The 121,896-nt window shown below is 46.1% G+C and overlaps 1 protein-coding gene across 2 annotated transcripts; it reads right to left on the bottom strand.

Annotated features, from left to right (window-relative positions):
• Positions 1-2,520: 2,520 nt before the first annotated feature.
• SLC46A2 (solute carrier family 46 member 2) lies at positions 2,521-46,495 on the bottom strand. Of its 2 annotated transcripts, none has more exons than XR_012271353.1 (4): positions 45,048-46,495; positions 44,358-44,441; positions 24,123-24,256; positions 2,521-3,551 (listed from the first exon to the last, which is right to left on the bottom strand). XR_012271353.1 is itself a non-coding variant. In XM_073663221.1 (4 exons), exons 1-4 carry the CDS (start codon positions 46,090-46,092, stop codon positions 3,503-3,505), a joined length of 1,335 nt encoding a protein of 444 aa, XP_073519322.1. In that variant the 5' UTR covers positions 46,093-46,420; the 3' UTR covers positions 2,521-3,502. The 2 variants fall into 2 exon arrangements, 1 of the variants encoding a protein (XP_073519322.1); XM_073663221.1 differs by having other exon boundaries at positions 24,123-24,279; positions 45,048-46,420.
• Positions 46,496-121,896: the final 75,401 nt, after the last annotated feature.

Below are 121,896 nucleotides of genomic sequence, written 5' to 3'. Positions count from 1 at the left end.
TCTGCATTGTTGAGTCTGGTGTCTCTCATCTCTTGACAATACCCCATAAATTCTCTATGGGGTTAAGGTCAGGCGAGTCTGCTGGCCAATCAAGCACAGTGATACTGTTGTTATTAAACCAGGTATTGGTACCTTTGGCAGTGTGGACAGGTGCCAAGTCCTGCTGGAGAATAAAATTTCCATCTCCAAAAAGCTTGTTGGCAGAGGGAAGCATGAAGTGCTCTAAAATTTCCTGTTAGACGGCTGTGCTGACTTTGGTCTTGATAAAACACAGTGGACCTACACCAGCAGATGACATGGCTCCCCAAACCATCACTGATTGTGGAAAGTTCACACTAGACCTCAAGCAACTTGGATTGTGTGCCTCTCCACTCTTCCTCCAGACTTTGGGACCTTGATTTCCAAATGAAATGTAAAATTTACTTTCATCTGAAAACAACACCTTGGACCACTGAGCAACAGTCCAAGTGTTTTTCTCCTTGGCCCAGGTAAGACGCTTCTGGCGTTGTCTATTGGTCATGAGTGGCTTGAAACAAGGAATGCGACACTTGTAGCCCATGTCCTGGAAACGTCTGTGTGTGGGGGGTCTTGAAGCAATGACTCCAGCAGCAGTCCACTCCTTGTGAATCTCCCCCACATTTTTGAATGAACTTTTCTTAACAATCCTTTCAAGGCTGCGGTTATCCTGGTTGCTTGTGCACCTTTTTCTACCACACTTTTTCCTTCCACTCAACTTTCCATTAATATACTTGGATACAGCACTCTGTGAACAGTCAGCTTCTTTAGCAATGACCTTTAGTGGCTTACCCTCCTTGTGGAGTGTGTCAATGACTGCCTTCTGGACATCTGTCAAGTCAGCAGTCTTCCCCATGATTGTGGAGCCTACTGAAACAGACTAAGGGACCTTTTTAAATGCGAAGGAAGCCTTTGCACTTGTTTTTTGTTAATTATTTCAATTTACTGAGATAATGACTTTTGTGTTTTCATTGGCTGTAGGCCATAATCATCAACATTAACAGAAATAAACACTTGAAATAGATCACTCTGTTTGTAATGACTCATATATAATATGACTCATATATAATATGAGTTTCACTTTTTGTATTGAAGAACTGAAATAAATTAACTTTTTGATGATATTTTAATTTATTGAGAAGCACTTGTATATACACTACTAAAAATATCTTTATTGGATTCATTAAAAACCTATAAATTCTAGAATTTAAATAAGCCTCAAAACATGATAACTCAAAGTGATAATGTAAAATAATTATCAAGTAGTAAAAAGTAAAGGGGGGAGTGGGGCCACCCCATTTAGCAAGGGGGGCCACCCCATTTAGCAACTACTCGCCCTTACCTGTTTGCGGAGGTTGGCACCCTCTTGAAACAAAATTGGCGCAAGCACTCAAGAGCATTACAAAAGATGACCCCTGGGGATGACAGTGAAGCGTTCTTGACTGTGTTTGATAAGGTGGTGGAGTGGGACAGATTACCTCCGGAGCAGTGGACGGAGGTTCTGGTGCCATATTTAACAGGGGAGGCACAGAAGGCCTGTTCAAATGTACAAAAAACTGTGGCCAACAGCACTTTTATGAACGCCTAATAAAAAGATGGACACCGTGGGATCACAGGCCAGATGGCATCCACGGTGCCTCATCATCTGCCTCATTACAGGGAATCTTCCGCTGGGGGTTCCTTCTGAATCACGTATTTCAGAGATTTACACGGAAACCTTGGTGCAAGAGCTCAGCGCAGAGCGCAAGATAAATATGAGCCGAGCCATACTGCGATCTTTGGGAGGCAGAATGAACAAATCAGCAGCAGGTGAAGAATTGGTTTTATTTATTTTTTACGCTGTTCCTCATGCGGTATAATTGATTAAGCGAATTTGTTCTTTGGGTCGGTGCGATTACAGCGATACCAGATTTATATTGGGGTTTTTATGTTTGGCAGCTGTCACACACTAAAAAACGTTTCTTTTTTGTAAAAACTAGTTTTTGCATCGCCATATTTTGAGAGCTATAAGTTTTCCAGATTTTGGCCGACAGAGTCTTGTAAGGGCTTATTTCTGGGAGACAAGTTGACGTTTTTATTGGTACCATTTTCAGGCACGTGACATTTTTTGATCGCTTTCTATTCCAATTTTTGGGAGGCAGAATAAACAAAAAACCAACAATTCAGGAAATGTTTTTTTTTTTTATGCCGTTCCGCGTGTGGTAAAATTGATAAGGCAGCTTTATTTTTTGGTCAGTACGTTTACAGTGATACTACATTTATATCTTTTTTTTATGTTTTGGCGCTTTTACACAATAAAAACTATTTTATAGAAAAAAGCTTTTTTTTTGCATCAATTTATTCTGAGAGCTATAACTTTTTTATTTTATGGCTGATGGAGCTGTATAGCGGCTTGTTTTTGCGGGACAAGATGACGTTTTCAGCTGTACCATTTTTATTTACATTCATCTTTTTGATCGCGTTCTATTCCACTTTTTGTTCGGCGGTATGATGATGAAGCATCGATTTTTGCTACGTTTTTTTTTTTTTTTTTTTACCGTGTTCACTAAAGAGGTTAACTGGTGGGACATTTTTATAGGTCAAGTTGTTCCGGACGCGGCGATACCAAATATGTGTACTTTTATTTATTTTAGTTTTTTTTCAGAATATTTATTTATGGGTAATATAAATAATATATGTTCTATATTATTTTGTGATTTTTGAAAAAATATTTTTAAAACTTTTTCTTACTTTTTTTTCCACTTTTTTTTGCTTAGTCCGACTAAGTAAAAAAGTGCTAGGAGACGGGGCTATATATATATTTTATTATTATTTTGTGATTTTTGAAATAGTATTTTACAACTTTTTTTAACTTTTTTTTTCCAATTAGTCCCACTAAGTAAAAAAGTGCCGCGTGTCAGCTGTCAGAATCAGCTGAAACCCGACTGCGATCGGGCGCGCACAGTCTCTTCACAGGTGATCGCCGAGACGTATCCATGCGTACCTGGTCATTAAGGCCCAGACCACAGGGACGTATAAATACGTCTCGCGTCATAAAGGGGTTAATTAAAAACAATTTATAATATTTAAAAAAGGAATTAAAACATTAATACAATCAACAATCAATTGAAAAATATTTTTTTGATGGCACCTTCCCTTTAATTAGCCTTTTGGGGGTTGATTTTGGTATAATATTGGCATTATATTTCATATTACGGTAATTCATGGGGCACAATGGCACTTTTTTTTATCTGCATTATGTTACCACTGAGCATGACTGGCACAATTTTGAAGATGTGCACTACTGGCATTTTTACATACAGTATGATTTTATATACATAATTTTTGTGATTGTTGTATACAGTATATACAGTCATTTAAATGTTTTCTAATTATCAGACTTGCATGGAAATATACAAATATTTTTTACTTCCATTTTTTAAATACTAATTTACACATGTAGCAATTGTTAACGGTCATAGTATGTAAATAGTTCAAGCCATTCTGGTCACCCTCTTCTGATGGTCTGGAGCAATGGATATTTATATGCAGAAACACTAAAAGAAAAGGATAGATATAATTACTTACATGTTGTAATAATACATATATATTTCACATTACATTGGTATAAAGATAATATTTCCTTGTACATATCAAATACACCTCTGAGAAGAAAAAAAAGTAGTATATACCGGTATTTACATGTGACATTTTTGCTGCAGATTCTCCACAGAGGAAATTCTGCTGCAAAATATCATTGGCAATATCTACACTAAATTGTGCATATAACACAGCAGTTTTCGCTATACAAATGCCTCTGCAGTGAATATCTGCGGTATAAATTTACAGGCTGCAGATGACAAATTCACAACTCCATTTATTTTACACTGGGCTTTCTTCTGCAGCGTGTGAATAGAATTCCATATAATCTCATCCACAATACTGGTAGTGTAATTCACGGAGGATTTTCCATCTGGAAAATCTGCTGTGTATCTGACCCATATGGATGAACCCTACCTTAGATAGGCATATTTTATGTTTGTTTGGTCTCACAGGAAAAGCAGTGAAGGTGAAAGGCTATGTGCCCACGTTGCGGAAATGAAGCGGAAAATTTGCGCTTCATTTCCACATGTCCTTTCCCGGAAAAACGCATGCGGAATTTCGCAAGCGTTTATCGCGTGTTTTCGACATGCGGAATTGCCTTGCGTTTTTTATTACATTGAAAAGGCAATTCCGCATGCGAAAACGCAAAATTAATTGACATGCTGCGGATTTTTGTGCGCATCAAAAACGCTGCCGAAAAATCCGCAGCATGGGCATAGAACTTGCGGATTGTCATTGGGGACCATGGGGTGCGGATTACCAAGCGTTTTACAAGCATTTCCGCTGCAGAAATTCCGCATCAAATACACTTGTAAAACGCTACGTGGGCACATACCCAAAGCTGGATTTGATACCTCTTACCTATAGAAGCTTTATAGTTACCAGCATAAGTGGATTCTCCAGAAAATTTTATAAAAATGAGGTAGGCTTCTTGGGCTTCAGACATGGTATGTAGGGTTAAAATCCCATGATGAGTTTTCGATGCTGCATATTTTTGCTGCGCAAAAAATTGCCACACCTTACAGTACCAGCAAAGTAAATGGGATTTATAGAAATCTCATGCCCGCTGTGCTTTTTATTTGTGCAGTGTAAACTGACCTGACAATTTTTCTTGCAAGTGCACTTAAGTTTTATGTGCAGATTTGCATGTAATCCACACATTTCTACAGTATATCAATAAAGTTCTGTCAAAGCCAAATGCCAGTAAATATCAAAAACAAAGAAGCTTTATTTATAACATGACAAAGATTTTTCTGTTTTTCATTCATTGCAGTTTCCCCCAAAATGCAATCAATATTTTCCATGGACCCCAAAATCATATCAATGAAAACTACAACTCCTACCCCCAAAACACAAGCCCTCACACTGCTCCATTGAAAGAAAAAGAAAAAAGTTATGGATCTCTGAAAATGGCTACACAAATCAAATTTGTTACTCTACTAAAATCTAAAAAAAACAATATAGGTTTGGTATCGCTATAATTATACAGATCCAAGCAATGTTGCTACATTATTTTTACTGCATAATGAATGTTGTGAAAACCAAACCTCAAAAATAATGGCAGAATTGCAGTCTTTTTCCAGTTTCACCCCACTTGGAATTTTTTTCACATTTTTCAGTATGTTATACAGTAAAATGGTTTATTTCAAAACTACAACTTGTTCAACAAGAAACAAGCACCCATTTGGCTATATAAACAGAAAAATGAAAAAGGTATAGTCCTCGATAGAAGGCAGTGGCGTACCGTCCATAACAGCAGCCCACGCAGCTGCTATGGGGCCCGTGAGATAGGGGGGCCCGGTGTGAAACCGATCGGACTCCTCCATCCCCCCCATCAGAATTTCAACATATCTGCATCCTTAGGCCACGGCCCCACTATCAGTATTTGTTCAGTATTCGGTCAGTATTTTTTCTCAGGAGTGTGAGCCAAAACCAAGTGAGGAACAATCAGGGAAAAGGTATAATAGAAACAAGTCACCAATTCTGCATTTATCACCCACTCCTGGTTTTTGCTCCCACTCCTGAAAAAAAAAATACTGACTGAATACTGACCAAATACTAATAGTGGGCCCGTGGCCTTAGGATGAAGATATAGCTGAAAAACAACCAGGGTTGATCAGGACCATTGGAGGTTTCGGGGAGCCCAGAGTCGGGAAAGGATCCATCTCTGGCTGCACTATGTCCGGCATCTCAAAGAATACCTCACTGTCTGCTCTGTTAGAGCAGAAGAGGAGGCTCTGCCCACCAGCTCCGAGCATCAGCAGAGCAGAGAGGCTGCTTATAACATGGCCACTGCTTTCTCTTCTATGTTTATTACTGCTCCGCTCTCCCCTTCTGCCCTGCAATTACAGCAAGAGAGCTCTGTAGTGGGGCCAAGTAGGATGGGAGGCTGCACCAGAGAGAGGAGATTGAAGTAGAGGCTGCAAGAACAGAAGCTGGCAAGTGAGGGCTGTCCAGGGCTGCATGCATCATCTGCAGAGCGGGTATGTGCATGTGTAATGTGTGTGCATATATATGTGTGTGTGCATGTCTAATATGTTTCTAAGTGTGTCATGTCCATGTATCTGTGTACATATGTGAATGTGCTGCACATGTATTTAGTACATCCATTTATTCACATATGGGCATATGTGGCATTTCAACTCCTTTGCAAGTTTAAGAAAGGCCCATGTGGTGGGGCTGAAGTGCCACACGTGAACAAGCAGGTGCATAAATATGTTTAAAGTGAACCTGATACATGCTGCCCAAACTGTTGGCCACATATGTCAGGAATCGGCTGTATGATCCCAGCTAGGTACTCGTATATCTGACTCTGAAACTGCGGCATTTCAGAGAAAAACACTTTATTAGCAGCCATGGACAGAGCTGTGCTGTAGACTAGTCAGACTGGTGGGTCCCTGGCTGCTCCTCACCATCTGCGGCAGTGACTGACAGGTCTCTGCCTATATGTGCACTTAAGCAGAGAGCTGTCAGTCACTGGCAGCCGGTGGGTGGGACTAGTCTACAGCACAGCTCTGTCCCACGCTGCTAATAAAGTATGTTTTTTTCTGAAAAGCCGCAGTGTTTCAGAGTCAGATATACCTGGCTGGGATCATACAGCCGGTGCCTGATAAATGCGGCTGTAGATCATAGATATCAGCTATTAAAGGAGTTGTCCAAAATAATGAAAGCACTGCACACCAGAAGTAATACATGTACAGTACTTGAAAGAGATTGTCTGGGCAAAAGATTCTAATGCGGGCTAGATGGTGTACAAATAACAAAATAAATCATACTTACTTGCTGTCACGTTTCTGCATCCAGCGCAGATTGATCTGTGGTCTGCGCCTGTGATAAGCGGCCGCGGCAGCTATCAGGTGACTTGAACTATATGCATCACAAGCTGCAGCAGTTGTGCGTCTGGTAGAACTGTGGCATCATTGCCACAGGGCGGACTGCGATGGATCCGGGAGGGGGACAGCAGATAAGTATAATTTATCTTGTTTTTTTTATAGAATCTGGCCTACAGGTAATGAGCACCTTTTGTCCGGACAGCCCTGTTAATAAACTTATAAATACTCATCTTTCTACCTCCTGGCATCTCTATCATAGCATTCCCTGATGCTTCTGTTTACAATGGCTGCTGATCATTGGCCTCATGGTCTCGTGCTGAATACCACTGACAAGCTGCAAAAAATGCATAAAAAATGCATAGCCTTCATCAGCCCATGTAATTAGAAGCGTCAGAAACATGGCACTGGTGCTGCAGCGAGCTATAAGGGTGGGTATATATTGCTGCCTATGTGCATTATTTTCTTTATTTAGGACAACTCCATTAAAGCTTTTTTTCTGTACAATGTATTCTTAGGGCTATAAGACACATTTTTTAGCAAGAAAAATATCTTGTTTAAAAGTCTGGGTCTTATGGTTCCTGATCCCCCCCTGACTCTGACCCAGCATTGCCAACCCCCTTGTTCATGTCCTTAATGATTGGGCAGAGAGCTCATGAAGCATTCTGCCTGATCATTTAGGCTATGTGCCCACGATGCAGAAATGAAGCAGAAAATTTCTGCAGCATTTCTGCATCTCCCTGGCAGAAAAAACGCATGCAGATTGTACATGCGTTTTTCCTGCAGAAGACATGCGGAATACATGCGGATTCACATGCGTACCCACATGCGTTAACGCATGTGTTTCCGCATGCGGACTGACAAGCACTTTCCAGGCGATAGCATCACTTGGAAAGTGCTTGACAACTAGGTCACACTGTATAAATCCATGCAAACAGCATGGATTTATATAGTGTGACCGTAAAAATAAAAAAAATAAAGCTATACTCACCCCCGATGCCCCGGCGTGTGCTGCCAGTGCTGCTTCCTCGCTGGTTCCTGGCTGCCGGCATATCGCGAGACACAGCGGTGAAGGGCCTGCGGTCACATGACTGTGACGTCACCGAAGGTCCTTCAGCGCTGCCGGCATGCCGAGAGAAGACGCCGGACAGGTGAATATAAACTTTATTTTTTATTTTATTCTGTTTTTTACAGGTACAGTGGTACCCAGGTCTGGATGAGAGTCTTCTCTCCTCCAGAACGGGGTACCATCCGCACATAAAGACGCATAGAATCCGCTTGTACAAATGTACAGACGCGCATTCTATGCGTCTCAATGCAAGTCAATGGCGGCGCTTTCGCAAAATTAATGAACATGCTGCGGATTTATGAGCGCTGCAGAAACGCTGCGGAAAAATCCGCAGCATGTGCATTGACATTGCGGAATGCCATTGGGGACCATGGGGTGTGGATTACCATGCGTTTTTGATGCGTTTCCGCTGCGGAAATTCCGCAGCATAAACGCATGAAAAACGCATCGTGTGCACGCAGCCTTAGAGTGCTTTCCAAATGTTCATATTTTCACAATTCTCCTCTGCCTGGCACTGATCTGCATGATCAGTACAGGGCAGCAGGATAAGCTGAATTCCATATGTACAACATATCAAGCTTCCCATCATGGAGGGTGCTCATTGCTGTAAATGGCTCTTCTATTTCCTGCCCTGCAACGAACTGTATGATCGGAAGTGGAAGCTTAAAGTGATGTGTACTTTGCATTCCTCTTCCAGGTCATTGTTATTGTGCATGGCTAAGGTGGGCCCTGAGAATCAATGTCACTGGTGGGTTCTTTGTACCCCAGTCCGACAATGGTGGAACAGGGAGCTGTCAGAACCGATCTCCATCATTCAGCTTGTCCGTCTGAGTCTCCTGCTGTATGGAGCCTCAGTCCGCAAGCTGCACCGAGCAGCGCAAGAGGTTAACGTGTCTACGCAAGTAGTATTTTCCTTTCTTTTATCAGTCAGTAGATATAGGGGGCCATCATACTCTGTGGTGGTGGTGGGGACCATTGTGGGAGTGTTCATACTGTGTGTGGGGAATTGAACTGGTGGGACCATTATACTGTGTGAGGTGATATTGGGGTCTCATATTGTGTGGGGCTCTCATATTGTGTGAAAGTATTTACTTGTGGGAACATCATACTGTTTTGGGGATACTGGGGTCATCATACTCTGCATATGGGGGTATCATGCAATGTGTTAGATGCATCTTTGGAAGCATCATACTCCGTGGGGCCATAAAAGGGATATTGTAGTGGGTGCGAACAGTAAGGGGCTTCAGTAAGAGCAAAATTACTCTGTATGTGCCGTAATACATGTTCCTCTCCATTTTTAAATTTATGAAGCATGCCATTCTGTGACTCCTGCTAGGTGCCATGACCCCGTATACTCCACCGAGAGGGAAGGGGGGGCACAATTAGGACTTTTGCTATGCCCATGGTTTCTATGTATGCCACTGGTAGTAGGGGAGGAAATACCAAAAACACAAAAATGAAAAATCGTCCGTTCCCGAAGGAGTTAAATACTATTTTTGTGTGGCAATTTTAACGCAATAAAAATCTGCAATGCCAAAAAACGCATGTAAAAACGCATGCAAAAAGATTGTACAATTTGTAGAAATGCAGATTACTATTAACCAGACTGCCAATTCAGATTGTGCACTCAGTAGTAATATGACCTTGTAAAAATGTAATTCCTTAAAGAAGTTGTCCACTACTTTTGCATTGATGACCTATCCCTAGGATAGGTCATCAATTTTTGATCGACCCAGGATCCAACACCCCTCCGATCAGCTGGTATCGGCAGGGATGACGGCTGGCTGGAAGTACTCACTTGCTGAGCTGCTCCGTCTTCTGATAGTGGCCACTGCAGAGTACTACACATCCACCTCCTATTGATTTGAATGTGCAGTACCAAGCCCCGGCCAATACCAGAAGATGGAGCAGCTCGGCAAGTGAGTAGTTTCGACCGGCCGCTGCCACCGCTAACACCGATAACAGCTGATCGTCAGGGGTACTGGGTGACGGACCCCAGCCGATCAGATTTTGATGACCTATCCTATCTGTTCATTAGGGCTCGATGTACAGTGGGTACGGAAAGTATTCAGACCCCTTTAAATATTTCACTCTTTGTTTCATTGCAGCCATTTGGTAAATTCTAAAAACTTCATTTTTTTCTCATTAAAGTACACTCAGTACCCCATCTTGACGGAAAAAAAACAGAAATGTAGGCATTTTAGCAAATTTATTAAAAAAGAAAAACTGAAATATCACATGGTCATAAGTATTACTCATATTTAAGTTACATGCTGTCCATTTCCTTGTGATCCTTGAAATGGTTTACTCCTTCATTGGAGTCCAGCTGTGTTTATTTAAACTGATAGAACTTGATTTTTAAAGGCACACATCTGTCTATATAAGACGTCACAGCTCACAGTGCATGTCAGACCAAATGAGAATCATAAGCTCAAAGGAACTGCCCAAGGAGCTCAGAGACAGAATTGTGGCAAGGCACAGATCTGGCCAAGGTTACAAAAGAATTTCTGCATTACTCAAGGTTCCTAAGAGCACAGTGGCCTCCATAATCCTTAAATGGAAGAAGTTTCGGACCAGCAGAAGTCTTCCTAGACCTGGCTATCCAGCCAAACGGAGCAAGCATGGGAGAAGAGCCTTGGTGAGAGAGGTAAAGAAGAACATCAAGATCACTGTGGCTGAACTCCAGAGATGCAGTAGGGAGATGGGAGAAAGTTCCACAAAGTCAACTATCACTTTTAAAAGAATTTCTGCAATATTCAAGGTTCCTAAGAGCACAGTGACCTCCATAATCCTTAAATGAAGGACCACCAGAAGTCTTCCTAGACCTGGCCGTCCTGCCAAACTGAGCAATCGTGGGAGAAGAGCTTTGGTGAGAGAGGTAAAGAAGAACCCCAAGATCACTGTGGCTGAGCTCGAGATGCAGTAAGGAGATGGGAGAAAGTTCCACAAAGTCAACTATCACTGCAGCCCTACACCAGTCAGGCCTTCATGGCAGAGTGGCTCAACGGAAGCCTCTTCTCAGTGCAAGACATATGAAAGCCCGCATAGATTTTGCTCAAAAACACATGAAGGACTCACAGACTATGAGAAATAAGATTCTCTGGTCTGATGAGACGAAGATAGAACTTTTTGGTGATAATTCTAAGCGGTGGTATGTGTGGAGAAAACCAGGCACTGCTCATCACCTGCCCAATACAATCCCAACTGTGAAACATGGTGGTGGCAGCGTCATGCTATGGGGGTGTTTTTCTGCTGCAGGGACAGGACGACTGGTTGAAATTGAATGAAACATGAATACGGCCAAGTACAGAGATATTCTGGATGAAAACCTCTTCCAGAGTGCTCTGGACCTCAGACTTGGCCAAAGGTTCACCTTCCAACAAGACAATAACCCTAAGCACACATCTAAAATAACAAAGGAGTGGCTTCAGAACAACTCTGGGACCATTCTTGTCTGGCCCAGCCAGAGCCCTGACCTAAACCCAACTGAGCATCTCTGGAGAGACCAGAAAATGGCTGTCCACCAACGTTCATCATCCAACCTGACGGAACTGGAGAGGATCTGCAAGGAAGAATGGCAGAGGATCCCCAAATACAGGTGTGAAAAACTTGTTGCATCATTCCCAAGAAGACTCATGGCTATACTAGCTCAAAAGGGTGGTTCTACTCAATACTGAGCAAAGGGTCTGAATACTTATGACCATGTGATATTTCAGTTTTTCTTTTTTAATAAATTGGCAAAAATTTCTACATTTCTGTTTTTTTCAGTCAAGATGGGGTGCAGAGTGTACTTTAATGAGAAAAAAAATAACTTTTTAGAATTTCCGAAATGGCTGCAATGAAACAAAGAGTGAAAAATTTAAAGGGGTCTGAATACTTTCCGTACCCACGGTATTAGGCATGAGAAAAAAATTGCAGCATGCTGCAATTTCATTCCAAAATCAGACAGTGTGAGAAAAAAAATCGCATGCCATATTGACCATCAGAATGGTATCCGATTTTTACTGATATTTTACAATCCTATAGCATAGGAAATGGTCATGTGAATGATTAATAGCTGCTGAGTAAAAAAAAGGTAAATAGCTGCTGAGTAAAAAAAAATTTTATACCCTAGCCTGAGTGTACCCTTAGGAGCAATAGCACACACCGATTTTTACTCATTAGGTTATTCAGCAGATACAGTTATGCAATAGAACAGAATTTTTGTAAAACAAATAATTTTAAACACATTTTTGTTGCTAAATATGTAACAATGTGTAACATACCTGGCGGCGTCCTTGCATAGTGGTCCATCTCCCACTGTGCAAGAGCGCGCACTTGATCTCCTGTCCAGAATGTCTCTCTGGCTTCCCTCCATGCTGTCTGTTTGTGTCTGTTTCTGCTGCTTAAGGGCGGCGCCCGATCACTTCCTGCTTTTTGTACCTGCTGTGGGTCACACCCCTTGTGCGTCCTCAGCCTATTGCTGTCTGTCACCTGGTATATAGCTCAGCTGCTCCCATCTATCCCTGCCTGTGCATAGTGTTTCTTTCAGTGTGTGCTTGCACTCTGAAGGTGCCAGGTCCCGTTCTGTGTTCTCTTGTCTGCCTATCCTGGAGGCTGTATTTCCAGGCCTGTCTGAACACGCTCCTAGCCTGTTCCTCCTGCCTTCTAGGGGCCGATTACCTAGACCTGTTCCTGTATCTTGTCTGACCTGTCTGAACACGCTCCTAGCCTGTTCCTCCTGCCTTCTAGGGGCCGATTACCTAGACCTGTTCCTGTATCTTGTCTGACCTGTCTGAACACGCTCCTAGCCTGTTCCTCTCGCCTTCTAGGGGCTGATTACCTAGACCCGCTCCTGTATCTTGTCTGTCCTGTCTGAACACGCTCCTTGCCTGTTCGTCCTGCCTCTCTGGGGGCCGTATTCCCAGACCCGCTCCTGTATCCCGCTGCAGTGTCGGTCTCCTCCGTACACTCAGTTCCAGTCTGAACTCTCTCCTATCCTTTACCTGTTTTGCCTCTATGTCCGTTCCCTTCCTTTTTCTGCAGAGTCTGAACTCGTACCTAACTCCTGCTTGTTGTCTCTGTACTCCCGTTTGTGAGTTTGTGGTCCACTCGCTACTTCACTGCAAGTACCCTGTGGGTGTCTGGCTCTGCCTTTCCCTTCCTGTCTGTTCCGTGTGAACAGAGCCCTGTCCCCCCTACTCAGCCTAGCCTGCTCTGACTCCTTTGCTCACCGCTCCGGCGGTTCTAGCCTGCTCTGACTCCTTTGCTCACCGCTCCGGCGGTTCTAGTCTGCTCTGACTCCTTTGCTTACCGCTCCGGCGGTTCTAGCCTGCTCTGACTCCTTGCTCACTGCTCCGGCAGTCCTGTCCTGCCCTGCTTCTGCCCGCTGCTCCGGCAGTCCTGTCCTGCCCTGCTTCTGCCCGCTGCTCCGGCAGTCCTGTCCTGCCCTGCTTCTGCCCGCTGCTCCGGCAGTCCTGTCCTGCCCTGCTTCTGCCCGCTGCTCCGGCAGTCCTGTCCTGCCCTGCTTCTGCCCGCTGCTCCGGCAGTCCTGTCCTGCCCTGCTTGTGCTCGCTGCTCCTGCAGCCCTGTCCTGCTCTGTTCTTGCCCACCGCTTCGGGCGTTCCCTCTCTGCTGTGGTTGTCTACCGCATCTGCGGTTCTGTGACCCAGTCTGTACTGGGTCTTAACCTTTCTGTGCTCCAGCCCGTCCTTTCTGCCAGTACCTCCCTGCTTGCATACTCGCCTGTATCCACCCATCTGCATACCTGCCGTGTTTGCTTATATCCACCAGTCTGTGCCAGCCTAACCTGCCTGTTCCTGAGTCCCAGTGTGTACTGGGTCCTATCCCGCCTGTGTTCCTACCTGCTAGTGCCTCCCTGTCTGCACTCTAGCTGTGCTTGCCTGTACCCCTCTACCTGTATTGTTCCTGAGTCCCAGTGTGTACTGGGTCCTATCCCGCCTGTGTTCCTACCTGCTAGTGCCTCCCTGTCTGCACTCTAGCTGCGCTTGCCTTTACCCGCCTGCCTGCATACCAGTCGTGCCTGCCTATACCCTCCAGTCTGTGCGCCAGCCTAACCAGCCTGATCCAGTAATCCCTGTGTGGGTCAACCCCCGTGTCCGGAGTTTGACCTGGAGTAGCACCTGGTCCCTCTGCCCGGTTTCTCCCTGGTGCACTGGCGTCGTATGCCGTCGTGCCATCTTGGTCGGATCGGCCAGATACTTAGTCACGCCCCTCCAGGCACTCTCCGGTTCATGGTCCAGTGGAATCACTACAATCACACGCACACGCCGCTCAGCCCGGGCGTGTGCATAACACAATGGTGTAAGTTGCCCTGTGAATCCACGCTTGGCATACCTTTAGAATCAGACTTTGAACTATCTGTAACTTATTACATTGCTTGAGTTAATTACTTACAGCGGGGAAAATAAGTATTTGATACACTGTCAATTTTGCAAGTTTTCCCATGTACAAAGAATGGAGATGTCTGTTATTTTTATCATAGGTACACTTCAACTGTGAGAGACAGAATCTTAAAAGAAATCTAGAAAATCACATTGTATGCTTTTTACATAATTAATTAGCATTTTATTGCATGAAATAAGTATTTGATACAATAGAAAAACAGAACTTAATATTTGGTACAGAAATCTTTGTTTGCAATTACGGAGGTCAGACGTTTCTTGTAGTTCTTGACCAAGTTTGCACACACTGCAGCAGGGATTTTGGTCCACTACTCCATACAGATCTTCTCCAGATCTTTCATGTTTCGGGACTGTTGCTGAGGGACTGGCTACGCCACTCCAGGAACTTGAAATGCTTTTTACAGAGCCACTCCTTAGCTGACCTGGCTGTGTGTTTTGGGTCATTGTCATGCTGGAAGACCCAGCCACGACCCATCTTCAATGCTCTTACTGAGGGAAGGAGGTTGTTGGCCAAAATATTGCGATACATGACTCCATCCTCCCTTCAATATGGTGCAGTTGTCCTGTTCCCTTTGCAGAAAAGCACCCCCAAAGTATGATATTTCCCCCACCATGCTTCACGGTTGGGACAGTGTTCTTGGGGTTGTGCTCATCCTTCTTCTTCCGCCAAACACGGCGAGTGGAGTTGATAACAAAAACTTCTATTTTGGTCTCATCTGACCACATGACCTTCTCCCATGCCTTCTCTGGATCATCCAGATAGTCATTGGCGAACTTCAAATGGGCCTGGACATGTACTGGTGTGAGCTGTGCTCTCAGCTCTCTTCTGGTCATTGATCAGGTCCTCCTGTATACTTCTGGGCTGATTCCTGACCTTTCTCAGACTCATCCTTACCCCACGAGATGAGATCTTGCATGGAGCCCCAGACCGAGGAAGATTGACAGTCATCTTGTGTTTCTTCCATTTTCTAATAATTGCACCATCAGTTGTTGCCTTCTCAACAAGCTGCTTGCCTATTGTCCTGTAGCCCATCCCAGCAGGTCTACAATTTTGCTCCCGGTGTCCTCAGACAGCTCTTTGGTCTTGGTGGAGAGGATGGAGTGTGATTGATTGTGTGGATTGGTGTCTTTTATACAGGTAACGAGTTCAAACATGTGCAATTAATACAGGTAATGAGTACAGAGTAGGAGGGCTTTTTAAAGAAAAACTAACAGGTCTGTGAGAGCCAGAATTCTTGCTGGGTGGTAGGTGATCAAATAATTATTTCATGCAATAAAATGCAATTTAATTATTTAAAAATCATACAATGTGTTTTTATGTTTTTTATTTTTAGATTCTGTCTCTCACAGTTGAAGTATTACTACGATAAAAATTACAGATCTCTCCATTCTTTTTAGGTGGGAAAACTTGCAAAATCAGCAGTATATCAAATACTTATTTTCCCCACTATATGTATTAAGCACTTTTACTTTGTGGATATATCTCCACATCTTAATGTACTTTATTTCCATTTTGCCCCCCTTATCTAGGCACTGTCTACTTATATTTTGTTGATTTAAACTTTTGCATCTTCTTTCAGTTAATGAACATGCATTAGTTGTGAGTCACATAGTCATTAGGGACTATTATTATTATGGGAATCTACAGATCCCATGGATTATTGTAACCCCACTAACCAATTGAATTTATAAAGGACTTGTTACTAGGCAGAAAGTGGCCAGTTTTTGCTCCTATTTTATTCCTGTTGCTCCCCTGAGTAGTCTGTTTTATTTTTTGTAGTTTTTAAATCCACCATATGGTCTCAGAGATATGAGCCTTTCTAGTTAGTGTTAATTTTTATGGTCTTTATCAAGGGGTGTGGCTCTTAGCAGCCTATAGACATGCCCCTTAAAAAATCCTCTGCGCCACGACCCCTTCAAAGGACCATAAAAATGAGCACTAAATAAAAAAGCTCATATGTTTTAGAAACCAAAACACAGAATACTCCGGGGAGCAGGGGGAATGAAATAAGATTAAACTCTGGCCAATTTTAACCTGGGGACAGGTCCTCTAAGTTATTAGGGTTGGTCACAATCAATGAGCTGCTTTATACAATATATTTGATAAGTGTACAGTAATACCATGCACCAGCTTCTTGGTATGATCTCCATTTTTAAGCATTTTTTCGTAATAACTTTATGTATATATTGTAATTAATAGATTTTTTTGGGAGTAAACATATGGTCAATGCAGTTATTATTGTAGGTATAATATTCCGATTCATTACTGCACTTTTCATACTTTAGCAAGATTTGGCCTTGGGCCATTATTGTAGGTTTTTATATGGAAGTGATAATCACATTTTTTATTTATAATTTTGATTACATTGTATTGTATTTAAGATTACATGTGTTTTGGGATCATTTTGACTCTCAATTTATTTACATTCTAAGTACTTGTTATAATTTCTCTAATTGCTCTAATTTCTGTAACCCAATATCTATACTTTAACTTAAATGGTCAATGCTGTTTCAATTAATTTGTCCATATTATATTGTCAATGTGCCCAATATCAAAAGTGTAGTATGCTTTCATTATTAAAATTGTTGTTTCTTTAAGTGAAAATTGATTCAAAATTATGATTACTAGGTGTCTCCCCTCTGAGCCACTGTCTGTCCACTGCCTGTTGTCCAGACTGATCAGTCTATAGTTACAGACAAGTGGGCCAGATTTAACACATGATGCTGCTCCCAGCTCTCATACAGTCAGTGTTATAGGAGCTAATTTGCTGCTGGATTTCTATCATGGCTAAAGGTGTTTTTATCAGTAATTCACTTGTTATGTTCAATTGACTGTGCATGTCTAACCCCCACCGCCAGGCTTGTTTCCAATGTCTTCTGTTTCCCTACTCACATTTACTCAACTTGTCTCTTTGTAATTACTGCTGTCTTCCTTTTTGTGTTTTGTGCAGTGAAAAGTTGGATTATAGCAGTGCTCCATCTAAAACAGCCATGGTAACCATTACTTAGCATTCTAGGTCTTTATCATATACAGGTGCATCTCACTAAATTAGAATATCATCAAAAAGTTACTTTATTTCAGTTCTTCAATACAAAAAGTGAAACTCATATATTATATAGAGTCATTACAAACAGAGTGATCTATTTCAAGTGTTTATTTCTGTTAATGTTGATGATCATGGCTTACAGCCAATGAAAACACAAAAGTCATTATCTCAGTAAATTAGAATACTTTATAACAACAGCTTGAAAAATGATTTTAAAATCCGAAATGGTGGCCTACTGAAATGTATGTTCAGTAAATGCACTCAATACTTGGTCGGGGCTCCTTTTGCATCAATTACTGCATCAATGCGGTGTGGCTGTCATGGGTGTGTCAGAGGTGACAGACAGTCACCCTGCAGTTGGTTGCAGGAGATCTCTACGTTTGGCATTACAGACGTCTTCTTACAGGCTGGCTGTCTCTAGGACCCAGCGGCTACCTCCCTCTGGCTACTTAGCTCCCTGGCCTGAGTGTATAAATACCTGGTGTGTCTGAGAGGGAGGTGCCGGCAATATTCATTACTTCTTGTGAGGCTTTAGCAAGAGCAGTTCTTCGTCCTTTCTGGAGCTTGAGGCCGTGTGCGCATTTGTCTGGAGTCGTCTAAAGCTAAGCAATTCCCCGTTTCTCTACCCTTGTTGTCTATAGAGTTTAGTGGAGATCGACTAGTGCTCATCTCCTCCCTTCCCTAGCCTTAGCCATACGCCAGTGAAAGTCAGCGGCGATTGGTGAAGAGCCAATACAGGAATGGTACTTGAGACAGGGTAACACGAGACCAGACTAGGAGTTCTCCACTCCCCCCTTTCCCTAGTGTCTGGGCTCCCTTTCCCTCTTCCCACTGTGTTGCACTAAGTCTTTCCCACACCTTGCATGACATTATCGCCGGCCGAGCACGTTTTGAAAAGGAAAAAAAAAACCTGACATTTTAGTTTTTTTTTCTTTGTGTGTTTTTGGGCATGGACCTTTTTTTTTCCTTTCTCCCTTGGTATGGGTTCAGTTGCAGAGCTCGCAGAGCAGTTCTGCTGTCTGTCTCTGGAGGTGAATAACCTCCTCTGTGAGGTTCAGCAGCAGCATCAGCAGTTACAGGTCGCCAATGTGGGGGTCTCTCCAGGTAGGCCTGTCCAGCCTGAACCCAAGCTTGCCCTCCCGGACAGGTTTTCAGGAGGTAGGGACAAGTTTTTTGTATTTAAGGAGGCATGCAAATTGGTATTGTGATCTCTCTATTGCAGGGAGATCCTCAATCATGGGCGTTTTCATTACCGCAGGACTCGATTTGTCTCCAGTCTGTAGAGGGTTTTTTCGGGGCTTTGGCCCTCATCTATGATGACCCTGATCGAGTCGCTTTGGCTGAGTCCAGCCTACATCGCCTTCAGCAGGGGAATCGGTCAGTGGAAACGTACAGTTCGGAATTCCGTAGATGGGCAACGGATTCCAAATGGAATGACTCAGCCCTTAGAAGTAAACTTTGTGAGGGGCTTACTGAAAAGTTGAAAGATGCCTTGGCAGTATATGAAACCCCTCAGTCCTTGGAGGCTGCCATGTCATTGGCCATACGTCTTGATAGATGCCTTTGGGATAGACGGGTAAGACCACCTTCTCCGGGGCCTTCTTGTCGGGGTTGTGTACCTCTGTAGGGGGGAGCGGTCTGGGGTTGAGCCAGTACTGGGGGAGGTGGAGTAACCCATGCAGTTAGGGGGTGTCTCTACATCATACATCTCCCCAGAGATTCGCAAGAGAAAAGGCGTATGTTTTTTTGTGGGAAAAAGGGACATTTTGTTGGGACCTGTCCTTCAATTCCTAAACAAAAGGAGACTCGATTAACTCTTGGTAGTCTGGAGTTGGATAAACAAGGGGTGCATTTGTGGCCAAACTGCAGTTCCCGCTTTGTCCTGACAGCTGAGGTGGTGTAAGAGAGCAAAACCGAGAAAATTTCTGTGTTTGTTGACAGTGGAGCCGGAGTCAGCATGGTTGATGCTGAATTTGTGAAAACTCATGGTCTTGCTTGCTGTGCTTTAGCTGAATCTATTTCCATCTTTGCCATTGACTCGGCACCACTTACACAGAAAGCATTTACTCAGATTGTACATAATGTAAAACTGAGGGTGGGGTCAGTTCATTGTGAAATAATCCCTTGCTATGTCCTGGACAATCTTCCCACACCGATTGTCTTGGGTATCCCTTGGCTTGTTAAACATAATCCGTTGGTGGATTGGCAAACCGGGGAGATTATTGAATGGGGAGATTACTGCCATGAGAACTGTTTAGATATTTCCCTTGCTACTGTTTCTACGTAAATATTTCCTGCTTTTCTGTCTGGTTTTGAGGACGTTTTTTCTGAGAAAGGGTGTTAGGATTTGCCTCCTCATCATGCTTATGACTGTCCTATTAACCTGACCCCCGGAGCTAAACTACCGAAGTCCAGACTGTATAATCTTTCTGGCCCTGAGAGACAAGCCATGAAGGATTTCATTGCGGAAAGTCTGGAGAAGGGACATATCAGACCCTCATCTTCGCCCGTGGAGGCAGGGTTCTTCTTTGTGAAGAAAAAAGATGGCGGTCTATGTCCCTGTTTAGATTTCCGGGAATTAAATCAAATTACCATCCGTGATCCATACCCTCTTCCTCTGATTCCTGATTTGTTCAGCCAGGTTGTGGGAGCTAAGGTATTCTACAAGTTGGATTTAAGGGGAGCCTACAATCTGGTTAGAATCAGAGAAGGGGACGAATGGAAAACAGCGTTCAATACCCCGGAAGGACATTTTGAGAGTCTGGTTATGCCTTTTGGTTTGACCAATGCACCTGCGGTATTCCAGCATTTCATAAATGATATTTTCCATTATTTGGTGGGGAAGTTTGTGATGGTCAATATGGACGATATTTTGGTTTACTCACCTGATTTTGAGACTCATCGGGGTCATGTTAAGCGGGTGCTCCAGATATTAAGGGATAACAAACTTTATGCCAAATTAAAAAAAATGTGTTTTCGCTGTTCAGGAGGTGCAGTTTTTGGGGTACTTGTTGTCATGTTCGGGTTTTCGGATGGATCCGGAGAAGATCCATGCAGTCCTTGACTGGGAATGTCCCGAGAACCTGAAGGCTCTACAACGTTTTCTGGGCTTTACTAACTTTTACCGGAAATTCATCCAAAATTACTCTTTATAGTGAAACCCCTTACTGACATGACTAAGAAGGGGTCTGATTTTTCCAAATTGTCGGATGCTTCCCTCCAGGCTTTTTCTTCCTTAAAGTGTCATTTTGCCACTACACCTATTCTCAGTCAACCCGATGTTTCTCAACCCTTTATTGTGGAGGTTGATGCGTCAGATGTCGGGGTTGGGGCTGTGTTGTCTCAGGGTCCGTCCCCTGGTAAATGGCGTCCTTGCGCCTTCTTTTCTAAAAAATTGTCTTCGGCTGAGAAAAATTATGACATGGGTAATAGGGAACTTTTGGCAATCAAATTGGCGTTTGAGGAATGGCGACATTGGTTGGAGGGGGCTGTCCATCCTATTACTGTTATTACTGACCATAAGAACCTGTTATATCCCCAGTCAGCTAAACGTCTCAACCCTAGGCAAGCCAGATGGTCCCTGTTTTTTTACTAGGTTCAATTTTGTTGTCATTTTTCGTCCAGGGGTCAAAAATGTGAAGGCTGATGCTTTGTCCCAGAGCTCCCCTGGTGGTGGTAACCATGAGAACCCTGCCCCGATTTTACAGAAAGGGGTAGTCATTTCAGCACTGTATCCTGAACTGGAGGGTGAGGTGTTGGAGGCTCAGGGGGACGCCCCTGCCTCCTGCCCTTCAGGAAGGTTATTTGTACCATCTGATCTGCACCGCAAAGTAATTAAGGAACATCATAACTCTGTGCTTGCTGGGCATCCAGGTGGTAAGGCAACCGCGGATCTCCTCTCTCGTCGTTTTTGGTGTCCGGGATTGCATCGGGATGTAATTGAACACGTATCTGCTTGTAGTATTTGCGCATTCTAAGGTTTCGCATACCCGTCCGTCTGGTACTCTTCTTCCCCTACCTATCCCTTCGCTACCTATATTGCCTGCACTTCCAAATGCCAAGACACTTGCTCAGGTGTTCATAAATTAGATCGTGAAGCTTCACTGGGTTCCCTCCGATGTGGTGTCAGATCAGGGGACCCAGTTTGTTTCCAAGTGCTAGAAGGCATTCTGTTCTCGACTGGGGGTGCAGCTGTCCTTTTCCTCTGCCTTCCACCCTCAGTCGAATGGACAGACCGAGCGTGTCAATCAGAATTTGGAGACCTACCTCAGGTGTTTTGTTTCCGAAAATCAGGAGGATTGGGCATCCTACCTACCGCTAGCAGAATTTGTCTTTAATAATCATTGTCAAGAATCCACTGGCAGGTCACCGTTCTTCGGTGCATACGGTTATCACCCACAGTTTGGTACCTTTAGTGGGGGAGGAGCTTCAGGAGTTCCTGAGGAGGAACGGTTTGTTTCGTCGCTCTCCTTGGTATGGCAGGGTGTGTTGAATAATTTAAAGATCATGGGAGACAGGTATAAACGTATGGCTGACAGAAAATGCTTGCCAGGTCCGGACCTGAATGTGAATGACTTTGTGCGGTTGTCTACCAGGAATATAAGATTGAAAGTTCCTTCTTGGAAGCTAGGACCTAGGTTTATTGGTCCCTATAAAATAACTTCCGTCATTAACCCAGCAGCGTTTCGTCTTGAACTTCCTCAGGCCCTTAAAGTCCACAACGTGTTCCATAGGTCCTTGCTTAAAAAATATGTGGAACCTCTTGAGCCCTCGCCTCTACCACCGCCCCCAGTAATGGTTGATGATAATCTGGAGTTCCAGATTTCGAGGATTGTAAATTCTCGTCTCCAAGGTCGTTTTCTACAATACTTGGTGCACTGGAAAGGTTATGGTCCAGAGGAGAGAATGTGGGTTTCAGTGTCAGAGGTGAACGCTCCTAGATTGGTTCACTCATTTCACACCTCTTTTCCTGAGAAACCCGGTCCTGAGTGTCCGGAGGCCATTCGTAGAGGGGGGGGGGGGGGGTTACTGTCACGGGTGTGTCAGAGGTGACAGACAGTCGCCCTGCAGTTGGTTGCAGGAGATCTCTACATTTGGCATTACAGACGTCTTCTTAGAGGCTGGCTGTCTCTAGGACCCAGCGACTACCTCCCTCTGGCTAATTAGAATCCTGGCCTGAGTTTATAAATACCTGGTGTGTCTGAGAGGGAGATGCCAGCGACGTTCATTACTTCTTGTGAGGCTTTAGCAAGAGCAGTACTTCATCCTCTCTGGAGCTTGATGTTGTGTGCACATTTGTCTGGAGTCATCTAAAGCTAAGCAATTCCCCTCTGTTGGTCTACCCTTGTTGTCTATAGAGTTTAGTGGAGATCGACTAGTGCTCATCTCCTCCCTTCCCTAGCCTTACCCATATGCCAGGGAAAGTCAGGGCGAGGCATGCGTGCGGTGATTGGTGAAGAGCCAATACAGGGACTGTAGTTGAGACATGGTGACACTAGACCAGACTAGGAGGTCTCCACTCCCCCGTTTCCCTAGTGTCTGAGCTCCCTTTCCCTCTTCCCACTGTGTTGCACTAAGTCTTTCCCACACCTTGCGTGACCATGGAATGGAGGCAATCAGCCTGTGGCACTGCTGAGGTGTTCTAGAAGCCCAGGTTGCTTTGATAGCAGCCTTCAGCTCATCTGCATTGTTGGGTCTGGTGTCTCTCATCTTCCTCTTGACCTCAGACGAGTTTGCTGGCCAATCAAGCACAGTGATACTGTTGTTTTTAAACCAGGTATTGGTACTTTTGGCAGTGTGGACAGGTGCCAAGTCCTGCTGGAGAATGAAATTTCCATCTCCAAAAAGCTTGTCGGCAGAGTGAAGCATGAAGTGCTCTAAAATTTCCTGGTAGACGGTTGCGCTGACTTTGGTCTTGATAAAACACAGTGGACCTACACCAGCAGATGACATGGCTCCCCAAACCATCACTGATTGTGGAAACTTCACACAAGATCTCAAGCAGCTTGGATTGTGTGCCTCTCCACTCTTCCTCCAGACTCTGGGACCTTGATTTCCAAATGAAATGTGTCAATGACTACCTTCTGGACATCTGTCAAGTCAGCAGTCTTCCCCATGATTGTGGAGCCTACTGAAACAGACTAAGGGACCTTTCTAAACGCTTAGGAAACCTTTGCAGGTGTTTTTTGTTAATTATTATAATTTACTGAGATAATGACTTTTGTGTTTTCATTGGCTATAAGCCATAATCATCAACATTAACAGAAATAAACACTTGAAATAGATTACTCTGTTTGTAATGACTCTATATAATACATGAGTTTCACTTTTTGTATTGAAGAACTGAAATAAATTAACTTATTGATGATATTCTAATTTAGTGAGATGCACCTGTATGTGGAACAAGCACAATGCATGTGCCCCCCTCTTCAGAGAAAGGAAAAACGGGGCTTCAAGTGTATTAGATGGCTGGGGGGAGATATAAAAACATCTTAGAGGATGAAAAAGTATTAGGTGCTAAATTATACCATGCATTTATATTACATTTTCATCCCAAAAAACAGGAACACTTTAAGATGCTCCTAAAGATAATATGGCAAATGGATATGAAAATATATCAACAGGTTATCAGAACTAATTAAACAGAGGTTTTTCACCTACTGTATACTTCACATACCTAATAGGAATGAGGCTGAAAATTGCTATAATTCCGGATATAATAAAACAGGTTCCTTTGAATGTCTCCAGAGTGACTTGGTAAATTTTATTGAATACAACTGATGTTAACACCGCTGAGATGGCTAAAGATAGCTGGAGAACAACAAATAATTTTCCTGAAATTAAACAAATAAGTGAATAACAGTCATAATTATCATAAAAAATGGATGCACACTTTAAATCCATGTCACCATAGTCTTAAAAACAGTACAGTTTTTGCAACCCAACCTCATCACTTAAAAAGCAAAAGCACTTACTCAAACCCCAATCCTTTCTATCCTTGGGTACACTAGCGCATTGTGAACTAGTGTAACATGGCGCTGGATGTTAGCCATGGGTCAGGTATACGTCTCCTGCGCCCCGGCACTTTACATGAAAATGGAGGTCCTGGCTGGGTGTGTGGACTTGTGTCGTAGAGGCAGTATGCCCGTGCAAGCCGCATGTAACTGGCCTGGTTTGCCAGATGTTAACCAGTACATGAAAGGAGACCACCATTTAAAATTAAACTTATTTTTAGTGAAAAATAACTTGATATGAACTACATGCAGTAGATAGTAGGAATTTATCTTCAAGTATGTTTCTATAACCACAAACGACATGAACATACACATCTCCTACTTCCCTGAAAAGATTCTATTTTCTTTGCTTACTTCCTCTACTCTTTGCACAGCCCAGCACACTATCTTGGGAGCTTTCATTTTCCTCTGTGGGGACCGCATGGGACGAGGTGTTATGCTACAGCCCCTTTTCCTCTGTGGGGACTGCATGGGACGAGGTGTTACGCTACAGCCCCTTTTCCTCTGTGGGGACCACATGGGTCGAGGTGTTACGCTACGACCCCTCACAGCTATTCTCAGTTTCCAGTCCACAAGAGTCATAGACTCCATCCTGTAGCAACACGTCTCCGTAGTAAAGGATGTGTCCCAATATGGTGACACTTGACTTTCTTTACTGTAGATGCTTAGTAGCTACAATAATATGCATATTCCCTTCCTTCTGCTTCCCTTTACTTTTACCTTCCGTTACCTTTCTGATGAAGACTTCATACCGTTCTGCTAGGCTTCCTGCCCAAGGCCTAGATATTCTTTCTCTCACTCTCCCTTTCCCGATTCCAGACTGCTACTTGTATATCTTCTCTGCTGTCTATTCTCTTACTATCTGCTCCAGTAGTTCCTTTCTTGCCACAGGGACACCCACTGCATGCAGTATTGCTCACACTAGACCTGAGGTCTTTTCTCTGCACACTCTGGGCTCTGTCTTACTAACTACCAGAAAGGTTTTCATCCTGGTACATAGCCCCTTCCTCTCTAGGCTAAACTCTGGACTTAAAGAAGTTGTCCACTCCTTGGACAACTCCTTGTCACCCCCTTTGCTTGGACCTGATAAAATAAAAAACGTTATACTGACCTCTCATGCTGGCACCATTTTCGCTGTGTCGGCACTTGCTCTCCCCGTGGCACCGTTGCTGTTGTTGTGATGCCGGCACCCAATCAGCGCCGGCGTCACTGTACCCGCCTCCTATCGAATTGAACATGAAGAGTAAGTCAGAGTGCAGCTGCAGCCCGGACTTCCTCTTCATGTTTGATTTGTCCGAAGACGGGGACAGTGACGCCGGCGCTGATTGGGTGCCGGGGTTATGTGTCACAACAACCACACGTGACTGAGAGTGTTGACATCGCTGGAACGGCGCCAAAAAGGGAGGTGAGTATAGGCTTTATTTTATTGGGGCCAAACATTTAGATTAAGAAGGAGTTGTCCAGGTAATGGACAACCCTTTTAACTTTATCTTACCCTACTAATGCTCTGATGGTGGGCAGACTATAACAAAGTTATTGCCATCTTGTGGCCATTATACTTAACATCACATAACATTATGTTTTACACAGCACACACTACACATTACACTTGACAACATTACATGAAGGCTTCTAAAGGGGTGTGGGCAACATGCCCATCCCCCTACACTAGCATTCCCCTAAACAGACTGGATTCACTTCTATCCACCATGAAAGCAGAAGCCAAGCTGATCTTTCTAGAGGTTTCTCTAATGCCATTGTTCGCTGTCACTGATTATATTGTTTTGTTTTTTTAATAATTAAAGGGATTGTCCACTTTATCGGGATGCTAACAAATGCACTGGAGATATGATTTTATGGCAACTACTAATATATATGTGTGACATGCAGAAGTAGTGCAGTTGCAGAGTGTGACATGCAGAAGTAGTGCTGTTGCTTTAAAAGCCTTCAGCAACTATTAGAAGTAACACAAGCACAGGAGACAGGAAGTGCTGTGCTTCAGAAGCGTCCAGCAACTAGAAGGGTTAACACAGACACAGGAGAAGGGAGTGTTTTAGTACAGCCCCAGGGCGATTGTGGGAAAGTTGTTTACTGCCTGGCCACAGCCAAAGAGAAAGGTGGCTTATGATCTATATCTCACAGAAGGCAAGGGAACAGAATTCAGGTAGGAGGGAAGCTAAACAAAGGTCAGTTAGACTCCCTGAGCTAACAGTGTGGAGTATTATCGGCCAGGAAGATAAGTACTGGAAGGAAGCCTGTCATAGGTGATCATCTCCCTCATCACACCCTTCCCCCCTCCATCTCCATGCAGGATAAAGAATGCTGTGTACTATTAAGTCCTTGTGAAGGAAAAGTCTGTGATTGTGTATGCATTAAAACTGTACTGTACTGTACCGGATAATAGACTATGTACTGCAGTGCTGCAAAGGAGCCTGTACTGTTATTACTGGAGCCTGTTGCTCAAAGAGACATGTGCATTGCACGGGCCGTGCCTCATTAAATGTTACTGTTCTACCGTTTATGAAGACTCTTGTCAGTTGTGTCTGGTCAGCAACTGAATCTATCGTGTGCCTGAGAGAAGCTGCACCATATTGTCACCCTGAGTAACGCTTCCCCCAGGATTCCAACGAATTCATGTAACCGGTCTCGCCCCTATCTGAACTTAGGCGGCGTGTATGTAACATTGGTGGCCCGTACGGGGAATCCTGTGCCGGAATTAGTGTGTAGAGGGAAAAGAGGAAGAGTGTCTGGAAAAACACAGCAGCACAGCACCTCAACTCAACTCTGCTACACCAGATAAAGGGGACTAGCCCTAGAGAAAAACTCACTAGCAGCAATGGATGTGGAAATACAAATGGACAGAATTAGTGAGCTGCCTGTTCAGTTAACCTGTGAAGAATTGAGAACAGTAGCAGAACAGATTTCCAAAGCACACAACCGCAGGCAACTGTTAGCTGCCATTAATGCAAAAATGGATGAGCTGGGGGAGAAAGAAGCTGAAGACATCATGGGGACATTCCTCCAGGAACTAACACAGTTTCTAACCAGGTTGAAGTTGTAGGATGGAGGGGCAGCACCAATTACCAAAAGCGGGAATCTTTGTCCACAGACTGAACTACAGGAATTGAAAGAACAATTCAAAGCCCTAACAACAGCCTTGCAGTAATCGACTAAAACCTCTGAATGGGTCATAGACTCAGACAGGACCTTTAACCTGCTCGGTTTAGATAAATCAGAGAGACAGTCCTCTCTAACACCACAATTCACCATAAGGAAAGAATTCAAGATCCTCGGACAGATTGGAGAGTGTGAACAGAAAGAGAGACTGTCTTATAGGAACTTGTTGCACCAGATCGATGCAGGCTTACCGAAATCGTTGAGGGGGTGGTGAAAGCGATCAGCCCAGGACTGAACCTTCATAGTATGCTAGAAATGAAAAGTCAATTGACCTTGCAACAGCTGAAGATGATTTTAAAGGGGCACTATAAAGAAGAGAGTACTTCAGAATTGTTCCACTGACTCATTAACCTCTCAAAGAAAAATAATGAATGCCAAAGTTTCTTGTTCAGAGCAATTGAACTGAAGGATAGACTGTTGTTTGCATCCAGAGATGTGGAAGCGGAAGAGAAGCTTGCTGCTGGACTAGTCCAGAAGAAGTTCTTGAGATCATTGGGAACAGGATTAATCAGCAAAGATATCAAGTTGCAGCTGAAACAGTACCTAGACGTTCCTGGCATTTTGTACAACGTCCTAATTAAAAGAATGAATGAGTCAGCTAGTTTGGAGTCAGAGAGCGAACAGAAGTTAAAGAAAGGCTCTGCTCCGAAAATCACCAAAATGAGTCAGCGGAAGTTGGAGGAGAACCCCGGTGGCCAGTCCGAAGATCATCATAGAGACCCTCCAGTGCCACCTCCCAGAGGGAACATTAAATCACCAACAAAAGAGAGAACCGCCAGTGCTGACTGGGAGGAAGTAATAGGAGAACTGTGAGCCAAGTTGATTGAGGTGAAAAAGTTGAAACGGTATCCCTCAAACCCAGGAGTGGGTTCCAAAATAGAAGATACCCGACTTGTGAAGCTTGCCATTCATCAAATCAGAGTACGGTGTGTGTCCACTGTCTAAGATGTGGTGAGGAAGGACATTATGCCAAGGAATGCCAATGGTCACGGTCGTTTGGGTTAAAAGACAGGAGGTTACCAGTGTGGGGCGACTGGTAACCGCAACATGGAGGAGGCCCCAGAAGCAAATTCAAATCTCACCAAACCACAGAATGGCGCATGAGGTAAAACAGCTGCGTCAGTACTATCCCCAAGTGTGTTCCCGTCTACAACAGCTGCAAGGGAGACAGAGGCATCAGTTACTTAATGCGGAGGTCAAATTATGTACTCCTGGGAGGAGAATTCCTCGGTCAGTAAAGATAGCCTCATCAGCCTAATTAGTGAAAGGTGTTTTATAAAGTGCCAGCTAGATGGACTCCTAGTCAAGCACTGTGGGACACAGGAGCCCAATCGAGCCTTTTAAATGAAGAATGGAGAAGGCGCTACCTGCCAAACACTTGCCTTCGGTCACTAAAAGAACTCTTGGGACCAGTGGAACTCCACGGTAAAACCGTCAACCAGACCGAAATCTCTTTCATAGGCTGGGTGGAAGTGACTTTCCAACTCAGGGCCACAAAGAACAGCAACACCATCGAGCTTTTGGTACCTTTTCTCGTGACCAGTGATCAGAACAAGGCAAAGGATCCTATCCTGAGTTATAATGTAATCAGTGAGGTCATCACAAAACACAAGGCAGGGGCGCTGGTGGTGGATGCAATCGCCACATAGCTCGCCATACCCAACGCCGTGGCGGAAAACGTGATTCATAGAGTAAAGAAAGCACAGAATACAATGGAACTAAAAGAAGTCAAGGTAGGCCTGCGCCCAACCATCATCCCTGCAAATCAAATGGTGGGGTGAGGTGTGGAGTCCAGGTAGAACCAGGAAGAAAAATCCAGAAAAGACTGCTCGTGCCAAAAGATTCCTCAGAACTTCCAGAAGGCCTAGTTCAAGGTGAGACTGTGCTTACGATTCCTACTGGTGGGTTTGCTCGAGTGACAGTACCGGTGATGAATACTACGAAACACGAAATTAGACTGGATCCAAAGACTGTGTTAGGTCACATCTAAACCGTTAAAATGGTATATCCAGCCAGTGTGAGACAAGCCCAGGGGTCTACAGTGAATTCAGTTTCCCCACCAAGGAACAGGAATTGCCCAGGGGAGGAAATTGCGCAACCCACCTCGGGGTCCTGGGATCCCCCAGTATCCCTGGAACACTTGTGTGCTGAAGATCTAGCAGTAGCAAAACAGATGCTGAGAGAAGAGTATCATGCGTTCTCCAAAGATGACTCTGATATAGGCTGTATCCCATCGTTGCATTTGAAAATCAATTTGAAAGACACGACCCCAGTAACCAGAAGTTACATGTCTATGCCAAAACCATTACATCGTGAAGTGAAAGAATATTTACAAGATCTCATTAACAGAGCTTGGGTCCAAAAGTCGAAGTTGTCTTATTCCTCTCCTATTGCCTGTGTTAGGAAGAAGGATGGTACATTGAGACTCTGTTGTGATTACCGGAAACTAAACCGAAAGTCAGTACCTGATCGACACCCGATACCAAAGATCCAAGATATGCTGGATAGCCTATCAGGAAGCACCTAGTTCTATGTCCCCAATCAGGGGACATACCACCAAGGGTTTGTCAAAGAGTCCAGTAGACCCTTGACAGCTTTCATCACACCGTGGGGATTATATGAGTGGATCCACATACCGTTTGGGCTCAGTTCAGCTCCAGCAGAATTCCAGAGGAGCATGGAGACATGTTTAGAAGGATTGAGGGACGATATCTGCCAGCCGTACTTGGATGACAATGTGGTACACAGCAAAACATTCCGGTAGCATGTTGAACATGTGAAGAACGTATTACAACGGTATCAACAACACGGAGTTAAATTGACAACAAAGAAGTGTGAACTGTTCAAAAGACAAGTCCGATTTCTAAGGAAAATTGTGTCCGGAGAAGGATATACCATGGACCCAGCAGAAATCGCTCCGGTACTGGCCCTAAAAGACAAGCGGCCCTCTACAGTCGGGGAGTTGAGGCAGATATTAGGATTCCTCTCCTACTATCGTACTTATGTTCGGAACTTCTCCAGGATTGCTGCCCCACTATACCTCCTCTTGGGGGAGACGACAGAGACAACAACACCCACGGAGAAAAAGAAGAATGCGGGTAGGCCCGGGCTTAAAAGAAACAATGCTTTTTCGTCCCAACAGTCCATTCTTTGGACAGCAGACCACCAGGAGGTATTGGAAGAACTAGTAGACTACTGGTAAAACCACCCATCTTGGGATATCCTGATTTCAATTTACCATTTGTTCTTCATTGTGACGCTTCTCAAGTTGGACTAGGAGCTGTCCTGTATCAGCATCAAGATGGAAAAATGAGAGTCATCGATTATGGTTCTAGAATGTTGACAGACGCCGAGAAGAATTACCATCTACATTCCGGAAAATTGAAGTTCCTGGCATTAAAATGGGCTACCTGTGAGCGATTTAGAGATTATCTCTACTGCAGCAAAGAGTTTGAGGTATACACTGACAACAACCCTTTGACCTTTGTCCTTACTACAGCCAAACTGAATGCAATGGGTCAGAGATGGTTCGCTGAACTAGCTGACTTCAATTTCAGCATCAAGTACAGGCCAGGAAAATGCAATGCAGATGCTGACGGATTGTCAAGAATGCTACTAGAGCCTGAGGAGTTCATGCAAGAATTCTCAGAGGAAGTCAGTCTGGAAGCAATTGAGAGCACTAGCCAAGCAGTACAAGCTTATCAGGAGGAAGACACAACACTGTGGTGTCCGTTGACGGTGGAAACCACCATAAAAGTGAGAGAACAAGATCACCCTCGGTCTATTCAACAACTACCAAAAGGGAAAATCCGTAGAGCACAACAGGAAGATCAGATAATTGGTAAAATACTACTTTATGTGGACCAAAATCAGTTTCCAAGTAAACGGGAGAGAGGCAATGAGTCACCAGCAGTATCTGTTTTAATTAAAGGATGGATGAAGCTCTACCTCAGTGAAGACAGTATCCTGTATCGTAAAGGAGGACAAAATCAGCAGTTGCTACTACCCAGAGTATTTCGTAGGTTGGTCTTCAAAGAACTCCATGAAAAAATGGGACACCTGGGAGTGGAAAGGACAACAAATTTGATCCATGAACGTTTCTTCTGGCTGTACATACAGAGAGATATTGAGAGGTACGTGACCAGGGAGTGTGGGTGTCTGAAAGATAAACGTCCCAACACATCAACCTGTGCACCTATGGGCAACATCCAAACTATGTATCCGTTTGAGATGGTCTCAATAGACTTTCTACATCTCGAGACATGCAAGGGTGGTTACGAATACATCTTAGTGGTGATGGACCATTTCACTCGATTTGCTCAAGCATATGCCACCACCAATAAATCGGGTCGAACAGTGGCAGAGAAGATCTTCAATGATTTTGCTTTGAGGTTTGGGTTCTCTACGAGGTTACACCACGACCAAGGAAGAGAATTTGAGAACCAGCTATTTGCCAACTAGGAAAGTACTGTAGAATTCAGAGATCCCACACAACGCCCTATCACCCAGAGGGTAATGGACAAGTGGAACATTTTAACCGGATATTATTGTCGATGTTGCGCAGTTTAACAACTGATGAGAAGAAAGACTGGGAGAGTTCTCTGTCAAAAGTGGTACATGCCTATAACTGTGCAAAGAGCGATGCAACAGGTTACTCACCCTTTTTCCTATTGTATGGACGATCGCCAAGAGTTCCAATCGACATCATGTTCGATACTCCGGTGTCAGAGACTTACAGAACGTATCCGGAGTACATTTGGAAATGGAAGGAATGGATGGCAGAGTCATACAACATAGCGTCCAAAGTGGTCATGCAAGGACAAAGCAAGAGTAAGGAGTACTATGATCGAAAATGTTATGGAGCAGAATTGTCACCGGGAAGCCGGGTGCTAGTCAAGAACATATGTGAAAAAGTTGGTCTAGCAAAACTTTGTTAGTACTGGGAAGACAAGGTGTATGTGGTCGTAAGGAGGAAAGCTGATGACAGCCCAATGTATGAAATCCGATTGGAAATGGGAGACAAGAAAACCAGAATAGTCCATCGGAATTTACTACTACTCTGTGATTATCTCCCACCACAACAAGACTTCCCAGAAGTAGACCGACATCGTCCGAGATCAACTAAGGGACCACCACAGACTGAAGCTCCGTAGGTGGATAGTGACCTTGAAAGTTCTGATGAAGAAGAACACACTGTTGTATTTCTTGGACCGGCAAGGAGAGGGATGTATCATCATCAGGAGAATGAACTAAGTCCTGAGGCTCCAGAGTTCATACCAAGGAGTACAGATGAAGTCTAATTCAGATCTGAAGATCGAACACCGGCCGCTGAAGAGACCGATCGACACTCAGGAGGAACGGAATTACCAGACCGTGCAGAAACAAGTGACTCAGGAGAAGCACAGGAACTTACAAAGGCAGCTCCAAGAGCATTTGAGGAAGCACGGGAAATGAAAGAAACTTCTGTGACCGAAGAACCATTGGTCTCTGAGGAACAGCCCACCAAGAGGATGTCGACTCGAGCAGTGAGGAGACCCGTGATGCTGACGTATGAGACACTTGGTGAACCGAGTCAAATGCCAAGAACTGTCGACTGGAAACAGGTATCTCTGCCTGCGCACCAGGTAAGCCCACTTGAGGGGTATTCACCACTGAGAGGCAGTATGGAAGATGTTGCCTGGTGGAAAGACTTGTTTTCATGCTTTGATTTTCCTTAAAATACTTTGTAGAAACAAAGCATAGAGAGAGAGAGCTGGTTGAAGATGTACAAAAAGCTCCAGCTGAAGAGATGCTGATTGTTTTAATTGTGTTAATTGTTTATTTCTTACAGGCATCCTACAAGAAAAAGGACGCAAGATTAGGTTGTTATCAATGTTTATGAACGTTATACCAATTTCACAATGCCAATTTGTATATAAAGTTATCCAACTTTCACCACTGTCTCAGAATTGGTCAGATTGACCAATTAGAATGAATGTCGAGGACGACATTCAAAAAGAAGGGAAGAGTGTGACATGCAGGAGTAGTGCTGTTGCAGAGTTTGACATGCAGAAGTAGTGCTGTTGCTTTAAAAGCATTCAGCAACTATCAAAAGTAACACAAGCACAGAAGCACAGGAGACAGGAAGTGTTGTGCTCCAGGAGCATCCAGCAACTAGAGGGGTTAACACAGTCACAGGAGAAGGGGAGTGCTTTAGCAGAGCCCCAGGGGGAATGTGGGAAAGTTGTTTACTGTCTGGAGCCGAAGAGAAAGGTAGCTTTTGATCTGTATCTCACAGAAGGCAAGGGAAAAGAATTCAGGTCAGGAGGGAAGCTAAATAGTGATGGGCGAGCACTAAAATACTTGTGTGCTCGATGCTCGGGTCGAGCAAATTGGAATGCTCGGGTGCTCGACCCGCGCAACGAGCATAATGTAAGTCTATGGGAAACTCGAGCATTTTTCAGGCGGCTCCCCCCAGTGGCCTGCAGAGGGTCTAAAAATTGCCCAAAAGGATGGGAACAATGCTCAAATGACATGGGAACAGCATGGGGAAGACCCCTGGAAGCATTTCTGACTCCCAGGTCACTGCTGTCAACAACGTTGTCAGAGATAGTACGCCACTTTTACGGACTCACAATAAAACATGCAAAAACGAAACCAAAATGGATTTTCCGGGGAAAAATGTTAAGGAACATCCTTTCCAGGGTAATGACTTGTATATAAGGCAAAATAAATAACCCAAAACAAAAATGCTCCTCCACACGTTGGGCTATGTTCACACATGCGTTTTTGCACTTTTGCATTGCTTTCAACCAAGACAAATGCATTCACTGGTAAATGTCATTTTAATATTTTACAACCTTATCTGGCCATGTGGTGTGTGACAAATCATCAGACATATCCTGTTTCATTCATGATGGAGGGACTCTGAAAGTCACAAAGCCTATTTTTATAGGGCCATCAGGCGGCCCTTACTATTCTTAAAGGGCCAGCAGTCGGCCCTCGATATTGTTAGAGAGCCATCAGCCGGCTATGCATTGTTGTTCTCATTATTAACGAGTGGGTCTCCTATACTGTTATTGCATATGCAGTGACTACAAGGGCTGCCAAAAATTTGGAGGCACTCCAATGCCCCTTGGAAGAGACGTAGAGGTCGGAGAGCCTCCTAAAAACAATGTTCTCATTATTAGGAAGTGGGTCTCCCATAGTGTTTGCCTATTCAGTGAATGCAAAAGCTGACAAAAATTTGGAGGCACTCCAATACCCCTTGGAAGAGATGTAGAGGTCGGAGAGCCTCCTAAAAATAATGTTCCCATTATTAGGAAGTGGGTCTCCCATAGTGTTTGCCTATGCAGTGAATACAAAAGCTGCCAAAAATTTGGAGGCACTCCAATGCCCCTTGGAAGAGACGTAGAGGTTGTAGAGCCTCCGAAAAACAATGTTCCCATTATTAGGAAGTGGGTCTCCCATAGTGTTTGCCTATGCAGTGAATGCAAAAGCTGCCAAAAATTTGGAGGCACTCCAATGCCCCTTGGAAGAGACGTAGAGGTTGTAGAGCCTCCGAAAAATAATGTTTCCATTAATAGGAAGTGGGTCTCGGATAGTGTTTGGCTATGCAGTGAATGCAAAAGCTGCCAAAAATTTGGAGGAACGCCAATGCCCCTTGCAAGACAGGTAGAGGAGGTGATATGGTAGATATGGTGGTGAATGATATGTGGTGAGGGAGGATGAGAAGAAGGAGGAGGAATAGAGCAAATAGACAAAATCAGGAAGCGTATACCCTTGTCTGGGTGTGAAGACAGAGGTGCATGGGAATAGAATTAGACCTCCCAAAAAAATACACTGTTTTTGAGTTTAGGTTACGCTGCTATCATTCGAAGGTGTTGAGAAGTCTGGCCCAATCCAGTCCTTGTTCATTTTTATAAGAGTCAGCCTGTCAGCATTTTCAGTTGACAGGCGGATGCGCCTATTAATTATAATTCCACCGGCGGCACTAAAACCCCGCTCTGATAAAACGCTAGCGGCAGGGCAGGCCAGGACCTCCAAGGCGTAGAGAGCCGGTTCATTCCACGTGTACAGCTTGGATACCCAGTAATTATAAGGCACAGAGGAATCACGGAGGACGTTGGTATGGTCGGCAAGGTACTCCCTCACCATCTTCCCAAACTTTGCACTCCTTGCTAGAGTACCCTGCGCCTCAGGACCTGTAAGATAGGAGGGTCTTAGAAAACTGTTCCAGAACTTTGACAGTGTTCCCCTGCCTCTGCTGGATTGGAGTTGTGTCTCTCTCGCCTGTACTCCTTGGTTGCCCAACGAACTGTGACCTCTGCTGCCAGCGTTTTCAGATGAGAATTTTTTTAATAATTCCGCAACAAGGGCCTTCTGGCACTGCCCCATTTTAGTAGACATGTCCGCCTCGGGAATAAAAGATAGAAAGTTCTACTTGTAGCATGGGTCTAGAAGTGTCACCAACCAGTAATGACTGTCACCCAAAATTTGGAGAACGCGAGGGTCACCGGAAAGGCAGCGTAACATAAACTCAGCCATGCGTGCCAGACTGCTAACAGGCAAGACTTCCGTGTCCTTCCCAAGAGGACGACTGACCATGCTCTCCTCCTCCACCTCCTCCCTGTCCTCCGGCCATCCACGCTGAACAGACGGTATGACAGTTGTGCAGGTAGCACCATCTGAGTCTGAACTGAATACCGACGGCCTTGTTGATGATGGTAGTCAACAACTGTCCTCTTCAGCTCACAAATCCTTCCCAACATCTGCAATGTAGAGTTCCAACGCGTGGGGACATCACACACCAGTCGGTGAGCCGGAAGCTGCAAACGCTGCTGAAACACAGCATGGGTGGCGGAAGCTGTAGGTGACTTTCTAAAATGGGCACACAGGCGGCGTACTTTAAATAGCAGATCCGGCAGCTCTGGGTAGGTTTTAAGAAACCGCTGAACCACGAGGTTAAGCACATGGGCCAGGTATGGTATGTGTGTGAGCTCGCCTCGCCTCAGAGAACGCCACCAGGTTCCGGCCATTGTCACACACGACCATGGCTGGCTGTAGGTTCAGTGGTGTCAGCCACAGATCAGCCTGGTCTTTCAGAGCTGTCCACAACTCTTCAGCGTTGTGTGGTTTGTCATCTAAGCATATTAGCTTCAGCACAGCCTGTTGCCGCTTGGCTGAGGCAGTGCTGCAGTGCTTTCAGCTTGCGACTGATGTGGTCATTTCAGAGATGGATGCTGAAGAGGAGGAGGAGGTGCAGGAGCTGTGGGGGCCACCCTGAATGACCCAGGGCCCGCAATCCTCGGCATCGGGAGGACGTGTTCCATCCCAAGGTCCAACTGGGTCCTGGCTTCCACTATGTTAACCCAGTGTGCTGTCAGCGAGATGTACCGTCCCTGTCCACACGCATTTGTCCATGTGTCCGTGGTTAGGCGGACTTTCCCAGTAACTGCATTGTTGAGGGCACGGCTAATGTTGTGGGACACGTGCTCATGTAATGCGGGGATGGAACACCAGTAGAAATAGTGGCGGCAGGGGACCGAGTACCGAGGGACGGCCGCCGCCATCAGGTTGCGGAAAGCTTCTGTCTCCACAAGCCTAAAAGGCAACATTTCGAACGCAAGCAGTCGCGAAATGTGGGAATTTAGTAGTGTGGCCTGTGGCTGTGTATTTGCGCTTGCGTTCCAAGGACTGGGGTAAGGAAAACTGAACGCTGCGCTGGGAAAAGGACGTGGACGTGGTTGCTGATGGTGCTAGTTGAGAGTGTGCAACGATAGGTGCAGGGCAGGAGGCATCTTGGACAGAGGATTGGATTGCACACACAACAGCGGAAGAAGCAGTGGTGCCACCCACAGACACTGTTCCTGGACCATGGGGTTCGGCCCACTTAATCGGGTGCTTTGCTGCCATGTGCCTGATCATGCTGGTGGTGGTCAGGCTGGTAGTTTTGCTACCCCTGCTGATGCTGGCCTGGCAGGTGGTGCAAATGGCCTTTTTGTGGTTATCAGCAGAGTCTTTAAAAAATAACCAGACTCGGGAAGACCTAACAGTTGTACGGGCAACTTCCGTCGTGTTGATGTTACGGGGAACGGTTGCCCGCCTTCTGTCTGCGGCCACCACACTGCTTCTTCCTGCCTGTTGTGGTGCTATGCCTCACTCCCCCTGTGTGTGCTGTCCTGGCTCTGTATGTCCCCCTGCCAGGTTGGGTCAGTTACTATATCATCCACCACCTCGTCTTCCACTTCCGCACCCTGGTCCTCCTCCTGACTTTCTGGCAATTGTGTCTCATCATCGTCCACCTATTGTGACAGTTTCCCACCATCGCCTTCGTGTTACCTTGGCTGCTCAAATATTTGGGCATTGCTACATGCGATCTCCTCTTGCCCCTCTTCAAGTGAACCGGGCAAGAGGAGTGTCCAAGTGTGGGATCAGTTTTCTCCGGGCACTCGGCATGGTGGGAGGAAGGAGGATCATGGTGAGGAATATGCGGTCCTGACTCACGGCTATTGAGACTTGACTGTGTGGAAGACAGGGTGGTGGTGGCTAAGTGACTGGAAGCATTATCTGCTATCAAACCAATAACCTTTTCACACGACTCTGTGTTCAATAGTGGTGTTCTGCGGTCCCCTATTAATTGGGACTGGAAGGTCGAGCGAGAAAATAAGATTGTTTGTTGTGGCACAATTTCAGCTAGCCCACGTCCTTGGCCTCGTCCTCTGTATGCACCATCATCACCATCATGTCTACTTCCCCGTCCCTTGCCACAAGCCTTGCCCATTTTAAATGGAGGACAATATTTTCCACATTCACTAAAAATGGCTGGGTTTGAACCGCAGTGATATGTGATACGTGTTACGGAAAACCACAGTTTTAAATAGCTGGCCTGTAGGTAACTATTTTTAACAGCTACCTCGTGTCAATAACTTCACTGACAAACACTGCAACAAAATTTCAATGCAGGCCAGAAATGGCAGAATAGACTTGCATTGAACAACAGCAAACCCGCATGTATATATCTATACATGCGGATTTGCTGCGGTTCAATGCGTGGATGGTACCTAGGTCGGGAGAAGAGGAGACTGCTACTCTCATCCGACCCGCAAGTTAAAAAATAATTATAAAGTGAAAAATAAAAAAAAGATTCATACTCACCTCTCTGGAGGCCCCCGGTCTCATCCCGGCGTTGATCGTCTCTCCTCGGTGGCCCACGGTGTACTGCCAGGACCCGCGGTGATGTCATTTATCAGCTGATGGTCACACGACCATCAGATGATCGGTGACGTCAGCGGTCAGCTGATGGTCGCACGACCATCAGATGATAAATGACGTCACCACAGATCCTGGCAGTACACCGCGGGCCACCGAGGAGAGTGGATCGCCACCGGGAGGAGACGGGGGCCGCCGAAGAGGTGAGTATAAGTTTTTTTTTTCTTTTTACTTTTTAATTCTTTTTTTCACTATAGATGCACCATTTGAAAGCAGAACTCTCCTCATAAGTTGGTCACACAATATAAGTCCATGCCAGTTTCATGGATTTATATTGTGTGACCAACTTATATTGTCAAGCCCTTTTCCAAATGCATTTGAGTTATGCTCAAAATCGGTTGGAAAACCTCTTGAAAAAACAAATGCATAAACGCATGTAAAAACGCTTAAAAAACGCATGGAAGATCCGCATGCATTTTTTCTGCCAGGGAGAAAAAAAAACGCTCAGGAAATTTCAGCTTCAAATCTGCATCGTGGGCACATACCCTTAGATGAGATCCTTGTGACGGACAAACCACAATTTTAAATAGCTGGCCTGTAGGTAAATATTTTTAATAGTGAACTGGTGTCAATAACTTCGCTAACACACTGCAACAAATTTCAATGGAGGCCAGAAATGGCAGAATTTTCAGCACACTTATATGTGATCCGTGTGACGGACAAACCACAGTTTTAAATAGCTGGCCTGTAGGTAACTATTTTTAACAGCGACCTCGTGTCAATAACTTCACTGACACACTGCAAGAAAATTTCAATGAAGGCCAGAAATGGCAGAATTTTCAGCGCACTTATATGTGATCCGTGTGATGGACAAACCACAGTTTTAAATAGATGGATTTTTAGCGCTGTAATATAGAAAGGACCTGGCTGTAGTTTGCAGTGCCAACAAGCAAATGGAGCAGAAAAACGGTGTTCTCTGGATTGCTTTTAAAGCAAATAATCAGGATTAAGAAAAAAAAAATTATTCCTAGCCCCTGATACCTGGAGCTATTTCTAGAAATATCTGTAAAAGCACCAGCAGACAGAACTGGAATGGACCCTCTTGCTATATGCACTGCAGTCTGCCACATACACTGCCTGCCTGCCTAGCACTGATATCTATGCAGTTGGATTAGTCCTCAGAAGGACTGTTAGTTGAGATGAATATGTGAATAATATATGCTGGTATACCTACACTAACTAAGAAACAAGCAAATCTCTCCCTAGCTCAGCAGCACCTCTCCTTACACTGCCTGATTCCGGAGTAGACTGTGACGACTATGGCGGCGCCAGGTCTGATATAGACCTGATGATGCTGTGCGGCCAGCCAATCACTGTAATGCCACAACCAACATGGCTGCGGCATTTCAGTGTGTGGTAGACAATCCCTGCATGTTGATGATGCAGGGAGGGGACCCGAGCTCCCGCCGAGCAACTCCGGAAATACTTGGCGAGCGCCGATCATCTCGATCAGTGAGATGCTCGGGCGAGCACCGAGCAGTAGCGAGCATGCTCGCTCATCACTAAAGCTAAACAAAGGTCATTTAGACTCCCTGAGCTAACAGTGTGGAGTATTATCGGCCAGGAAGATAAGTACTCGAAGGAAGCCTGTCATAGAGATCATCTCCCTCATCACACCCTTCCCCCCTCCATCTCAATGCAGGATAAAGAATGCTGTGTACTATTGAGTCCTTATGAAGGAAAAGCCTGTGGTTGTGTATGCATTAAAACTGTGCTGTACTGTGCTACCGGTTAATAGACTGTGTACTGCTGTGCTGCAAAGGAGACTGTACTGTTATTACTGGAGCCGGTTGCTCAAAAAGACATTTGCATTGCACGGGCCGTGCCTCATTAAATGTTACTGTTCTACCGTTTATGTCAGATGTGTCTGGTCAGCAACTGAATCTATCATGTGCCTGAGAGAAGCTGCAGCCTATGGTCACCCTGAGTAACGGTTCCCCCAGGATTCCAACGAATTCATGTAACCGATCTCGCCAATATCTGAACTTAGGAAGCGTGCGTGTAACATACGTATTAGAGGGTCTCCTCCTGCACTTGCTTCTGTAGTCTCAACAGGCTGCACAGCTCTCCTGTTTCAAAAATGGCCCTTGGTGGACTAAAACACTACACATAGCAAAGTTGTCCTTCAATTGGAAAAGGCTCATGGTCTGGTCACATAATACATCATCAATTGCCATTTAAAAAAAGAAGGGTTGTACAGTCAGGAAGGAAGGATGAGAATCTGTAATATACAGTAATATATATATATATATATATATATATATATATATATATATATATATATATATGTACACTGCTCAAAAAAATAAAGGGAACACTTAAACAACAGAATATAACTCCAAGTTAATCAAACTTCTGTGAAATCAAACTGTCCACTTAGGAAGCAACACTGATTGACAATCAATTTCACATGCTGTTGTGCAAATGGAATAGACAATAGATGGAAATTATTGGCAATTATCAAGACACACTCAATAAAGGAGTGGTTCTGCAGGTGGGGACCACAGACCACATCTCAGTACCAATGCTTTCTGACTGATGTTTTGGTCATTTTTGAATGTTAGTTGTGCTTTCACACTCGTGGTAGCATGAGATGGACTCTACAACCCACAGAAGTTGCTCTGGTAGTGCAGCTCATCCAGGATGGCACATCAATGCGAGCTGTGGCAAGAAGGTTTGCTGTGTCTGTCAGCGTAGTGTCCAGAGGCTGGAGGCGCTACCAGGAGACAGGCCAGTACACCAGGAGACGTGGAGGGGGCCGTAGGAGGGCAACAACCCAGCAGCAGGACTGCTACCTCCGCCTTTGTGCAAGGAGGAACAGGAGGAGCACTTCCAGAGTCCTGCAAAATGACCTCCAGCAGGCCACAAATGTGCATGTGTCTGCACAAACGGTTAGAAATTGACTCCATGAGGGTGGTATGAGGGCCCGACGTCCACAGATGGGGGTTGTGCTCACAGCCCAACACCGTGCAGGACGCTTGGCACTTGCCACAGAACACCAGGATTGGCAAAGTCGCCACTGGCGCCCTGTGCTCTTCACAGATGAAAGCAGGTTCACACTGAGCACATGTGACAGACGTGACAGTCTGGAAGCGCCGTGGAGAGCGATCTGCTGCCTGCAACATCCTTCAGCATGACCGGTTTGGCAGTGGGTCAGTAATGGTGTGGGGTGGCATTTCTTTTGAGGGCCGTACAGCCCTCCATGTGCTGGCCAGAGGTAGCCTGACTGCCATTAGGTACCGAGATGAGATCCTCAGACCTCTTGTGAGACCATATGCTGGTGCGGTTGGCTCTGGGTTCCTCCTAATGCAGGACAATGCCAGACGTCTTGTGGCTGGAGTGTGTCAGCAGTTCCTGCAAGATGAAGGCATTGAAGCTATGGACTGGCCCGCCCATTCCCCAGACCTGAATCCGATTGAGCACATCTGGGAAATCATGTCTTGCTCCATCCACCAACGTCACATTGCACCACAGACTGTCCAGGAGTTGGCGGATGCTTTAGTCCAGGTCCGGGAGGAGGTCCCACAGGAGACCATCCAGAACCTCATCAGGAGCATGCCCTGGCGTTGTAGGGAGGTCATACAGGCACGTGGAGGCCACATACAATACTGAGCCTCATTTTGACTTGTTTTAAGGACATTACATCAAAGTTAGATCAACCTGTAGTGTGTTTTTCTACTTTAATTTTGGGGGTGACTCCAAATCCAGGCCTCCATTGGTTAATAAATTTGATTTCCATTGATGATTTTTGTGTGATTTTGATGTCAGCACATTCAGCTTTGCACAGAACAAAGTATTCAATGAGAATATTTCATTCACTCAGATCTAGGATGTGTTATTTGAGTGTTCCCTTTATTTTTTTGAGCAGTATATATATATATATTAGAGAAGGCAATAAAATCATGTTCTCAACACATATGCTAAGATACAAATAAAGTGACCCATGCATTTAAATTCTGAATTTTCCTATTATTATTATTTGTTGTACAAGGATGAATACGACTCTAAAAGTAGTGAAATCAGGTACACATGTAGGAAGCTACATCGCACTGATCTAGAAGTAGTGCGAAAAAGAGCAAGAGAGGACATCAAGTTGTACCACTGCCAGACACCCTCTGAAAGAAGGAACTTGTGGTCTGCTGCTCCCAAATGCATGCATCACAGGATGGTCTTATTTGTGCGGCCCTTTTAAGAAAGAGGGTATCTCTTGAATACCTCTCCTGTAAAAAAAGGCTATGAGACAAGCATCCAGGTGTGTACTGTGAGTGAAGAAGGCCCTCTGAATTCTTAGGTAAAATAGAATGGTATTAAACCATTATGAATTAATAGTATTAAGGTTTTGGTGGGATGTGTAATGTAACTGTTCCTGATAGTGAAAATGACTTAAAGAGAACATGTCAGCAGCATTTTACTACAGTAAAGTAAGTTTAAGTACAGACAGGACCATATTGGCGCTGTCATACTGATTAAAATGATACCTCAGGTGAAGGAATCCGTTCTGTACAGTAGATTTTCTTTAATACTTGTTGGAAGTTTCTTTTTTTCATATCTTCATGCATCGGGCCGGGCCTGTGGGCAGAGCAGTGGGTAGGGTCTTCAGCTTTGGTCCGTCCCCTCCGCTGAGTCTGGGTGTATTTTCTTCTAATTTATTTAAAATTTCGCTCTAACCCATCCGAGACGCAGGCGGAGCTTGCACGGATTGAGCTCTTGGAAGTTTTCAGGAAAATGGCGACGGTGGCTGTGCATGCGTAGATTGCTCAGTGCCACCGGTGCCATTTCACTGAAGCCCACCATTAGATCAATTTGTGCAAGCACTGCCAGTGACTAGGACTTATGGTGGGCTTCAGTAAAATGGCACCGGTGGTACTGCACAATCTGCGCATGCGCAGCCGCCGACGTCATTTTCTTAAAGACTTTCAAGAGCTCAATCTGCACATGGCTCGAACAAAATTAGAAGAAAATACACATAGACACAGTGGAGGGGCTGGAACAAAGCTGAAGACCCTTGCCACAGTCCCGCCCCGATGCACAAATATATGAATACAAGAAACTTCAAACAAAAATTAAAGAAAATTTACAAAATGGATTTCTTCACCTGAGGTATCATTTTAATCAGCATGATAGTGCCAATGTTTCCCTGTCTGTACTTTACTTAGTAAAATGCCGCTGAAAAATAGTTAGCACAGCTGACAAATTCATCATACTTTACTCAAAAATAAGTGGGGAAAATTAAGATAGAACTGTACTAGTCCTGACTGGAGTATATTTCTCATGACAGCTGAAAGCTCTGGCATTTCAGAGAACATTTACTTTAATCATCCAGCTGGAAACAATATCCAGAGATGAGACTAGTCTGTCACCGCCCCGGTCGGCTTTTCCCAGCACCAGTCTATGAGATTAACAGGTTTTTCGCTATGCAAGAGACATGTCAATCACCTAGAAGTAAAAATCGTATTAGCTTTTTTACTTACCATATAATGATCCTTGTGTATGTTTGGATAAAAGAGACCTTATAGTTGGGAGTGGTATTAGTGCAAACATCATTACTGCACGAGCTGCAAAACAGTTAAAAATAAAAATTATCAACATATACCACTTTTATACAATTTTTTTTAAAGTATAGCTCAGGGTTCTAGTCAAGCTTCACTTCATCTGGAACAAAAATGCAATTTGTTTCCCAAGTCCTCTATCTAAATGCCCAGGTAGAGTGGCTTTTCCACTTTATTTTCCACTAAGTACCTACCAAGTACACTATGGACTAATTGTTACTGATTTATACATGTTACATAGATCTGGATCATGCAGCCATATTTTCTGGTATCTCGATAACTTCAGAATTAAATCACATTTCAAATACATTCCTCCTTACAGTCACATCTAATGACAAATCATCCACTATAGGCAAAAGGTTGTTTACAGGGACTGTCAATCAGACCTTTAATGAGTAATGCTTGTAGCTGGCAGACTACTCCAATGACCCTTACCAATTAATAGAAAATACCAGAAGAAGGCAGCCCTGAAATTTATGGGGCATTTTTTGTTGGACAAAGTCAGAATTCTGATAACAATATTATATTTTATAAATTTACCTTTATACAATTTACTCACATAAGAATGAAACGTACCGAAGGTAGGGTTAACTGCAATACCCTTCTACTTACCTATGAAAAATAAGAATGTCCATCGCACAAATGCCATAATGAATATTCCAACAGTGAAAGATGCTATGCCAATCAGAATCAGAGTGACATCCTTAAACCACCTGGATAGAAAGAACACTGCTAAGAAGCTGGTTATGAATATCATGTAGCCTGCCGCATTAGCATAACCAATGTACTCAGGGTTGAAGCTAAGTGGTTTGTTCAACAAAAATAATGAAAGTACATCAACACATCCGTCAACAGCAATATTATATAATATGGCACTAGCGAAAAGAAGAGCGATAAAGCCTCGTGATGGTGTCCCAGATGTAGTACTCAGAGGTGGTTCTCTAGCCATTTCTCCTAGAAGCTTTGAACTTTCAGTAGGTTCCGCAGAGGATACATGTCCATGATTTACTAGTCCTGTCTTTTCATGCTGGGGCACTTTTAGTACAAAAATAGAATACAATAAACAAAATGCGTAAAACGAAAGGCTAGCTATTACTAGGGTTGTACCTTGATGGTTTGTAATTTTCACACTCACAAAAATATGTCCAGAGGACAAACTACCAATGAAACCAGCAATTCCATATACCAGCTCAATGACGATGAGCTTCAGAGAGCGTTTTTCTTCGGAGGAGCTGTCAGAAGCCCATGCCATAACTCCAGCCCAGTAGGTTGTGAACCACCCGGTTAAACCATTCAAAGCAGCAGAACCAAACATCACTTCAATAGGCCAGTCCAAAAGGATGACAAGCAACAAAAGGCTCCTCGATATTAGGTATCCAAATAATGGCACACTTATTGTAACCTTCCTCCTTTGCCGGTCACCAATTTTCGCCAAAATATAGGCAGAAAGCAAAGGTGCTAGTCCCAAGATCAGGTTGTGAATGATGTAGAAGTTTGATATGGATTTCTGAAGCATGTCACTATCAGATGTATTTAGAGATGAAATAGAATGGTTATAGTAATTTTTTACTGCAAAAAGAAGTGCAGTGTCATAGAAGGAACTGGCTACCTGAGCTGCAGCAACTACTGGCTCAATCCAGGTCCTCACGTGAGCCATGGTTGTAGGTACAGTTATCAGTCTTTCAGGCTATGAACAAGAATAGTCTTTGAATGAAGTGACTTCCTGTATGATCTGCCTGGGATCTATCTTCAAAACCAAATCCCGAATAGGTGCTGTGCTGGATCTGCCTGTGCCATAGAATATGTTGCAGTTTTATAGGTTGTAATCTCAGTCACTGGGTAGAAGTAATTGAGTAGATTGTTGTTAGATAACTAGATATCCAAAGTATCTGACAGAATACCAGTGAGAAAGCAAGCTGCAAATACTTCCTCATTTCTGCTGATCTACTCATGTAACATAGGCGGAACAAAGCTTTGTTTGCACTTTTCAGATCAGTTTAAGCAATGCAGGAGTGGCAAGCGGAGAAATTGAGGAAACTGTTCAACAAATGTCAGATTAAAGGGGAATATCCAGCTCCAAAATAAAATATGCAATATAAAAATGTACTTTATTTGGCATATATTTGCCTGGTATGGGGGTTTATATTTGCCAAAAGCACAGGCAACTAAGCTTTAATGGGAGTCAATGTCAGATTTATACGGTGGTATGTATATTTATAAATGGTAAGGAAAACTTTTGCGTTGAAAGTTATATGGATAGTGTTCGGACACAATGCATATATTATGCATTATACCCCACATGGCCAGCTTTAGACAGATTCAGTATGTCATATCTATTCCATACTGAAGGGGTTACCTGTGCCTATTTTATTTTTATCTTATGGGCCTAAGATTTGACAGACAGGTATCTTCTCACTACCTGATGTTGTGTGTGTTGGACCACTCTTGCCGGCGATTCTGTCGCTTTTGGTGACATCACATTGACATAGAAACTGCTTCTAGCATAGTAGCGTAGGTTGAATAAAGACCTAGGTCCATCCAGTTCAACCTTTCTCCCCCAATTGTACTCCCTACACTAACACTACACTAACTTACTGGGACTATGCCTCACCAATGTATTATTATTACCATTTTTATTATTGCTACACTATTACAATTAAAAAGTAACCTGTTTATCATTTTTTTGATTAGTTTTATATTTTGTGTTACTCTTGTGATTCTAATAATGGTATTACTAAAATCCCTATGCCTAAATCTGTTGATCCAGAAGAAGGCAAAAAACCCCAGGACACCTTCAGCCAATTTGCATCACGGGGAAAAAATCCTTCTTGACCCCGAGAAAAGGCGATCAGTCCGAGAACACTGGATCAAACCTAATTATGATACTAGTTATGTAAATACTATTATTGCCATACTACATGTACTACTATAGGTGTAACATTTTGTCTAATTTAACTGTAAGTCACAATGTTATGTGTATCGAGGAAATCATCCAGCCCTTTTTTGAAAGCTGTTATAGTGCCGGCCATTACTACCTCTTGTGGTAGAGCATTCCACAGTCTGAGTATTCTGACTGTAAAGAACCCTTTCCTGTTTAGGTGCCAGAATCGGTTTGCTTCCACCTATAATGAGTGCCCCCTGGTCCTTTATATGGTCTTTGGAAGGAATAATTCATGTGCTAGTCCTTTGACTGACCACATATATATTTACAGTGGGTACGGAAAGTATTCAGACCCTTTTAAATTTTTCACTCTTTGTTTCATTGCAGCCATTTGGTAAATTATAAAAAGTTCATTTTTTTTCTCATTAAAGTACACTCTGCACCCCATCTTGACTGAAAAAAAACTGAAATGTAGACATTTTTGCAAATTTATTAAATAAGAAAAACTGAAATATCACATGGTCATAAGTATTCAAAACCTTTGCTCAGGCACTCATATTTAAGTCACATACTATCCATTTCCTTGTGATCCTTCTTGAGATGGTTCTACTCCTTCATTGGAGTCCAGCTGTGTTTAATTAAACTGATAGGACTTGATTTGTGTCTATATAAGACCTCACAGCTCACAGTTCATGTCAGACCAAATGAGAATCATGAGCTCAAAGGAACTGCCCAAGGAGCTGAGAGACAGAATTGTGGCAAGGCACAGATCTGGCCAAGGTTTTAAAAGAATTTCTGCAATATTCAAGGTTCCTAAGAGCACAGTGAGAGAGGTAAAGAAGAACCCCAAGATCACTGTGGCTCAGCTCCAGAGATGCAGTAAGGAGATGGGAGAAAGTTCCACAAAGTCAACTATCACTGCAGCCCTCCACCAGTCAGGCCTTTATGGCAGAGTGGCCCGACGGAAGCCTCTCCTCAGTGCAAGACATATGAAAGCCCGCATAGAGTTTGCTCAAAAACACATGACTCCCAGACTATGAGAAATAAGATTCTCTGGTCTGATGAGACAAAGATAGAACTTTTTGGTGATAATTCTAAGCGGTATGTGTGGAGAAAACCAGGCACTGCTCATCACCTGCCCAATACAATCCCAAGAGTGAAACGTGGTGGTGGCAGCATCATGCTATGGGGGTGTTTTTCAGCTGCAGGGACAGGACGACTGGTTGCAATTGAAGGAAACATGAATGCGGCCAAGTACAGAGATATCCTGGATAAAAACCTCTTCCAGAGTGCTCTGGACCTCAGACTTGGCCGAAGTTTCACCTTCCAACAAGAGAATGACCCTAAGCACACAGCTAAAATAACAAAGGAGTGGCTTCAAACAAACTCTGTGACCATTCTTGACTGGCCCAGCCAGAGCCCTGACCTAAACCCAATTGATCATCTCTGGAGAGACCTGAAAATGGCTGTCCACCAACGTTCACCATCCAACCTGACGGAACTGGAAAGTATCTGCAAGGAAGAATGGCAGAGGATCCCCAAATCCAGGTATGAAAAACTTGTTGCATCATTCCCAAGAAGACTCATGGCTGTACTAGCTCAAAAGGGGGCTTCTACTCAATACTGAGTAAAGGGTCTGAATACTTATGACCATGTGATATTTCAGTTTTTCTTTTTTAAGAAATTTTCAAAAATTTCTACATTTCTGTTTTTTTTCAGTCAGGATGGGGTGCTGCAGAGTGCACTTTAATAAGAAAAAAAATTAACTTTTCAGAATTCACCAAATGGCTGCAATGAAACAAAGAGTGAAAAATTTAAAGGGGTCTGAATAATTTCCGTACCCATTGTATACATGTAAATGAGATCCCCTCTGAGGCGTCTTTTTTCTAAGCTAAACAGGCTCAACTTTTTCAACCTCTCATCATATGAGAGGCCTTCCATTCCTTGTAATAAACTAGTTGCCCACCTTTGAACTGACTCTAACTTCTGAATATCCTTTTTAAAATGTGGAGCCCAAAACTGGATCCCATATTCCAGATGTGGCTTCGCCAGTGATTTATAGAGGGGTAACAATACTTTGGGTTCGAGGGATTTTTTTTCTCTTTTTATACATCCTAAAATTCTCTTCTGCTCTGCTCTGTTGACAGGGCGTGACTGCCGATATGATGATTGACAGTCGACTTTCCATTATAACTGAGAGGAACCAGCCTGGCTGTCAATCAGAATGATGTCGGCAGTCACCCCCCCATCAACAGAGCAGCCCAGAAAAGGTAGAGCTGCTCTGTTGACGTGAAACAGCAGAATAACGGGCAGGAGCAGTCTGTGATCTCTCTGAGCTTGAGCCAGGCAGAACAGACAGGTACCATAGTTAGCAACTACTTGCCTATAAGACAAAAATAAAATCGTCCAGGATAACCCTTTTAATATTTTAAGATAAAAATAATCTAATTTTGCCTCTAGATTAAATCAGAGGCATTCGGAGATAAAGTATAACCCTATGAAAATCTGTTGATGTCATATTTTGTCAACTCAGACTTAATTATATCAAGCCTCTATACAACTTGAACATCCAAAGATCTAAGTGGGTGAATAATTCTGCAATTATTTATATTGCATTTAATATTGTACAGTGGTGGCCAAAAGTATTGGCGCCCCTGCAATTCTGTCAGATAATACTCAGTTTCTTCCTGAAAATGATTGCAATCACAAATTCTTTGGTATTATTATCTTCATTTAATTTGCTCGCAAGGAAAAAACACAAAAGAGAATGAAGCAAAAATCAAATCATTGATCATTTCACACAAAACTCAAAAATGGGCCAGACAAAAGTATTGGCACCCTCAGCCTAATACTTGGTTGCACAACCTTTAGCCAAAATAACTGCGAACAACCGCTTCCGGTAACCATCAATGAGTTTCTTACAATGCTCTGCTGGAATTGTAGACCATTCTTCTTTGGCAAACTGCTCCAGGTCCCTGATATTTGAAGGGTGCCTTCTCCAAACTGCCATTTTGAGATCTCTCCACAGGTGTTCTATGGGATTCAGGTCTGGACTCATTGCTGGCCACCTTAGAAGTCTCCAGTGCTTTCTCTCAAACCATTTTATAGTGCTTTTGGAAGTGTGTTTTGGGTCATTGTCCTGCTGGAAGACCCATGACCTCTGAGGGAGACCCAGCTTTCTCACACTGGGCCCTACATTATGCTGCAAAATTTGTTGGTAGTCTTCAGACTTCATAATGCCATGCACACGGTCAAGCAGTCCAGTGCCAGAGGCAGCAAAGCAACCCCAAAACATCAGGGAACCTCCGCCATGTTTGACTGTAGGGACCGTGTTCTTTTCTTTGAATGCCTCTTTTTTTTTCCTGTACACTCTATGTTGATGCTTTTTCCCAAAAAGCTCTACTTTTGTCTCATCTGACCAGAGAACATTCTTCCAAAACGTTTTAGGCTTTCTCAGGTAAGTTTTGGCAAACTCCAGCCTGGCTTTTTTATGTCTCGGGGTAAGAAGTGGGGTCTTCCGGGGTATCCTACCATACAGTCCCTTTTCATTCAGACGCCGACAGATAGTACGGGTTGACACTGTTGTACCCTCGGACTGCAGGGCAGCTTGAACTTGTTTGGATGTTAGTCGAGGTTCTTTATCCACCATCCGCACAATCTTGCGTTGAAATCTCTCGTCAATTTTTCTTTTCCGTCCACATCTAGGGAGGTTAGCCACAGTGCCATGGGCTTTAAACTTCTTGATGACACTGCGCACGGAAGACACAGGAACATTCAGGTCTTTGGAGATGGACTTGTAGCCTTGAGATTGCTCATGCTTCCCCACAATTTGGTTTCTCAAGTCCTCAGACAGTTCTTTGGTCTTCTTTCTTTTCTCCATGCTCAATGTGGTACACACAAGGACACAGGACAGAGGTTGAGTCAACGTTAATCCATGTTAACTGGCTGCAAGTGTGATTTAGTTATTGCCAACACCTGTTAGGTGCCACAGGTAAGTTACAGGTGCTGTTAATTACACGAATTAGAGAAGCATCACATGATTTGTCAAAGGGTGCCAATACTTTTGTCCACCCCCTTTTTTAGGTTTGGTGTGGAATTGTATCCAATTTGGCTTCAGGACAATTCTTTTTGTGTTTTTTCATTGAAGACAAATTAAATGAAGATAATAAGACCAAAGAATTTGTGATTGCAATCATTTTCAGGAAGAAACTGAGTATTATCTGACAGAATTGCAGGGGTGCCAATACTTTTGGCCACCACTGTAGCTGGGTTCAGACCAGAAAGCTTGGATGCAGTTATTACTGAAAATGGGATTGGATAGAAACTGGAGATATATTAAAAAAAGCTTAGCCCCTAGGTCAGCAGCTCCACCAATCTTCATTTTAAGAACCCAGACTATTCGGATCACTTTGCAGCTTGCTGTTTTCTTAAGTTCTTAAATGGACCGGATGGTTTCTTCTAGCTCTTAACATTTTAGAAATGACATTCTCACAGTGATGCCCAGGACATCAGAATTCCAAAGCAGCATGTCCAATCTCTGAGTTTTTGCTTATGGTGGTGTAAGGAAGTGGACAAGTGAAAAGATGAGTATAGTTGGTGCCTAGCTGAGTAACTGCAAGCAAACACCGCCATCTGCTGGTCAAAGGCGAAAGTGAAAGTAAAGTAATAATTACAGTAGTAGGAAACTAATAGTGGGAACCTATTTTTCGACAGGAGCATTTTGAAGATGACACCAGTTCAGGTGACACTTGTGTCACATTTACTAATATTAAAAGGCCTGGCTGGACCGAGAAGAGGCAGTTGGCACCAGAACCTGTACCAGGACAAGTCGTGTGGCTGCTAGATGGGCTTACAGTCACATCGCTACAGAAATGTCCAAGAGCGGTCAGATGCTGGAGAAGGTCTGAGTTGTGAGGGATATCTGGGCCCCTCCCCAGTTGAAGTCTGCGATCAGAGCCAGTAGAAGTCTATGACCAGCGCCAGCATAAGACGGTAAGCAGCGCCAGTAGAAGATCCGTAACCAGCACCAGTAGAACCCCGTGACAAGCGCCAGTAGAGGCCCGCAACCAGCACCAGTAGATGCCTGTAAGCAGCACCAGTAGAAGTCCGTGACCAGATCTGAACAAGGCTCCTTCCAGCGTAGACGTACAGGGTGTGGGCTGGGGCCTGTATACCCAGTGATTTGCATATCTAGGACTTGCAGCCTAACGGCAAGTACCGGCAACCCCCGCTAGGGCCAGTGTAACAATCAGAGGTGTTTATAGAGACTACGATGGGGACAGGCCTGGTACTGAGAGTGATGACCGTGAACTTGAGACATAAAGGCTTTAACAGTCATTTAACTGCTAGTTAACAAGAACAGTATATGAAATATAACGTTGCATAGATATTGTATTTAGTCACATTGCTGTGTCATGATATACAGTATTAACCTCGTTACTGTTACTGGCAATATAGTGCTTACGTGTGTGTGTGTGTGTATATTTATGTCATATATATATATACTAGCTATTGAACCCGTTCTATGCCTGGGTGGCAAGCATTTTTATTGGTATATGGTCCCCCATCCTATTATGTCCTGCCCCCATCCTGTTATGTGCTGCCCCCATCCTGCGTCCCCATCCTGTTATATGCTGTCCCCATCCTGGTATTTGTGCTGTCCCCATCCTGGTATTTGTGCTAGCCCATACTGTTCCTCTATCCTGTTATGTGCTGCCCCCATCCTATCCTGGTATGCATGGCACCCCCTCATATCAATCCTGGTATGCATGGCTCCCTCATCCCCAATCCTGGTATGCATGGCCCCCTCATCCTTATGCTGGTATACATGGCACCCCTCATCCCCCAATGTTGGTATGCATGGCACCCCATCCCTCATCCTGGTATGTATGGTACCCCTCATCCCCAATCCTGGTATGCATGGCACCCCTCATCCCCAATCCTGGTATGTAGGGTACCCCTCATCCCCATCCTGGTATGCATGGCACCCCTAATCCCCCAATCCTGGTATGCATGGTACCCCTCATCCCCCAATCCTGGTATGCATGGCACCCCATCCCTAATCCTGGTATGCATGGTACCCCTCATCCCTAATCCTGGTATGCATGGTACCCCTCATCCCTATCCTGGTATGCATGGCACCCCTCATCCCCAATCCTGGTATGTATGGTACCCCTCATCCCTATTCTGGTATGTATGGTACCCCTCATCCCCATCCTGGTATGCATGCTACCCCCTCATCCCTATCCTGGTATGCATAGCACCCCATCCCTCATCCTGGTATGCATGGCACCCCCTCATCCCTATCACACTGCTCACACAAAAAAAATATACACTTATACTCACCTTTCTTCCCTGTGCTCCAGCGCTGCGTCCTGTTCTGCCGGAGGCCGGGGGAGGAGTGTGGCGCCGGGGTACACGCGTGCCCATACCGCGCTGTCCGGCGCCATTTTGCTGAAGACACACTGCAAATGTATCTTCAGTAAATAGGATAGCGCGCTATGCTCATGCGCCGATTCCGACCCCTCACTCCTGCCCCGGTCTCCGGTCAGAACAGAGGCGCCACGGCAACACTCCTCCCGGTCAGGTAAGTATACTTGTATGTGGACGGCGCTGGTCACTGGTCCTCGTAGAGGGTGGTGTTGGCCTCCTCCTCCTTCGCATCCAGGGGACATCCTCAGGGCTATCGGCTAGCAGGATTTTCCCTCCTTCCTCGGGCTCCGTCCGCAGCTGCAGAGCACTCAGCCCAGTGGTCAGGGTTTTACTCAACTGACGCACCTCAGAGCGCAGACTGTCCAGTTCTCTAGGGGACGTTGCTGGAACCTTAGCTTCAGCAGCCACCGGGGAAAAGGTGGGTGTAGCAGGCACTGGGGTAGCCCCACCCTGGTAACATTGGATGGCATTTGTTTCCAGGGGCTGCAGTCTTTTTATAGCCATGTCCTTGAGATTATCAAAGGTGGCCTCTGGATGATCCAAGGACCACCAACGCACAGTCCTGCTCTCCTCTGGAGACCTCAGTACCCGGACAAACTGGTCCTTCAGCATTTTATGTTCATTTTCAATGCTAATTGGACTGACCTGTTTAAGAGCCCGCAGGGCCCCCTGTAGACGCCAGGCGTAGTCCCGAACATTGTCCTCCGGCTGTTGGGAACAGCTGTAGAACCTCATCGGGAGGTAAGATCCTCAAATACAGTCTGTAGCTTTTGAAATATTGTGGACACTGACTCCTGGTCTGCGGCTGACTATGTTTCCACTTCTCGCTCCGCAGCACCAGTCGGTTGTCCCAATACAACAGCAGCTCTTTGCTTGCCTGTCATAGAGTACATGTCTAAGATACCGCATATCTTCTGTTTGTATCCAGACAGGGTATCTGGTTTGGCGTTGTACTGGGGGAGCCACTTTGCTCCAGGAATGTACGGTAAAGTCATAGGAATGACATTGGTTACAGGCGCTGCTGGTGGAGCGGCCGCCTCGGCCTGCCCAGCGCCGGGCGCGGGTTGAACATCAGGGACGTTGGCCGGTATCCCGGCGTTGCGCTGCTTGTCGGACATTCTAGCGCCCCCCTACCTTCTAGTTTTTCTTCCGGTAGGCCGCAGCTCCGCAGGTGACGGTCGTCTTCAGGACCTTGCGTCGCTTGCGTCCTACGTCAGAGCGTTCCGCGACGCTCCTTACAGGACCTGGCGCTTCCTGGTTTGACGTCAAGGCGTGGGGCGTGTCCGGGGCTTCGAGGTCTTTTGCAGGTACGCCCCTAAGTTTCCTGCGGTTACGCCCTTCTTCTTGCTCGGCGGCCCAACAATGACGGCAATCTTCACCACAACTTAACGTACACAGTTCAGAATAAAGGCGCACAGTACCCGGTGGCAACGGGTATAACACTCCGTCGTTGCAGCGGGCATGCTATCCTGTTCGTGACGCCAGTTGGAGATGACTCGCCCAGCGGGATGTGGATTACTCGGTACCCGGGCCTTTAGCCTGGCCTTGGGGATGTCGCGGTGGTCGGCTCCCGGGCCCGTACCCTGGGGTCACTCTTTAAAAAGGGTGGATTATTTGTTAAGTTTATTAGAGTTCGTGACGCCACCTGTGGCTTCTGGTGAGGATCACTAGCGCTGCGCAGTCCACTGAGGCCAATGATAAGGCAGCTGGATGGTATAGCTCCCCACAGGTGGAGCTAGGCCTCAGGGCAGCGTATGGAAGGGGGATGCAGGACAGAGGGGACCCAGCCGGGTCAGAGCAAGAACAGGGACAGACACGATAGTCACTTCAGTACCTTTTACTAATGGAAATTCAGGCACGTCCCGGAGCACTGTAGGGTGAAGGATGCATGTCAGGATCCTCCCCAATGAGCAGGTGTAGGGCCTCCTGTTTCTTGCCTCTGCGTAGTAAGTTTCTGACCTGCCTGGAGCTAGGCTGACCTTGTGGTAGGGCCTTCTCTTGGAGTACACGCTCCTCAGCTTGCGGGGCCTATGTGTCTCCCGGCTCTGTTACGTATCAGCACTTTAGCGATCCTGGGACTTGTAGTTCTCCAGGGATTCGGGTTATACCTTACTGGGTCATAGAGATCCCGGTAAGCTTCGGACCCGGTGTCCGGTAAATGATTCGGGGTCAGCTGGGTAAGCTCCTCTGCCCCCTATGTACTAACTCTCCACTCGCCTTCGGCCTACTTGGGCCCTCACTAGGCTACTCACACTAACGGCAGCTTGCCGCGCTTCACCGATCTTATGGTGCCGGCACACCTAAAGCTCACTTCTGTGAGCTACACTGAGTCTTGGTCTGGATAAGCTCCACTGCAGGATAGCAATTGCAGGAGCTGGAACAGGCTTTTGTCCTCTGAGGTTACTCTTCTCAGACTGTACTGGACTCACTGCTAAACCAGAATAGACTAGACTAACTGCTGCCTGGCTCCACCTTCCCTATTTATCTATTCCTAATGGGCTCCCTCTGCTGGTCTGAGGTGGAAGGTGAAGATGTGTGAATGGTTATGGGGGCCTCTTGTGGAGGAATCCATCAATGCACTCTTCCAGGATCTGTGATACCAAGCGCAGCTGGGCGTCACACATTTGCCAAGCAGCAACAAATCTTCCACGACCACACAGTCTACTGTCGATACACAGAAGGCTGGCCCATACAATCCTGAAGCTGGTTCTCCTTCCTTCCGCCATTATCAGTCACAGGAGACATATGACCCCAAGCTTGGCCACTCCGAGGATCTTTTTGGTACCTATCCTTTGGTTGGCTCTGACCTATCACCGTGCAGCATTGAAGAGGGACAAGAGGAGGTGGCGTGCGTTGAAGCTCAAGTATTTGAGGACCTACGGCCAGAAGAAAGCCACTTGGAGGAATGTCATTTACTGTCTCCAGAGGTGGAGGCTGATGATGATGAGACACAGTTGCCATCAGGTCAGCCTACCATGTCAACTGGGAAGGAGGATGAGATGGAAGACGAGGTGGTCGATGATGAGTCCACTGATCCAACCTGGACCGTTGACATGCATAGCCATGACAGTAACACAGAGAATGATGGATATGTAGCACCAACACAGGCACCAAGGGGTTCCCAAGAGCACCCCCGCTGTGCGCCAAGTTAGGGCAAGGGGTCATTCAGCTGCTGTGTGGAATTTTTTTTCTGAAAGTCCTTCAGAGAAAAACATTGTAGTCTGTAGCATCTGCCATACCAAGTTGAGCAGAGGCCAGGGCAAAGGCAACCTGAGCACCACCAGTATGCGAAACCACATGACAGCCAAGCAGCCCAGTAGGAGGGTGGAACACCAGGGTTCGAAATCTGCGTCTGGGGGTCAAACCAATGCCATGTCTGCTGGGCTATGTCCTTCAGAATCTGCTGTTCATGATGCAGGCGCTCATACCTCCTGCCCACAAGCTGCGGTTGCTCACACACAACAAACATCAACCACTTCCACTTCCTTGTCCCAACGAAGCGTCCAATTGTCCGTGCCTGAGAGCTTGGAAAGAAAGCGTAAATACCCAGCCACGCACCCACAGGCACAAATACTAAACTCGCACAATGCCAAATTGCTAGCTGTAGAGATGTTGCCGTTTAGGCTTGTGGGAACACAGTCTTTCCGTGATCACTTGGCTGTGGCTGCCCCACGATCCAGTGTTCCCAGCCGCCACTATTTTGCCCTGTGTGCCGTCCCTGCGTTACACAAGCGCGTGTTAAACAATCTGAACCGTGCTCTCACCAACGCTGTAACCGGGAAGGTCCACCTAACAACAGGCACCTAGACAAGTTGTTGTGGACAGGGATGATACATTTCTGTCACAGCACACTTGGTGAATCTGGTGGAGGGTGAGGCAAAGGCGCAAACTGGAACATCACACATCCTACCCACACCAAGAATAGCGGGCCCAAATTCTGTCACAGTTTCCGCCTCTTAATATTCCACTTCCTCTCTCCCCTCCTCCTGCTCCTCATCCTCTGCTGAATTACCCTCCCCATCACTGCCAAGCTGGGACCTGTGCAGCAGCGCATTGGCAAAGTGTCAACACGCTCTGCTGAAGCTGATCTGTTTAGGTCAGAAAGCACACACTGCAGCAGAGCTGTGGCAAGCTTTAAAACAACAGACTGATCAGTGGCTCTCCCCTCTGCACCTCCAACCCAGTCTGGTTGTCTGCGATAATGGGCATAACCTGGTGGCGGCTTTAAAGGTCGGTAAGCTGGTAAATGTGCCATGCATGGCTCACGTGCTGAAACTAGTTGTTCAGAAATTTCTGAAAACTTACCGTGACTTGCCGTACCTACTTAAAAGGTGCGCCGTATTAGCGCCCATTTCCGCCATTCCTCTACCGCTTTTTCTGCTCTTACAGCGATGCAAAAGCGCTTGAATTTGCCAAGTCACCGACTCATTTGCGACCTGCCCACACTGTGGAACTCAACCTATCATATGTTGGCGAGGGATTAGTGAACAGCAGAGGGCAGTAGCCTGTCAGACTGAGAGTCAGCCGCCACACATAACAATTGTCGAGTAGGTGTGGATCGCTGACATTTGTGAGGTTCTTGAGAACTTTGAGTACTGCACCAACCTTGTCAGCGGTGATCAGGCTATTAACAGCGTAACCATCCCACTGCTGTGTCTCTTGAAACAATCACTGCATAATCTCAAAGAGGAAGCTTTGAGTGCCCAGCATGTAGGTATGGAGCCAGATTTCCCAATGTTGCCAATATTCTGAGGCAACATTGGGTGATGAGGAGAAAGATGAAGAGGATGAGGAGGGAGAGGACTTGTTTTTCTGTGCAACCGAGGGGACTCGTAATACTACAGAGGGGACCCCCAACCCAAGATTCATGCCTGTCCAGCCTGGATGGGCTGGAGAGGAGTAGGTGGAGGAGGAGGAGGAGGCAGCGAGTCAGCGTGAGGAGACGATGGGTACTGTTTCTACTGTTGGGGACGCAGAGCATTTGCCTTTTTGCAGCTTGCCTCACATGGCACAGTTCATGTATAAGTGTCTGTGGCAAGACCCTCGTGTGATACACATTTTATCCAACAACCTATACTGATTTGCCACCTTTCTCGATCCACGGTACAAGGAGAAATTTCCTTCTCTCCTTTTGGAGTCACCAAAGAGTTTTACAATGGAATCGTTCAAGAGGGCCGTTGTAGATCAGTTGCTGAAAACATCACCCTCAGACAATGCTGGTGGCAGAGGTATTGGCTCTTTTCAACACCCAAGGAATAATGGGGAGAGACACGGACACCAGCTCCAACAGAGGTGGGGGGAAAATGTGCACAAATTTGGCAATTTTCAATAAACCAGCACAACAGCAAGGGCTATCTGTGCCTGTAACAATGCCAAGGAGGGATAAGTTGCAGAACATGGTCAAGGGGTACTTAAGTGACCATACGTGCGTCCTTTCTGACGCTTCAGTTCCCTTTAATTATTAGGTGTCTAAGCTGAACATTTGGCCCGACCTCTCCTTATATGCCTTTGAGGTGCTAGCCTGCCTGGCTGCTAGTGTGGTGCCAGAGCGTGGTTTCAGTTCCGCTGGGTCAATCATCACTGCTAGGCGCACACGCCTCTCCACAGAAATGCAGACAGACTTCCTTCATCAACCATGACTCAGCCCATAGGGCTAATTTTTACAAAAAAAAAATCCAGCAACAGACATCCAAATCAGAATCTGTGTGTTAAAACTTCATGTTTATTAGAATTCCTTTAAAATCATGCTGTTAAAATTGTAAATCCAGAGGATTACGTGTTTCGAACAAAAATGTTCTTAACCATTACCATGTCTGTGATCAGTACAAAAGCGGAGTTAAATAAAAAAAGGGAGGAAAAGGAATAAGGTGAGCAATTAGTCATGTAAATGAGACAATTATGCTAATAAACCAAACAAATGTCATAGGTGTAAAAGCATTAATTCAATAATAATACGTGATATCCGTTCTCTTATTCAATCCGGAAGGGACTCTGCAATTAAACTTGAAAATATATTGCGCTTCTCTAAAATGCAATACTTTATCTCTATCACCGCCTCGATCACTGGTGAGAACCTCCTCTAATGCATGAACACGAAAAAAGTCCAAACAACCTTTATGGACAGAAAGAAAATGGTAAGATGCTCCTGATAGAGCTCTTGTTGTACATATATTCTGCAATTCTAGTCCTGAGAGGTCGTGTGGTGCAACCAACATATTGAAGATTGCACTGTGTGCACGTGATGACATAAACCACATAGGTTAAATTATCCTCACAGCTATAATTTGGCTGGATATGGAACGTCTCCAATCTCATGAGCAAGTTTAATTGCAGAGTCCCTTCGGGATTGAATAAGAGAATGAATATCATGTATTATGATTGAATTAATGCTTTTACACCTATGACATTTGTTTGGTTTATTAGCATAATTGTCTCATTTACATGACTAATTGCTCACCTTATTCCTTTTCCTCCCTTTTTTATTTAACTCTGCTTTTGTACTGATCACAGACATGGTTATGATTAAGAACATTTTTGTACGAAACGCGTAATCCCCTGGATTTACAATTTTAACAGCATGATTTTAAAGGAATTCTAATAAACATGAAGTTTTAACACACAGATTCTGATTTGGATGTCTCTTGCTTGTTTTTTTGTTTTTTTACTACCACAGCCGCCTTATCCGAGCATCATCCTGGAGTCCACACCCAAAGCCACAGGAAGTCATCTAATGGTGAGCTGAAAAAACATTTTTTGTCCTATATTGATATATATTGGAATTGGCTTTTTTTTCACTTTTCTGCTCCCATTTTTTCACAAGGATTAATACAATTAAAATATCCTCACAGCTATAATTTGGCTGGATATAGAAAGTCTCCAATCTCATGAGCAATTTTTTTAAGGAAATAATCCTGCTAGATTAAACAAAGTCGCTTCTATTTTTTCATTGACAAATGCCCAAGAAATTTTATCTAATCCTGATTTAAACACTCATATGCAGAATTTGGAAAAAATGATGTCATCACGACTAAAAACATGGTGGGATTTCAAAACTTTACAAACTTATCTTGATAACTGTATGATTCCTCGTGGTTCATGTTAAAAAAAAAAGGCCAAACACAGTGTATGATGATGAATTTGTGAAATTATGGAATGATATTTTATCAGATTGCTCACTAAAATTAATTCAGCTCATTTTGAAATAACAGTCTAAACTTGATTAGAAAAAAACATAAAAGACATTGAAATTTCCGTAATATCTCATGCCAATTCATCAGCGTACACTACTTTTCAAAAGAAAATCAGTGAGAACCTTACCAAACTAGAAGATGATATAACGAAAATTAAACAGAACAAATTTCAACGGGATTCAATTGACTATTCCACAAATCATGTGTATGATTGGCACATTCAAAGACGCAAGGAAAAGTCTCCAAAAAACTAGGCGTTCAGGCCGTAAACACCACAGGAAAAGTGCACTAGTATTTCACACGGAAGAGAACTTAATCCATCAGAGTGAGAATTTTACTGTAGTCAACTTGTCTGCTACTATAATCAATGAAGATCAAATAAAAGTTCTCAGTAAAGGACTTAATTTTGTACCCAGTTCTCCTTTTGATTTATTTTCCACTTTAATTGATGTAAATAAGTTTGTTCGTAACATGACTGTAAAGAAACATTTGTTTGATCCTAATGAAGGCCATGAAACATCCGAGGCAATAACTTCTCATACTTTTGACTCTTTTCTGCCCACTTTCAGTGAACAAATTTCAGCTAGATATTTGGAAAATTTGTCTGATGCTGATCTTGCAATTTCATCGCTGCATGATGCTCATTTCAGGAAAAGAATACCGAATCCTACCTTTTATCCAGTACAAAGTAGGAGTAACTGTATGGATGATTTTCAACATTAGTGGAGGCTGAACTGAAAAACTTGAATGCCTCAAATAAAATTAAAAAGGAGAATCTCAATAAGAGAGAAAAAAAGTGCTTTAAAGTCTCTACAATCAAATGATCGTGTCATTATAAAAAAACTCGGACAAAGGCGGATCTGTGGTAATCATGGACACTAAATTGTATGAAATGCAAATCTGTGAAATGTTGAACGACTCAGCTACATATAAGCCGCTAAGATCTGATCCAACTAATACAGTACGGATCCAATTAAATACAATATTGCATGAAGGAGAACATCTGGGAATTTTGGATCAAAAACAAGTTGAATTTTTCAGCCCTCTTAAACCAAGAGTACCTCTTTTCCATGCACTACCCAAGTTACATAAAGGGATATTTCCACCCCCAATGCGACCGATTGTTTCGGGTATTGACTCTTTGTCTGAACATCAATGTGAATGGATTGATGAGAGACTTCAACCTTTCACGCGATGCTCTCCTAGTTTTGTCCAGGATTCTAAGCATGTGCTAAATATCATGAATGGTTTGGAATGGACAATCAATAATAGTTGGCTTACATGTGACGTAAACGCACTATATTCTATGATTCCACACACTTTAGCCCTCTATGCGATACGCATTTATATGGAGAGATATTCCAAATATAGCACGAGCTTGCAAGATTTTATATTAGATGCTACTTGGATTTTGCTGAAAAATAATTATTTAAAATTTTCAGACAGGTTTTTCCTACAACAGCAAGGTTGTTCTATGGGAGCAAAATTTTTACCCCTCTATTGCTGTTATTTTTATGAATTGGTGGGAGGACAATTATATTTATTCAGAACTGAATCCATTTCAATCTTCTCTACATTGTTACATGAGATATATAGATGATGGTTTAATAATATGGTCCGGTTCCGATGAGTCAGTTTATGGTTTTGCTCAATATATTAACAATAATCCGTTTAATATTTTTTTCACCTTCCAACATGAAAAGGAGTCGATTTCATATTTGGATATCAACCTAAAAGGGTCAATTATAACTGCTGGGAATTCTATATTGCATGCCAACAGCTGCCATCCCCGGCATGTTGTGAATAATGTTCCAACAGGAGAATATATTTGAGCCAAAAGATGTTGTACTAACAGAGAGGATTTTTTGAAGGAGTGCACTATTTAACCGCAGATTTAAAAACCGTGGCTATTCAACTAATTTGCTCGAAAGGGCAAAAATTAAGGCTGATAGTAAAAGCAGGGCAGAATATTTACAGCAGAAAAAAACTGTATGCGAAAATCTGCCTAACCTAACCTTTTCCACTACATATAGCAGTAATTTTCACTAAGTGACTGATGTGATTAAGAAATACCTTCCGGTGTTACATGCTGATGACACCTTGAAAAAACTGCTAGAAAAAGGAGTAAATTTTGTATCCAGGAGAGGAATTACTATTGGCAATATGATATCACCTTCTGATCACACAGTAAGGCAAAAAACTAAAGCAAAACGTAACTGGTTATCTGTGTCCGGTTCATACAAATGCGGCAGACGACAGTGCGGCTTATGTCCATACCTGGATAATTCTAAGGAAATTAAAGCCACAGCTGCTCCATACACACATAGGAACCGCACGTTTATTAATTGCAGTACAACCTATGTGGTTTATGTCATCACGTGCACACAGTGCAATCTTCAATATGTTGGTTGCACCTCACGACCTCTTAGGACCAGAATTACAGAACATATGTATGATGCTGCAAATGTTACAACAAGAGCTCTATCAGGAGCATCTTACCATTTTCTGTCTGTCCATGGAGGTTGTTTGGACTTTTTTCGTGTTCATGCATTAGAGGAGGTTCTCACCAGTGATCGAGGCGGTGATAGAGATAAAGTATTGCATTTTAGAGAAGCACAATATATTTTCAAGTTTAATTGCAGAGTCCCTTCCGGATTGAATAAGAGAACGGATATCACGTGTTATGATTGAATTAATGCTTTTACACCTATGACATTTGTTTGGTTTATTAGCATAATTGTCTCATTTACATGACTAATTGCTCACCTTATTCCTTTTCCTCCCTTTTTTATTTAACTCTGCTTTTGTACTGATCACAGACATGGTTATGATTAAGAACATTTTTGTTCGAAACGCGTAATCCTCTGGATTTGCAACTTTAACAGCATGATTTTAAATGAATTCTAATAAACATGAAGTTTTAACACACAGATTCTGATTTGGATGTCTGTTGCTGGATTTTTTTTTTTTTGACTACCACAGCCGCCTTATCCGAGCATCATCCTGGAGTCCACACCCAAAGCCACAGGAATTCATCTAATGGTGAGCTGAAAAAACACTTTTTCTCCTATATTGATATATATTGGAATTGGCTAATTTTTACAAACCCATTGCACAATGTGCAGTGGACAAACCAGGACAGTATTCCTACTCCAGCCTAACTACTATTTGTGATTGGAGGCCCTTGGGGTGATGGCTTCCTGTGTCAACCATGACTCAGCCCATAGGGCTAATTCTTACAAGCTCTATGCACATTGTGCAGTGGACAAACCAGGACAGTATTGTTACTCACACGCCGCTTAAGTTCAGATAGGGGCGAGACCGGTTATATGAATTCGTTGGAATCCTGGGGGAACCATTACTCAGGGCGACCATAGGCTGCAGCTTCTCGCAGGTACATGATAGATTCAGTTGCTGACCAGACACATCTGACAAGAGTCTTCATAAACAGTAGAACAGTAACATTTAATGAGGCACGGCCAGTGCAATGCAAATGTCTCTTTGAGCAACAGGCTCCAGCAATAACAGTACAGTCTCCTTTGCAGCACAGCAATACACAGTCTATTATTCGATAGTACAGTACAGCACAGTTTTAATACATTCACAACCACAGGCTTTTCCTTCACAAGAACTCAATAGTACACAGCATTCTTTATCCTGCATGGAGATGGAGAGGAGAAGGGTGTAATGAGGGAGATGATCTCTATGACAGACTTCCTTCCAGTCCTTATCTTCCTGGCCGATATTACTTCACACTGTTAGTTCAGAGAGTCTAACTGACCTTTGATTAGCTTCCCCCCTGACCTGAATTCTGTTCCCTTGTCTTCTGTGAGATACAGATCATAAGCCACCTTTCTCTTTGGCTCCGGCCAGACAGTAAACAACTTCCCCACAATCCCCCTGGGGTTCTGCTAAAACATTCCCCTTCTCCTGTGACTGTGTTAACCCCTCTTCCACTAGCAGGCCCTTGGGATGGTGGCTTCCTGGGTCAACCATGACTCAGACCATAGGGTTAATTTTTACAAACCCAATGCACATTGTGCAGTGGACAAATATGGAATGTACAGTGGTCCTACCAAACTAATATTTGTCATTGGAAGCCCTTGTCAAAGGTTGTGCGACATTGTGACTGAGATAGGGGATACATATTCAATAGAAATTTACACTGACCGACTGATGGCCCTCTGTAAACTTGAATTGAGGGCCACAACTACTACAGTACTCCATCGTAGATAATGTTTGTCAAGGGAGGCCCTTGTCATGGGATCTTCCTACACCTATGACACAGTCCCCAGGAGTAATTTTTGGAAATACGATGTACATTCTGCACTGGATCAAGTAGTACAGTATCTCTTCCTATATAATCTAGGTAATATTGACCATCAAAATCTTTGAGCCATTTGGAGTAGCTTCTCCAACCTATCCTGGAGGGGGTGCACCATATATCCTTTGTCCATTGACTTGCACAAGTGATATATTTGAGCTCGTCATACAGTTGACTAGTGTAGCTTTATGTTTCCGGTTCACAGAGTTCAGCCATACCTGAGGATCACTGGCCGCACTCACTGCTACCTTCTAGTACTCCATGTCTCTTGGCATTTTTCTCTGTAGTCTGCCCTTAAATGAGTTAAATAATAGAGTGAGGGCCCTACAGTATGAATAAGTGAGGGCACTCTCAAATGTACGTAAGAGGCACCTCCAAAATTTCTAGAGGAAGGCACTTCAAAATGTATGTTACAGGCCCACACGAGGGTTTTCACAAAACTAAGCTTTCCTGCCTACTGCAGGCCCTCTGAACATTTGAATTTAGGGCCGCAGTATCACATGGTGGTGGAGGAGGAGGCTGGTCAAGCCCAATGCTACAATGGGCACATTGTAAACTGCTTTGGAATATGTATTCCACTATCTGAGTGTCAATGATGGAGGGACCGCCCAAATGTCTAAGTAACAGCTGTCCCTCCAAAACGCATGTTACAGAGCCACCTGAGTCCTCTCAGGTCAAAGATCAACATACCTACTGGTACGTTCTAGCTGTGCTTGTAAAGTGCTGGGGAATAGTGAACTAAAAATGATGTATGACAGAGGGACCTACAAAATGTAAAAGTCAGGGCCATCCCAATTGTAAAAGGCAAAAAAAAGCAACAACAGTATGTGTGAACAAATGCTAAAAGGGATATTTTTTTGGTTTCTCTGGTTTATTTAGCCTTATATACAAGTGATTATGCAGGAAAAACTGTTTCTTAACCTCTTTGGCCTGTTAAATGCAATTTAGGTTAGGTTTGGCAGTTGTTCTTGTTTGTCTGTAAAAATGGCGTAATACTGCGACAAACTTATTCCCAGAAACCATATGTGAGTCAGAAATGCATGCAGGCACATTCTCCAGGCTCTTCCCATTCTGTTTCATCACTTCCCCATCCATTTCAGGCTTTTCCTCAGGCCCCCAGACCCCTTTGTAGGGTCCAGCAGAAAATTACTCGCATTTGCCATTGACTTACATTGTACTCGCTATTCGTAACGAATACGCGATTATTACAAAGTACTCGTTACGAGTATAGTGATTACGAATGTTACGGTACTCACTCATCACTACTGTCCACGTCCTTGTCCCAGCAGCATTCAGTTGTCACTACTAGTGATGAGCGAGCACTAAAATGCTCGGGTACTCGTTGCTCGGGTCGAGCAAATTGGAATACTCGGATGCACCATCTGCTTAGTTTTCTGTTACTTGGAATGCAAGCGGAAGTATGCAGCCAGCTACCCACCCACCCACCCACCCACAGGCTGCAATACTAAACTGCCAGATTTCTGGGCAGCTGCTTGCACTTGAAATGTGGCCTTTTAGGCTCATGGAGGCGGAAGCTGTCCACAATCTTATGGCGGCGGCGACCGGGTATCTGATTCACCCCCTGGCCGTGGGGTACTCGGTAGCTGGGCTGGTCTGTGCTGGGGGTGTCACAGTGGCAGTGGCCCGCTCCGTGACCCAGGGCAGTCAATAAAAAGGGGAATTATAGTTTTTATAGTTTTATGTTCGTGACGCCACCTGTGGTATACGGTTATATGGTTATATGGAGCCGCCGCTGCGGTACAGATCCTCTGGAGCTGATGGTGACGCAGCAGAGTTGGTTCAGCTCTCCACAGGCAGAGCTTAGCTCCAGGGCAGAAAATAGTGGTGTTAGGAGGTAGATGTTACTGGTGCTGTGTAGTGCAGGACTGGTGATTGTGCAGCAAGAATTCTAGGACACAGTGGGGTGCAGTCTTCAAGGTTTTACTCACAGTTATCACGCTGCTCCAGGTTACAACTGCCAGATTATAACCATCCACGACGACATGCATTCACCAAGGAAGGGGTTCAGCAATCTCTCAAGTAACTCAGGAGTACTTAAACGGGACCCCGTTCTATGTGCCTTCCTCGGTCGTCTTCCTGCGCTGGCTCTCATCCTCCTGCCCTGCGCCTCACAATCAGTGTCCCAAGCCGGTAGCCTTGGATTTTGTGACCTGCAGTCTCCTGGACCCTCTGTGGCCACCTTTTCGGCGATGTAATTGTGGTGGTTGGCAGCTGCACCTTCCAAGTACAGCAGCCTCCGGTTATCTAGCTGAGCCTTGTAGTTCTCCACTAGTTCAGGGGCCGATCCCCTCTGTGGCCTGATCCCTCCACGTCCGTGTAGATTCGGGCGCACGGGTGGCATCCGCTCTTCCCGTGCCCATAGGATCCCTTCTGTTCCACTTGTAGCCTTCCCTGCTCCCTTCCTCTTCAGCCTTTCCTCCTGGGCCTCTCAACTCAGGCCCGCTCCTCCTGAGCAGAGCTCCTGCAGAGCTCCTGCTCCTCTCACTGTCCTCCTCTGACTGAACTGTCTCCTTGTAGATGGTTCTATCCCTTTTTATACACCTACTGAAGTGCTCCCCTAAACTCCTTCCTTCACCCACACCCACTACATGGTTCCACCCTCCGGCTAGGGAACATGGACTGTGATCTCCCTTAGGAACAATTTCGCCCTTCCCTCTGAAGTGGAGTGTAATGGATGCAAGTGTGTGGATCCCGGGCAGTACTCCATCCTTACCTGAGAGTGGGATACCACACCTCTGGGTGAGATGCAGTACCTCTGTGTCGACTGAACCCGCAGGGGCGCCAGATATCCATACTCGGTCCCCAGCCGCCACTATTTTTCCCGGTATTGTCTCCGCCTTCCAAAAGCACGGGTCCCACAACATTACCCGTGCCCTCCCCAGTGCACTTACTGGGAAGGACCGCCTAACCACAAACACATGGACAGGTGAATGAGGCCAGGGACGGTACAGAGCCAGTCCACAGCTTTTTTTGCTGAGTTGTATTTAGCTTGGTGAAAGGACTGGCATAGAGGGAAACCGTATCTACTCTGGGTGTCATTTCTCCCAGGAAGTCCTCTAATGCAGCTTGTTGCAGAAGCAATGGCAGCCCGTCTAACATCAACTCGCACTTGTCGGTGGTGCTTTGACACACACACATCTTTCTTTGCGCATTTAATTTTATGACTACAGAGTTGGGCAATGGCCTGATCTGCAATGCGGTATGAGAAATAACATGCATAAGCACGTCCAATCCACATTAAAAAAGCAGCCATAGAGTGTCCGGGAACATTCCCCCACACTTTTCTTAGTCAGGACTTATTCTCGGCCGGATTGGACGGTCTCACCAGAGAATCCTCTGGTGTGCCCTTGCTTCTATCCCAGGAGAGTTCATGATAGCACTAACTTTGTAGCTGCTATGGGGCCCTTGAGCGAGGGAGAAAGGTGAGCCCTCAGAATCAAATCCTCTGGTGTGCACAATATTTTTCAATCTGAAACAGCTTCTCAGCGGGAGTTGTATTTCACCACAGCCATATTCTTTAGCTCGGTGAAAGGACTGGCATAGAGGTAAACCGTATCAACTCCGGCTGTCATTTCTCCATCACCAGGTTCCGCCCATTGTCACACACAATCATGCCTGACTGTATGTTCAGCGGTGAGAGCCACAGATCAGGCTGCTGTGTTACAGCTTTCAACAACTCTGCAGGGCAGGACGGTTTGTCACCTAAGCATTAAGCATGTTATCTTCAGCACACCCTGTTGCCGCTTGGCCAAGGCAGTGCTGCAGTGCTGTCAGCACTGATTTGGTCATTTTGGAGATGGAGGAGGAGGTGCATGAGCTGAACAATGTGATTACATTGAGGTTAAATTGGTGATGCTGTTTTTTATACTAAAGAAAGATCCTATTGTTTTGGGTTTCTTTACGTTATTTTTTAAGACAAATGCATTCACCGGGAAATGTCATTTTAACATTTTACAACCTTATCTGGCAATGTGGTGTGTGACACATCATCAGGCACATCCTGTTTTATTTATGATGGAGGGACTCTGAAAGTCATAAAGCCTATTTTTATAGGGCCATCAGACGGCCCTTACTATTCTTTAAAGGCCAGCAGTCGGCCCTCGCTATTGTTAGAGAGCCATCAGCCGGCTATGCTTTGTTGTTCCCACTATTAACAAGTGGGTCTCCTATACTGTTATTGCGTATGCAGTGACTGCAAGGGCTGCCAAAAATTTTGACGCAACCCAATACCCCTCTGAAGAGACACAGAGGTGGTTCTCAGTAAAAAAAAATGTTCCCATTATAAAGGAGCGGGTCTCCTATAGTGGTAATGCCCATGCTGTGACTGCAAGGGCTGCCAAAATTTGGGAAAAACCCCACTAAGAATTTAAAGACCCATAGAGCAGGGCCACAGTAACGACAAATTCTCATTAGAAAGGAGAAGGTCTCCCATAGTGTTGGCCTATGCAGTGAATGCAAGGGTTGCCAAAAATTTGGTGGCACTCCAATGCCCCTTGGAAGAGACGTGAAGGAGGGCCTCATAAAAAAAATGTTCCCATTAGAAAGGAGCGGCTGCCCAAGCACTAAGTGTATGGGCTGACAAACATTTACACCTGGGGGGTATACATGAACATACTGTATAATTTTTATTTTTTTTTACGGGCATCATAAACACCCTTTAAAAAAATTATGTGGGTGTTGCATCACGGGCCACGGTCACCCTGGTGTTATGGTGGTGGAGGATGAGGAGAAGGAGGAGGACAAGAGCAAATAGCCAAAATCAGGAAGCGTATACCCATGTGTGGGTGTGAAGAGGTGCATGGGAATACACCTCCCAAAAAAAGACACTGGATTTGAGTTTATGTTACGCTGCTATCATTCGGTGGTGTTGAGAAGTCTGGCCCAATCCAGCCCTTGTTCATATCAGCCAGCTATGTTTTATTGTTCCCATTACTAAAGAGTGGGTCTCCTATACTGTTATTACGTATGCAGTGAGTGGCAGGGCTGACCAAAATTTGGACGCACCCCAATACCACTTTGAAGAGACTTAGAGGAGGGCCTCCTGAAAACAATGTTCCCATTATTAGGAAGTAGGTCTCCCATTGTGTTTGCCTATGCAGTGAATGCAAGGGTTGCCAAAAATTTGGAGGCACTCCAATGCCCCTTGGAAGAGATGTGGAGGTCAGAGGGCCTCCTTAAAACATTGTTCCCATTATTAGGAAGTGGGTCTCCCATTGTGTTTGCCTATGCAGTGAATGCAAGGGTTGCCAAAAATTTGGAGGCATTCCAATGCCCCTTAAAAGAGATGTGGAGGTCAGAGGGCCTCGTGAAAACAATGTTCCCATTATTAGGAAGTGGGTCTCCCATTGTGTTTGCCTATGCAGTGAATGCAAGGGTTGCCAAAAATTTCGAGGCACTTCAATGCCCCTTGGAAGAGACATGGAGGTCAGAGGGCCTCCTGAAAACAATGTTCCCATTATTAGGAAGTGGGTCTCCCATTGTGTTTGCCTAAGCAGTGAATGCAAGGGAGGCATTCCAATGCCCCTTGGAAGAGACGTAGAGGAGGGCCTCCTGAAAAAAATGTTCCCATTATTAGGAAGTGGGTCTCCCATAGTGTTGACCTATGCAGTGAATGCAAGGGCTGCCACAAATTGGGAGGTACTCCAATAGCCCTTGGAAGAGACGTGGAGGAGGGCCTCATAAAAAATGTTCCCATTAGAAAGGAGCGGGTCTCCTATACTTGTAATGCCCATGCACTAAGTGTATGGGCTGACAAACATTTACCCCTGGGGGGTGTACATGAACATACTGTATAAAAATTTTTTTTACGGGCATCATAAACACCGTTTAAAAAAATTATGTGGGTGTTGCATCACGGACCACGGTCAACCTGGTGATATGGTGGTGGAAGATGAGGATGAGGAGAAGGAGGAGGACAAGAGCAAATAGCCAAAATCAGTAAGCGTATACCCATGTGTGGGTGTGAAGAGGTGTATGGGAATACACCTCCCAAAAAAAGACACTGGATTTGAGTTTATGTTACGCTGCTATCATTCGGTGGTGTTGAGAAGTCTGGCCCAATCCAGCCCTTGTTCATTTTTATGAGTCAGCCTGTCAGCATTTTCAGTTGACAGGCGGATGCGCTTATCAGTTATAATTCCACCAGCCTCACTAAAAACCCGCTCTGATAAAACGCTACCGGCAGGGCAGGCCAGGACCTCCAAGGCATAGAGAGCCAGTTCATTCCACGTATCCAGCTTGGATACCCAATAATTATAAGGCACAGAGGAATCACGGAGGATATTGGTACGGTCAGCAAGGTACTCCCTCAGCATCTTCCCAAACTTTGCACTCCTTGTGAGAGTACCCCGCGCCTCAGGGCCTGTGCGATGGGAGGGTCTGAGAAAACTCTCCCAGAACTTTGACAGTGTTCCCCTTCCTCTGCTGGATTGAAGTTGTGTCTCTCTCGCCTGTACTCCTTGGTTGTCCAACGAACTGTGACATCTGCCGCCAGCGTTTTCAGATGGGAATTTTTTTAATAGTTCCGCAACAAGGGCCTTCTGGTACTGCCCCATTTTTGTAGACCTGTCCGCCTCAGGAATAAGAGATATAAAGTTCTCCTTGTAGCGTGGGTCTAGAAGTGTCACCAACCAGTAATGACTGTCACCCAAAATTTTGAGAACGCGAGGGTCATGGGAAAGGCAGCGTAACATAAACTTAGCCATGCGTGCCAGACTGCTAACAGGCAAGACTTCCGTGTCCTCACCTAGAGGATGACTGACCATGCTCTCCTCCTCCTCATCCTCTCTGTCCTCTGGCCATACACGCTGAACATACGGTATGACAGTTGTGCAGGTAGTACCGTCTATAGCGCATGAAACTAGCTCCTGTTCTTCCTCCGCCTCTCCCTCATTGTCACCCAATCCACGTTATCATGAGATGAGGCTGGGCTGTGTGTAATCACCCTGTATGGTTCCTTGCTCCATCTCATTGTGCTCCGCCTGCAATGCATCCTCTTTGATTGTGAGCAGAGAGCATTTCAGAAGACAGAGAAGCGGGATGGTGATGCTAATTATGGCGTCATCACCGCTCACCATCTTGGTGGAGTCCTCAAAGTTTTGGAAGATGGTACATATGTCTGACATCCATGTCCCCTCCTTAGGTCTTATGTGTGGAGTCTGAACTGAATACCGACGGCCTTGTTGATGCTGGTACTCAACAACTGCCCTCTTCTGCTCACAAATCCTTCCCAACATCTGCAGTGTAGAGTTCCAATGCGTGGGGACATCACACACCAGTCTGTGAGCCGGAAGCTGCAAATGCTGCTGAAACACGGCAAGGGAGGCGGAAGCTGTAGGTGACTTTCTAAAATGGGCACACAGGTGGCGTACTTTAACAAGCAGATCCAGCAGCTCTGGGTAGGATTTTAGAAACCTCTGAACCACAAAGTTAAGCACATGGGCCAGGCATGGTACGTGTGTGAGCTCGCCTCAGAGCCGCCACCAGGTTACGGCCATTGTCACACACGACCATGCCTGGCTGTAGGTTCAGTGGTGTGAGCCACAGATCTGCCTGCTCTTTCTGAGCTGTCCACAACTCTTCAGCAATGTGTGGTTTGTCACCTAAGCATATTAGCTTCAGCACAGCCTGTTGCCGCTTGGCCAAGGCAGTGCTGTAGTGCTTCCAGCTTGTGACTGATGTGGTCATTTAAGAGATGGAGGCTGAAGAGGAGGAGGAGGCTGAGAAGGATGAGGTGCAGGAGATGTAGACTGTGGGGGCAACCCTGATTGACCTAGGGCAAGCAATCCTTGGCGTCGGGAGGACGTGTTCCGTCCCAAGGTCCGACTGGGTCCCAGCTTCCACTGTGTTAACCCAGTGTGCCGTCAGCGAGATGTACCGTCCCTGCCCACAAGCACTTGTCCACGTGTCCGTGGTTAGGTGGACTTTCCCGGTAACTGCGTTGTTGAGGGCACGGCTAATGTTTTGGGACACGTGCTTGTGTAATGCGGGGACGGCAAACCTGGAGAAATAGTGGCGGCTGGGGACCGAGTACCGAGGGACAGCCGCTGCCATCAGGTTGCGGAATGCTTCCGTATCCACGAGCCTAAAAGGCAACATTTCGAGCGCAAGCAGTCGTGAAATGTGGGAATTTAGTAGTGTGGCCTGTGGGGCGTTGGCTGCGTATTTACGCTTGCGTTCCAAGGACTGGGGTATGGACAACTGAATGCTGTGCTGGGACAAGGACGTGGACATGCTTCCTGATGCTGCTATTTGAGAGTGTGCAATGACAGGTGCAGGGCAGGAGGCATCTTCGCATGCACCATGGACAGGGGATTGGCTTGCATGCACAACAGCGGAAGAAGCAATGGTGCCACCCGCAGACACTGTTTCTGGACCCTGTGGTTCGGCCCACAAAGTCGGGTGCTTTGCTGCCATGTGCCTGATCATGCTGGTGGTGGTCAGGCTGCTAGTTTTGCCACCCCTGCTGATGCTGGCCTGGCAGGTGGTGCAAATGGCCTTTTTGGGGTTATCGGCAGAGTCTTTAAAAAACAACCAGACTCGGGAAGACCTAACAGTTGTACTGGCAACTTCCTTCGTGTTGGTGTTACGGGGAACGGTTGCCTGCCTTTTATCTGTGGCCACTACACTGCTTCTTCCTGCCTGTTGGGGTGCTCTGCCTCCCTCCCCCTGTGTGCTGCTGTTCTCGCTCTTCATGTCCCTCTGCCAGGTTGGGTCAGTTACTATATCATCCACCTATATCATCGTCTTCCACTTCCGCACCCTGGTGCTCCTCCTGACTTTCTGGCAATTGTCTCATCATTGTCCACCTCTTGTGACACTTTCCCACCGTCGCCTTTGTGTGACCGTGGCTGCTCAAATAATTGGGCATCGCTAAATGCGATCTCCTCTTGCCCCGCTTCAAGTGTACCGGGCGAGAGGCCCGAATCTATAAATGGAGAAGTGAACAGCTCTTCAGAGTGTCCAAGTGTGGGATCAGTTGTCTCCAGGCACTCGGCATGGTGGGAGGAAGGAGGATCAGGGTGAAGAATATGCAGTCCAGACTCACGGCTACTGAGACTTGACCGTGTGGAAGACAGGGTGGTGGTGGTGGTGGCTAAGTGACTGGAAGCATTATCCGGTGTTTGTTGTGGCGCAATTTCAGCTTGACCACAGCCTCTGCATGTACCATCACCATCACCATCACGTCCAGTTCCCCGTTCCTTGCCACGCGCCTTGCCCATTTTAAATGGAGGACAATATCTTCCATGCTCACTACAAATGGCTGAATTTGGAGCGAAGTTATATGCAATTCGTGTGATGGAGAAACCACAGTTTTAAATACCTGGCCTGTAGGTAACTAATTTGAACAGCAAACCGGTGTCAAAAACTTTGCTGACACACTGAAAAAAAATTTGAATGGAGGATAAAAATGGCAGTATTTTCAGCGCAATTATATGTGATCCGTGTTACGGAGAAATCACAGTTTTAAATGCCTGGCCTGTAGGTAACTATTTTGAACAGCAAACCTGTGTCAAAAACTTTGCTGACACACTGAAATAAAAATTTGAATGGAGGCCAAAAATGGCAGTATTTTCAGCGCAATTATTTGTGATCCGTGTGACGGAGAAACCACAGTTTTAAATACCTGGCCTGTAGGTAACTATTTTGAACAGCAAACTGGTGTAAAAAATTTTGCTGACACACTGAAAAAAAAATTGAATGGAGGCCAAAAATGCCAGTATTTTCAGCGCAATTATATTTGATCCGTGTGATGGACAAACCACAGTTTTAAATAGCTGAATTTTTAGCGCTGTAATATGGAAAGGACCTGGCTGTATTCTGTAGTGCCAACAAGCAAATGGCGCAGAAAAACAGTGTTCTCAGGATTGCTTTTTAAGCAAATAATGAGGATTAAGATCCAAAAAAAAAAATTCCTGAGACCTGGGCCTTTGTCTAGAAATGTCTAACAGCAGCAGAAGGCAGAACTGGAATGGAGACTCTTGTGCTATATGCACTGCAGTCTGATATATACCCTGCCTGCCTATATACTGTAACGGGTCTGGGAGGCGGAACCTCTGAGCTACTATACAAGGGGGCGGTCCTTGTAAGGGAGCGGGTGACGACCAGGGAAGACGGGCAGGCAGTCACAGCAGGTGACCGGGACAGTCTCTGAGTGAACGGGCTGGAGGTCACGGCAAGTGACCGGGGCAGTCTCTGGATGAACGGGCAGGAGGTCACGGCAAGTGACCGGGGCAGTCTCTGGATGAACGGGCAGGAGGTCACGGCAAGTGACCGGGGCAGTCTCTGGATGAACGGGCAAGAGGTCACGGCAAGTGACCGGGGCAGTCTCTGGATGAACGGGCAGGAGGTCACGGCAAGTGACCGGGGCAGTCTCTGGGTAAAAGGGTAGGTACGACCTGTGATGGCAGAGCCTCCAGGTAGGCTAGTAGGCAGATGGTAGATGTGTGCTCCCAGGTGAGCAAGCGAGAGTCTCTGGAACGGCAGGTGGTCACAGCACGTGACGGCGGAGTCTCCAGGTAGGCTAGCAGGCAGGTAACAGGTGTGCGCTCCCAGGTGAGCGGGCAGGAGTCTCTGGAATGGCAGGTGGTCACAGCACGTGACGGCGGAGCCTCCAGGTAGGCTAGCAGGCAGGTAGCAGATGTGCGCTCCCAGGTGAGCGGGCAAGCTGGTCCATAGACAGACTGACAGGAGTTGGAGGGCAGACCGTCGGACCTCAGGCTAGCAGGCAGGTAGCAGGATATCAGGCAGGAATAAGACAGCAAGCTGGCAGGAATCTGGCAGGTAACTGGCAGGTAACTGGCAACGGGACCTGAGGGCTGAAGCAGAGTAGAGAACAGTGCAACAACATTGCTCGGGCACCTCCATTTTGGAGGAGGTGCCTTAAATATGGGAGGTCCTCCGGCAATTGGCCAGGGACTCCTTAGGACGGCGCGCGCGGTCCCTTTAAGAGAGGGGGAGCGCGCGCGCGCGCCCTAAGCACACTGCCGGGGAAGGAGCGCGTGCCGGAAGCAGCGGAGAGAGAAGCGCTGGAGGAGGCCGCGCCAGGAGCAGGGAGGTGAGAGGGACGGCGTCTCTGCCTAGTACGGGGCAGAGACGCCGATGCTACATATACACTGCCTGCCTGATATCTCTGCAGATGGATTAGTCCTTAGAAGGACTGTTTGTTGAGATGGATATGTGTAATGTTCTTGTTTTCTCCCTACACTACCTAATACACAACTAAATCTCTCCCTAGCTCAGCAGCACCTCTCCTTACACTGCCTGATTGCGGAGTAGACTGACGAGCACAGCGGCGCCAGGTCTGATATAGACCTGATTACGCTGTGCGGCCAGCCAATCACTGTAATGCCACAACCAACATGGCTGTGGCATTACAGTGAGTGGCAGGCAATCCCTGCATGTTGATTGGGGCTCTAAAGAGCACCAAACATACAGGGAGGGGACCCGAGCATCCGCCCGAGCATCTTGCAAGTACTCGGCGAGCTCCGAGCAACTCGAGTACTGAGATGCTTGGGCGCGTACCGAGTACTTGCGAGTATGCTCGCTCATCACTATTGCTAACCACTTCAGAACTCTCCAGTGCCTTATTTCCATTTATTTCTGGGTGCTTCTTGAATGTTTGGGGTCATTGCCTTGCTGGAAGATCTATGACGCAAACTCAGTTTTTTGACGCTGGTCACTACATAGCAATCCAAAATCCATTGGTAATCTTCAGATTTCATGATGCCTTGCACATGTAATGTTTCTGGGTTTGAACTCTTGAGCCTGTGCTTTGTGGTTGGCTTCTCTGTCCACCAAGCCACAGCAGATACACCTTTTCTTTGGGTGTTTAGTCTCTGTTATCCTTGCTTCAGTCTTTTTAGGGTAACAGGTGTTTTTGTTTACTTATTTGTCTGCCCTATTACTTTTCAGGTGCGGCTTTATATACTTTCCCCCACTGGTATTTCCTGCTGGTGATAGTCTGTCCAGCCATGCTTCTGTAGTTTAAGCCAGTCACCGTAAGACCAGCTAGGGTTTATTGCGTCTGTTTAACCTCTCTCTTCCTAAAAGAGATGCCTTGAAAGGGTACATTCAAAAAAGTCTCTCCAACTTCTTCGTGACAATCATTTGTTTGCTGTCTTCGCCACATAATGTGAGGCGTTCTGAGACGTTGTGCCTGTTCCAAATTAAATTGTAAAATTCAAATACGTGCATGGAAGAACTACACTGATACATTTGAGCATCAGGGCAGATCTGTCTTCTATTACAAAAAAATCAGTCACTTATATAGGTTATTAATAGTCATACATGGTAACAATATAATTGTCTCAGCTTATCTCTACATATGTGCTGACATTAGCATACATACATCTCATTAGCTAAAGGTACTTCTGTCTACACCCAGCTTTTGGATTCTAGGAATCTCTCACTTTCTACTTTCGTTTCTGTTTTCTCTAAGTCTTTAGACAAAGACATTCCTGAGGGACTCCATATCTCTCACACACATACTGACTCAAACTCCATTCTGGTAAGCAGAAGATACACGTACAAAAATCAAAATGGAGTTGGGATAGATAAAGTAACTCCTGCTCTCACAATTCCCTTCCCTTGTGGCAGTCGGTGGCTGTTCCAGCCAAAGTACCCATCTGCAGACTACCCCAGATGCATTCTCCTCCCCTAATAGAAGAAGCCGTTCTTCCTACACTGCTTCACCGGATTCTCCGGATTGGTCAGTCTGTCACACCATCGGATGGACACACATACACACACACAAGCCACAACAAGCAAAGAAACTATACGGGTGCCACATTCATGTGCTGGTCAAAGTTGGCATCCAACAGTTTGTCATTGTAGATATAATTTATCCTGTCCACATTTCTATTCGCTGTAGCAATAGGGAATAACTATTCAAGTCCCGCTGCTACTTGATCTCTGCCTTTGAACTCATCCGGTACTCCTATTGAAACCTCAAGAGTCAATGTACATGTGAGGATTGAAAGAAGTAGCAATGCTGGTGTCACGCTTGTGTTTCTAATTTTCTGTTGCATATTCGTGAAGCTTGTCTGTATTTAGAATCACAATCTGGAGTGGTATCAGGAATTTCACAATAGCACAAGAGCTCTCCCATCCCACTGTCAGCACTGGATAAATGTCACCATTTTCCCAAGTCAGCCCCAGCTACCATCTGATTTTAGAGGGCCTCGTACCAAGTTAGTGGTGGTGGAATTACAGTAGGAGGAACCTAAATGCTTTAGGTCAATGGTACATGTTAAATTCTGGAAACAAGTGTACTTCCCAGGCCCACTGGCCTTTTACATTTTTAAGGTTGATAAGGGGATACAACTGCTGGAGCAGATTACATGCTGAAGTATTTTCTCCTTCTGTAGCAGAAAACAGCAGAATTAGGCAGGAGAAAACAATGAAGTTTATCTAGTCGCTTATAGGGCAGGGCACCAGGAATAAGTCTTTGGTAGTATTAAGTTGCAGGGTCTCAGGCTTATTTAGAATAGGTCGGTCCCTGATATCTTTAAGGTAAAAGTATCCTAATCGGTCAGTACCCCCCCAGGATATTTATGGGCATCACATATATAGTTTTGTGTTTGTAACAGAGGGGTTCTCTATCGTCAAGAATAGGGTAAGACAGTTGTCAGACTTACAAGTAAGACAGAACCCTACCGTACAACGTTTGGACACATATTCTGGTTGTAGCAGAGTGATTCTAGTAAGGAGGCTTCTATCCTTGCTGTCTGTCTTTCTCAGGCTATGGAAGGGTTGTAGGCCCAGTCTTCCCCAGTATTTCACCCCGCCATACTCCAGGACTTACAAATAAGACCCATAGTCAGTATTGGCGGTGGTGAGACATATATACTTTTGGGTGGGTCTATAGGTGTGCCCACGCTGCCACTCCTCGCAAGGGCAGGAGACTATGTTTCACAAGTCAAATTTATAACAGACTACAGAGTCTGAGGTATCAAACCAGAAAGTTCTATCAAGCTCCCCATTCTTTCTCTCTTAGGAGATAGTCCTCTATGAGCCCCCATTTATCTGGATAAGGCACAGGGTGTGCGTCCACATCACTCGATGGCTTTCTTGGGCTCAGCTGTCGTGTCTTTTGACCACCACCCAGTCTCTGGGCTGCAGGGGGTGGCTTCCTTCCACAGAATCTGGATCTATAAAACTTGAGAATATATGTTAGACAAGCATTTTGTAAGTTCAATAACATAAGAAGACAGCCTATCAGGTTGCATCTGGAGCTGCTGTGGAAAATACAACCTAGCCTAGGGGCTGACCCAAGTAACACCTCATATGGCTTGAGGCCTGTCTTTTTGTTGGGAATACACTACCGCTCAAAAGTTTGGGGTCACCCAGACAATTTTGTGTTTTCCATGAAAACTCATACTTTTATTTATCAAATGAGTTGCAAAATTAGAAAATATAGTCCAGACATTGACAAGGTTAGAAATAATGATTTTTATTAGAAAGAAAAATTTTCTCCTTCAAACTTTGCTTTCGTCAAAGAATACTCCCTTTGCAGCAATTACAGCAGACCTTTGGCATTCTAGCTGTTAATTTGCTGAGATAATCTTGATAAATTTAACCCCATGCTTCCTGAAGCCCCTCCCACAAGTTGGATTGGCTTTATGGGCACTTTTTACGTACCATACGATCAAGCTGCTCCCACAACAGCTCAATTGGGTTGAGATCTGGTCACTGCGCTGGCCACTCCATTACAGATAGAATACCAGCTGCCTGCTTCTTCCCTTAATAGTTCATGCATAATTTGGAGGTGTGCTTTGGGTCATTGTCCTGTTGTAAGATGAAATTGGCTCCAATCAAGCGCTGTCCACAGGGTATGGCATGGCGTTGCAAAATAGAGTGATAGCCTTCCTTATTCAAAATCCCATTTACCTTGTACCAATCTCCCACTTTACCAGCATCAAAGCAACCCCAGACTATCACATTACCTCCACCATGCTTGACAGATGGCGTCAGGCACTCTTCCAGCATCTTTTCAGTTCTTCTGCGTCTCAAAAATGTTCTTCTGTGTGATCCAAACACCTCAAACTTTTATTCGTCTGTCTATAAAACTTTTTTCCAGTCTTCCTCTGTCCAATATCTGTGTTCTTTTGCCCATATTAATCTTTTCCTTTTATTAGCCAGTCTCAAATATGGCTTTTTCTTTGCCACTTTGCCCTGAAGGCCAGCATCCCGGAGTCGCCTCTTCACTGTAGACGTTGACACTGGCGTTTCGCGTGTACTATTTAATGAAGCTGCCAGTTGAGGAGCTGTGAGGCGTCTATTTCTCAAACTAGAGACTCTAATGTACTTGTCTTGTTGCTCAGTTGTGCAGCAGGGCCTCCCACTTCTCTTTATACTCTGTTTAGAGCCTGTTTGTGCTCTCCTCTGAAGGGAGTAGTACACACCGTTGTAGGAAATCTTCAGTTTCTTGGCAACTTCTCGCATGGAATAGCCTTCATTTCTAAAAACAAGAATAGACTGTCGAGTTTCACATGAAATTTCTAATTTTCTGGCCATTTTGAGAGTTTCATAGAACAAACAAATGTTATGCTCCAGATTCTCAACTAGCTCAAAGGAAGGTCAATTTTATAGCTTCTTAAATCAGCCAAACCGTTTTCAGCTGGGCTAACATACTTGTGCAAGGGTTTTCTAGGGTTTTCTAAACATCCATTAGCCTTCTTACACAGTTAGCAAACACAATGTACCATTAAAACACTGGAGTGTTGGTTGTTGTTGGAAATGGGCCTCTATACACCTATGTAGATATTGCAATAAAAACAAGACGTTTGCAGCTAGAATAGTCATTTACCACTTTAACAATGTATAGAGTGTATTTATGATTCATTTAATGTTAGCTTCATTGAAAAAAAATGTGCTTTTCTTTCAAAAATAATGACATTTCTAAATGACCCCAAACTTTTGAACGGTAGTGTATACCTGACTGAGAAGAGTGCAAGGGGCAAGCATTCTGTCCATGGTCTGCCAGTTTCAGCCATGGCTTTCGGGATTTTCAGTTTCAGTGTCCCATTCAATCTCTCTACTCTACCACTACTTTGTGGATGGTACACTGTATGAAGGTCTTTTTCACTTCCTGGGCGGGCATTATTTCCTGCATTGCTTCTCCGGTAAAGTGGGTGCCTCTGTCACTCTTCATGGTCTCAGGCACCCCGTATCTGCAGACGATTTCTGAAATTAGTCTCTTTGCTGTAGCCTTGGCAGTGGCTTTACACACGGGGTACGCTTCTGTACATCCTGAGAAGAAGTCAACACACACAAGTACATACTCATAGATATGCATCTTGGGACGTTGAATGCAGTACTTCTGAAGATGCTGGAACGGGTACAGGGGCCTCAGTGTGTGTCTCCTAGGCGTCTTTGTGGTGCATCTCGCGTTGTTGAGCGCACAGGTCAGACAGGCTTGAACGTGTTTGGCTGCAGTGACACTGAACCCATGAGCATACCAATGGCAGTGGACGAGGTCTGTCATGGCAGTCTTTGACTGGTGGATATTGCCGTGGGTAGCTTGAGCCATTATGGGATACTGAACTCGGGAAAGGCAAACTTTGTCTCCGACGTGCCACAGCCCTTCTGGTGACTACACTGCTCCCTTCTCTTGTCATCTGGCAAATTCTTCAACACCAGCCTGTTGTTGTAGCTTCTGGAGACAGTTGTACGTCAACAATGTGTCTGCAGCAGAGGCCACCTGTGCAGCTGCCAGCCTGGCAGGGTTGTATCTTGGTTGGTAAGCTGCAGAGTTTGCAGTCTGGTAGGGCAGGTGGTTGCCTTTAGCTGTAGTTGAGTCATCCTTTGCATAGCCTTTGACTTTCACCATGGCAACTTTCTCGGGTAAAGGTAGGTCCTCCGTCAGGCGTTAGACGGATTTATCATTCTTGATAAGCTTACTTGCCTCTGCGAAGAAAGATCAAGCTCTCCATATAGGTCCATAGTCATGAAGGCATAGCGGCTGTCTGTATAAATTGTGGCAGTCTGATCTTTAGCACGTCTGCAGGTTTCTTCAAGGGCACAGAGATCAGCTTCCTGGGTGGACATGTGTGGGGGCAGCTGATCTGATTTTATGGTTTCATGAAGGGAAACAGCAGCATATCCAGTGTAGAACTGGCCATCCACGCCATACCGCGATCCATCCACAAAGAGCTCATTGTCTGAGTTATCTAGTGGAACATTGGTAACATGACTGAAACCCCTCTGGATTCAGAGTAGTGCAACGTCAATGGTGAAGTTATCAGGCATGAGGAAGGCACATTAAAGTCTGAAATGTCAAGCAGTACTGAGAAAGAATGGCAGTAACAGAATGAGAGATGTAAACAGTGAGAAAGAAAGTTAAAGAAATTCAAGCAGACTGACACAGCAGAAAATAGGATTCTTAGTGAGACATTGAATCTCCCCCTCCCTGCTGGAGAAGGGGGAAGGAGGGAGGTTATCATTTGTCTAGCAGGGCTACAGTTTATGTGTGTCCAGCTTTTCATGAATATAACGTGAACTTTCATTATCCTTGTCTGGACTGGTCACACAGAAGAGGGGCTTTGGACCTGGATTTTGCCTTGTTATTCAGGGCATTTGCTGCTTCCACACCCTTGGCTACTTGAAGTATCACGGCTGGGGACATAGACAGGTACTCCGGGCAGGACACTATTAGTGGCTCTTTAATCATGGGCTTTTAAACCTTCAACAGACAGTAAACGGGTATGAACTTTAGATGTGTTCTGATATGCTAAGTCCTGCCATCTTTGCCAGAGCTGGGTATAATATGTTTCTAATAACAGGAGAAAGCATTTCTAAATTTTTTTTCTTTCTTCTACTTTCTCTAACAAATGACATGGGAAACATTTCAGGGTCTAGCATTCTACTCATCATGGCCAGCATTTCACTAGGATTCGAGGGACGCCACACACCCCTGGGGCTCTATAGTCTCTGGTCTCCCAGACTGGAGTGTGAGAGCTGGTGGTAGCAGTCTGGGTGAGAGCTGCGGGCAAGCAGCAGGGTAGTTATGGTGAGCTGCCCACCCTGACTAAGTGTCCTAGTGAGTCTTTCATGGCAGCAAAAGGCTGACTTATAATTGCTGCATCCATTTGGGTTGTGTCAGGAGAGGTGCTGGAGGGCAGGGCAGGGTCTGAAGGGGCGTTAGTCCCATCCAGTGCAGGCATAATATTCATTGGGGGCCTGACCGAGACTTATTGGGGCATAGCACTTGGGGTACTGGCCAAGGTGGGGGCTCACTATGCAAATGGATTGTGGGGCAATAAAAAAAAGGGTAAAATCCTGTTTTAAGAGTAGGAGGTTTAATGGTTACTATGTGCCAATTGGGGGCACCACATACACAATAGGTCTCCACCCAATCTGGGTTCTGATTCCTACATACACAACATGTCCATCCTTTAGGGACAATGTATGGGGGTGGAGTCTAACTGGGAGTGGCAGGGGAATGAACGCCATCTTTGTTACATACTTTAACATATAAAAACTTATCACCCGGTTTTTCTTCCTCCAACTCGCCTCTAGTTACAGATTTAGAGTTTTTCCACTATATCTCAGCCTGTTCAAGTAAACCAGCATCATTTAAACAATCTTGCTGTTCCTTCAATGCACTTCCAGAAACCTTCATCAAATCTGCCACCTGGTGGATAAACAAACACTGAACAAAACCTATGCATTTCTGCACAAATTTATTTTCTTTCTTTCCGTTTCTTTAAAAATAGGAATACAGAACTAGAGACACAAACCAGTGGTGACTCGTACCACACACACATTGGCTTGTATACTCTATACAGCACCTCTACCATGCTCAATCTGCCCCTTATTGAACAGATTAGCCATCTTCTGTTTCTTTAAAAAAAAAAAAAGAAATACAGGACTAGAGACACAAGCCAGAGGGGACTCGTACCACACACTCTATGGCTTGTATACTCTCTCACTCCATGCCTGACTTATAATCAGACGAAAACTATCAGCCCCTACGTCTCGGACCCGGAATCATATGGGTTTCCTTAGCAATGCAAGAGGCTGCTGCCGACGATCACCAACATCTGCTCCACCGGGTGCAATCAACTAATCACTGCAATCCAACCCCACGTACAGATGACCAGTGAAATACCAAATCCACACTCCCCATACAACATACAGAAGTTCAACACAGTACACAAGGTCTCATCAGGGTTCTTTGTCTAACAATAATTGACCCACTTACTATGAGCAGATCGAATGACCTGCGAATGCTCACCCAACTCATACCCAAACCACCAAACAGAGGGATAAATTCAGGTAGTGTAAGAATAAAGCTTCTTACAAATTGCTGCAGCTGTCCCAAGTTATCCGTCTGTCTGGGGTCCAGCAAATTGGTTGGGTCAGCAGTCTTTTGCATTAGAGGGTCCCTGTTCGTTGCGCCAGGTTTTGTCGTCGCCACATAATGTGAGATGTTCTGAGATGTTGTGCCTGTTCCAAATTAAATTGTAAAATTCAAATACGTGCACGGAAGAACTACACTGATACATTTGAGCATCAGGGCAGATCTGTCTTTTATTGCACAATCCGTCACTTAAATAGGTTATTAATAGTCATACATGGTAACAATATAATTGGCTCAGCTTATCTCTGCATATGTGCTGACATTAGCATACATACATCTCATTGGCTAATGGTAATTCTGTCTACACCCAGCTTTTGGATTTTAGGAATCTCTCACTGTTACGCACACGCCCGGACTGACTGGCGTCAGCATGATTAGTGATCCCACTGTACCATGAACCGAGGAGTGCCTGGAGGGGCGTAACTAAGTATCAACTCGGTCCGACAAAGGTCACATGGCGGCTCAGTCGACTCCGTGAACCAGGGAGGAACCGAGCAGAGGGACCCGGTGCTACTCCAGGTCAGACCCCGGTCACAGCTGTTGACCCACACCGGGGAATGCAGAAACAGGTAGGTTAGGCTGGCATACAGACAGGTGGATACTGGCAGGCACAGCTGGTATGCAGACAGGTGGGTATTGGCAGGCACGGCAGGTATGCAGACAGGTGGGCACTGGCAGGCACGACTGCCATGCAGACAGATGGGTACTGGCAGGTAGGAACAAAGGAAGGATAGGGACCAGTACAGACTGGGACACAGGAACGGAGCCGCAGATGCGGTAGACAAGCAGAGCAGAGCAAAACCCGCAGGTGCGGTAGACAAGCAGAGCAGAGCAAAACCCGCAGGTGCGGTAGACACGCAGAGCAGAGCAAAACCCGCAGGTGCAGTAGACAAGCAGGGCAGAGCAAAACCCGCAGGTGCGGTAGACAAGCAGAGCAGAGCAAAACCCGCAGGTGCGGTAGACAAGCAGAGCAGAGCAAAACCCGCAGGTGCCGTAGACAAGTAGAGCAGAGCAAAACCCGCAGGTGCAGTAGACAAGCAGAGCAGAGCAAAACCCGCAGATGCGGTAGACAAGCAGAGCAGAGCAAAACCCGCAGGTGCGGTAGACAAGCAGAGCAGAGCAAAGCCCACAGGTGCGGTAAACAGGCAGAGCAGAGCAAAACCCGCAGATGCGGTAGACAAGCAGAGCAGAGCAAAACCCGCAGATGCGGTAGACAAGCAGAGCAAAACCCGCAGATGCGATAGACAAGCAGAGCAGAGCAAAACCCGCAGATGCGGTAGACAAGCAAAGCAGAGCAAAATCCGCAGATGCGGTGGACAAGCAGAGCAGAGCAAAACCCGCAGATGCGGTAGACCGGACAGGGCTCTGTTCACATGGAACAGACTGGAAAACACAGGAAGATAGCTGGAACACAGGAGTTAGATACGGAGGCAGGGAAACAGAACGAGCAGAACCAGATACACACAAGGTACTTGCAATGAAGTAGCGAGTGGATACAAAACTCACAAACAGAAGTACAGAGACAACGAGTTGGAGTTAGGTGCAGGTTCAGATACTGCAGGAAAAGGGAAAGGTACAGACATAGAGACAAACAGGTAATGGACTAGGACACTGTTCAGACAAGATCTGAACCAGGAACAAGATACAGGAACGAGCCTGGGAACTCAGGCCCCAAGGTGGCGGAAACTGACTAGAAGTCACAGGTACAGGTAACAGGCCTGGGTATACAGCCCCCAGGGTGGCAGAAACAGACTAGATACAGGACAGGACCTGGCAACTCAGTTGCAAGAAACATACAGATGGAAAGTGTTGCTCAGGCAGCTCCTACTGGGTGGAGGGGGTTTAAGAATCCAGTGACTCACAGCAATAGGCTGGGGACGCATTAGGACTGCGCATACTGTAGCTTTAAGAATCAAGAAGTAACAGCGCCGCCGCCCTAAGCCAGCAGACAAGAGACATACAAACAGCAGGTACTGGAGCAAAGTGTGCAGCCTGGCCTGATAGGTAAGATTGCGGTCTTGCATGGTGGGAGGTGGTAAGCCATGCAAGCACGCTGCCAGGGATGTTACACTCACTTTCTACTTTTGTTTCTGTTTTCTCTAAGTCTTTAGACAAAGACATTCCTGAGGGACCCCATATCTCACATACACATACTGACTCAAACTCCATTCTGGTAAGCAGAAGATACACGTACAAAAATCAAAATGGAGTCAGGATAGATAAAGTAACTCCTGCTCTCACATTTGCCAAGCTAGGGAAGTGTCAATTTGAGGCGGAGAAGATTAAATTTTTGGCTCATTTGGTTTCTGAAAAAGGTTTTCAGATGGATCCCTTAAAGGTACAAGCCGTCCTTGATTGGGTACAACCTACTAATCTTAACCCCTTCACGATCATGCGATTTTTTTGTTTTTTGCTCCCCTTCTTCCCAGGGCCATAACTTTCTTATTTTTCCGTCAATATGGCCATGTGAGGGCTTGTTGTTTGCAGGACAAGTTTTACTTTTGAATGACGCCATTGATTTTACCATATAGTGTACTGAAAAATGATAAAAAAAATCAAAGTGCTGTGAAATTTTAAAAAAAGTGCAATTCCACAATTGTTTTTTGGGGTTTTTATTTACCATGTTCACTAAATGCTAAAACTGACCTACCATTATGATTTCCCAGGTCATTACGAGTTTGCAGATGCCAAACATACATAGGTTCATTTTTATTTAAGTGGTGAAAAAAAAATCCAAAGTTTGTAAGAAAAAAAATGGCCCCATTTTCCAAGACCCGTAAAGTCTCCATTTTTCAGTATCTGGGGCTGGGTGAGGGCTCATTTTTTGTGCACCAAGCTGATGTTTTTATTGCTACCATTTTGGAGTAGATACAATGTTTTGATCGCCTGTTATTGCATTTTATTGCAATGTTGCGGTGACCAAAAAAAAGTAATTTTAGAGTTTCGGGTTTTTCTATCGTTACGCCGTTTACCGATCGGATTAATTTAGTTTATATTTGCATAGATCAGGCGTTTCTGAACGCAGCGATACCAAATATATGCATTTTTTTTATTGTTTTATTTTAAATGGTGATTTGAACTTTTTAGATTTTTTTTATATATATATTTTCTAAAACATTTTTTTAGACATTTTACTTGCTTCAGAAATCCTCTTAGGAGACTTTAGACTGCACTTGTGCTACACATAGCAGGGCTTCAGCTTTGCTATGTGTAGCAGAAATCATCATCTCCTATGAATGCCGGCCACAGGCTGGCGCTCATAGGAGATCTACAATGACAAGCACAGGGTTTTTCTGCAGACCCCCGGCTGTCATGAAAACCCATCAGCGCCCCATAATCACATGACAAGGACGCGCTTCCACCAGGCCCGAATTAAATGCTGATATCAGAGATTGACAGTGGCATTTAAAATGTTAACAGACGCGGGTAGATCGCGATTCCACATGTTATAGGCACATGACAGATGATCAAATCAGCTGTCATGTGAAGGGAAAAATGTGGGCTCAGCGCCGGAGCCCGCATCAAATACAGGGACACGACCTATGATATACCTATACGTCATAGGTTGTAAAGGGGTTAAAGCTTTATAGAGGTGTCATGGATTTACCGCGACAGAGAGGAGCCAGAAGACCGCAGCGTCTGATTCCTCCCACTCCTGCATTCACTAGAATATCTGTTGTTTGTGTGCATGTATTTGTATGAATGGTATTTTCCTTTAGCCCTGCTTGTATTACCTTGTTAGTCTGGTTGGTGTACTGCCATACACTACTACTCCCCTCTTCCTTATGTGGGGGAAGGGAACAGACTGAGGGCAGATTGAGGAGCTCAGACAAGGTACGTGGCCCCGGCGTCTTCACCTTCAGAAGCAATCCGGGGAACAGGGCCAGCTAGGGCGTGTTACGGAATAACTTCTCAGTCTCCCAAAGGATGAGGTCTCACGCTTTCTCTATAGATTAAAGAAAGTTTTATTGTAGCCACAAGAGCTCTGATCAATGTTAGAACAGAACTGCCTCCATTGTATTGGGGTACAATTCTTATAGTAAATTACAAGAGGTTGATCAAGGTAGGAGGGACATAGGGAGATTATAACATAACCAATCATTTTACAGTACAAACAACTAATAACCAATCATGACTAATTAGGCGGTTATATAAAAATGCTTACCTATGTACTTATATAAGTACTTGATGCAATGTACCTGTTTTGTTGGTCAATGTGCTTACCCTAGATCATCCTGACCCTAAAGGGCAGTTTGACTAAGATAAGCGGCCCCCGCAAATACCACAGTGGCTTGGGTAAACTTTGCATCTTTGCTTAGTGATTATTTATTAATCTTGTTATGATCTAGTTGCTTGAGCAGCATTATTTTCTGAATTGGTTCTTACAGGAGTGTTAAAGGGATGAGGTATATAGATTAAAAGGGATTTAGATTAATATATACCTTGAATTTCCTATCAGGGCGCACCTAGCTTTAGGGACAGGGAAGGAGCCCCTGGCCCTGGGATACCCGACAACAGAGCCATGACATTAGATCTGGCCAAAACCGTTTTCTGATCAATCATGGATCCTATCTCAGCTCTTACATTGCAACTGCAGCAACTCAGACTGGAGGTGACAGACTTATGCATGGTAGTTTTGCAGAACCCTAACACATCAGGTTTGGGGACCGTTACTCTTAGGCAACCCCCAGTGGAGCCCAAGATCGCTTTGCCTGACAGGTTCTCTGGGGGGCGTGATATGTTTGTTGTCTTCAGGAAGACCTGTAAGCTGTACTTCCGGTTATGTCCTACCTCTTCGGGAACCAAGGAGCACGGGTGGGAATAGTAAGATCGCTCCTTCACGGTGACCCTCAAACATGGGCATTTTCTCTCCCGCCAGACTCCCAGTCGCTCCGGATGTTGGAGGAATTTTTTCTACCACTGGGTCATATATACGACGACTGCATCTCCCTGGCTGCTTCCATGCTACGTCAGCTTCAGCAGGGAGATTGGCCGGCAGAGGAGTATTGCTCCGAGTTTCAGAAGTGGTCCACTGACACTAAGTGGAATGACCCCGCACTCCGTAGCCAGTTTTGTCAAGGGCTATCTGCTAGGGTGAAGGATGCCCTTGCATTGTATGAGACTCCAGTTTCTCTTGAAGCGGCCATGTCTCTGGCGATCCGGGTGGACTACCATCTTTGCCAGAGACATAAAGAGTCACTCCAATATGCGGGAGGTCCAGGGCTAACGGAACCCTTGTCTAAGTCATCTGAGGAGCCCATGCGGTTGGGTGGGGCAACTCGTTCTGGGGATCAAACTGGAGTTCGACGTAAAGGGGGAGTATATTTTTACTGTGAGAGGAAGGGTCATCACATGGGTGCTTGTCCTTCCTTACCTCACTGTAAACAGCTGCCCGGGTTGCGCGGAGGTTAGCAACCCGGGTGTACATATCTCCTCCATGGGTAGGACCCAATTTTTCCTACTGGCTGAAATCCATCTGGACAAAAATAAGGTGACCATTTCTGCATTTCTGGACAGTGGGGCGGGGTTTAATTTGATTGATGCCAGGTTCGTCCAAGTCCAGGGCCTCAAACCACATACACTGTCCAGACACATACCCATAATTGCCATCGACTCCGCACCCTTGAACCAGGGATATTTTACTCAAGTCGTCCGAGGGTTACATCTACAGGTAGGGGTCATACACCCAGAATGTATTGACTGTTATGTGCTAGTGGGTCTGCCCTCTCCTGTGATTCTGGGACTACCTTGCACAACCCTGTGGTAGATTGGCAGATGCGGGAGGTGGCTAAATGGAGCGAGTATTGTCAAGGACACTGTTTGGGCACTTGGCTGGCTAGGGTGGATACCCAGTCTGCACCTAAATACCTGTCTGACTTCGGGGATGTGTTCTTGGAACAGGGGTGTCAAGAACTCCGTCCCCATTGCCCTTATGACTGCGCTGTTAATCTTGTTCCTGGGGCCAAGCTGCCTAAGAGCAGACTTTATAATATCTCTGGTCCGGAGAGGCAGGCCATGAAGGACTATATCTCAGAAAGTTTGGCAAAGGGTCATATCAGACCATCCTCATCCCCCGTTGCTGTGGGGTTTTTCTTTGTAAAGAAGAAAGATGGGGAGGGTTACACCCATGCCTAGATTTCAGCGAGCTCAATCAGATCACGGTCGGGGATCCATATCCGCTCCCTCTCATCCCGGACCTATTTAATCAGATTGTAGGAGCAAAATGGTTTTCTAAACTGGATCTCAGGGGGGCGTATAATCTCATTCACATTAAAGAGGAGGATGAGTGGAAAATAGCCTTCAATACGCCTGAGGGACACTATGAGAACCTTGTGACGCCATTTGGGTTGACTAATGCTCCTGCCATTTTTCAGCATTTTGTAAATGATAGCTTTAGTCACCTGGCAGGTAGATTTGTGGTGATCTATCTGGATGACATATTAATTTATTCGCCTGACCTTGAGTCACATCAAGTACATGTCAGGCAGGTCTTACAGATATTCAGAGACAATAAATTATTTGTCAAACCAGAGAAGTGCATGTTCTCTGTTGAGGAGATCCCTTTTCTGGGCCATATTTTATCATCCACAGGCTTTCGCATGGATCCGGCGAAAGTCAGCACGGTACTGGATTGAGATTGTCCTGAGGATTTAAAGGCGTTACAAAGGTTTTTGGGTTTCGCCAACTACTACCGCAAGTTCATCAAAAACTTTTCAGTAGTAGCCAGACCTCTGATGGATATGACCAGGAAAGGGACTGACTTTTCCAAATGGTCCAGTCTGGTCAGGGAGGAATTTAATACCTTGAAGGAGTGTTTTGCATCTTTGCCGATTTTCATACAGCCTGATGTCACTCAGCCATTCATTGTAGAAGTTGACGCGTCTGAAGGGGTGGGGGCTGTTTTGTCTCAGGGTACGTCTCCTGGTAAATGGCGTTCATGTGCATACTTTTCTAAAAAACTGTCACCCGCTGAGATAAATTATGACACAGATAACAGAGAACTCTTGGCAATCAAGTGGGCTTTTGAAGAGTTGCGTCATTTTCTGGAGGGGGCAGTTCATTAGTTTATGGTAATCACAGACCATAAGAATCTAGTATATCTAGAGTCTGCAAAACGTCTAACATCTAGACAGTCAAGATGGGCGTTATTCTTTACCAGGTTTAACTTTTTCATTACATATAGGCCGGGGAACAAGAACATTAAGGCTGATGCCTTATCTCGTTGTTTTCCTGGAGGTGGAGATAATTGTGAACTGGTTCCTATACTTCAGAAAGGGGTGGTTATTGCATCTATATGCTCCGATCTTGAGAAGGAGATTGTTGAGGCTCAGGGGGATGCCCCTGCTGCCTGTGCATAAGGTAAACTGTTTGTACCCATGAATATCCGTCTTAGAGTTCTCAGTGAACATCATGATTCGGTCTTGGCCAGACATCCCAGTAATAAAGCCAACAAAGATCTTCTGACTCTGTGTTTTTGGTGGTCAGGGGTTCATCAAGATTAGTGTTGAGCATTCCGATACTGAAATATCGGGTATCGGCCGATATTCGTTGTATCGGAATTCCGATACTTTTGGAATATCGTATACCGGAATCGGAAGTTCCCATAATGCAATGAGCCAGTTTCATTTTATTCAGCCAATGAGCATCCTAAGAAGTGTGGGCACATCCTGTTAGGCATGTAGGCATGTTAACTAATGGCGTGGCTGTGATTGGCTGATGAAATGATGTCATGATGCACTATAAAAGCCGCCGCCACCATTTTGAGCTCACTCTGCTGTGAATTCAGTTAGGGATAGGACGCTGTTGTTCTGAGGGACAGTTTTAGCTACCTATTTGCTCTATTCTGTTTTGCCCAAGCTACTTTATAAATCGCTGTGCCTTGCAGCGCTAGTGCACAGTTCTCTGTGCTGTTCACCGCTGACTGCAAGGTCTCTGTGTGTGAGTGCAGCTCACGCTGTAGTGTGTGCTTCAGCCAAGTCTGGTTGTAGTGCGCTCAGTGTGTGTCACTGCCTCATACATTGTCCTTTTTTGCTAATTGATCATTTTTCCTGATTTCTCCTATTAGTGTGGTGGTTCCATCCATATTCAGCTAAATTGGTTCCAAACACACTATATAGGAGTAGATAGAGATTTTTTTTTTTGTCTTGCAGCGCTAGTGCACAGTGCTCTGCATCTGCACTGTTAACGCCTGTCTGCAAGGTCTCTGTGTGTGAGTGCTGCTCACGCTGTAGTGTGTGCTTCAGCCACGTCTGGTTGTAGTGCGCTCAGCGTGCGTCACTGCCTCATACATTGTCCTTTTTTGCTAATTGATAATTTTTCCTGATCTCTCCTATTAGTGTGGTGGTTCCATCCGTATTCAGCTAAATTGGTTCCAAACACACGATATAGGAGTAGATAGAGAATTGTTTTTTGTCTTGCAGCGCTAGTGCACAGTGTTCTGCATCTGCACTGTTCACGCCTGTCTGCAAGGTCTCTGTGTGTGAGTGCAACTCACGCTGTAGTATGTGCTTCAGCCACGTCTGGTTGTAGTGCGCTCAGCGTGCGTCACTGCCTCATACATTGTCCTTTTTTGCTAATTGATCATTTTTCCTGATTTCTCTTATTAGTGTGGTGGTTCCATCCGTATTCAGCTACATTGGTTCCAAACACACTATATAGGAGTAGATAGAGGAGCCTTTCTGCAGCCTTGTGCCCTGCAGCCCCAGCCAGATTAGTATTAGCCTATTTTTTGTAGCCTCATCTATTGCATTGTAGGTTACCTTCCTGCATTGTAATAGCTACAAAAAGTTTGTGATACTATCCGTATTACATCTTTGGGCACATCCAGTGTCTTTTTGTGACCAAAAAAACCTAAATAAAGTTCACCAAACACTCCACTTTACAGTTGTGTAGGCCACATTAGCTCATATTAAAGTCTAGTCCACACTTTATAAAATTAGTGTTTCTTATACCTGTTAGCAGCTGTTCAGGAATAAGCACACTAAGCCCTTAGTACTTTACTGCCTATCTTTATCAGTCTACCCAGATGAAGAAGGCAGGGAGTAAAGCTCGTGGGCGTGGGCGTGGAGTTTCTGCAGGGAGAGGACGTGGGGATTCTGTGCCTGCTGCGGGCACCAGTGACTCAGCATCCCCCAGTTTTACCAGGCAACAGTCCTTTATGCGCAGCTTTGTAGGAGGTCGCTCTACCCCACTGCTGCGGGAGGACCAAATTGAAGCCGTTGTCGGATGGATGGCAGCTAATGCATCGACTTCAATTAGTTCCAGATCCTCTCAGGTCCTGAGCACTGAAGAGCACCCATCTGTCTCTTCACCACCTGCCAAATTGCCCAGGCAGTCAGAGAGCCCTGGACAGGAGCCATCTCTACTTCTGTTCTCTGAATCTCTTGGCTTGGAAAGAGGGGGCCAGCCAAGCAGAATTCGAGAATTTGAAGAAGAGGTAGTATGCAGTGATGCGCAACCGTTTTGTTTCTCTGAATCTGAAGAGGCCGGTGGGCCAGTGCCTATGGTCAGCAGCACACCTCAGTACGCATCTGATGATGAGACTCAGGTGCCACTTTCTGGTGCGTACTGTGCTGTCGAGACTACCCAGGAGAAGCAGTTGTTTGAAGAGGGTGGTGTAGATGATGAGGTCCTTGACCTATCATGGCGTGAGGGACAGGAAGGTGGTGGGAGCAGCTCTGAGGAAGAGATTCCCCGAACGGCCCAAAAAGGAGGGAGAGGGAGGGGGCAGACTTGGTTGCCTGTAGCCTCCACTTCGGCACCCATTAGGAGCATGGCTCTTCCAAAATTCAAAGCGGGCGCTCCCAAGACTTGCAGTGCCTGGTCTTTTTTTGACACAGTTGCAGATGACATTTGCTTTGTCAAATGCAAGCTGTGTAATCAGAAGGTGAAAAGAGGGAAAAGTGTCAGCAACCTCAATATCACAAATATGTGGAAACATGTGCGGACCAAGCACATGGTGGAGTTACAAAAACACACTAAAGACCTAGGCCAACCTACAGCACCACCTACCACCTCTTCAGCTCGTGTTGTAGCCTCTTCCTCCAGCTCACACACAGCTGGTTCGGCTTCCTCACAGGATCGCCATGGAAGAACCTCTGGCACTGTTGTACAGAGACACAGTGTAATTCCACCCACAGCACCACTTTCCCTGTCATCCTCACACTCCCAGGTCAGTCTACAGCCATCGTTAGCACAGGCATGGGAGAAAAGGTGCCCATACTCGGCAAACCACCCCCGAGCACAGGCTCTGAATGCTGGCATTGCAAAACTACTGGCCCTTGAAATGCTATCATTCAGGCTGGTGGAGACTGACACCTTCCGTAACTTTATGGCATTGGCAGTCCCACAATACAACGTGCCCAGCCGCTTTTATTTCAGCAGGCAAGCCGTCCCTGCCCTGCAACATCATGTGGAGGGAAAAATTAAACATGCGCTGCAAAACGCCGTCAGTAGCAAGGTCCACCTGACCACCGATGCATGGACCAGTAAGCATGGACAGGGACGATACCTTTCCCTCACTGCCCATTGGGTAAATGTTGTGGAGCCGGGTACAGATCTTGAGAGTGGCGCTGTACGTGTTCTGCCAACTCCAAGGATTGCAGGAATCCAGTCTGTACACATTGACTCCTCCTCATACTCCAGTTCCTCTGAATCAGCGCTGCAGGAGCCGTCAGTCACGGTCTACCTCCACATCGACCCGTGAACGGTTACCTGTTATGATGACCGATATGAGCACAGCCGTGGCCAAACGTCAACAGGCCGTATTAAACAGAGCGACGTGTGGTTTGTGCCAGCGAATCTCCTGCCAGGCATGGTAGTGTGTGACAATGGCCGAAATCTGGTGGCAGCTCTGGGCCTAGGCAACCTCACTCACATCCCATGTCTGGCACATGTGCTCAACTTGGTCGTGCAGAGTTTTTTGAGGGACTATCCGGATCTTGATGCACTGCTGCACAAGGTCCGCATAGAGTGCGCTCACTTGCGGTGTTCCAGCAACGCAAGATCGCGCATTGCAGCTCTGCAGCGCCGATTACGTCTTTCCGAACATCGCATCATATGTGACCTACCCACCAGGTGGAATTCAACGTTACATATGTTGGAGAGGTTGTGTGAGCAGCAGGCAGCAGTAATTGAGTACCAGCTGCTGCAGGCGCAAACAAGTCGCAGTGCGCGCCGTTCACACTTCACCACCACTGAGTGGGCCTCTATGAAGGACATTTGCCACGTTTTGCGTGCCTTCGATTATTCCACGCGGAGGCCAAGTGCAAATGAGGCACTAGTCAGCATGACTATCCCCCTTATCTGCCTGCTTGAAAAAACACTGCAATCACTAAGGGAGAAGGTTTTGGAAGAGGTGGAGGATGAGGAGTCACAAATGCCATCTGCTTCTGTACAGTCTGCGCAACGTGGTTCCTCACAAAGGCCTAGGCAGGGGACACTTTGTGAGGAGGATGAGGAGGAGTCAATGGAGGAGGAAGACATCTGTCCAGAGGAGGGAGGTACACAATGCTCTAGTAGTCAGTATCTAGAGCGAGGGTGGGGTGATGCAGAGCAGGCAGAGATCACGCCTCAAGAAGGGGACAGCGTTTCTTGGTCAGTTGGCAGTCTGCAGCACATGGTTGATTTCATGCTGCAGTGCCTGAGAAAAAACCGCCGCATCGCCCACATTCTCAACATGGCTGATTATTGGGTGTCCACCCTCCTAGATTCTCGCTACTGGGACAACTTACAAAGCCTCATAACACCGTTGAACCGGGAGCGTAAAATACGGGAGTACCAAGACGCACTGGTGCATTCCATCATGTTCTCCATTCCAACCGAGAGCAGTGCTGCTAGTGCTTTACAAATCAGCTCAGTACGTCGAGGCAGTGGAGGAAGCTCAGCACAAAGAGGGAGTAGAAGCAGCGCCTCAGCACAAGGCAAGACCAGTATGGCCCAAATGTGGCAAGGTTTTGTGTCCCCGCCGCCACAAATGTCTACACCATCACAGATGGCTCCAGTCAGCAGGAGGCAACGTTTCCGTCAGATGGTGACAGACTACATGTCTTGCCCTCTCAGTGTACTCCCAGACGGCTCTTCCCCCTTCAAGTTTTGGGTCTCTAAGCTGGATACATGGCCAGAGTTTAGCCAGTATGCATTGGAGGTGCTGGCTTGCCCTGCTGCTAGTGTATTATCGGAACGCGTCTTTAGTGCCGCAGGTGGTGTACTAACAGACCGTCGCATGCGCCTATCCTCCGATAACGTTGACCTGCTTACTTTTCTGACAATGAACAAGGCCTGGATCTCGCATGAATTTGCTAGTCCTCTTCCAGAATTATTTATTAAATAATTGGTTGCCAACAGTATCCAGGTCTCCTGTTGTGTTCATGTTTCTACCACCTGAACTGTAATCCCTGAGCTCCAACACCGCCAGTTGCCGCTCAGAAGTGCGTCTGCACAGTCAACGCATGCTCCAGTGTTATTGGGGTTCAGTAATGTCAGCTGATCCCCAGTTGTGTGTCCGGCAAATTCTCCTGCTCTGTCCACATCCACTGTACTACTCATTTAAAACTTGCTCCAATTACACCTCTGGCTCCTCTGTTTTTAGTATTTACCCTGGGCTCCAACACCGCTAGTTGCTGCTCAGAAGTGACGTCTGCACAGTCAACGCTTGCTCCAGTGTTATTGGGGTTCAGTAACGTCAGCTGTTCCCCTGCTGTGTGTCCGGCAATTTCTCCTGCTCTGTCCACATTCTCACTACTACAGATTTTAAAGTTGCTCCAATTAGGCCTCTGGCTCCACTCTTTTTTTAGTATTTACCCTGGGTTCCAGCACCGCCAGCTGGTTTCCCAGCATTGTCTTTGGCACGGGTACTCCCTCCTGCCCAGCCTGGTTCCAGCACGCCAGCTGTTTCCGGGTAGTGTCAGCGTCACTTTGCCTCCAATGCGTTGTCCTGTCGTGTTGCGGTCGGTTTAGCCGACTCTATGGTGCCTGCAGTTTAGGTGACTCCTATGTGGGCTGTGGGATCTGGCAATGAAGGCTGGTTCCATAGTGCCAATAGGACAAGCACCCCCTATAGGACTGTGGGTTTCGGTAACTGCGGCCGGCTCACGGCCTTGCAACTTTTTTCATGGGTACCTTCTGCTACCCATCCGAGTTCCAGTACCATCAGCTGGTTCTCGGCAGTGCCTTTGGCTTAGGTGCCTCCTTCTCGGTATCCAAGTTCCACCAACGTCTGCTGGTCCTTGGTAGTGCTTTCTGGCACAGGTACCTCCTGCTTAGTAACCAGGTTCCAATACCGTCAGCTGGTCCTCGGTAGTTCCTTTGGCTCTTGTACTTTTGCTACCCATCCAAGTTCCAGTACCGTCAGCTGGTTCTCGGTAGTTCCATTGGCTCTTGTACCTTCTGCTACCCATCCGGGTTCCAGTACCGTCAGCTGGTTGTCGGCAGTGCCTTTGGCTTAGGTGCCTCCTTCTCGGTATCCAAGTTCCACCAACGTCTGCTTGTACTTGGTAGTGCTTTCTGGCACAGGTACCCCCTGCTTAGTAACCGAGTTCCAGTACTGTCAGCTTGTGCTCGGTAGTTCCATTGGCTCTTGTACCTTCTGCTACCCATCCTGGTTCCAGTACCGTCTGCTGGTTCTCGGCAGTTCCTCAGCCTTCTTGTACCTTCTGCTACATTTCCAAGTTCAAGCTTTTTGAAATGGTAATCACTCTGGATCTCCCTGACAAGGACCCTGAAGATGAGGACCCTGAAGACCACCCAGAAGAAGACGAGGACCCCGAAGACAATGACCCTGAAGACGAGGACCCTGAAGACCACCCCGAAGAAGATGAGGACCCCGAAGACGAGGACCCTGAAGACCACCCCGAAGAAGAAGAGGACCCCGAAGACGACGACCCCGAAGACGAGGACCCTGAAGACCACCCCGAAGAAGACGAGGACCCCGAAGACGACAACCTTGAAGACGAGGACCCTGAAGACCACCCCGAAGAAGACGAGGACCCCGAAGGCGACAACCCTGAAGACCACCCCGAAGAAGACGAGGACCCCAAAGACGACGACGCTGAGGACGACGACCCTGAAGACCACCCCGAAGAAGACCAAGAAGATGACCCTGAAGAAGATGACCAAGAGGACAAAGAACAAGAAGACAACCACCAAGATACAGAAGAACAAGAGACAGAAAACCAAGAAGCCGAAGTACAAGAAGCTGCAGTGCAAAAAGCAGAAGAACATTAAGCATAAGACTAAAAATCAGAGCAAAAGATATTATCTAAATTATAAGCAGAAGAAGACTAAGCAGTGTATGGGGGTGAGTCCGTTCCTCCTCGTGGTGCCCCTGGAAAAGACCTGCTGCTGCAGGCCAAACTGAACGCGGACAAATCCTGTTGTAAATCTTTTGTGACGGGCAGAACGAAAGGTGTAATGTTCAAACTTTTATAGATAACAACTACAGGAATGCCTGTCACAAATAAGAATATGATGAAGAAGAAGAATATGAAGAAGATGAAGAAGTAGAATATGAAGAAGAATAATAGTTGAATAAGAAGAATATGAAGAATGTAAAAAAAAAAGAATAATACGAAGAAGGTGAAGAAGAAGAAGATGAAGGAGGTGAAGAAGAAGTTGATGAAAAAGATGCTGATGCTGAGGATGATGAAGGAGAAAGTGTGGGAGAAGTAAAAAAGAAGGTGAAGAGCATGGAAGTAGTGAAACATAAATATCTGACAAAATATAAAAAAAACTTAACATAGTCAATATTTCCGTAACTCAGAACGTGTTAAAAAAAATATTAATTCCTGCTATTCCATTTGATTGGGCTAAACCTCTATGCCTTTATTGTCTCCCCCACCTCCCCCAATACATTCTACATTATTCTTAGTTGTTTTCCTTCATGTAGAATTAACCTACAAGGAAAGAAAGGGTTTATTTTCATTCCGATATTTGTGTCCCATTGACTTGCATTGGTTTCCGGTATCGGAATCGGCGATATCCGATACTTCCTGATATCGGAAGGTATCGCTCAACACTAATCAGGATGTTCGGGAGTATGTAACCATCTGCACTGTCTGTGCGCGTTCTAAGACCTCTCATTCTCGTCCGTTTGGGTCTCTCCAACCATTGTCAATTCCTAGTAGACCGTGGACTCATTTATTTGGCGCAGATTTACATCAGAGAGATTGTAAAATTACATGGGATCTCTACCGTTATTGTTTCTGATCGGGGGGTGCAATTTATTTCCAAATTTTGGAAGGCGTTTTGCACTCGGTTGGGGATCCATCTGATGTTCTCTTCATCATTTCACCCACAGTCTAATGGGCAAACTGAACGTGTTAACCAGAATCTTGAAACTTATCTTAGGTGTTTTGTGTCTTGAGAACCAGATGGATTGGGTTTCTTACCGCTGAATTTGCGGTGAATAATCATTATCATGAATCTACTGGTAAGTCTCCGTTTTTCGGGGCATACGAATTTCATTCTCAGTTCAGCTGATTTAATAGAAATCGTTCTTCAGGAATACCTGAAGAAGAACGGTTTTCATCTTCTATTACGTGTGTGTGGCAAGGGGTTCTTAACAGCTTGAGGAAGATGGGGTCCAAATACAATAGTATGACTGATCGGAGACGTGTGGTGGGTCCGGACCTGTGTGTTGGTGACTTGGTGTGGTTGTCCTCAAGGAACATTAAGTTGAAGGTTCCCTCTTGGAAACTGGGTCCCAGGTTCATCGTGTTAGAATCTATATTGTTTTACTATCGGCCATCTTGTTGTGGTTTGCTGGCTTCTAGTCTTTTCCTCTGGTGCTGGGTGTCTTGGTCACGTGATCTCTTCACTGTTTATTACTCAGCACCTGTCTCCCATTCCCCGCTGGACATCAGTGTTGTTATGCTTGTGCTCTGGCTAAGTTGCCTTGTTAAGTTCTTTGTGCTTCGGACAATTGATATCCTGGGACTTCTTGTTCCACCAGTTTTGTTCCCTTTAATATTTGTTTCTGCAACTAACTTTTCTGTTAGGACGTCTCCTGTTTTTGCTCCCAGTCCTTAGATCTTTTAGGGACCCCTTTCCCCTTCACACAACATATCGGTCCTTATAAGATTGTGGCACAATCCCGCCCACTTTTAGGATCCATTATGTGTTTCATCGATCTCTACTCGAAAAATACATTGCGTTCTCAGTACCATCACCGCTACCACCATCTACGGTCATTGTGGATGGAAATTTGTAATTCCAAATAGCTAAGATCATTCATTCTCGCTTAGCTTGTTTTTCGCTTCAGTATCTGGTACACTGGAGGGGTTATGGCCCTGAGGAGAGGATGTGGATACCAGCATCTGACGTCCATGCGGCCAGGTTGATCCAGTTTTTTTACGCAGGATTCCCTGATAAACCTGGTTCTGAGGTTCCGGAAGTCTCTCGTAGAAGGGGGGGTACTGTCGCGGGTTTACCGCAACAGAGAGGAGCCAGAAGACCACAGCGTCTTATTCCTCCCACTTCTGCACTCACTAGAAGCCTTTCACCTTCATATTAAATGGTGCACTTTTCTTTCAGCAGTGCAGGGGTTAATCCACTCAGTTGTGAGCTCCTGGAAGCTTACCTGCATTAAGGCTCTCAGCTGTCCAGTGTTAGCCACTCCCCGCTCCTATATATTCTGGGCTTTGGCTTGGAGTCTTTGCCAGATCTAGCTTATTCTGCATGGTGCTAGGAGTGTGGTGAAGAGTTGTTTGTTTGAGAAGGCATTTGGAGAATTTAAGCTAAGACTGTTGTGTTTTAGGTTGTGTGTAATCCTCATCTTCTCCTATTTATTTTTTTTGCCATCCTTAACTCCCCGGTGTTAACCTCTGTTGTTTGTGTGCATATATTTGTATGATTGGTATTTAACTTTAGCCCTGTTTGTATTACCTTTTAGTCTTGTTGGTGTACTGCCAAACACTACTACTCCCCTCTTTCCTGGGTGGGGGAAGGGAACAGACTGAGGGTGGATTGATCAGCTCAGACAAGGTACGTGGCCCCAGGATCTTCACCTTCAGAAGTAATCCAGGGAACAGAGCCAGCTAGGCGCCCCTAGCGTTAGGGTCAGGGAAGGAGCCCCTTGCCCGACAACAGAGTCGTGACAAGAGGTTCTTAGGTTTTGCTACTTATTATAGTAAGTTCATTAGGAACTTCTCAGTCATAGTCAAACCTCTTACTGAAAAAGAAGGGTACTGAGAAGGGTCTCCTCTTGGTCTACTGAGGCTGTTGATGCTTTTGCTGCTCTCAAGACAGCCTTTTCTAAAGCTCATGTCCTCAGTCAACCCAATGTTGATTTGCCTTTTGTGGTTGAGGTAGACGCCTCTTCTGTAGAGATGGGTACTGTTCTTTCACAGAAGAAACATGGTTACTGTAGCATCGGCGTCTCTGCCCCTGACAGGCTGAGACGCCGTCCCCCTTACCGCCGCGCTCCTGGCCCGGCGTCTTCCGGCTCTCCTGCTGCTGCCGGCACGCACAGCTTCCCTGGCACTGTGCTTAGGGCGCGCGCGCTCCCTCCCTCTTAACGGGGCCGCTGCTAGTCTGACTACCAGTCCAGTCCGCCAGCCTGACTACCAGTCCAGTCCGCCAGCCTGACTACCAGTCCAGTCCTCCAGCCTGACTACCTGTCTCCGCCAGCCAAGTACACTCTCCAGCCCGACGGTCTGCCTACGGTCCAAACCCGCCAGTCTGTCTATGGGCCAGGCTTGCCTGCCTACCCGGAGAACGTACCAGTTACCTACCGTGCCTACCAGCCAGCCTACCTGGAGGCTCCTGCCAGTTACCCGTGGTGTCTGCCAGTCCGTCTACCCGGATCACCCGTCAGCCTGCCTGTCGTGCTCATCTGCTGTACCGGTCAGTCCCTGCCTTCTGACCCGTGGGAGTCACCTGCTCTCATACAAGGTCTGGCCCAGAGTAGCACCTGGTCCCTCTGCTCAGTCCTTCCTTGGTTCACGGAGTCGATTGAGCCGCCATGCGACCTTGGTCCGTCCGAGTTGATACCTAGTTACGCCCCTCTGGTCCCTCCTTGCATCGCAGCACAGAGGTTCCACCACCTGGATCCGTAACAGTTTGCACGGGCCATGGAACCCGGTGGCCCCCAGGCTCCTTCACTTGCTGACCTGTACCAGGAGGTTTCTCGTCAGAGATCCCAACAGGAAACCATCCTGACCTACCTGCGGTCTGTCAACTCTCGCTTGGACACGCTGTCCATCCCACCTGTGTCTGCCTCGAGCCGAGCGACACCCGCTCCGGCGGCGCCTCTGCCTCCCAGTGCCACGGCATCCAGCTCTGGACTCCGGCTCTCTGCGCCTCCTCATTTTGGGGGTGACCCCGTCTTATGTTGGGGTTTTCTGAACCAGTGCACGCTGCACTTTGAGCTACTGGCACATCAGTTTCCCTCCGACTGGGCCAAGGTGGCGTTCATCATGTCTCACCTCACCGGGGAAGCATTGGCATGGCTAAACCCTCTATGGGAGACAGGGGATTCCCTGGTGTCCGATTTTCCGGCTTACCTCACTGCCTTCCGGAAGGTCTTCGATGAGCCTGGACGAAGGACTTCTACTGCCTCCTCATTGCTCCGTCTCCGCCAAGGGAGTCTCACCGTGGGCCAGTATGCCATACAGTTCCGTACCCTCGCTTCTGAGCTTGTCTGGAACAACGAGGCCCTGGTGTCCACCTTCTGGAAGGGTCTTTACGGGCGGATCAAGGATGAGCTAGCCGGCCGGGACATTCCTACCACCCTGGATGACCTGGTGTCACTAGCTACCCGGATTGACATCCGTTTCCTGGAACGAGCTAAGGAGACTACCAGGGAGAGAAGATTTCCTTGTCTTGCTCCTGTTTTCCAGAAACCTGCCTCCCAACCAGCAACTCCCCAGGCACGCTCGCCCGAACCCATGCAGATCGACCAGACCAAGATGGTCAAGTCTCGCCAAGAAACACGCCGAGCCGAGGGGAGCTGTTTCTACTGTGGTAGTAAGGAGCATCTGATCCGTTCCTGTCCAGTGAAGCCGGGAAACTCCAGTGTCTAGGACTAGAGATGAGCGGTGTTCGACTCAAACTGTTCGCCAATCTCAAATTCGAGCTGTTTTGGGCGGTGTTCGAGCCGTTCGGCGAACACGAATGATTTGAAAAAAATTCGGCTGTTCGAGGTTATGTTCGACAACTGTTCGTGCACCAAAATCATAACTGGATTTTTTCTCAGTAATGCTGAAAATTAATGTTAATACGCAGTTTGAGTGTACAGCGGGGCGGGGATGGATTTCTGCAGGAATAATGAAGATCTCCATTTTTTTTTCACACAAGCAAGGGCATGTGTCATTGGCAGTGTATGTCACATGTCCTTGCCCTATAAGACCCAGCCATTTTCCCCATCGCCACCATTTTCTCACTGCTGCAGCTGCATGTTAGACGGCACCGCTGTTGCTGTGTGCGCTATACTTTGTTAATTTCAAGCCAATTTTCGCACAAATCTACAGATAGCTTGGGAGTAGGGAAGAGTTGTGATTGCAGTCCTTTTAAGGACTAGGTTACATAATTTCCTATGACTTTTATCAGCCAGGTCTGTGCTCTTAAATAGATAGGTTGGGAGTAAAGACTAATTGTAATTGCAGTCCTTTTCAGGGCTAGGTTACATCAGTTCCTATCACTTTTTGCCAGGCAGGTCTGTGCCAGTGCTGTGCAAGTTTTTTTCACAGCATTTGGGTAAATCTAGCAAAGCAAATCCTTTTTGGCCTATTGCAGAGTGTGTTAGTCAGTGGAGTAGCCTATCTGTGTTGCAAGCTACACCACCTGTGTATAGAATACAATTTTTTTTACTGCACCTAGTGAAGTAAAACCTTTTGGGCATAGCATCATTCTATTAGTCCATCTATACTAACCTCCACCAGGGTGCAAATTCAAAATAATTTTTTTCTGCATCTAGCTCTGAAAAAATATTTCAGCTTCTAGCAGTGTGTGGGACTTGGTCTATTAGTCCATCTATACTGACCTCCATCAGGTTGCAAATTCAATATAATTTTTTTCTGCATCTAGCTCTGAAAAAATATTTAGGCTTCTAGCAGTGTGTGGGACTTGGTCTATTAGTCCATCTATACTGACCTCCATCAGGTTGCAAATTCAATATAATTTTTTTCTGCATCTAACCCAGCCAATACTTTTGGCCTAATACCACAGTTTGGCCACTCAGCTCTGCTCGGTTCCCATCCATCAACTCCAGAGTTGTGAATTAGTTAACCACAAAAATGAGTGGAAAAAGGCCTGCTGCTGGTGGAAAGGGGAATAGGCATGTTGGGAAGGGGAAAAAGGGTTGTGTCCGTGGAGTAGGTGTTAAAGCAACAGTAACATCTGCAGAAGTAAGACCATCTTCCAGCCAAACTAAAATGTCTACTTCTTTTAGCGGACAATGTGATAAGATCCCTTTCTTACGGCCACGCCAATCGCTACAAATTCCAGATGAGGCACAAAAACAGCAGGTGCTTCATCGGATATCAAGTGCTCCTTTAAGTGGGCTCTCCTCCACCTCAACTTCAACATCACAAATACTCCACTCCTCAGAGGTGTCACCCCAATCGCACTTGCTTCCTCACAGCTCCCAAATCTCCAGCTGCCCGTCTGAGTATGGGGTAGAACAGATGGTTGAGTCTGCAGAGCTGCTTATGACTCACCCCCTGGGCCGTGGGGCACTCGGAGCCGGGCAGTCGGGAAACGATGGGGGTAGTAGTGGCAACCCGGTTCCGTGGCTCAGGGTGGTCAGACCATTGGTAGTCTGCGACGCGCTGTTGATGTGTCCGACTACGCCACCCGTGGATTGCGGTCAGTGCGGACCGCCGCTGCCAGGTAGACCGCTGGGGCTGATGATGTATGCAGCTGGGATAGTGTGACTCCCCACGGGAAGAGTGCGGCCCCAGGGCAGTATAATGGAAGATGGGGGTGATGGTGTAGGGCATCCCAGTACCGTTAGTGCTGGAGGAGCAAGGAGCACACAGACAACAGGTTGCAGTCCAGGGTCTTTACTAGAACAGGTGAACTGACCCACAAACAGTCCCGGCTAGGAGGGGACCTGGATGTCTGAGAGCAATTGGGAAATTGGCCCTGGTCAGGGTGAGGGTGTAGGCCTACCGTGCTCTCTGCGCTCCTTCTGGCTATCTCCTCCTGGTAGGGTAACAGCCCACGGTCCCGAGCTCACCGTGTCCTCTCGCCCGTATGGTTTGCAACGTGGGTTCCTTTCTACTCCCGGCCTGGTACGGCTTTGCTGGTCCCTTCTGTTGTGGCAGAGCCTCCGGGTTTCTTAGGCCAAGGAACATACAGTCCCCTGTGGACTGGTTATCTGCTGCAGGACGTGGAATCCTCACAGCCTCAGACACCAAAGTCTGGTAAAATGGAGTTCTTTGTCTGCCAAGACAGGCTCATTTCGCCTCTTGTCTCTGGCTTGTGGCTCTCCTACTGCCACACTTCCTCTTAGGGTGCAATACAACTGTCCCTCTCTGCTCTGGGACACCTCTCAGTCCTGAGACAGGTCGTCCAGTTCTCCCTAACCCTGCCCCGAGTTCCAGCTTTTATAGGGGCAGCCTGCTCCCCCTACTGGCCTGAGACTGGATGTATTGCATGCTAATGTTCCCCTGACCAGAGAACCTCCCCCTTGCTCTCAGACACAGCTTTATTATATTTGTGGCATCCAGGCCAGGGTGACACATTCCCCCCCTAGTAAAATTTAGTACTCCGGGACTAAACAATAAACAAAGAAAATATGCATGACCATAAAACATTATCAGGAAAGTGACGCACAGGTTGAGTTCTTAAGGTCACAGTGTGGTCTGTGACTGGGTGTCCATATCACCAATACAATGGGGAGCCTTAACCAGGTGGGGGTCTGTCCTAGCCCCAAGTCCTTTACAGTCTTAGTTCATTCCTTGGTCAGGCTCCGAACGCAGTCCATACAAAGTCCCGGTTATTAAAAGTCCATAACCTTTGAGTCCGTACGGTGACTGCAAGAAACTGAAATACACTATTAATAATCATGCAGGTAATTTGGCAAACATTTCAACCCTTGGCAACAGGGTTATTTACAATTTTAGTGCACCCTATATTCTCCAGCGAGCGGGTATCTGCCCCTTTGTGCTCCTGGTTGACCTCCTTAAACCACTGTCTGATGGTGGACCGACCTGGCTTTCCCCACTAGCGTTAGGGGTACAGCTACCAGCTGGGTGTACAGGTAGGGCAGGCAGCTGTCTGCGGGTCCTTTGGCTCACCACAGGCATGGCAGGCTCACTGTCAGCAGAGGGTTGACTCTCCTGGGCTGCTGGTACAGGTTCTTCTGCCTCTGGAGCTGCTTGCTCTTCTTCACCTTCCGGCTCTGGTGTAGGTTGTTGCTGAGCAGGTTGCAGGAAATGCAGGATGGGTACCACTATGGCATCGTTTATTCGAGTCCAGGACTGAGGGAACTCTCCGAGAACGGTGCTGATCATTTCTTCCTTGTCCTCTGCGGGTTCAAGGTCACTTTGATCCTCTTCTGCACTACGGAGTTGCTCGGGGGCATCATTTTAGGTGGTCTCTGGAGACGGTACTAGTGGTTTCCTTGGTGATCACGCACACCTTCGGGTTGTCGTGATCAGACTGCAGTACGGCGTAGGGTTCCCTTTCCCACCGGTCGTCCAACTTGTGAAGCCTTCTCTTTCATAGTGTTGAGCCACCCCCGTAGTGTTCGAGTTCGGTTTGGTTCGTCGAACACCCGTGTGTTCGCCGAACTGTTCGTCGAACTGTTCGTCGAACACCTTCGAACACCGTTAAAACCAATGGCAGGCAAACAAAAACACATAGAAACACATAGAAAACACCTTCAAAGGTGTCCAAAAGCTGACAAACTGCTCAGAAGACATAACTAACACATGGAAAAGTGACAAGTACATATAGTCATGCAAAAAGAAAAGAGGTGGAGGAGTAAAAGGAGGGGGAGACACAGATATAGGCATGTCATGCCCTTCTAAAATCCAAAAAGTGAGAAGCCGACACGGCCAGTCCGTTCCTGCCCGTGCCACCTCCGTGTCGCCGGGTTTGTGCCAGAGCCGCGGTGGACCCTGACGGCCAGCCCCCTCTCCCAATAATGGTGCCTGTCCGCTGGTGGGTCGAGCGAGCCCCCCTGTGGTGGAGACAGCTCTAAGCTTTTTAATTTAAATTGTCTCTCTAATTTGAATGAATACACTTTAAATCCTTTTACAAGGATCTATTGGAGGGCAAGTCTCATGCCAGCAGCCGCGTAATTCCAGCTCCAGTAGCGTCCACTAAAGCTGCTGCAGTTAAAAAGCTTTTATAAGGATCGAGCTCGGCTGTCCACCGCAAGGCATCCTACCGCCAGTCCCAGCCCCTATGCCTTGGGGTGCCTCTTCACTGAGTATCCCGTGGTCCCGAAGCATTTCCTTTGAAAAAATTAAGTGTCCAAACTACAGGTGGTGTAGCTTGCTTAACAGCCGGGATAATCCGCTGACTAGCAGACACTGCTACTAGGCACAAAGTATTTCCTGGGCTAGATGCAGTTAAAAATTTGTAATTAGATACTCTCGTTGGATGCTGAGAAAGCATCCCATAGAGTCTCCTGGCACGCCATATATTATTCTCTTAAAAAGCTTGGGGTAGGGGTCTAGGGGACCCTTTTATAGCCAAAATCACGGCCCTGTATCGCAATACGTCACCTAGGCTGAAGATAAATGGAACTGTAGCACCCTGAGGGCTCGGTTGCTACAGAGGTATTGCACCTCACCCAGAGGTGTGATATCTCACTCTCAGGTAAGGATGGAGTGTGGATCAGGACCCGACACCTGCATGCATTACACCACATTGCCGTGGGGCAGGGCGACCAATATGCCCCTGAGATGGGCACGACAGTCCCTGTCCCTGGCTGGAGTGGGGGGAGGGAACACTGAGGAAGGGGAGCCCTGTAGTGCAGGAGCAGGGAGGAAGCAGTTCCTGGGTGCATTGAGAAGGGAGTATAAAAGGTGGGCACCATCTTAGTTCAGTGCAGAGAAGTCTGAGCAGAAGTGACAGGGAGCAGGGGCTCTGCATGAGCTCTGCTCCGGAGGCGGGCCTAGTAACAGAGGCCCAGGCCTGGAAGAGGGAGAAGGAAGGAAGAGGAGCGGAGAAGGCTCCAGGAACGAGGAATGAAGGGATCCCAGGGGTGCGGACGGGCGAGTCGCCACCGCACGCCCGAATCCACCTGCGTGGAGGGGTCAGGCCAAAGGGGGAGACCGGTCCCCGAAACTAGTGGAGGCGGGAAACGACCCTCAGCTATAAACCGGAGGCTGTGACATTTTATGTGGCGCAGCCCCTCGCTACACCCGCTAGGAAGGCACCACATAGGGTCAGGGAAACTGGCGCCAAGTTTACCAAGAGGAGGCCCGAGGCAGCCAGACAGAAGGGTTGGTAAGAAAGGCCAGACAAAGGACACACAAAGGGGGTCCTGTGAAGCGCTCCAAAGTTATCTGGGAGTTGTCTGAGCCCCTCACCTGGTGAGCACAGTACGACGTGGGCAGCCGTTACCTGCAGAAGTGGTCTGGATAATAAGAACTGTGAGTAAAGGCCCTGGACTGCATCACTGACTCCGTGTCATTACTGCTGCTGCCCTGCACCATCACCCCCGTCCTCCGCATACACTGCCCTGAGGCTATACTCCTCCCGTGGGAAGTTATGCTACGCTCTGCTGCACCCACAACACCAGCCTCAGCGGTCTGCCCTGCAGCGGCGGTTCACTCTGACCGCAATCCACGGGTGGCGTAGTCGGACATTTAAACATCAAAACCACATAAATAGTTCCGCCACTGGTTTGACTGCCCTGAGCCATGGAACCGGGTCGCCGCCACGGAGACTACAACCACCAGCATCCACCAAAAAGGGTCCGGCTCCGGGTGTCCCAAGGCCCACGGGGCGCGTCAGAACATTTTCATCACCTTTCATAATCACCAATGGGACAAGGCAGGGATGTCCTCTGTCCCCTCTCTTATACATCCTAGTGACGGAGCACCTGCTCTCATCAATTCGTCATAGCCCCAATATTAGGTGGATTGAGGTGGGAGGCACCGAGTACAAGTGCTCTCTATTTGCTGATGATGTCCTAGTATATATCACTCAATCACATATATCCATCCCTGCTGTTATGGCTGAAATAGATCACTTTGTTACATGGTCAAATTTTAAAATCAATGCAGCGAAGTCTGAGGCCCTCGATGTCTCCCTCCCCAAATCCGTACAGGATTCCATCCAGTCCAACTTTCCCTTTGCCTGGCCCTCACAGGGTATCAAATATTTAGGAATTCCTATTCATAGAGACCTCTCCCGTCTATGTTATCTTAATTTTGGGCCCTTTATTGAACAACTCCATACAGACCACGGTTGGCAAGTTAGAACTGTAAGATTCACTACGTGAACCACTGGTGTTTTGTGGAAAAGCACATGTACACTGTGTTCCAAATTATTATGCAAAAAGTGTTTAGGAGTGATAAGGGAAGAATTTGTTTGTTTGTCAGTTAAACTCATTGATGGTGATGTGTGTCAGGGCTCTTTATATCACTGTAAGCAATTGCAGACACCTGTGCTAATTAGTTTGGCAGGTGTGTCCAATGAAAGGCAAGACTACTTAAGAAGGCTGTCCCACATTATTAAGCAGCCTACATTTTCTGCCAAAATGGGAAAGAAAAAGGATGTGTCGGCTGCTGAGAAGCAACAAATTGTGGAGTGTTTAGGTCAAGGCATGACTACAATCAACATTGTGCGATGATCAGGATGAAGTGTCTTGGCAATCAAGAAGTATGTAGCTGATTCACAGTACACACGTGTGCGTGCTGATAAGGGCAAATTGAGGACTCTTTCCTACAGGCAATTACGTCAGGTTAAAAGAGCAGCGGCAAAAAAGCCTTGTCATAGCAGCAGACAAGTTTTTGAAGCTGCTGGTGCCTCCAACGTCCCCCGAACAACAAGATGCAGGGTCCTTCAGAGGTTTGCAGCTGTGCGTACGCCATCCTGTTGACCTCCTCTATCCACTGCACACAAGCAGAAACGGCTCCAGTGGGCCAAACATTACATGAAGACTGATTTCAAAACTGTTTTGTTCACGGATGAGTGCCGTGCAACGCTCGATGGTCCAGATGGATGGAGTGGAGGATGGCTGGTTGATAGACACCTCACGCAAACACGGCTACAGCGCCAACAAGGAGGAGGTGGAGTAATGTTTTGGGCTGGAATCATGGGGAGAGAGATTGTCGGCCCCTTTAGGATCCCTGAAGGGGTAAAGATGAACTCCATAATGTATGTGGAGTTTCTAAAACAGCACTTCCTGCCATGGTTCAAGAAGAAGAACCGTGTATTCCACAGCAAGATCATTTTCATGCATGATAATGCACCGTCTCATGCTGCACATAACACATCTGCATCTCTGGCTGATATGTGCATAAAAGGGGACAAACTTATGGTGTGACCCCCATGCTCCCCTGACCTCTACCCCATTCAGAACCTCTGGAGCATCATCAAAAGGAGTGTCTATGATGGTGGGAGGCAGTTCACATCTAAGCAACAGCTCTGGGAGGGTATTCTGTCCTCATGCAAAACAATTGAAGCAGAAACCATCCAAAACCTGACAAATTCAATGGACGAGAGAGTTCAGAAGCTCCTTTCGAACAAGGGGTCCAATGTGCAAATGTAACATCACCTAGAATAAAGTTTTGAGTTGAAAACTGTTTGATTTCAGTTTCTAATAACCTGCTAATGCTTATAATTTCAAAAATGACCATTTTTTTGGTCCTTATTAAAATGAAAAGGTTGATCGAAGAGTGTGGGGGATCTAAGAGTGTGGCAACCCAGTAGTCAGGATTACTTCGAATTCTGACAATCTGAGGGTCATGTTGCAGGTAGTGCAGCAAGAAGGCACTTATGTGTCTTGCGCATCTCGGAGCCCCAAAATTATTTTCCGGGCTAGATGCAGCTAAAAATTATTATTCATTTTAAATCTGGTGGAGCTTAGTATAGATGGCCTAATAGAATCAGTACTGCACACTGCTACAAAGACCAAATTATTTTCCAGCCAAGATACAGATAAACATGATTAGTAATTTTAAATCTGGTGGAGCTTAGTATAGATGGCCTAATAGAATCAGTGCTGCACACTGCTACAAAGCCCAAATTATTTTCCAACCAAGATACAGATAAACATGATTAGTAATTTTAAATCTGGTGAAGCTTAGTATAGATGGCCTAATAGAATCAGTACTGCACACTGCTACAAAGCCCAAATTATTTTCCAGCCAAGATACAGATAAACATGATTAGTAATTTTAAATCTGGTGGAGCTTAGTATAGATGGCCTAATAGAATCAGTACTGCACACTGCTACAAAGCCCAAATTATTTTCCAGCCAAGATACAGATAAACATGATTAGTAATTTGAAAGCTTAAAACGGTTGGTGAGGTGATTTTAACCAATCATCAAGCTTTTACTCTCCCCAGGATGACACAGGGGTAGAAAAGTCGTTTCGGATCCATGATTTGTTCATCTTTATGAACGTGAGTCTGTCTACATTATCAGTGGAGAGCCGCGTGCGCTTATCTGTCAGCACACCACCAGCAGCGCTGAAGACACGTTCAGACAGAACGCTGGCTGCGGGGCATGACAAGATCTCCAAGGCGTAAGTGGCTAGCTCCGGCCCTTTATCCAGATTGGAAGCCCAAAAAGAGCAAGGGTCCAGTGACACAGTCATGGCTTCAATGTTTACTTGGAGATACTCCTGTACCATCGTCTCTAGGCGTTGACTATGTCAGACTTCTTGTCTCCTGTGGCCTTGCAAAGGATGGGCTAAAAAAGTGGTGAAATGATTCCGCAAAATTGATGTTACCAGCAGATACTGTGTTTCTGTTACGGTTTGAGTGCTGAACACTCGACGGTCCCACGGTTGGCAAGTTGGAACTGTGAGATTCACTACGTGCACCACTGGTGTTTTGAGGAAAAGCACATGTAAGATTCTGCAACAGTCTCTGCTGATACTCCTGCATGCGTGCATCCCTTTCTATGGCAGGAATAATTTCTGCAAATTTACTTTTGTACTGGGGATCTAACAGTGTGGCAACCCAGTAGTCAGGATTATTTCTAATTCTCACAATTCGAGGGTCATGTTGCAGGTAGTGCAGCAAGAAGGCACTCGTGTCTTGCGCATCCAGGAGCACCAAGTCCCTGTTGTGTTGGTGACGAGGTAACAATCATGCTTCCTTCCTCTGTCCTCTCCCCCCAACCTCGCACAACAGAAATGTGATCAAGGTCTCCCTCATCTGATGAGTCTTCCATCTGTTCGTCCTCCACTTCTTCCTGGGCTCTTGCACCTTCCTCACTAGTTTGGCTGCTACCATGCGCCCTGGTAAAACCATCTCCCTCACCCACACATGCCTGCCGCCTTGGTGCTGCCGACCATCTGGACCTTGCAGATGTTAGCCCTTCCGCATACAACTCCTACTCCTCTACTTCCTCGACCTCCTCTTGTGCCACCACCTAACTCTGAATTCTGTTTAACATGTGCTCCAGCATGTAAATCACCGGAATAGTCATGCTGATAATGGCATTGTCAGCACTAAACATCTTCGTCGCCATTTCAAAACTGTGCAGAAGGGTGCATAGGTCCCTGATCTGAGACCACTCCTCCAGCGTGATTTGCCCCACCTCTGGATCTCGTTGGCCCAGGCTATATGTCAGAACGTATTGCACCAGGGCTTGTCGGTGCTGCCACAGTCGCTGCAACATGTGCAGAGTTGAATTCCACCGGGTAGGCACATCGCATTTTAGCCGGTGAAGTGGCATGCCCAACGACTTCCGTAGAGATGTAAGTCGCTGAGCTGCGGGATGCGAACGGCGGAAGTGAGCACACAGCGACCGTGCCCTCTGCAGAAGTCCATCTAGTCTGGGATAGTGGGCTAAAAATTGCTGGACAACCAGGTTCAACACGTGAGCCATACAAGGCACGTGTGTGACATTGCCCCGGTGAAGGGCCGCACCCAGGTTTGCAGCATTGTCGCACACGGCTTTCCCTGGTTTCAGGTCCAGTGGAGACAACCATTCATGAAATTGGTTCTCCAGAGCTGACCACAACTCCTCAGCTGTGTGACTCACATTTCCCAGACATTTCAAAGTAAAAACCGCCTGATGACGTTGAGCCCTGCTGCCAGCATAGTAAGGAGGTGTGCAGGATCCCTTCTGCGCAGTTAGAAAGCTTGTGGCATGACCAGACAGGCTTTGGGTGCAGGTGGAGGACCGAGAGGAGGTTGAGGAGGCAGAAGCAGTGGAGGAACTTTGAGATAAAGAGGAATGACGCACAACTCATGGGGACGGCAAGACTTGGACAGCAGCCCCTTGTCCTGCTGTCACCATAGTTACCCAGTGCCCAGTCAGAAACATGTAACGCCCCTGTCCATGCCTACTCGTCCAAGTGTCTGTGGTGAAATGCACCCTGTCACACACAGAGTTTCTCAAAGAAGCGGTGATGTTGTGTGCGACATGCTGGTGGAGCGCAGGCACACCTTTCTTTGAGAAGTAGTGCCGACTGGGCATCTGGTACTGGGGCACTGCGACGGACATAAGGTCTCGAAAATCCTCTGTGTCCACCAGGCGGAAAGGCAGCATTTCTGTAGCCAAGAGCTTGCAGATGGTGAAATTCAACCTCTTAGCTTTCTCATGGCTAGGAGGAAATGGTCTTTTACTTGTCCACATCTGAGGGACCGAGGGCTGGCTGTTGTGCTTAGACGGGGTTGATAAGGGTGTCCCCGGCAAACTGTCGGTCTGTGAGGAAGATGCAGGTGGACATGTTAGGTTGCCTTGATCCAAAGGTGGTGCTATCGATGTCGGACAGCGTTCAACACCAGCTGGTGTTACCACCTCCAAAGAAAATGATGACCTGCCAATCACGCTGGCTGTTGCGGGTAAAGAGGTGGCAGGTCTGCGTCCCAAAACAGGTGTGACTGCTGTCCTCCCAGTCACAGAGGATGAAGAGGCCGCGGATGCACAAGATGTGGCAGACGGTGGTTGGCCCGGCCGGCTAGACCGCATTGTAGCACAGTGAGCTTCCCACTGCAACTTATGCTTCATGTCCATGTGCCGGTTCATGCATGAAGTACTCAAACTATGTATTTTTTGGCCTCTACTTAGCTTTTGCTGACAAATGTTACAGATAACACGAGTTGGGTCATCTTTATCGATCTGAAAAAATGCCCAGGCTATGCAAGGCTTAGCACCCATACGACCTGAAGAGCCACCACGACTTGTGGTGAGAGGCAGAGTTGTGTTTGAGGATGCAGTTGTTGACATGCTTCCAGTACTATGTCTCTGTCCAGGAAGGCGCAACCTGACCTCGTCGTCACTAGCATTCTCCTCCACCTCCTCTGCTGACCTCATCTCTTGGCTGACTGTGGGTTGACAGTAAGTGGGATCTCCAACCTCATCATCATCACCCTGTGTGTTATCACACCCGTCGTCCTCAGAGCCAACCTGTTCCTGCCCTGACAAAAAACTAAAGTTATCGCTCCAATCAGGTATTTGAGTCTCATCATTGTCTTCCTCATTGTCTCTACCAACAGGAGTTACAGTTTGGGAATGAGGGTCTACATTATGGTCAGAACCTTCTGCGTATGGTCCTGGATCCGACTCATAAAGATTCTGGGCATCAGTGCAGATCATTTCCTCATCTGGATTCACAGAAGCGCTGGAGCCGACCTCTGATTCCCAGGCTATAGTATGAGTAAACAGCTCTGCAGACTCAGCCATCTGTTCTACCTCATACTCAGACGGGCAGCTGGAGATTTGGGAGCTGTGAGGAAGCAAGTGCGATTGGGGTGACACCTCTGAGGACTGGAGTATTTGTGATGTTGAAGTTGATGTGGAGGAGAGCCCACTTAAAGGAGCACTTGATATCCGTTGAAGCACCTGCTGTTTTTGTGCCTCATCTGGAATTTGTAGCGATTGGCGTGGCCGTAAGAAAGGGATCTTATCACATTGTCCGCTAAAAGAAGTAGACATTTTAGTTTGGCTGGAAGATGGTCTTTCTTCTGCAGATGTTACTGTTGCTTTAACACCTACCCCACGGACACAACCTTTTTTCCCCTTCCCAACACGCCTATTCCCCTTTCCACCAGCAGCAGGCCTTTTTCCACTCATTTTGGTGGTTAACTAATTCACAACTCTGGAGTTGTTTGCACAAAAAAACAATGGATGGGAACCGAGCAGAGCTGAGTGGCCAAACTGTGGTATTGGCCACAAAACTATTGGCTGGGTTAGATGCAGAAAAAAATTATATTGAATTTGCAACCTGATGGAGGTCAGTATAGATGGACTAATAGACCAAGTCCCACAGACTGCTAGAAGCCCAAATATTTTTTCAGAGCTAGATGCAGAAAAAAAATTATATTCAATTTGCAACCTGATGGAGGTCAGTATAGATGGACTATTAAAACAAGTCCCACACACTGCTAGAAGCCCAAATATTTTTTCAGAGCTAGATGCAGAAAAAAATTATATTCAATTTGCAACCTGATGGAGGTCAGTATAGATGGACTAATAGAACAAGTCCCACACACTGTTAGAAGCCCAAATATTTTTTCAGAGCTAGATGCAGAAAAAAATTATATTCAATTTGCAACCTGATGGAAGTCAGTATAGATGGACTATTAGAACAAGTCCCACACACTGCTAGAAGCCCAAATATTTTTTCAGAGCTAGATGCAGAAAAAAATTATATTCAATTTGCAACCTGATGGAGGTCAGTATAGATGGACTAATAGAACAAGTCCTACACACTGCTAGAAGCCCAAATATTATTTCAGATCTAGATGCAGAGAAAAATTATATTCAATTTGCAACCTGATGGAGGTCAGTATAGATGGACTAATAGAACAAGTCCCACACACTGCTAGAAGCCCAAATATTATTTCAGAGCTAGATGCAGAAAAAAATTATATTCAATTTGCAACCTGATGGAGGGCAGTATAGATGGACTAATAGAACAAGTCCCACACACTGCTAGAAGCCCAAATATTTTTTCAGAGCTAGATGCAGATAAAAATTATTTTTAATTTGCTACCTGATGGAGGTCAGTATAGATGGACTAATAGAACAAGTCCCACACACTGCTAGAAGCCCAAATATTTTTTCAGAGCTAGATGCAGAAAAAAATTATATTCAATTTGCAACCTGATGGAGGTCAGTATAGTTGGACTAATAGACCAAGTCCCACACACTGCTAGAAGCCCAAATATTTTTTCAGAGCTAGATGCAGAAAAAAATTATATTCAATTTGCAACCTGATGGAGGTCAGTATAGATGGACTATTAGAACAAGTCCCACACACTGCTAGAAGCCCAAATATTTTTTCAGAGCTAGATGCAGAAAAAAAATTATATTCAATTTGCAACCTGATGGAGGTCAGTATAGATGGTCTAATAGAACAAGTCCCACACACTGCTAGAAGCCCAAATATTTTTTCAGAGCTAGATGCAGAAAAAAATTATATTCAATTTGCAACCTGATGGAGGTCAGTATAGATGGACTAATAGAACAAGTCCCACACACTGCTAGAAGCCCAAATATTTTTTCAGAGCTAGATGCAGATAAAAATTATTTTTAATTTGCAACCTGATGGAGGTCAGTATAGATGGACTAATAGAATGATGCTATGCCCAAAAGGTTTTACTTCACTAGGTGCAGTAAAAAAATTGGTATTCTATACACAGGTGGTGTAGCTTGCAACACAGATAGGCTACTCCACTGACTAACACACTCTGCAATAGGCCAAAAAGGATTAGTTTTGCTAGATTTAGCCAAATGCTGTGAAAAAAACTTGCACAGCACTGGCACAGACCTGCCTGGCAAAAACTGATAGGAACTGATGTAACTTAGTCCTGAAAAGGACTGCAATTACAATTAGTCTTTACTCTCAACCTATCTATTTAAGAGCACAGACCTGCCTGATAAAAGTGATAGGAACTGATGTAACCTATCCCTGAAAAGGACTGCAATTACAATTAGTCTTTACTCCCAACCTATCTATTTAAGAGCACAGACCTGCCTGATAAAAGTCGTAGGAAATGCTGTAACCTAGTCCTTAAAAGGACTGCAATCACAACTATTCCCTACTCCCAAGCTATCTGTAGATTTGTGCGAAAATTGGCTTGAAATTAACAAGGTATAGCGCACACAGCAACAGCGGTGCCGTCTAACACGCAGCTGCAGCAGTGAGAAAATGGTGGCGACGGGGAAAATGGCTGGGTCTTATAGGGCAAGAACATGTGACATACACTGCCAATGACACATGCCCTTGCTTGTGTGAAAAAAAACACTTCACTCCGTGTGTGCGCTGCTGATAGGCTGACAGATTGCACCTCCCCACTGTAAATGCGGGAAAGAGAAAAAAAAATGGAGATCTTCATTATTCCTGCAGAGATCCATCCCCTGCCCCTCCCCCCGCCCCGCTGTACACTCAAACTGCGTATTAACATTAATTTTCATCATTACTGAGAAAAAATCCAGTTATGATTTTGGTGCACGAACAGTTATCGAACATAACCTCGAACAGCCGAATTTTTTTCAAATCTTTCGTGTTCGCCGAACGGCTCGAACACCGCCCAAAACAGCTCGAATTTGAGATTGGCGAACAGTTCAAGTCGAACAACGCTCATCTCTACTCTTTCGCTTCAGGACCTGCTCACCAGGTTCTAGGGGACCAGCAGGGGCGTGTTGGTTGAAGAGTTTTTCTTGCCTCTATCTCACCTGGGCCAGGCTCTTCTCCACACTCTCCTGTACCTTCCTGTACTGCAGTTGCCTTTCCGTATCCCAGTCCGCATCCGGGGAAGAGTCCTCAGGTGTTAGGACTCCCATCTCCAGGTCTACGGGCAGCTTACCTGGTCTAGCTCGCATCAGGTAAGCCGGGGTGCAGTTTGTAGCATTCACCGGGATATGGTTGTATAAGTCTATTAGATCCGGCAGTTTTTCTGGCCACAGGCTGCGTTCCTCCAGGGGCAACGTCTTCAGGAGATCAATGACTATATTGTTCATTTTCTCACACATCCCGTTGGTTTGTGGGTGGTAAGGCGTTGTCCGAATCTTCTTACAGCCATAGAGGTTGCAGAACTCTTGGAAGATTTCAGCCTCGAACGCTGGACCCTGGTCTGTCAGGACTTGTTCCGGATACCCGTGTGGACGGCAGAAGTATTGCTGGAAGGCTCTGGCCGCCGTTTGGGCTGTCAAGTCTTTTACCGGGACCACCACTAGAAAACGGGGATAGTGGTCCACGATTGTCAGGGCGTAGATGTATCCTGACCGGCTTGGAGCCATTTTGACGTGGTCCAGAGCTACCAGCTCAAGAGGCTGCTGGGTGACGATGGGCTTCAAGAGCGCCTTCTGGCTGGTGCGGTCTTTTCTCCTTAAGTTACAAGGGCCACAGTCCCTGCACCACTTCTCTACAGCCCCTCTCATGCCGACCCAAAAGAACCGTCCTCTTAGCAAGAACTCCAGTTTCTTCCAACCAAAGTGCCTCGCTCTGTCATGGTAAGCCCCCAGGACCATAGCTGCATCCCGCCTTGGGACCACGACTTGCCAGGTCAGCTCGTGTGTCCGGTGGTTGACAAGTCGTCTGCACAGCTTGCCTTCATAGAGGAACAGCTTGCTCTTCTCTTTCCATAGCTGCTTGGCTTCCTCTGGAGCATCCGGACCTAAGCGGGCGTCTTCCTGGGTCAGCAGATCTTTCACCAGGCGGATTGCAGGGTCACTATCTTGGGTCTCGGCCCAGCTGTGGTGAGGTAGGGATTGATCATAACGGTTGTTAGATCTTCCTCCTTCACGTGGTGGGAGTATTGAGCGGCTCCATACCGGTAAAACGCGGGGAGTTCAACCTCCTCCAGCTCTTCTGGGTCTTCGTCACCTTCAGGTAAGTGAGGCATTCTCGATAGGGCGTCAGCGTTGGCATTGGTTTTGCCTGCCCGGTACTTGATCACGAAGTCATAATTGGAGAGACGGGCCATCCACCGCTGTTCCAGGGCACCAAGTCTTGCACCGTCTAGGTGTGTTAACGGGTTGTTGTCCGTGTACACAGTGAACTTTGCGGAGGCCAGGTAATGCTTGAAGCGTTCCGTTACGGCCCACACCACCGCCAAGAATTCTAGCTTGAAGGAGCTGTAATTCTCCGGGTTCCTCTCGGTGGGCCTCAGCTTCTGGCTGGCGTACGCGATCACCCTTTCTCTGCCCTGTTGGTTTTGTGACAGTACGGCTCCCAGTCCCACATTACAGGCGTCTGTGTGGAGAATAAAAGGCTGGCCATAATCAGGGTAGGCCAGGATCTCATCCCCCGTGAGGGCCATCTTCAACTGGCGGAAGGACTCCTCTTCCAGTTTATCCCACTTGAAGGGCGGCTTTTGGCTTCTGGACTTAGACTGTCCTATCAGGAGGTCCTGCATAGGAGCTGCCATCTTAGTGAACCCGGGGATGAACCTTCGGTGGTAGCCTACCAACCCGAGGAATTGCCTCACTTCCTTGATGTTCGAGGGGCTTGGCCAGCTCTTGATTGCTGTGACCTTGTCAGGGTCGGGGGCTACTCCTTCCGCACTTACCACGTGCCCTAGGTACTGGACCTTTGGTTTCAACAGGTGACACTTTGATGGTTTCACCTTCAGGCCATAGCCTGCCAGGGCTTCGAACACCTCGGCCAGGTGCTTTAGATGGTCCTCGTAAGTCTTTGAATAGACGATCACGTCGTCCAGGTAAAGGATGACCGTCTCGAAGTTTCAGTGCCCTAGACAGCATTCCATCAGCCTCTGGAAGGTCCCTGGTGCGTTGCAGAGCCCGAAGGGCATACAGTTGACCTCGCTCAGTCCCATCGGGGTTCTGAAGGCGGTCTTCTCCTTGTCAGCATCTGCCACAGGAACCTGCCAGTACCCGCTAGTAAGGTCCAAAGTAGAAAAGAAGTTAGCTGATTTTAGTGCGGCTAAAGACTCTTCTATTCTAGGCAGCGGATATGCGTCTTTGTGGGTGATACGGTTGATTTGTCTATAGTCCACGCACATTCTCATGGTGCCATCTTTCTTTTTTACCAGAACCAGGGGGGCTGCCCAGGGGCTACAGCTATCTCTAATGACCCCAGCTTCTTTCATTTCTCTTAGCATGCCCTTCGCTGATAATGTGCAGGGGGTACAGGTCTGTGTCTCTCTTTTATTGGTGGGTGGCTCCCTGTGGGCATGTGGTGTTCTATCCCTTTTACTCTGCCAAAGTCTAGCGGGTGCTTACTAAAGACTCTCTCGTACTCCTGTACCACCCGGTAGACTCCTTGGTTTTGGTGCAGGGGAGTGGAGTCAGCACCCACATGGAGTTTCTGGCACCAGTCCTCCTTTTGTTTCTGGGAGCCATTACCCTCCGCCTGTGGAGATGGAGGCAAGGGTTCCACGGCCCTGATAGCTTTGTGCTCAACAGCAAACAGTTTGGCAAGTGTAGCGTACCTGGGTAAATGTACCTCCCTTTCCCCAATGTTGAGGATGCGGACGGGCACCCTCCCATGACGGACATCAACCACCCCCCGGGCTGTCAAAATGGTGGGCCTGCTGTCCGAGTACACGGGTTCTACCATGGCTTGGTAGTCTCTACCTCTCAACCCGATTGCAGTCCGACACCAGATCATCATTTCACTTTTGGGAGGCATGGAAATGGGGAATGGGTCACTCAGTCTTACGCTACCGATCTCACCACCAGACAGTTCTACCTGCTGCCGTCTCATCAGGGCTTTTATTTCTTTGTTGAGGACTCTCTGTTGGCTGGAACTAGCATTCACCGCCACCTGTTGTAGAATTACAATTACCTCTGAAAGACAATTTTCAATCACGTTAGTACCCACAGTTATTTTAGGGTGACTTTCACGACGGTCAATGTCCACAATAATCACTCCCTGTGCCGGCAGTTCAACTTTACCAATCTTAATGGTCATCTCTTTGAACCCCATCTGCGGCACGGGCAAGCCATTACTGGCAATGATGCTCAAGTCACTGTCTGGATACCGTGTTATATCAGCATCAGTCCAATACTGCTTAAAAAGTACATAAGGGATAGTGGTTACCTGCGACCCAGTATCCAGCAAGGCGCTCATGGGGATACCGTCCAACACCACGGGTAAAACCGGGTGCCCCCCAACGTACTTATTGCGCCAATTGCAAGGGCCTGGTGACCTTATGCCTGGGGGTTGGCCCTCTGCCCCAGGTTGGACCCGTTTAAA

This window comes from Phyllobates terribilis, unplaced genomic scaffold (genome assembly GCF_046119375.1).
Source record: "Phyllobates terribilis strain yellow unplaced genomic scaffold, ASM4611937v1 Scaffold_1__5_contigs__length_1240528914, whole genome shotgun sequence".
NCBI classification, from domain to species: Eukaryota; Metazoa; Chordata; class Amphibia; order Anura; family Dendrobatidae; genus Phyllobates; species Phyllobates terribilis.
Note: the sequence above shows the minus strand (reverse complement) of the source record. Positions and strands in the feature narration are given on the sequence as shown.

Coding starts and splice junctions, on each gene's coding strand:
- SLC46A2 (XM_073663221.1), bottom strand. CDS start 46,092: ATGGCTCACGTGAGGACCTGGATTGAGCCAGTAGTTGCTGCAGCTCAG. Junction 24,280..44,357: donor TACACAAGGATCATTATATG/GTAAGTAAAAAA, acceptor GTTTAATTTCAG/GAAAATTATTTGTTGTTCTC. Junction 3,552..24,122: donor TTCAGCCTCATTCCTATTAG/GTATGTGAAGTA, acceptor CTTTTCTTTTAG/TGTTTCTGCATATAAATATC.